This window comes from Sceloporus occidentalis, unplaced genomic scaffold (assembly GCF_023333645.1).
Source record: "Sceloporus occidentalis isolate IW3139 unplaced genomic scaffold, rSceOcc1.0.p SCAF_137, whole genome shotgun sequence".
Taxonomy (NCBI): Eukaryota; Metazoa; Chordata; class Lepidosauria; order Squamata; family Phrynosomatidae; genus Sceloporus; species Sceloporus occidentalis.
This window is the reverse complement of record NW_028317117.1, coordinates 2,484,030-2,608,285: the sequence shown is the minus strand read 5'-3', so window position 1 is coordinate 2,608,285 and position 124,256 is coordinate 2,484,030. Positions and strand designations below refer to the sequence as shown.

At 46.1% G+C, this 124,256-nt stretch overlaps 1 protein-coding gene and 1 pseudogene across 1 annotated transcript; both read left to right on the top strand.

The window, feature by feature from the left end:
* Positions 1–11,792: 11,792 nt before the first annotated feature.
* Positions 11,793–35,080, top strand: STARD10 (StAR related lipid transfer domain containing 10). Its single transcript, XM_089499583.1, has 6 exons — positions 11,793–11,951; positions 29,825–29,972; positions 30,416–30,519; positions 32,020–32,137; positions 32,736–32,788; positions 34,853–35,080. Exons 1-6 carry the CDS (start codon positions 11,793–11,795, stop codon positions 35,078–35,080), a joined length of 810 nt encoding a protein of 269 aa, XP_089355709.1.
* A 31,425-nt stretch (positions 35,081–66,505) lies between these two features.
* On the top strand, positions 66,506–121,443 carry LOC149281240 (arf-GAP with Rho-GAP domain, ANK repeat and PH domain-containing protein 1-like; annotated as a pseudogene).
* The last annotated feature ends 2,813 nt before the right edge of the window (positions 121,444–124,256 follow it).

The following is a 124,256-nucleotide window of genomic DNA, read 5'->3' as shown; positions in this document are numbered from 1 at the left end:
TTCTCGTATATGTCACTATCACAAAACACCCCAATATGTGTTCAGCAACATCTCCTGAGCGCAGTGATACCCCACATGAATGATTTTGCCTGGCTGTTCGGGGGCAAAAGGGCCACATTTGGGGATTGCACATTTTTCAATGTTGAACTTTGGCATTTGGGGATCCACTGCCCATGCCCTATTTGGTACATCTTTGAGCCGGGCCATTTCAGTGTGCCCAACAAAACCATATATTTTTGAAAACTAGACACCCCAGGGTATTTTTAATGCTGGTATTTTAACTCTTTGCATGCACACATTTTACCACCAGCATTTTTTCAAAGTTTGCAGTAGTATTTTTGTGTGTGTATTTTTCCCAGCTCCTGGTATATGCCGCTGTCACACGACACCCCAATATATGTTCAGCAACATCTCCTGAATACAGTGATACCCCACATGCATGGGTTTGTCATTTTTGGGGGGAACTAAAAGGCCACATTTGGTACGTGTTAATTGGGACCTTGTTGAACCCGGCCAATTCAATTTACCCCATCAAATCATACATTTTTTAAAAGTAGACACCCCATGGGCATTTAATATGCCAGTATTTTAACTCTTTCCATGCGAGAATTGTTTTAAGCTAATATGCTAATTTTAGGACTTGCTCACAAAAATATTTTTTATATATATATATAATTTTTTTTTGCCTTTTTTTTAAATTTTTTTAACATTTTTTTTCAACTTGAAGGTTCCCCTGATAGTGACATCAGTGGGAAATTATTTTTACATTTTACTGTTTTTTTACTATTTTTTTTCTAATTATTATTAATTTTATTTTATTTTTAATTTATTTTTTCTAATCACACTGTGATTAGAAAGCTGAGCTCCATTGACTTGCATGGTTGAATGCAGTACCTATATTCAACCTGCAAGTGGAGCCAGAGTTCTCTAGAGGGTCTGTAGACCGTCTAGCGAACTTTTTAGACTTTATTGTTTTTCTTTATTGAATTTTCCCGGACCGCCGCCATCTTGCTGATGGCGAAGGTCACCGGCAGCTGCGGCTGTGACCGCTCTCTGGAGCGGTCACAGTCCATCCCCAGGTAAGTGTTTGGTGTCGCTGGATGCCTCCTGATCGCCTCCTAAACGCTTTTAAAACGGGCGTCCGCCGCCATACAAAGTATGGCGGATGTTGACGCCCCGGGGAGGGGCCAGAGATGGCCCCTTTGTGCCGATAATGGCGTTGCTGAATGCCTCGAGGTCGAGGCATTACAGCAACGCCGTTTCGGTGCAGAAAGCGAAAATAGATCGCTTTCTGCACCCGTTTAATGACGTGCCGGTCCTGGCACGTCATTTGTCGTTATCGACTTGAATTTCCGTGACGTGCCCGGACCGGCAATTGTCATCAAGGGGTTAATAAAAACTATGATTGAGAAAAATGCATTTCTTGTTTTTATTTCCTTTTATTTGCCAACCTGCCCCCCCCAGTTATGCACACCTACCCCAGGCTTGCCATTATGCCCCCCAGATATGCCTTATTCCCCCCTATATGCCACCCCTCCCCCCAGATATGCCTTATACCCCCTTATATTTGCAAAACTAGTGAGAATAACGGATAAAGTCACATCTGCCAATTAAAACCGATGATCCCAGATAAAAGATAATGAATTAGGTTTTCAGCGACAATAAATCCTTCTATAAACTCATAAATAAATTGGAAATAAATGTAAAAATAGGATCGGGGGTAATCTGGGACATTTAAATATTCCATTCCGTTTTCACATAATAATAAAAATAAATACCGTATTGGCTCGGATATAGGCCGCACCCGAATATAGGCCGCACCCTAAAAGTTAGGTGCTTTTTTAAAGAAAAAAAATTCTTAGTAAAAAAAAAAACACTTACATATGCTGCCACTCTGCCCCCGCGAGATATGCTGCTACTCTGCCCTCCCCAGACATGCTGCCACTCTGCCCCCCCGAGATATGCACTCTGCCCCCGAGATGTGCCCCTCCCCGAGATATGCTGCCACTCTGCCCCCAAGAGGTCCCCTACCCCTAGACTTACCTGTGCAGACTCCCCAGGGTCTTGCAGGGCCGGCGGGGGACAGCTACGCAGTACGCGTACTCAACTTCCAGTGCTGGCACTTCTGCCGTGGGAAGTACCGGCAAGGAAGATTGTTCACACAGACGTTTACCGGCAGCGGCGATGCGAGCATAAACAACCTCCGCTGCCGGCACGTCTGCACGATGCGCTTAGACAATCTCCCGTGCCGGCACCCCCCCGTGGGAAGTGCTGGCAGGGGAGGCTGTCTGAGCGTATCGGAGAGTAGGATGCAGGTCCCCTGCACCGCTGTGGGGGATCTGTATCCTAACCCCGCTGCCGATTGCATGTCGGGCGCTAGACCCCGAATATAGGTCGCACCCCCACTTTAAAGACTTAAAGTGGGGGAAAAAAGTGCGGCCTATATTCGAGCCAATACGGTAATATTCTTAGTGATCCAAGAGAAGATGACGTATTTAATAAATGTTTATAGCTTGTATCGGCTTAGAAAAAGATGTAAAATTACATAAGCTTTTAGAACCTCAGAGGTCTCTCCTTTAGATGGAGCAAATTTTCCATCGGAGACCCTGCAGTGCTACGAAGCCGCTGTTTTTGGATACCCCATCTTCAGCATCTTAAACAACACGAATTCCGGGCCTATTTGCCGCCCTTCATCTTTTTTCTATGTTGGAGCAAAGAAGGCATCAACTTTGACTGTTATTCACACATCAGCCACTAGATGGAACACTAGCACCTCCGTTACCGGCCGATCGGCCCCATTCGGCCCATCTAGTCTGCCCATTAAAATAATCAGTGGTTGATCTCGTATTAGATGCAGGAGCCGCATGTCTATCCCATGCGTGTTCGCTGCTCACATGGATCTTTATAATCACAGCTGATTCCTCATCGAAACCTCTGCACATCTAATAAGACCAAAGGGCAACTTCCCTGGCGCGGGTCAGTGCCACCGCAGAAGCTCATTACAGCCAACGAGGCGCAGCTAGCTGTATCCAGCTATGCACAGAGTTCTAAACATATAAAAGGGGGACATCCATATGATGAGATTCTGCATGGAGGTACCGCGTCAATTTAAAGGGGCCACTCACCTATCTTATGCATTAAAGTGCATGTGATCGATGTAGTGCCCCTTTAAGCGTTACCACTTGGAGAGGGAGAAATAGTAATATTATTATTCATTTTATATAGCGCCTTCATATTCCGCGGCGCTGTACAATGGGTAGAATCAGATAGATGAGGATAGACAGGGACCTATCGTCATCGCACAGGGTGCGACCCGGCTAAAAATGATCTTTCATTTAAGATTTTAGCAACTTTAACTTTACTTTACGCATTCTTTTGGGTCCATGTTCGGTCGAGGCATTTGTCTCGCGATTGGGGAAACCAGCACCCAAAGGGTTAAATCCAAGCACGTCCCCTCCCAGCTGGAGACAAATGTCATGAGAGCTCCGTGCCGGGAAGCGTCATGCGGTTTGCGTGATGATCGGCCGGCGCGCAGGTATGAAATCTGCCGGGTGGGGTGGGGGGGCTTTGGTTCGTTTTGCCGGATTTTCTTTAAGCTTCGCCTCCGTGGCCGCTCTGCTCCGTGACTCCGTGAAGCCATCATTAATGTAATCTCCGTGTAATGTGAGGATCTCAGCAGATGTTCGCGGGGCAGGATGACCTAAAATATGTCAAACAGCCCCAAACGGGTTTAAGATATGCGAGATATTTATTCCTCCCCAAACACATGAAGGTGATCTTGTTTTAAAGGGCGATAAGTCGGAACTCGGGACCTTTTAAGATTCTATTATAGTCATGATGTATTTACCACGAATGCTGCCCCAGGCTGTGCCCCGAGCTACCCCCCCCCCCCTCCACGGCCGCCGTCCTCGCTTGCTGGGCTATGACATCATATGTGATCCTCATACCTGGGAACTCTCTGGCTCCGGCTACCTGGAGCCCCCCCGTGCGGGATGCGTATGGGGGGTTCCCTTTAAAGAGGACACTGCTGGAGCATCGCTCCATGATCACTCTGATCCTCCACGGAACGCGATGATCGTAACTGCATCTATTATTAGATCTATTATTAGATCACACAATGGGATCTGATCCTGCGCAGCTTACATCGCACTCTGATGGGCATTATTGCGCAATAATCCAACAGGTGACGTCCTAACCGTACCCGCTTCTAAATGAGAAGACCTTAGGAATCAATATTAATTAACCTTTTAATTGACTTCCTTAAGGTGGCAACCAAATGGTTCCAATAACAGTCCTTAGGGACGCCATGATTTAATAGGAGATAGACTTATTCTGAATGGAGTCACCTGTTTTCAAGCAGGGATTCCAGCTGTGATATAGCAGGGAGAAAAGCATTGGGGTGCTCGGATACTAAATCAGAATATAAAAGGCTCCAGACTGAGTGCTACATCCTTTTCTACGTGTCGCAGCAGCTAGCAATTTCTACTGAAGACTTCTACAGACATAAAGCAAGGCTCGAGAAAAAAGAAAAACCCCTTGGGCAGCATCCATCGCGAATACACCACTGCACCCCACTCACACTCACACAGGATTCTCAGACATGAAATACACACTCAAAATATACACATCGCGCATCTAAACACATGCAAACCACACACACAACACTCTCAGCCACACACACACCACTCTCAGCCACACACACTCAGCCACACATCCCCTTGATCAGAACTCGTCCCATTCAGTCTTTAGGCCGGTTGGCTCTTTTATGATGGAATCGGGACTGAATGTGTGAATCTCTGAGACAGGAAGGTACTATAAACGGGTTAATTCTAATAATCCCTGGGGTAATAAAATCATTTTCCGATATAAGTGGGTGTTTTGGGGGTGATTACCATCCTTGTGACCTCCGACGCTCTACTTCATACACATTGCATTAAATAGAGAGAGAGCCTGAAACTAGGGTTGGCCGCCATCCGCGCAGGTACCTGCCCCATGCGGGTGTACTGGGGGGGCGGGGGTCCCGGATACAGCAGGTGGCACTCAGGAGCTCCCTCCCTTAACAAACAAAACCCGGAGTAAAACGTTAGCCCAGGGCAGGTGCAGACAGCGCCTTCTTACCTCTTCCCGTGACTAATAAATACAACTAACGATAAACATGCGTAATAGTATATAATAGATAGTAGTGTATATATATATATATATAGTAATAGTATTTAATAGATAGTAGTGTGTATATATATATATATATATATAGTAATAGTATATAATAGATAGTAGTGTATATATATATAGTAATAGTATATAATAGATAGTAGTGTATATATATATATAGTAATAGTATATAATAGATAGTAGTGTATATATATATAGTAATAGTATATAATAGATAGTAGTGTATATATATATAGTAATAGTATATAATAGATAGTAGTGTATATATATATATAATAGTAATAGTATATAATAGATAGTAGTGTATATATATATATATATATAGTAATAGTATTTAATAGATAGTAGTGTATATATATATATATATAGTAATAGTATATAATAGATAGTAGTGTATATATATATAGTAATAGTATATAATAGATAGTAGTATATATATATATATATATAGTAATAGTATATAATAGATAGTAGTGTATATATATATATAGTAATAGTATATAATAGATAGTAGTGTATATATATATATATATATATATAGTAATAGTATATCATAGATAGTAGTGTATATATATATATATATAGTAATAGTATATAATAGATAGTAGTGTATATATATATATATATATATAGTAATAGTATATAATAGATAGTAGTGTATATATATATATATATATATATATATAGTAATAGTATATAATAGATAGTAGTGTGTATATATATATATAGTAATAGTATATAATAGATAGTAGTGTATATATATATATATATAGTAATAGTATATAATAGATAGTAGTATATATATATATATATATAGTAATAGTATATAATAGATAGTAGTGTATATATATATATATATATATAGGACTGCAACTAACGATTATTTTAATAATCGATTAGTTGGCCGATTATTTTTTCGATTAATCGGATAAAAAATGCAATTTTTTTTAATTTAAAATAATGTAATAAAAAACGTACAATTTACACTTTCATCTCTTTATTGCAATGGCCTCTCGCTATTCACCTTCTTATTTTATTGACATATGTTAACTATTTTTCATATTTAATAAAAACTGAGAAAAAAGCCTTCTTTATATTTTCTTTTATTTACCAAACTGCCCCCAGTTATGCACATCTGACACCCAGCTTGCCACTCTGCCCCATATATGCCTTATGCCTCCTATATGCCAGATTCCACTGTGCCCCCGATATGCCTTATACTCCTTATAGGCCAGTGATATCCAACTGAGCCCCCTGATATACCTTTTACCCCCAGATATGTCTTATGCCCCCCTGATATGCCTAATATCGATATGCCTTATACCCCTATATACCTTATAACTTCCAATATGCCACTCGCCCCCATTTATGCCTTATACCTCCCTATATGCCACTGTGCACCCTGATATGCCACTCCACTCCACATAAATGCCCTGCACCACCCTGAAATTCTCCCTGATTCACACTCTGCCTCCCCCAGATATGCTACTCTGAAATTCATTATACCTCCATACACCACTCTACCTCCCCTATACACCACTCTACCTCCCCTATACGCCACTCTAACTCCCCTATACACCACTCTAACTCCCCCAGATATGCCATTCTGCCTCCCTGAAATTCATTATACCCCCCATACACCCCTATAACTCACCCATACACCACTCTGCCTCCTCCCCCCTCCCATGCTCCACTCTGCCTCCTACCATACTCCACTCTGCCTCCTCCCCCCTCCCATACTCCACTTTGCCCCCCCCATACTCCACTTTGCCTCCTCCTCCCCTCGCATACACCACTTTGCCTCCTCCCCCTCCCATACACCACTCTGGCTCCTCCCCCCTCCCATACACCACTCTGCCTCCTCCCCCCTCCCATACTCCACTCTGCCTCCTACCATACTCCACTCTGCCTCCTCCCCCCCTCCCATACTCCACTTTGCCCCCCCCATACTCCACTTTGCCTCCTCCTCCCCTCGCATACACCACTTTGCCTCCTCCCCCTCCCATACACCACTCTGGCTCCTCCCCCCTCCCATACTCCACTCTGCCTCCTCCTCCCTCCCATACTCCACTCTGCCTCCTCCTCCCTCCCAAACTCCACTCTGCCTCCTCCCCCCCTCCCATACTCCACTCTGCCTCCTCCTCCCTCCCATACTCCACTCTGCCTCCTTCCCCTCCCATACTCCACTCTGCCTCCTTCCCCTCCCATACTCCACTCTGCCTCCTTCCCCTCCCATACTCCACTCTGCCTCCTCCCCCCCTCCCATACTCCACTCTGCCTCCTCCTCCCTCCCATACTCCACTCTGCCTCCTTCCCCTCCCATACTCCACTCTGCCTCCTTCCCCTCCCATACTCCACTCTGCCTCCTTCCCCTCCCATACTCCACTCTGCCTCCTCCCCCCCTCCCATACTCCACTCTGCCTCCTCCTCCCTCCCATACTCCACTCTGCCTCCTTCCCCTCCCATACTCCACTCTGCCTCCTTCCCCTCCCATACTCCACTCTGCCTCCTCCCCCCCTCCCATACTCCACTCTGCCTCCTTCCCCTCCCATACTCCACTCTGCCTCCTTCCCCTCCCATACTCCACTCTGCCTCCTTCCCCTCCCATACTCCACTCTGCCTCCTGTCAGCAACGGAGGTTCACAAGACACAAGGGAGCCGGGTAGAGAGGCAGAGTGGTGTATGGGAGGGGGAGGAGCCAGAGTGGTGTATGGGGAGGGTGGCTCCCATACACCCCTCTGACTCCTCCCCCCTCCCATACACCGCTCTGCCTCAGTGCCTCCCTCCCGACTCCCTGCTATTTTGTGAACCTCCGTTGCTGGCATGCACTTACGCTGAGGCTTCTATGAAGCTGCAGTGAAAGTGCCTGTCAGCAACGGAGGCTCACAAAATACCTGGGAGTCGGGAGAGAGGCAGAGCAGTGTATAGGAGGGGGGAGGAGTCAGAGGGGTGTATGGGAGGGGGAGAGAGACAGAAGTGAGGGACCGGTCGACAGTGAGGGGAATCCGGGTCCCCTGCAGCGTTGCGGGGGATCTGGATTCTAGTGTTATAATCCGATCTCTGTTTGAGGTCGGATTATATAAGGATAAAATCGATAAAAATCGATTCGACTAATCGATAATGAAAATCATTGACAACGATTTTCATTATCGATTTTATCGATTAGTTGTTTCAGCCCTAGTGTGTATATATATATATATATATATATACCGCTGATCCTCAAATAACATTGGGACTGTTTTGTGAAATCCAGGACACTTGGGAAGTATGTGTGTATACCCTTGGCCATAATGAAGTAGTGATCATTTAGCATGTGGTTTGAGTTCTGTTTCGGCTGTTCTGCGGAGCCTCGGTACAGGAAGTGTACACACGAATGCACTGCCTTCCAGCAGAGGCAGCTGGGGAGTCTCACTTTCTAACCCCGATAAATATACAGGTATATATAATTGCCATCCATGGGAACCCTCAGGGTTTTTGCTCCCAGTATGTTGTGGTTGATAGGCCCTGCTTGAATGCAGGTGACTCAATTAAGTGTAGGCCTAACTTCTACTGGAAAGCTGTTCCACGTATCTACCAAGCTGTCCGTAAGGTAAAACTTCCTTACATTCCATCTCTTGTCCTTTGATGACTGAAGCATTGTATGTACTGCCAGGTGCGCACCTTACCTGCGAGGCATGTATTCACTGAACAGATGCTGTAAGAATAAATCCGGGGCTAAACCTAATAAGCTGATTATCTGACGCCGGCAGCCGATCATCGCCAAAGCGGCAAACCGCGGCTATTACACGGCAGCACCGGGAACAGAGATTACCCGGAAACATATCCCCTGCGATGTAACATGATCTCTGGGGTCTCACTATAAATCAAGCAGGGGGTCTCAATATAAATCAAGTTTCATCTGAAGGAACCAGGAAAAAGTATCCAGCTTTTTTTGCGTTCAAGTCACACTAAAATGTCTGTACGTCCCAACTGCCCCTATTAGGTTTGACCAGTCCCGCTTCTCCCTAGGAATTATAGGCAATTTAGGCCGCAATGTCTTCTCATGAGAATAAACATTGATGCCCTTATATAGACATATATATCGAATCCTCTAAATCTATGATCTTATACATAGAATGTGGCGGCACATTGGACCCGTTCAGCCGAAGGTTTAAATTACCTTACTGTATTAAACTCTACCACATCTGCTGGGATGCTGTGCCACTTATCTGCCACCCCCTTCAAAACTTCCTTACAATGCATCTGAGCCCTTGACACCTCTAGTTTTAGTAAATGGGAGGGCAGGGCACATGTATACAGCGAGGAGCATTCAGAAGTCAGAATAATCGCGGTTAGGATCCGACTGCCGCGCAGGAAAAGACCGCAGAGCCACTAATATTGGGGCTGACAGCAAGCAAGATGAGGTCAAACACAGTGTGGATCAGGAGCACGGTAAGCGGGGCAACCCCAAACTGCAAAGAATCACGCTGGGGTAAACGTGGGGTTAAATAGCTCTGCTGAGATGTAATTCTGTCCCCGACAGGCTCGCTGTTTGTATTCTAGTCCTGAGGATTCTGTGTTTTATATGACCCTCCTCGCCGAGCAGATTCTGTCTCCTTGGGTCATCCCTTGTACAGGCCTAGACTGGCCAAAATGGGCAAACGCCCCCCCTGGGTGGGCCGCTGGCCATAGCGGGGAACGCTCCATGTTTACCGTGGAGTCTCCGGGTGCAGCACTGATTTCCCGGGTCTCCGGGTCATGTTCCTCATTCTCCAATAGGGGAGTGGTGTTTGACCACGCCCACTCCACCTCCCACTCCCCGCCCACTTATCCCCACCCCATGCATGAAGTTCCCGGGTATGCCAGTAGCCATGGGTTTAGCTTTACTGTCACTCGCGTGTCGAATCCGTGAGATCATAACACATCTGTAAACCCCTGCTGCCCCTACACCCAATACACGCGTCCCATGAAACACGCGTCACGGCCAGGTGCAATGTGCTGCAGAACTATGCCAGTGTATATGGACAGGTGAAAAATATTGCAGTTTTATATCGGCTAACATGGCTTGGGCAATGCGCTGCAGGGTTCAGTTGGGAAATATGAACAGGTGCAATATGCTGCAGTTTTAGGGCAGTAAATATAGACAGGTGCAATGAGCTGCAATATCTGGCAGGTAAATATGAACAGGTGCAATGTGCTGCAGGATTAGGGGAGTAAATATAGACAGGTGCAATGAGCTGCAATATCTGGCAGGTAAATATGAACAGGTGCAATGTGCTGCAGGATTAGGGGAGTAAATATAGACAGGTGTAATGTGTTGCAGGATCAGGGCTGTGAACATAGGACATCTATGGAGAACCTTCATGCAGGCTGGGCTTGATAGGAGTCTGAGCACACAGCAGCCTTCTGGATGCCCTTGGCAGTTCTATATACTAACAGTCTAATTAGATTGCTAGCTCTGCTGGCTCTTACTCATCTGTGCCTGGAGGGACCTTAATCATCACACAGCTGGCAGGGCATGGGTTAAACGTGAGTTTCTATTACCTCCCAGCTCAGAGCTGCCCCCAACAGAGGGCATCCTGCTGCAGCCATTGGCTAGCCCAACACGGAGGGTTACAGGACCCAGGGGCTGGCAGATGTTGCATAGGGGTGTGTGCTGCGCTTGCTGGGCAGGAGGTGGGAGGGTACAGCGCGGAGTACACCGTGTGTCACCCAGCGATCCGGCTGCGCACTGCGTTCACTGCCGTTTAAATACCCGCGCAGTGTGACTGCACCGCCGCATCTCCGGGCGTCCCAGCTGCCCTCGGGGGAATTGCCCCCTCCTGACTCACGCTGGTGGCAAGTGCTGATTCAGCAGCTTCGGGATTGGTCGGATAGTCCCGCTGCACCTGCCTGGCTGGTAGAACCGGATCAACTGGCCTGGGGCTGGGTTACATGGCAAAGAAGTCTCCGGCTGCCGGGGAGGCTGTGTCTGCGAGGTCCCGGTCCGTAGGAGGCTGTATCTGCGGGGTCCCGGTCCGTAGGAGGCTGTATCTGCGGGGTCCCGGTCCGTAGGAGGCTGTGTCTGCGGGGTCCCGGTCCGTAGGAGGCTGTGTCTGCGGGGTCCCGGTCCGTAGGAGGCTGTGTCTGCGGGGTCCCGGTCCGTAGGAGGCTGTGTCTGCGGGGTCCCGGTCCGTAGGAGGCTGTGTCTGCGGGGTCCCGGTCCGTAGGAGGCTGTATCTGTGTGGCTGCTCAGAGGCTGCAGTTGACATTTAATTATATCCAGCAGATCTCTCTTTCTAGTAAGTCCTCCCCACCTTCTTCCTCTCTCTACTTTTAGAACCAGAGCTCCCAGCATCAGCCTCCCCCTGCCCCGTGTGCCCCATATACCCCACCTGTCCCCCCCATATACCCCACCTGCTGCCCCATATACCCCACCTGCTGCCCCATATACCCCACCTGCTGCCCCATATACCCCACCTGCTGCCCCATATACCCCACCTGCTCTGAACAGTCTCATCCTCCAGCTCCACTCTTCAGCCTCTCCTCTGTGCCGCTTAGACTCCCAAACACTCCCCAACTCCTTGAGACCCCCGCTCTGACCCCCTTTTTCCCCTCCAGCAGAGCATCGAGCTGCAGACGTACCCCTGACAACCCTCAAGATGTCTAAGGAGACGGTCCAGATCCCCGATGACCGGGACTTTCAGAACTTCAGGACGGAGTGCTCGTCGGAGGCCGGCTGGACCCTGACGTATAATAAGTCGGGGGTCACGGTGTGGGTGCAGATCCTCGAGGAGGAGAGAGCCCTGCACAAGATCAAGGTGAGAACAAAGCTCTATTGTTCAATGCATACAATGAATCTGTGCCTAGAACTCTGCTCATCCCCTACGCGCCTAGAACTCTGCGCAGCCCCCCCCGTACCCAACGCGCCTAGAACTCTGCGCAGCCCCCCCCGTACCCAACGCACCTAGAACTCTGCGTAGCCCCCCATATCCAACGTGCATAGAACTCTGCGCAGCCCCCCCATACCCAACCCACCTAGAACTCTGCGCAGCCTCCCCGTACCCAACCCGCCTAGAACTCTGCGCAGCCCCCCCCCGTACCCAACGCACCTAGAACTCTGCGCAGGCCCCCCCGTACTCAGAACTCTGCGTAGCCCCCCATACCCAACACGCCTAGAACTCTGGGCAGCCCCCCCGTACCCAACGCGCCTAGAACTCTGGGCAGCCCCCCCGTACCCAACGCGCCTAGAACTCTGGGCAGCCCCCCGTACCCAACGCGCCTAGAACTCTGCGCAGCCCCCCATACCCAACGCGCCTAGAACTCTGCGCAGCCCCCCATACCCAACACGCCGTGGCTGGGATCAGCAGCACGTGGCCCATGCCAAGCCATACAAAACATACATACATACAGCATTCCTATTAACCCTTCATCACCCGGATAACATTGGCTCCATTATTATTGTACAGACGTTATTTATGCTTTTATAAAGGACCTCTCTATGGTGAATGGTTGTAAGAGACGGGTTTGTGTTCCAAGTTAACTTGTTGTGTGCCGGAGATTTATTCACTGGAGCTCTGACTGGGCTGCGTATTCCGTGCCGACGATGCATTAAGCGTCAGACCAGCAGGGGTGTATTGTATCCTCGCGTGTCCGTGATCCCCGACCCGTGTATAATTTATAGTATGATTGGCTGCAGTGTATTGTGTCCCGGTGACCCGGCTTCATTGTGTGCCAGGTTAATGATCTGCGTGTGACACGTGTATACATGTGGAACTATGTGTGGTTCGTGGGCTCGGTTTCAATGACATGTACACAGGATTCCGTGACACCCCACATCCCGTGAAGTTACTACATCACGTATGACTTCATGCAATGTTCTTTTCCAGCTAAATCTCCTCTGATACACGCTTCCCCTATCCTTTAGCCTTTTGTTTGCTGCAGGGGTTTGGCCATGTGCCTATCCCATGCATGTTTAAATCCCCTCGCTGTATTACCCTCTACCACTTCCACTGGGAGGCTGCTCCACTTATCTACTCTCCTTTTAGTTAAGCAACTTGCAGAGTCACTACTCAACATTTCTTTAAATATTTGAAGCAACATCTTCTTTGAGCATGAGATCAAAGGGTTGATACAAACGCAGTTAGTGAGACCCCTTTGTAATAATTAGGGGGTACACGTTATTTGGAGAGCATATGCAGTATATAGGAGCTGCTTTTTGTGTTTGATTACCTTTAATACTGCTGCATTGGCACTGAAAGGGTTATCATGGAGTCATGCGGCTCCTGGATCCGGATTAATGGCCCGTGGACTACCCCCCCTCCCGGTCATTTACCAGACCCAGGGGCGCTTCTGCTTTAATTAACCTTCATGTTCCTCGGAATGTTCCGTTCAATCCTTTGTAATAACTATTAAGGTACCTATAGCGGGGTAATTACGGTAGTTCTGCGCAGGCATAAACGTGTTACAGAGAAGGCAGTTTGCCCTTGGCACTTTACAAACCCCTGGTGGCAGAAACATGTCCCCCCCCATGTATAACAGAGCACCCATAATATCCCCATTTTACCAGCAGGAACGTTAGGGGTTAATAAAGCACCGGAATCTCATTGCCATACCTGACGACTCTCTGGGATTCGCCCGGAGACTCAGAGCGAAGCGTCGCTGCTCCGGGTCTCCGGGTTACCATGGAGAAACTTCCCACCTGTTTCCCCTCCAGGAACCGCCCGCCAGCGTCAGTGGGACCGCCCGCCGGCATCAGTGGGACCGCCTACCCGCCTTCAGAAAAGGAAGGGCTCTTGGGTGTTCCTGGGTATGTTAATCCCCCCCCCCCGCCCGGTTTGTGGACCCCCTTGGACCTGTGGGCCTAGACCTTGTTGTCCTGGGCGGAAATGCAGTAGCTGCAGAATTAACTTCATGAACTTTGTTGGCTGTCTTTGCGTGCATGCATTAAGGTGGTCCCAGAAAGTGGTACCAACACACTTATAGTATGTGTGGTTGACCTCCTGCTTCCTGATTGGCTGCTGATCTTTTTCAAATGGTGCAGGAGACGGACGGGGCTCAGATAGGTGCCCAGAGTGCCCAAAGCTTTGTACCAGGTGTGATGGTTAAACAGAACGTTTGGCGTGCTGTCGGGATGGTCCCAGCACATAAGTGGCATTCTGCTTCCATGTAAAGACTACTTAAGCTGAAATTCATTTCAAAAGCTGCCCCGAGACACCTGCCCTGTGGGGCAAAAAGCGTTCTGTAACTAGGAGTTAAAGCAGTGTTCGTGTGGTTTCATGCCTTTGCTCATCAAATCATCCTAAGAGAACAATCTAGCCATGAGTGCAGCACATGCCTGCCCGTGGGCTACGCGACGTGGAGCCTTCCGAGGCCTGCCCGCTGAGGAAGGCACAGGCTCGGCGCTCTCAGCACATCTGTGTCTGTTAATGCAGCGTTACACGCGGGTCGGCGGAAGGTCTCCCGTCAGCTGACGCTAAGTCGTGTTTGCTTTTCCCATGATGTTAAGATTTCCTGAGGCGAGAGGGGGCGTGTGGCACCGGGACGCGGGGGTATTGGGCAGACGGGGATGCAGGACGCGGGGGTATTGGGCAGACGGGGATGCGGGACGCGGGGGTATTGGGCAGACGGGGATGCGGGACGCGGGGGTATCGGGCAGACGGGGCCCCGGGACGCGGGGGTATTGGGCAGACGGGGATGCGGGGGTGTCCGGCAGATCTGCTCATTTTGACCAAACCCACACACTACCTGTCAGTCATCAGATCATGCTCCACCTACTTTATGCCCATACCATTACTACGAGTTTGTAGGGGGCCTTCGTGTCACAATGCAGAGAAATGGCTGCTGCTTGGCTCTTTCCATTAGTGATTCCAGAGAATTGAGTATTTCTGCATATTTTCTCATCTTAATCAGCTCTGAACAAATACCACAAATGGGTGTTTATGTAACAGGTTGGGGAAGGGTTAAGTACCTGGTTTCACCTGAAATGCTTCTTTTTGTGTATTTTTCTGATACGGCTTTGTCGCCGCTGGTGGAATTTGGAGAAAGTGCCGATCCCGTAACAAACTGGTTCTTCGGGTTAATAAAAGGACTTTGCGCTGGATCAAACAGGATTTGTAAGAATTACTCCGCACCTTTCCCTCTCACACGTTTCTGGTCAGATTGTGGACCTTCAGTCATTTGCGTAGAACCCTCATCACCCTCAGGCACCTAGACCCCTATAGTAGTTGGCTAGGTGCCTGCTGGTCACATACTCATCTCTCATCCATAGCGTTGTCATCGGAACCAGGGGCCAAAATTGCCCCTTGGCCCCTGACGTCACAAGAAACATGTCCCACAGTGCCACCTTGCCCCCAAACAGCTTATCAGTGCCACCTTGGCCCCAAACAGCTTGTAAGTGGGCCCCAAACAGCTTGTCCATCTTTGTGCCATCTGATTTATTCTCCCGTTCGTAGAGGGCTATTCCTATAACCAACCTTACAAGTGTCGTTATCCAGACACAGTCTCTGCCGAAGTTCAGTTAGACACAGAACACGGAACCCAGCCGTACATACACGGAACACGTCAGCTGGAAGGTGAAAAGAGGAAACGTGTGTGAAAGTAACACCGGTGACTGCTGTTTCCTTCTTCTAGACAGTTACTTAAAAGTGTTTTTAGCCGCTCCGGATTCTTTCTATGCTTTTGGTGACTTATGCTGGTGAACCACATGAAATGTAACTCCATACATGTATTTAATATGTTGCAGCTAAGTGATACATATTAGTTACATATTAGGCTGAAATATAACTCCATACAAGTGCGCAGTCCGTTCCTGCCCCTAAAGATCCGTTACGGACTACGTGTACATTCTTACCGTTGGTAAATACACCCCATTGTGTATGAATTGCCGTCACTGCGCTCACAAAAGATAAAATTATTTCCTTCTGCCGGCTGTTTAAATATCTCGCCTCTCCAGGAGACCGCTGTGATCTCCGGGCCCCCGGTCCTTCATTGTATGGTGCGGTTAGTCATAGCTTTTATCTGACGGATACAATCACCCTACTCAGAATATTAACCCTTAAAGTTGTGCTTCAAAGAGATTATACACCAGTCTTCTATTAATCATAGCAAATCACATCGGACACATACCGAACTAGCCATTAAATATGTATCTGAGTCACCTGTGCTCAAGCAGGGTTTTTTATTCTATATAGTTCTATTTATATAGACAGCACAGACCTCCATTGGTTCTATAGCTCTCTGGGTCAGTCGGTCGGGGGCTCAAAGGATTCTCCCCAACTGCCCCTTGGTCCCCCCTACCTACAAAAGCAGGACAGTGCGGCAGCTTCCCAGTGGGACTGTCTGCCGAAAACCTGGACACTTGGGACGTATTGACGAACTCAAGTCTGAAAAGTCATTTTCATATTATTTTCGGTCCATTCGGTCTTCCTTTTAACTCTATTTTAGCTTATTTCCCCAAGCTTTGATAAGTGCTTCTATTTGGAATATCCACTAGCGAGAAAGAAGGGCATCGGTGGCGCAAAAAGAAAATCGTGAGCTACTGGTCGGCCGCGGGGTTAATTTTTCTGTCTATGATGAATGGATAATAGGGGTGTCGGGAAGGACATGATTATCCGTTTCTATGGCTTTGTGGTTTGGGGGAGATAAGATACGGGTTGAAAGGCTTCTCTGTGTCTTTACGTCTCGGCACCGGCAGCACATTTGTAAGTTAACCCAGATTCGGAGCGTCGGAGGGGTATTTTTGGAACAGAGTGAACCCGCGTGGGCTGCTTCTTCTTCTTCTCCGACAATCTGCCTTTGTAAAAACGTGACGCGGTCGGCGAGGCGGCAAGCTCCGGAGGGAGAAACATTTCGGGAAAAGCGAGTTACACTCGACCGCCTGCTTTGAAGACCCGGATAGGTCGGATTCCTGAGGATAAAACGGTGATCTTCACGAGAAGGCTCCTCCTGATGACCGCCAGTGAGCAGGGTTACCCGAATCCTATAAAGTTCTGACATATTTAACAAAGAAGACCAGTTTTGGTTAGTTTCTTGAGACAAGACAAGAAACCGAGCCAGCTGACGGCATGGCGCCGGGATGAGTCAATCCCATTGGCTGGTTGGATGAGACCTACCGGACTTGTCCGTCATACTCGTTTCACAAAGCCAAGCCAGCTACCCATAGTGGTTAAAGTCATGGTGGTCCTCCAAAGTGTTCTAGTGAACTGTGTTGGATAGAACAGTGATGTGATCTTGGTTGCCATGGCGATGAGACCACTTGTTAAGCTTTGCACCAAAATCACTTTTTAAAAAAAAAAAAAAATTTATATAGAAGACCCACCAAACCACGTGAGACAGAAAGAGGAGGCCCAATGAAGTATCAGCAGAATTGTGATGTGTAAAGAATTTTTTTACCCCCCCAGGAACGATGTGAAGGTCTGTTCAGCTTGACGTATGGATAAAGTGGAGTGCAGGAAGCGTTGGGTAATAAGAAGTATCTTGGTCAGTAAATATTTTATAAGTGGATACAGAGGTCGTTCTGCCGGATGGTTCTGCCGGTTTTCACCAAAGCCTTATGTTGCAATCTCTGTCCGTCTAGAGAGAGAACACTTACTGATCTCAGCAGGCCGAAAGCAAACAGAGGAAAGTTTGAGTTTCTGTAGAAAGGAATTGACCCCCCCCCACACACCTCGGCCGCTGAATATAATGCCCGTCATTGTCTAAATAAAGGTTAGACCGCCCTTCTTGAAGTTCGACGCACCCTCTGATCTTAAGAGTAAAAAAACATACTTCTAAGAAATGGGCATTTCTCCGTGTTTCGCCCCGGCGACTCCAGCTGAGGAGCTGCTTCTCCGGGGTCTCTGGGTCGCTACCGGGAATCTCCGTGTTGTCCCACTCCCCTCCCACTTTCTCTCGACCAATTGCCTGTTCCCCGCGACACCAGCGGGGACCTCCTACCCGCATGGCTGGGCTCAGAGTAGCCGGGGCCAGAAAGTTCCTAGGTATGGGGTGTCCGACTCCAGTGCCTTAAAAGCTGGGGAGCCCTGGGATTTATGGATAAAAACTTTCTTCTCGATATTATTCGTACGATTACAAGAAAGGGAAGAGTTTATTTCTTTATCTTTCTTGTTACTTTAAACGGACTTGTTCCTTTCTGACGGACCACGGAGACGCTACAGAAGTATCATGTCTTCCTGTGAAGGACTGGCCCGGGCTGCCGGGGGTCTGTACAGGAAGCTCTCCATGATACAGGAAGTAGAAACACGGATGTGGGTTTTATCTGCTGCCGGTTAAAGGGACGCTTCGGCCATCATGTGCACTTTACCGTCCCTTTAAACTTTCACGCGATCCTCCATGCGAACGCCAGGCGGCTCCAGGGTCGGTTTAGGGGAAATGGCAGAAAATGCTCCTGTTGAGTTGAGTGGGCGCTCTATCCTGCCAATGTCGGCTGCCTTACGGCGGTGCAACATTGCAGCTACTCCTTTTTTTCCCTCCTAAAGTACTTAGATTCAGGAGCTATATGCTTTCTAAGACAAGAAGACCAACGACTGATGAAGGTTTGAGTCTTTACAGCAGGAAAAACAGGCGACTAGACGGGGGCCGAATGGGGCCGATCTGCCCGCAGCAGCTTCTATGTTTCTAATATTATTGTTCTCCCGCTTAAATTAATGACAATTATTCCTACTTTGATATTCCTGTTACAAAGAGAATCATTTATACTTTCCCAGTAGTTGAATAGGAGATATAAAACGATCGGCTTATCTGCACCTGTGCTGGAGACGGTCTTGGCGCTGAAAAGGTTAAGGATAACAGGGATCCTTTTTGTAATTTGAGATGAACCGGAGTAGAAAGCCTGGCTGGGAAGGAAAAAAAAAACCCCACTGTCCTTAATCTGACATGATGGGATTCAATTATCCTGTGGTTATAGAGCCGAGTGTATGGGGGGGGGCAGCCAATCACAGCGCACTCGGAGATGAGCCGTCTGCCTCACGGTGACTCACGCAGGGCAACAGACCTTAAAGGTGTCATTCGCTTTTGGCTGAACTGAAAACATCATCACGTTTTTATTATCCTTAATCTTTTTCCCCCCCAACATTCCTAGATCTTTAGAATATATTTATGGAATTCATCCTAAATAAGCGTATTCCTTTTTTATAATTTCATACAATTCCGCTGTCTTTTCTTGTTGAAGAAATTTCAGCCGGGCCTCTGACTCCTGTCTGTCTTCACGGTTCATACAAAAAAAATACTGTCTGCGCTTCTCACCCTAATAAAGTTGGCAACAAATATATAAACATAATATAAATGAGAGGTTTTGGTTATATGAATTGGCCAAAGCATAATTAAGCTCACCCGCCACGTCAAGGCACACTCTCAATAGGGTGAGAACCTACTCTCACCTCCTACATAGTGGGCACACAAAGCAGTGTATACTGCTACCAAAACCTTATTAATGTGTTGGGGGAGGTGCAATTAAACCTCCTCCCATTTAACCCCTGGACAGCAAGCTGCAACCAGACTAATGAGGAGCCAACAACCTCAAATATGTGCAAACAGGGAAAAGAAAAAATGTCGGTGCGCTAAGCTAGTCTCAGGCTCAAATAATACAAATGTATAATATGAGGCCTACCAAACAGTGTGAGCATGCTGCAAATACAGTGTGTTGGCTGTACAATGTATACGAAAAAAATACTGTCTGCGCTTCTCACCCTAATAAAGTTGGCAACAAATATATAAACATAATATAAATGAGAGGTTTTGGTTGGCTCCTCATTAGTCTGGTTGCAGCTTGCTGTCCAGGGGTTAAATGGGAGGAGGTTTAATTGCACCTCCCCCAACACATTAATTTGGTTTTGGTAGCAGTATAAACTGCTTTGTGTGCCCACTATGTAGGAGGTGAGAGTAGGTTCTCACCCTATTGAGAGTGTGCCTTGACGTGGCGGGTGAGCTTAATTATGCTTTGGCCAATTCATATAACCAAAACCTCTCATTTATATTATGTTTATATATTTGTTGCCAACTTTATTAGGGTGAGAAGCGCAGACAGTATTTTTTTTGTATACATTGTACAGCCAATACACTGTATTTGCAGCATGCTCACACTGTTTGGTAGGCCTCATATTATACATTTGTATTATTTGAGCCTGAGACTAGCTTAGCGCACCGACATTTTTTCTTTTCCCTGTCTTCACGGTTCAGCCTGCCCATCTCAGACCCCCCCCCCCCATCCGTGATCTCTATAAACGTTTCTAATCACTCTCATCACACCTATCACACGGAACCCCTCACTCACTCGCACTCGCTTGCCATCATTGTGTGAATGTGGACCTGTAAAGCTTCACACGCGTGAGCATACAATGGCGGGTAGGCGTGACTGTAGACAGACAGACTGCTGTGATGTAATACATAGGGGAGGGACTTACAGGACTCTATTGCTAGGCAACTGCAGTATTTCCATAAACTTTCTAAACGCGGTTTTTATAAAACAGGGAGCATTAAAGAAAAAAGTAAAATGACAGAGAACTTTCTTTTACTTCTCGCTACACGATGCCGAAGATATCTGGGGTTATTTCAAGAGCCCCCTAATCTGTACAGTATAACGCCCCCCGACGGCCTCCCCATAAAAGCATGAAGGGCTTTGCTAATATTTGAAAAATTGGGGAAAATAAGATATTTTACCCTTTGGCAGAAGCTACAAGACTGCAGCTTCCCTCCTCCTTCAGTGTCTAATAATTCTCGTCACTGATTGGATAGTAAATACGCCACTGCACATTATTGATACTTTCGGGGGGGGGGGGTAGGACGCTGGAAGAAAAGCCGGATGGAGGGACTCATGGCATGTACCGCATCGCGTCACCCACCCTGTAGTTAATAAAATTTCAGCGAGCGGCAGCCCCGACGTGTCACAGAAACCTCTAATCCCAGCTGACATTCCTCTCGGAAGGCAATTAGTGGCCCCTGGAGTCACAGGGCCGTTTCCAATTACACTCACGCCGTGTCCCGCTGACCATCTGTCCCCGTGTGACCTGCACACACTCACACTATCCCGCACACACACTCACACTATCCCTGACGGCATCATGTATTCCACACGTAGCTTCACTCCTGGACCAGAAACCGAGAAGGGAAACCAGCTTCTTTAATAATGGATGTGCACAGGGGGAGGAAAAACTGCGTACCTCCCAAGAGTCCCTGTTTAGGAGGGACAGTCCCTGTTTTGGTGTTTTTTACCCCAATCGTGCATTCTGGAGATGTCCTCTTCATACTCTAGCTCTGATTTACCAAATGCCTGAACATTACAGGTGAAAATCCCTGCTTTTAATACAGATGACCAGGACAGATATTACAACCATTTAATTGTTGCCATTAGTGGATAAAATACCATATAATGTATGGGCCGGGCAGTTAAAGGGTTAATGTATTTGCAACATCTCAGGGGCATCTCTTATTAAAAATATCCCAGGGATGCTCGTAATCTATGATAGGAAGGTACGTCCTCTTTCGCTGTCCCTCCAAGGTTTTTTTTTTTTCCTCCCCATTTGCCAAAATAACTAAGGGAACGTGCTAAATATAGACGCTTTGTGTTCTGACCTTGGAAAAGTACAGAATGTGTTGGCAGACGCTGAATGGGTTAACTGGCGCCTGCACCCGTCAGTGTTTGCTCAAGGTTGAGCGGGGCAGGAGGATGTCGGAATAGTGAATAACGTACACGCGCGTCACGCGGAGTCACGTGACAGATGGTGACATCAAGGACATCGATGGCTGCAGATGTGATGGAGAGTTTGGGCTCAGCACATAAATTATCTCCAGTCTCCTGTCTAACTCCCATCACACTGAGTCACCCTCTTTGTATAGGTAAGTGATCTGATCCAGGTGACACATCTCCAAGAGGGCCACGGTAACCCCTTGATTCTCCCTGCAATGCCCTCTCAGCCCAAACGGTGGCAGTAAAGAGGTCATTGTTATGAATTTTGATTGGACGTTATTCTGCCCTCTCTCTCACTCACTCTCTCTCCCCACTCTGAGTATCATTCAGCGTGTTTTTTTTTTTTTTGTTTTGTTTTTTAATGCTCCAGTCCTTTAGCAGGCAGCACAGCGAGAGTTAACCATGCGCAGGCAGGAGACTGTGCATGAGGATGCGGAGAGGAGCACTCAGCATTCCTGTTACCTAGCAACAGCAGCATCTTTCCTGCCTAGCAACCGGCGCATCTGCGATCTCTGGACACGTACACACGTCGTCGGTGTAAACGCTGGACACCACCGTATACATACGAGTACCGCCTGCAGATAAACTATAAATACATCATTAATAACATATAGATTGTTACAGAAACCTTATATTCAGTAAATAAGTAAAATCTATACAGTTAACGGGGCGCTCCAACCATCATACGCGTTTCATTCTCTCTCTGATGTTTTTCACGCATGTGCGTCGGCTCTGTGGCTTCTGAAAGTCTTTCGTTTGAGTTAATGTGTTTTATTACCCCTCCTTTGTACTTTAAAGGGGCATCTGGAACGAAAGAGAAAAAAAACCCCCAAAAGCCTTTTTAGGCTATTTAAGGGTTAAATGTTTACTTTCAGTAAGATGGAGCGTCAGGATAGGGAAGTTCCCCGCCCCCACCCTGCGTACAAATATACATTATACGTAAATAATAGATGATTTGGGAAGACAGAGCAGACGGAAGGCAGAGATAAGAGATTACGTTCTCAGGGCAGTTCGCTGCCGCCGGCAGAGCTTTTTTTGTTTTTTGTTTTTTTTCCTCCAATTTAATCCTCCGGCCAGCTTTAGTTCTAATGTCAGGATTGCAGCCAAGCTCAGGTAGATTTACACAGATACCGACAGACGGATAACTGAGTCGTACCGCCCAACAGTCCCGGATCTCGCGGGACACTCCCGATTTTTGGATACGGCCCTGGGAGCTTTAACCCCTTCAGGACCGGGATTTTGATACTAACGTGTCGCTAAAGGACCGGAGCCGTTTTTGTGTTTTTGCCATGTCTTTCTTCAACTGTAATTTCTCTCTTATCAATTGGTGCACCCACACAAATCATATATTGTTTTTTTCAGCACAAGTAGGGCTTTCATTTGAAACCATAGTAAGCTGGGTAGTACATTGTTTTGTTTGAAAAAAACTGGAAAAAGTGGGGGGAAAATGAAAAAAAACGCATTTTTTTACAGTTTTGTATACATACAAATTGTACACACATTAAACCAATGGGAAAAAATTATCCCAAATATATTCATTAACTTGTCCTGATTTGGAAACCACCCAACATGGCCAGGATTTTTATCTATTTTGACCAGTATAGGGCAAATATTGCAAGGCATGCATCACGTTTTTGAAATGTAATTTTTTTCAAATTTGGCATGGTAGTCTAATAACTGCAATAGTTGTCACAGATACTGATTACCCCCCCAAAATTATATGTTTATGAACAGTAGATAAGTCAAGGTGTACAACTAGGGTCATTTTGACACTTTTCAAACAGGGATTTTATCGCCAATTGCTGCCAAATTTTGAGGTATTTTTATATTTTTGGGGTTTTTTTTGCATATGTTGCAATGTTGCTTTAGATTTTATATTATATTTTGTATAGAATATGTGCAACTGCAGAAAAAAACACCAAATTGTGTTCACCAACATCCCCCGGTTCCAACAAGGCCTCACATGCATGGTTCATGCATTTTTTGAGGAAGCTATGAGGGCAAAACTGGAACATGCGCATTTTTGTTTTCACATTTGGAATTTTCAGAAATTGGTTTCCCGGGCCCATATCCCATTTGGGACATTTTGGAAGCCCCCCCACTGTAAATTACCCCATAAAAGTATATATTTATGAACAGTAGACGAGTCAAGGTGTTCAACTAGGGTAGTTTTGACAGTTTTCAGCCAGCCATTTCTTCACTGATGTCTGCCAAAATTCACAGGGAAATTATTTTATTGCGTTTTTAACGCATACATTTCAATGTTGCAATTTATTTCTTGCACAGCATATGTGTAACACTGGAAAAAAACCACCACATTTTGTTCACCAACACCCCCCGGTTCCAACACGGCCTCACATGCATGGTTCATGTATTTTTTGAGGAAGCTATGAGGGCAAAACTGGAACATGTGCATTTACATTTTTTTAAATATTTTTTTTCATCAGATTACTTGTAAGTGACAGGTTTAGGCCGCTGACATCAATCAGGGAGACCGATCAATAATCAGCGACTTAAAATGTCACCGACAAGTGATCAGGTAATAATTATGATTATTTCATTTATTAATAATTTGTGTTTTTTCATAATTACCCTAGATGACCCCTCTCTCTTTGTAGAGCAGGGTCATCCGTGGGCTGCCATAATGATCCGATCACTCCTATTGGCCAGGAGCGATCTGATCAGCCCAGCATTTGACCTGGAAGCACCCTGGACTTTCAGGTCAGTGCTGTTATTTTTTTTTTATTATTATTATTATTTTTTACATTATTTTTTTTAACTCTTTCAATGCTGATGCTCCATTGAAGCACAGCATTGATTGATATTTAGTCCCCACAAGCTTGTGGGGACTAATATTAACCCCTGCAATGCTGCGATGGGGGTCATACACAATCGCAGCATTGAAGGGGTTAATTGAGGAAGAGGGGGGTAGGGGTTAATTGAGGAAGGGTGGGGGTGGGGGGGGGTCTGGTCTCCACACTCATGCGGAGACCGAAGAACCCTGTCCCTGAAGCTGCCTCTGGCAGCTGGGACACAATCTCCAATAGACTGGAGATTGTAGGGGAGGAGTCTCTCTGATCAGTCCTACAGGACTGATCAGAGGACTTCTGGGGGCTCGTTTTTGCAGCAGCAGAACCCACAAAAAAAACGGGAATTAACCCCTTCAATGCCGCGATTGCGGCATTGAAGGGGTTAACGCTGCACTGACGCTCTCATGGAGCGATCAGGCAGCAGGGGGGTGTTGGATCAGATCCCCACACTTGTGTGGGGACCCATTCATTACCCCCCCCCCCTTCCCTGAAGCTGCCTGTGGCAGCTGAAACAGCGATTGCAGATTTTTCTGCAATCGCTGTTTCTGCCTACAAAATCACTCCGTGGGAGTGATCGTGGGCTTGGGGGCGGGCTTAGACAGGCTGTGCGATTGTGGTGATGTGGGGGCGTTTTTTGGAGGAGACTTACCTGGTACGTTCCGGTCTACCGGTGACTGTTAACCAGGAAGTACCAGGTACGTCCCGGTACTGAAGGGGTTAAATCCGACGGTGACGTAAAAACGGCCCCGGCCGTAATACACGTTAGAACATGAATAGGTTTACGTGAAAATCCCGAGGCTCCAGCAGATAACCGATCAATACATCCCTTTACTTCAATATTAATGCTTCCGTTTAACTCTTTAAGTGCTAAACACTCAACGTATCGTCAGAATCTTCTAGCTCTGAAAGATCTTCTATCCGTTCCCTAATAGCCCCTTATAGAGAAGGTTCCTGCAGATGGCGGACGCCCTGTACGGTGCCAGCCTGCCGTAAACATTCTGTCTCTCTAGTCTGAGTCACCCCGGCGCTGGCACAGCGGGGGGGGCACCGGCCGTCGACCGTTTCTCTTCTTCAGCTGGCAGGATAAAGGCGGGTGACTCCGGAATGGTGGGCGTCCTGTTTAATGTCACTGCCATCTGCTTCGCGTCATGCAAAATATCTATCTATAATTATATATATTTTATATATTATATATGTAATATTTTATATATTTAATATATATTTATATTATATTTTATATATTATATATTTTATATATAATATTTCATATATTTATATTTTTTATATATATATATATTTTATATATTATATATAGAGAGAGATGCTCTCGCATACTGTCTGGGTGCAGATGTGAAGCTAGTGTAATAGGGATGAAGTATTATTATTATCCTTTATTTATAGCGCCAACATTTTACGCAGCGCTTAATACAATACATAAATTCAAGGGATATGACAAGACAAGAATTGACAGACTAAGACAAACCGATACATTTGGTGGAGAGAGCCCGGCTCGCAAGCTTACAAAGTAAAGGAGTTACAGATGGCCGGCGTGTGGTCTTGGACCATGGACGCCCTGCGTACAGATATCTGTGTAGATCTGGGTTTTGTAGAGTTAATATGTTTTCCTCTCTCTATCTAGATATGGATGCCATGACTTGGCTTTCCCTGGATCTGCACTCATTTAATACGACTCCACGATGCAGCGTAATCCCGAGGCTATCACCGTGACGCTGCCGTAATAATCGCTTTATGTCGTGTAATCCTGGTTTTTAAACCGAATATAATCTTGCGCTGCGTTTACAAACGATGCATACAAGTGGATATAGCTGCCGGCCACAGCGACGCGTCAAGTGTGTAAATGCGAGCAACGCATATTCAATTCACATGGCATCGTTAGATTGTAAGCTTTGTGCACTAAGGGTAGATAAGTGGAACAGTCTTCCAGCAGAAGTGGTAGAGGCCGACAAAACAAATACGGCAGCGCTTTGAGGAGGCCACACATTGTGCGTGTTACAGAACATTCTGCCTCTATACCACCTCATTCATTGATAGTGTAATCTAAAGACACCCTCTGCTAAAAACAACATGTTTACTTCTAACCTGAAACGCGTTGGGAGTACATAATAAATAAAGCGCCTCGGCTGCGAACGTTCAGCGAGCTCGTTAGAGTAATTAGTCCTCCAGGTACGTCTGCGTCTTCTCTCTAATAAGTCTGCTATATTTAGCAGGTTTCCGACGGCCCGTGCGTAGATATTTTGGGGGCTTCGGTTGCCATCGGGTAATGACACTCTTGTGTCACATGACTATTAAGTGTTCCCGACAAATGTATAAATGTGGATGGTTATGGGTTTTTTTTTTTCCACAGCCTTAAAGACTCTGCCTTCCCAATACGGCCGTGTCCTTTTTGTACAAATGTACCAAGGAGTAAGGGTTAATCCTATAGATTCATTATCCTCTTCTGCTTCCACGGCCCATGGGGCCGATAATGGGCAAAAGGGGCAGCTACACTGAAACGGGACCCTTCCTCCGAATACATGGAAGATCATATTAGAGAATGGTGTTTATTTTGGAAGGGGGGTTTGTTGGTGGATCCTGGACTAGTGTTGATCACGCCTGTTGGACGTCTAGGAGGAGGCTATGTTCTGCCACGCACACGTATGATGTCCTCCGCGTGTTTCGTCAGCTTGGTGACGTGTCTGCAGACACAGCCGCTGGATGGCAAGCTTCCTCCGAGCTCCACAACATCAATAATATACAAGACAACCATCTTCTCTACTATGTCATGTTCCGCGCCGTCCAGCACCCGTTATTATGGATTTTAGGGCCGTAGAACCCTGCGATACCCTCATTCCGAGCTCCTAGAAAAGAGGGGCATCGGGGGAGGAATGAGGGACCTATTTAACTATTCACACGCAGTTAACCAAATGAAGAAATATAATAACTTGGTGACAGACATCTAGATATCTTTCTTACAGGAGGAAGCTGCAGGTGTCAGACTTGCAGGCTCGTAGTTCCCTGATTTTATTTAACACTTTAATTGACATAATTGTAAATAATAGCTTTGTGTCTATTAAAAGCATGCTTAGATCTAATCTATGTACTAACCTCTACCACCTCTTCTGGAAAGGCACTCCACTTCACCACCACCATCTCAATGAGCAGGCGCTTTCCAACATTGCATTTAACCCTTTAAACCTTCTAGTTTGGGACCTTTCCAGTGAACCACGTCGGCTTCCTTATTCCTTTCATATTTGTCAGCACGTCGTGATCCAGAGCTCTGTGACATTTGGAAGTGACATTTTAAGCTGCCCCGCTGCGACTGCCCTCCTCGCAGTAATCTGCACCCCGTCGAGAGGAGTCAGGATCGCGTCGGCACCTGCGAAAAGTCGGCCCTTTTGAATTTTTCCCATCATTCTTTATATGACACATTGAGGTCATCGGTGGACCCCGATCTCTCTTCCAGATCCGGCATCTTCATTTGGATTATTTCTGATAGTTCAGCGTTTTGAGCTTCGTTGCCTCTTGTTTTCATTCCTCGTCTGTATGATTAATTAGACAGAGCCGGTCTGGAGCCTCCATTCCATTCTACAGGAATTATAACGAGAAAAAAAAAATCTAAAGAAATCAATGTATACCCAACGTGCTACGTCATCAATATAAAGCAATATAAAATGTAGGTGGCCCCCTACTTATCATTTTGGGATCATTTGGCCCCTTTGGCAAAAAACATTGATGAATGAGCCCATTTTAGAAAGAATGCGTTCACTTTAATAACATCATTTACTGGTAGTTTGGTAGAAAATGTACTATTAACATTTTTTTTTATTTCTTTTAAAGTTAATGTGTTCTTCGCTTTTTATTCATATAGACGAGTCTCGGATATTCCATTTATAATGTGTTCTTCGCTTTTTATTCATATAGACGAGTCTCGGATATTCCATTTATAATGTGTTCTTCGCTTTTTATTCATATAGACGAGTCTCGGATATTCCATTTATAATGTGTTCTTCGCTTTTTATTCATATAGACGAGTCTCGGATATTCCATTTATAATGTGTATAATTGTAATGCTGATATTCAGGCCGAGGAAACACACAATGTTCAAATAACTGAGAAAAAAAAATGATATTGCGATATTTTGACTGCCGGATATTGGAATGATTGTAAGGTGGTATTGGAATGGACTAAACAAAAGAAATGATTCCGGTATCAACATTAAGTCATTTCAGGATCTGTGATCTGGTAGTGGAATCAATGTGCTGTGGTTCTAGAATCACGGTGATCTTATAGTGGAATCTCTGTGCTGTTATTTTAGAATCACGGTGATCTTATAGTGGAATCTCTGTGCTGTTATTTTAGAATCACGGTGATCTTATAGTGGAATCTCTGTGCTGTTATTTTAGAATCACGGTGATCTTATAGTGGAATCTCTGTGCTGTTATTTTAGAATCACGGTGATCTTATAGTGGAATCTCTGTGCTGTTATTTTAGAATCACGGTGATCTTATAGTGGAATCTCTGTGCTGTTATTTTAGAATCACAGTGAACTACTTGTATCAGCATGAATCAATTTTAGAATTGGTGATCTTATAGTGGAATCACTGTGCTGTAACTTTACAATCATGGTAATCTGATGGCAGAATCACTGTGTTGTGATTTTAAAATCATGGCGATCAGACCATGGAATCAACTGTGCTTTAACTTTAGAATCAGTGATCTGATACTGGGATCACTGTGCTGTGATTTTACAATCATGGTGATCTGATGGCGGAATCTCTGTGCTGTGATTTTAGAATCATGGTGATCTAATAGTGGAAGCACTGTGCTTTAATTTTAGAATCCGTGATCTGATTGTGGACGCACTGTGCTGTATTTTAGAATCAGTGATCTGATAGTGGAATCTCTGTGCTGTGATTTTAGAATCATGGTAACCTTATGGTGGAATCACTGTGCTATTATTTTAGAATCACAGTGATCTACTCGTATCAGCATGAAGCAATTTTAGAATCGGTTATCTAGTAGTGGAATCTCTGTGCTGTGGTTTTAGAATCATGACGATCTGATGGCGGAATCACTGTGCTGTGATTTTAGAATCAGTGATCTGATAGTGAAATCACTGTGCTTACCAGAATGATTGTGTTGAGCTGCTGGACCCAGGGTCTGCTGTCACTTACCATCTCTCCCTGTGCTGTCTCTGTAGTGCAGGATGGAGTGTAAGGATATACCGGCTGAAGTCCTTTATGACGTTCTCCATGATATAGAGTATCGCAAGAAGTGGGACAGTAATGTCATCGAGACCTTTGATATCGGGAAGCTGACGGTCAATGCGGATATCGGATACTATGCATGTAAGTGAAAACGAGAATACTATTGGATCATTAGAGTGCAAGCAAAAATAATAACTAATAATAATACTTAAATAACTTTGTAAATGTGAACAATTATAAACGGGTTACTTTTTAAGAATTCCTCTGACGCCATCGGTCCGATACTTGGTTGTATTAAAAAGTTCTCTAGAACATCCGACCCATTAAAAAGTTAACACAGCCCGTGGAGTGGATTTAGTAACGATTTACCAATTGATGGGCTAAATCCTGAAGACATTTTGAATAAAATCACATTTTTTCCCCCGGTTTTAACTCTCCAGTGGGGTCTGATGAGATCTGAAAAGGTCTTCAGGGTGTTTTAGAGAAGAGTGTCTCGCTTGTGACTGTCGGCCCAGGCAGTCTCTGAGTAGAGTGCTGGAACGAGATGCCCTTGATGACTTTCTACCGCTTTGTCTCTCCAACAGGGAAGTGCCCTAAGCCCTTGAAGAACCGCGACGTCATCACTCTACGCTCGTGGCTGCCAATGGGAAACGATTACATCATCATGAACTATTCTGTTAAACACGCGGTGAGTAAAGCATCATGGGAACAAAGGTCCCGGTGGTATCTGGGAATGTGCCGAACACAAGCTTTGAACATAAGTGGTCTTTAAGCCAAGCCGGTGGTGACTGGCTGTCCCAACACATACCAGTTTGGGTGTCCCAGTAGAGTTACTGTCTGGACAGTGAAGGTTCTTCTTTGAGAGAACTCAAGATTGGGGCATCTAGTGAGTGTATGGACCTCTAGGATATGTTGAGGTCAGGACTGGCGATCTGGGCCAAATTGTTGGCCGTAGCTTTTTTTTTTTTAACCCAGTCATGGAAAATGCGAGGAGTCAGAGGAGAGGAAGACTAAAGTCCCATCAAGAACTGTAGATACCTCAGCCCTGGATCGTAGTCGTCGTTAAGTGTCGGGAAGTTCCGATCTCGGATGGTTAGAGTTCTAAAGAGTTTCTTTCAAAGCGATCGCTCAAAGCTTGGCCTATTTACGCAGGATTTGGGTCTTCACTTTAGCTCACGGTGGTATTAATCACTTGGCTTCCGGTTGATATAATGGAATCATCTCGCTCGTGCTGGGGATGGGGTGGTTATCTCTCAGCCAGCAGATGACTCGCATGCCCTTTATTATTTATCTCTCGTCAGAGCGCAATCTGTCCCTTTAAATGCAAAGTAAATATAGAAATATATCACGCTGTCAGTCAACAGAGACAAGTCCAGGAGAGCGGCGCAGATGTACAAACCCCGCACTGAATGGCATGTTCCCTAACAAACACGTCTTATCTTATTTGCATGTACTGATATCGTACGCGCTCCGTCCGCCATTAAAACTACATCGCTTTCTCATTTCTCCGGCTCTTTTCTACCCCTTTTTATCCTTTAGTTTGCCGGCAGATAAGAACCATCTGGCCCATCCTAATGTGAAGAACCGTAATCAGTCGTTGGTCTCGTCTTAGATTAAGGAGGCGTATGCCGCTCCCATGCATGTTTACATTTCCCTTACTGCATTAGTCTCTACCACCTCTGCCAGGAGGCTGTTCCACGTATCTACCACCATCCCTGTGAAGCAAAATCCCCACCATCTCTGATGACACGCCTTTCCTTGTTTGTTATTTCACGTTTAGTCTGGCTTTGGAGACGTAACAGAGCTTGAATAGCAGATAAACGTATCGGTATCTTACTGCCAGCGTGGTATAAATGGTTTAGGTGATTTTAAGCCCCAATCATTTTGTGGAAATAAGAAATATGATGGAAAGTGAAAAGCGGGTGCGGTTACCATAGCAACGAACCAGTCTTCATCCTGTTGATTCTACTTTTACAGTTTGGCACAGTTTTACCCATCCCCATATCATCTTATAGGAACTGTAAAAAAAGGTTCATCGATGATGTCATAATTTGGTAATTTGATGTCACCCCTTTTTTTATTTTCCTGATTCTACGTGAGGCTTGTATCCTCTGCGGTGTCATCTCTGGATGGCTTGGATAACATTAAATGGGAGTGATTATTAACCCCTCTGTTCTCGCACTTCTAGAAATACCCCCCCAGGAAAGATCTGGTGAGAGCGGTCTCCATCCAAACGGGGTACCTCATCCAGAGTGAAGGGGCAAAATGCTGCAGCCTCATCTACCTGGCACAGGTGGACCCGAGAGGTGAGATATAAATGTTATTATACATGGATGGATACGGGGGGGCTTCTGGGTAACAATGAGCTATAGATCGGCTCTGTGGTGGGAATCATCTCAGAAGACATTTGATTTTACCTGCCGTGTCCTATTAAAGCAATAAATAAATGACAGGAATACAAGCGTTAAATCTATAATTTAACTGAGATATCGTAGGAATGCCTCAAGGAGTGGCCTACCACTTCTACTGGGAGGCTGTTCCACCTATCTACTGCTCCCTCCATTAAATAAAACGTTATAATTTAATTCTAGACTAATTACAGTTACTATAGCCACAAATCCACAGAAATCCACTCATGAATGAGGCCAAAATTGGGTTTCACTAACATGGCGGTTCATGAATTTTTCGCAGTTGATTATGGAACGGTCATTCATTTATAAAACCAAACCGCCACCGACTCAGCTTCATGTATTTTCACGGCGTATAATAAGACGTACATTTCTATCGGATGCCGTACGGTTATTCGTTATGTCCGGAATGTAGGCGGTGATGTCATAATGTCAGGATCCATATAAGGAAGGATGTCTATGATGTATTCAAACAGATCCTTCTTCTTGTTTTTAGGTTCTTTACCCAAATGGGTCGTGAACAAATCCTCGCAGTTTTTGGCCCCAAAAGTAAGTACAATAAAAATATGAGAATGTGGTCTGAATTCTAGAACGTGTAAGAAGAATGTTATATTTATATATTATATTATATATATTAAATATATATATACACACACACAACATTTTTGAGTAAATCAGACAAACCTCTATGACGTCAACCCAACTGTATAAGAAATAAATACTTTATATTTATATAGCGCCAGCAGATGCCATGGCGCTTTATGTTCTCGTCTCACCAGATTGCCAGCACGTTCTCTGTAAATAGCTTCACGGCATTGTGTCTCGGTACATTTTTTAACTAGTTACGCGCCAGAGGCTGAACCCGCGCACTATGTTGCATTCGGAGGCTGGCTTGTCTGGGCACCCGCGGGTTAAATCGTTATTCCAGAGACATGTGCGCTCCCGGCGGGTAAATAAACCGCGCATGTGTTTCTTTTTCTTTAATAGATCCATCAACAAACAGAAGCTGTTTTGTTCCTTCTTGAATATTCTAATTCAAGGCTGTTGCGACGATGGCTGCGATTGCCTGGAGAAGGCTGGCAAAGCTTTTCTCATCATTTAAAAACGCGCCTCGTTTATTTTTATAATGAAAACACGCAGAGACGGTTCCCTGACAGCGCCGCTAGAGAACAATGCTTATTAAAGTACTTTCTGAATACTTTAATATGCATTCTTTAAGTAGAAGCTGCAGCTGGCCTCCCCAGTGGCAGGAAAGTGGTCCCATTGAAAAGAATAGGAGCGCTTTCCATGCTTGCACATCGGGGGTCTTCGTTCACCCCCAATGTTCGCAGAACCTTCGGTGAAGCCGACTGGGGTAAGAATATCATGTGCAGAGAGATGTGTCCTGGCTGGGGAGGGAAAAGGGGCAAGTGCGTATGGGGGGGATTCTGTATTTGCAAGGAGGGACACCATGAAAATGTAAAATGACCTCTTAGCTGTCATATACATTAAAGTGCATTTTGCGGCTGGGGTGCCCCTTTAAGATGTTTGATATTGAAAGGTAAAACGCTAAGCACACGCATAGAGGAGTGTGAAAACACGTTAACACGGATGTTTATGTCTCCGTATGAAATGTAATATGTGCCAGCATTTCTATACAATTCAGAATAGTATAGTTATATAGTAAACGTGTGTATGCTTTCATTATTATTTAATAATTATTAATAATAACACATAACTAAAGGTGAGGGAATTTTAATAAGTAACTCAAAAGGGGGGCATTAACCCACAAAATATTAAATAGCTTAATTTAATATCATAATCCTCAAATTAAAAAGGTGCCAGCATTGCAAGGGTTATACATGTGTGTGTGTGTGTGTGTATGTATATATATATATGTGTGTATATGTATGTATGTATGTATGTATATATATATAACCAGCAACTTGCTAAAAATTTATCATGTGAAATAACCAAATCAAACCATTTTTATTGCACAACTTGCTACAATGTAACTTTGTTAGGTAGCAGACGGCTTCACCGATGGCGATTAATGGAATTCTAGTGGGACGCCTCGAGCTTCAGTCCTTTCTTGCAGTTAGAAATGTATTAATCATTATTGTTAGTATATATATATATATGTGTGTGTGTGTATGTGCATGTGTATATATATATATATATATATATATATATATATATATATAATATATATATATATACAGTATATTTGACACATATTTAATTACTGGTCGCATATGTATGCAAAGCTGTTGTAACATACACAGTATGATGATAATGCCTAGGGATTATATATATGTAATTTGTTGTTTCAGTTTGTATCAAGGTGATCTGGACACACATTTATGGCTCATTTAGCTTTAGTGGAACCTGTTTGCTTAATTGATTGCATTGAGCTCTGTGTGTACTTGGAACGATTAGCTCAGATTAGCTCACGTTACTTCTCTATGTGCCGTGGGAACTGAATCGCCAAATACCGTACTTTGTATCAGTTTAGCATTTGCTCTTTTTCTCTCTGCTATAACCTGGAAACGCGAGGGGGTCATTGGGTCGGCCCCATTTTATCTTCTACTTCCCTAAAAACCCGAATCCTTTTATCTCTCTACCGGTCTACAGGCCATGAAGAAGATGTATAAAGCTTGCGTGAAGTATCCCGAGTGGAAGAAGAAGCACAATCCCCAACACAAGCCGTGGCTGTTCCCCGAGCAGAGCACCCTCCCCACCATCAGCCTGTCGGAGGTGTCCGTCCAGCACGCCGACTCCCTGGAGAACATCGACGAGAGCTGCGTGACAGAAACCAAAGATGACCGGGGCGAGGGCAGCGACGAGGACAGCGTCAACTGAGACCCTCGCCGCTCCAGCCAACCCCCTTCATCGTGTTGGTGTCCACCATGGTCTTCAAAACAAGGACCTACGGAAGGGTCATTGAAGGAAGACTCCAGTAATAAGAGGGCAGGACGTTTTTAATACAGCCCCGCGGGGGTTGTTGGCCATTTTTATTTTGGGCTTGTGTCGGGAACTCATTCACCAGCAGGGCTGGCGTTCTCCCGTAGACTGGGGGTCCCCATAAATGAGCCATACATTTGACATACAAAAAAAAAAAAAAAAAGTCGGCAAGTCTGATGTCACGCTCACAAGCCCAAAATATGGAGAATGACGGGCATTGCCACTTAGGATAGTATCGGCCCCCATCGCCATTCATAATCCCTATTCCACTAGGGGGCATCTTCTCAATGTAGCCCATCCCCCCCATCAATCAGTTATTTTTAAGAGCCAATGTTAATGGATTCTTCCTTTTTAACCAGAATTCCTTCCGCTAGAATTCCTAAAATCACAGAATTTTAACAAAAAAGATGATATATAAATATATCTATATATATTAATCCATTATTTGTTTACAATACAAAAAAACACTTATTTTGGTTAGAATAGAATTAAAATCGTAAATATATTAGAGCCCACCGTTATAGAGTTAATTATCTGAATTTTTATGAAATGCAGTTTTTGAATGTAGACTGGAAATTTATATTTTGGGGGATATTTTGAACCACTCGGGCAATAAAATTCTAAGTATGTGTTTTGTTAGGGTAACCAATGTTGGTGGAAACATTTCTTTTTTTTTTTTTTTTTTAAATCTATTAAATTTAATGGTAGGAAATTTGGGGTTTTTAGGATTTTAGGCAGTGGATACTAATTCCGACAGCCATACATATTATCGGTCATGCTGTGGGTGGCATTTAGCCATCTGAATGGAGTAGTAGCCAACTGACCGGGGGGAGGGGGATTTGACCCTAAAAACATATCTTCTAAAATTTGTTTAGACCACACAGACCTCGACCATCCTCAGAACGCCCGGTACTAAGGCCTTTGACACCGTGAATGAAGATTATCGGGAGCTGGTTACCCCATCGTGCTTTGGCTCGTACTTCGTTGCTTGGCGATGGGCAGGATCTGTATGATAATCGTTACTTTTTGTAATATATCCTAATTAATCCCAGGGGCTTCTATATGTACCTAGAATCGCAGTATAGAATTATAGCATGGCGGTACCCGTAGGCTTAAATAATACATCTTTAAATATCGTTTAACTGGACTTTTATGCCGGATTGAAACTCGGCGGGACGCTTAGAAGCCGGCATGTGCGGGAATGGACTGCCTCATCGCCTGCCCTAGCAGACCAAAAACAGTGACTTGCTAAGCCCAGGGGCAGACCGGGGAGGACTAGGCACTTTCCTTTATCATATTCACGCAGCATGCGGCCACCCACTGCAGGACCCGATCCACCCCTTGTTCCGCAGTAAAGCGGCCCTACTGGCCCACCGGGCATCTGCCCCATTGCTAGTCTCGGCTGTGCTCACCCCATGGCTAGTCTGCCTTCCTGCGGATCCAGGCCTGAGCTGGACGAGCTCCCTGCTTCTAACCTCCCGCTCCCGCTTATACTCTAATGATGCAGAAATGTAGATGGAGTATCCCATATAGATCGCGCAGGCTGGCAACCGTATAGATCGCGCAGGCTGGCACCACACAAACGTCACGGCAGCACCGACGAGGGCAAAACGAGACTCCCCAGTCAGATTTTGCTAGGATACGACATTCAGGGCCTCCGTATTAACATGTTCCCCGTGTGCCGCGGGACATAATGTATCTCTATACTGTCCGAGACGCCCTGTAATGTATAGAAAACGATGCATTAGATCTCGGGGGCGACGATCGTTTGCCGATCCAGTGAATCGGGTGATGTCTTTCAATGTGGGTGATGTCATTTGCTTAAAAGATAAATCATAATTCACATCTTTTATATATATATATAAGTAATGTGTGTCAAATGTATCCATTGGTACTGACCTGTCAGTCACGGACTATAACTCTTATCATCCTCCTCATGTGTTAACCCTTTACTGAGTGTTTGCCGTCACTAACACTAACTTTTAAGCGGATCTGTCACTTTTTCTGTTTTTAGTTCGGTACACAAAATGCATATAATATATGTGTGTGTATATATATATATATATATATATATATATATATAATATATGTATATATAGAATATATATACAGGGTCTATATATATATATATATATATACATACATACATACCATGCAAGCTGTCGTGTTAATTCCCTGTCCTTTTATGAAATTACTGCCCCCTGTTTAGGTTCGGTAAGTGTGCAGACGGAGGAGATAAGGACAGTCGGTCGATATGCTAGTCCTGCCACGTTTTGCCACAAACCTCAGCTCCCATAACCTAAAATAGACATTTTTTACCACGTTTTTAACCAATATCTGAAAAAACAACCACACTAATTGGCAATGATGTAAAGCTGTGACGGAGGCAATGCCCCTCTGTACGGGGGGGGCTTTAGAAATGGGAATGTTATTGGGATAAATGTTAACAATAAAGACTTTAGAGGGAATTTAAATGTTGTGGCAGTTTTGACGTTCTTGTTATGGTTTGAATCCCCTCCCCCGATGCCGGAGGCTGATCTGTGTTTAGTAGATTTTTATATATGTGTATGTTGAGGATAACCCATATACAACGTGTTATACGAGGCGAGATCCTTCAGCCTCGGCGATGCCCGTGGGAGCCAGAGATCCTCTATAGCAGGGGTGTCCAACCTGCGGCCCTCCAGCTGCTGCAGGACTACATCTCCCATAATGCTCTTTCAGCTCAATGGCTGGTTGAGGAGGATGGGAGATGTAGTCCTGCAGCAATTGGGGGGCCACAGGTTGGACACCCTTGCTCTATAAAGTACTTTTAGCATGTAGCTGTGGGCCGGGAAGTGGCCCCCGAATACAAACACTGCCCGATATCCTGTCATTTACTTGAACCGTGTGTCGATTGTAACTTCAAGAAGCTCAAAGTAAATAAAAGACGTCGGTAGAGATGTGTCATTTTGTGGTTTTTTTCTCCCATAATATAAAAATATATAATATAATATATGAGCAGAGATGTGTTTAAAGGTGCTGTCCCCATGCTTCACTCAATTTAAAAGTTCAGGAAGATCGTTACCGATGGATTTCCCTGAAGGAAAAAATGATTTGATCCCCGGCTGATTTTTGCCCGCGATCAGTCTATCATTTTAATGGTAGGGAATAACAACAAAATAATCCAGAATAACACATTTCAACTAAATTATAAATTGATTTGCATTTTACTCAGTGAAATAAGTATTTGACCCCTTTGCAAAACATGACTTAGTACTAGCCATAAAGCGTCGGCAACGGCGGCCTCTAGGTCTGTAAATAAAGGGAGTTTATTGGGACAAAATGAGATAAAACCGGGTTTTTGTCACCAACCGACCCACATTACTGAATACAGCGCTGGGGGGGGTTTATTACTGAATACAGCGCTGGGGGGGTTATTACTGTATACAGCGCTGGGGGGTTATATTACTGTATACAGTGCTGGGGGGTTATATTACTGTATACAGCGCTGGGGGGTTATATTATTGTATACAGCGTTGGGGGTTATATTACTGTATACAGTGCCGGGGAGGGGGTTATATTACTGTATACAGCGCTGGGGGTTATATTATTGTATACAGCGTTGGGGGTTATATTACTGTATACAGTGCCGGGGGGGGGGGGTTGTATTATTGTATACAGCGCTGGGGGGGTTATATTACTGCATACAGCACTGGGGGGTTATATTACTGTATACAGCGCTGGGGGTTATATTACTGTATACAGCACTGGGGGTTATTACTGTATACAGCGCTGGGGGGTTATATTACTGTATACAGCACTGGTGGGTTATATTACTGTATACAGCATTGGTTATATTACTGTATACAGCACTGGGGGTTATATTACTGCATACAGCGCTGGGAGTTATATTACTGTATACAGCACTGGGGGTTATATTATTGTATACAGTGCTGGGGGGTTATTACTGTATACAGCACTAGGGGTTATATTACTGTATACAGTGCTGGGGGTTATATTACTGTATACAGCACTGTGGGGTTATATTACTGTATACAGCACTGGGGGTTATATTACTGTATACAGCGCTGGGGAGTTAAATTACTGTATACAGCACTACGGGTTATATTACTGTATACAGCGCTGGGTTTTATGCTCAGTTGTTTAAAATTCTCTATAGTAAGGTTTATTTCATACTCAGTGTCTGTTTTGTGGAGTAAAAACCCATTTATATAATTCCTGCAGAAAATGTATCTGGCTGCAGGTTCATTAGCTGAACGATCCTTGCTGTGAGGACAAACTGTTCGCTTTGTTGTTCACGAAGCTTCCATAAGGATGCCCAGGAGTCCGCTGGAAATGAGATCTCCAACAATCACGTCTTCATAACAGAAACGTGCAAAAAGATTTATGAAAATCTGCCCAAAACTGCACCCCGAGGCAAAGCGATTCTGAATCCGTCTTCAACACCAATTTCAGATATGATTTACAGGGCTGGAGGCAGAGGGATGAACCGGCAGAGTTCTAAGGCTGCAACCATTAGGAATTCAGATATTTGGGGTTGATTGCACTTTAGTGGATGTTCTGCAGCTTTAAAATATATAAGTAATGTTCTCTAATGCACATATATGCCAGTCTAGAAACTTAGAATTTGCCAGCAGATCGGCCCCATTCGGCCCCCGTTTAGTCTGCCCGTTTCTCCTGCTGTAAAGACTCAAACCTTGATCAGTCGTTGGTCTCGTCTTAGATTCAGGAGCCGTATGTCTATCCCACGCATGTTTAATACCCTCACTGTATTATCCTCTACCACTTCTGCTGGGAGACTTCCTTACATTACAAGCCTCTGATTCTCTAGTTATAGAACATGACCTCTGGACAAAGAGACAATGATGAGACTTGATTATGGATTATTTTTCCATACACCGGCTTGTTAAGAAGGAGTTAAAGAGATGTCTCTGGTTATGAAGGCGGTAAAGAGATTGTCTCTGGTCATGAAGGAGGTAAAAATATGTCTCTGGTTAAGAAGGAGTTAAAGAGATGTCTGGTCATGAAGGAGTTAAACAGATGTCTCTGGTCATGAAGAGTTAAAGAGATGTCTCTGGCTAGGAAGGAGTTAAAGAGATGTCTCTGGTTAAGAAGGAGTTAAAGAGATGTCTCTGGCTAAGAAGGCGTTAGAGATGTCTCTGGCTAGGAAGGAGTTAAAGAGATGTCTGGTTATGAAGGAGTTAAAGAGACGACTCTGGTTAAGAAGGAGTTAAAGATATGTATCCAGTCATGAAGGAGTTAAAGAGATGTCTGGTTAAGAAGGGGTTAAAGAGATGTCTCTGGTTATGAAGGAGTTAAAGAGATGTCTCTGGTTAAGAAGGAGTTAAAGAGATGTCTCTGGTTAAGAAGGAGTTAAAGATATGTCTGGTTAAGAAGGAGTTAAATATATGTCTGTTAAGAAGGAGTTAAAGAGATGTATCTGGCTAACAAGGAGTTAAAGAGATGTCTCTGGTTAAGAAGGAGTTAAAGAGATGTCTCTGGTTAAGAAGGAGTTAAAGATATGTCTCTAGTTAAGAAGGAGTTAAAGAGATGTCTCTGGCTAACAAGGAGTTAAAGAGGTGTCTCTGGTTAAGAAGGAGTTAAAGAGATGTCTCTGGTTAAGAAGGAGTTAAAGAGATGTCTCTGGTCATGAAGGAGTTAATGAGATGTCTCTGGTTAAGAAGGAGTTAAAGAGATGTCTCTGGTTATGAAGGAGTTAAAGAGATGTCTGGTTAAGAAGCAGTTAAAGAGATGTCTCTGGTTAAGAAGGAGTTAAAGAGATGTCTGGTTAAGAAGGAGTTAAATAGATGTCTGGTTAAGAAGGAGTTAAAGAGATGTCTCTGGTTAAGAATGAGTTAAAGAGATGTCTCTGGTTAAGAAGGAGTTAAAGAGATGTCTCTGGTTAAGAAGGAGTTAAAGAGATGTCTCTGGTTAAGAAGCAGTTAAAGAGATGTCTCTGGTTAAGAAGGAGTTAAAGAGATGTCTGGTTAAGAATGAGTTAAAGAGATGTCTCTGGTTAAGAAGGAGTTAAAGAGATGTCTCTGGTTAAGAAGGAGTTAAAGAGATGTCTGGTTAAGAAGGAGTTAAAGAGATGTATCTGGTTAAGAAGGAGTTAAAGAGATGTCTCTGGTTAAGAATGAGTTAAAGAGATGTCTCTGGTTAAGAATGAGTTAAAGAGATGTCTCTGGTTAAGAAGGAGTTAAAGAGATGTCTCTGGTTAAGAAGGAGTTAAAGAGATGTCTCTGGTTAAGAAGGAGTTAAAGAGATGTCTCTGGTTAAGAAGGAGTTAAAGAGATGTTAAACATCCTTAAAAAAAATGACCTTGACTAAAATGGAAGTTTGTGTTATTGGGACTGCGACAGTGAGCGTCGCCATGGCAACCCATTGAGTAGTCACCGGTGGCCGCTGGCGATGCGGGAACGGCCGTCTCTCTCTTCTCTCTGTATTCTCCGGTGCTGAGAGACGGGCCCGGGTGGGGGGCTCTGCCGGTCGCGCCCCTTGTGACGGATTTAATAAACTTATTCGAATCACTCGCGACGTGTGACGCTGTCAAGATTCAGACCAAACACGGCCAGGTTCACATCGATAAAATCGCCCAAAGTTTTCAATATTATTATTTCTCCCTGTATAATACTGAAGCCCCGAAGGGTCCCGGGGGCCACCTACGCATTCTGCCCGGGGTTACCTGGACAGTCTCAGATAGATCTATCCCCGGGTCTCGAAGGTCTTACTTCAGCAGGCTGTAAAAAGCTCAAGGATCCCCTCGGCCCGTGCTTCCCAACGGCATTTCATTCTTAAAGACAGGAGGGGGTTTTTTTACCCACCCAGACTTTAGGAGCCAATATTCCGGTGATCCCGAAGAAGGGAAAACATCTTATAAATGTTGACAAACTTGGACTTCAAAACTCTTTCCAAAAAATGTGGCTACCTATACGAGGAACGTATCCCCAGGTTGACTAACCCTGACCGGGTTGGATTTCTCCTGGGTCGTGAGGCACGGGACAGCACAGCACGGGTTCTTAACCTTATTCATTTTATAAAGAAGTCCAAAACGAGTGTCTTCTTCTGTCCACCAACCCAGAAAAGACCTTTTCTCCTCGGGGCGATTGTTGTGGCTTTGGTCCATGCAGGTGTTGGTGGATGGGGGCTCTAAACCTTTGGCCAGAATCAAAGTGAGTGGATCTTCTCTGTGTGATGTCCAATTCCCTTTAATGCCCTCCTCAGCATTTTGGGAATATGGCTCATCGACCAACTTGAAAAAAGTTACGATAACTCTTGAGATTTTTTCATGTTTTGGTCGCTTGGTCCTCACTTAAAAATATTAAATTTCCCTTTTAAATTGTGTGAATCAAATTTTAACCATTTGGGCACCGTTATCCATGCAGACCTAGACCAGTTGAGAGCTCCCTCTCTATGCATGGCCTTTTGTACTGCCTTCGTTGGCTTCCCGTTGAAACCCCGCTGTGTTCTATTCATGGCGGAATTCTCATTCATCAACATTTTGTAGGTACTGGAACAGAGAATTGGGAAGCCCTCTTTCAGCAGGTCGATGCCAAAGGCTTTTCCAGATGGCATCATATTGTATATATTCATTGGGAAGCTGTTCCACTTATCCACTACCCTCTAAGTAAAGTTATCACATTTAGAAGTTGGTTGTCTCACATTAATTCACTAGGTCCGGGACGCAGGCATTTTCCTGCAGAATTAGTTGACCGTGCATTGTGGTTTATGATTTCGAGTTTGCGGCTCACTTAAAGGTTGGATGGGAGTGCACCAGCGGGTCCCTCGGCGAATAAAAACATGAATTCGAATCGTATCCAGGAGCGAATCTGCTGGGATTATATATATATAACTCAGATGAAAATTGTTTAAAGAAAGAGAAATAATTGAAACAAGAAATCCTTATAATCCTAAATCCCTGCTACGACGAGGCGAGGGAATGAAGAATAACCTGAAGGAGAACACGCAAAGGGCAGATTGTCTCCTTGAAGCTTGGAAGAAATCTACAGCTGGGGGCATTAAAGGTCCTAATGGAATTATTCTTTGGAGATGCCCACCATTGGTGAGCTGCTGCTTCCATACCACCCAAGTGTCCCTGGACAGTCCTGATTTCATAATATAATCAATAACATGTTCCAAGACAGAGCCTTTTAGATGCCAGACAAGATACAGAGATGTGGTGGGGCCCCTCCACCCAGCTGGCAGGGACCCCCAGGATTTTGGTTTACGCCACCGCTACGGGCAATACAAATGAAAGCCGCTTTCTTTATTTAATAAAGACCGATCTGCTTTCCACAGACCCTTCCCCAGAACGGCAGACATAATAATAATAATAATAATAATAATAATAATAATTAAGGAAAATGCACATATTTTACTCTTCTCTCCAAACATGAATTAACCCCTTTCCCACCAGGCAAACCAGGCATATTCCTCGGAAGTAATGGAAGAGAAAGGTTTCATAGTAACACTACATGTAAATCTCAAGCTCCTCCCATTTTTAAACAAACTCCACCCCCATGAGATTCTGCCTGGTGGTCCGGAGACTCAGAGAAGTGGCGCTTCACCATCTAACACGCACCCCATCTAACACGCACCCCATCTAACACACAACCCCATCTAACACGCACCCCATCTAACACACAACCCCATCTAACACGCACCCCATCTAACACGCACCCCATCTAACACACAACCCCATCTAACACGCACCCCATCTAACACACAACCCCATCTAACACGCACCCCATCTAACACACAACCCCATCTAAAACGCACCCCATCTAACACACAACCCCATCTAACACGCACCCCATCTAACACACAACCCCATCTAACACGCACCCCATCTAACACACACCCCATCTAACACGCACCCCATCTAACACGTACCCCATCTAACACACAACCCCATCTAACACGCACCCCATCTAACACGCACCCCATCTAACACACAACCCCATCTAACACGCACCCCATCTAACACACAACCCCATCTAAAACGCACCCCATCTAACACACAACCCCATCTAACACGCACCCCATCTAACACACAACCCCATCTAACACGCACCCCATCTAACACACACCCCATCTAACACGCACCCCATCTAACACGTACCCCATCTAACACACAACCCCATCTAACACGCACCCCATCTAACACGCACCCCATCTAACACGCACCCCATCTAACAAACAACCCCATCTAACACGCACCCCATCTAACACACAACCCCATCTGACACGCACCCCATCTAACACACAACCCCATCTAACACGCACCCCATCTAACACGCACCCCATCTAACACGCACCCCATCTAACATGCACCCCATCTAACACACAACCCCATCTGACACGCACCCCATCTAACACACAACCCCATCTAACACGCACCCCATCTAACACGCACCCCATCTAACACGCACCCCATCTAACATGCACCCCATCTAACACACAACCCCATCTGACACGCACCCCATCTAACACGCACCCCATCTAACACACAACCCCATCTAACACGCACCCCATCTAACACGCACCCCATCTAACACGCACCCCATCTAACACACAACCCCATCTAACACGCACCCCATCTAACACACAACCCCATCTAACACGCACCCCATCTAACACGCACCCCATCTAACACACAACCCCATCTAACACGCACCCCATCTAACACACAACCCCATCTAACACGCACCCCATCTAACACGCACCCCATCTAACACACAACCCCATCTAACACACACCCCATCTAACACGCACCCCATCTAACACGCACCCCATCTAATACGCACCCCATCTAACACACAACCCCATCTAACACACACCCCATCTAACACGCACCCCATCTAACACACAACCCCATCTAACACGCACCCCATCTAACACGCACCCCATCTAACACGCACCCCATCTAACACACAACCCCATCTAACACGCACCCCATCTAACACACAACCCCATCTAACACGCACCCCATCTAACACGCACCCCATCTAACACGCACCCCATCTAACACACAACCCCATCTAACACGCACCCCATCTAACACGCACCCCATCTAACACACAACCCCATCTAACACGCACCCCATCTAACACACAACCCCATCTAACACGCACCCCATCTAACACGCACCCCATCTAACACACAACCCCATCTAACACGCACCCCATCTAACACACAACCCCATCTAACACGCACCCCATCTAACACGCACCCCATCTAACACACAACCCCATCTAACACACACCCCATCTAACACGCACCCCATCTAACACGCACCCCATCTAACACGCACCCCATCTAACACACAACCCCATCTAACACACACCCCATCTAACACGCACCCCATCTAACACACAACCCCATCTAACACGCACCCCATCTAACACGCACCCCATCTAACACGCACCCCATCTAACACACAACCCCATCTAACACGCACCCCATCTAACACACAACCCCATCTAACACGCACCCCATCTAACACGCACCCCATCTAACACGCACCCCATCTAATACGCACCCCATCTAACACACAACCCCATCTAACACGCACCCCATCTAACACGCACCCCATCTAACACACAACCCCATCTAACACGCACCCCATCTAACACACAACCCCATCTGACACGCACCCCATCTAACACACAACCCCATCTAACACGCACCCCATCTAACACGCACCCCATCTAACACGCACCCCATCTAACACGCCCAGACACCTCCCTGTCCCAGAGCCGGCTCCTCAGAGCTCTCCTTCTGGCGGAGCGACTTCATGTAAGGGCAGGGGTAGCACCAGACATTGCTTAGTAAGAGAGCGGAGCGGGGGAAAGCGGGCAGGGAGTAGGCACAGGGGGTAGAGACCGAGCACGGCCACACACTGCTCCATTACCCAGAGAAAGGAGAGCACCTGGGAAGCAGGAATTCCTCCCCGAGGGATCCCAGGTATGCCTGCAGGTCTCATAGAAACCCTACTGGGGTCTCTGAACGCCCCCACCACCCATCATTCACCTAAGGATGACAGATCGTATACAAACCGTACATATCTGGAGATTATGTAGGAATATTACCAACATTCCCTGACTTTAACCCCTAGTATGGCTTCTGTTTGCCTTCTTATCTCACAGAATTCCACCACGTTGCAAGATCGTAAAGGAGAAAAAGACCTGCTTAAAGGCTCAGCGAGGTCTAAGGAGATAAAACCATACTGATGTGCGTAGGGAGATCTCGCTCGAATCACCCGGGGTATAACTCTTTTATAAACAACAGTGTGAGGGAGACGTGGAGCTCGTACTTTCCCAGGGAATGTTTTATTTTCGGTTACAGTCATGAAACATAATGACAGGGCGCTGGTAGGCCAAAGTACTTTGTTGCCATATAAACAGAGAACAAGCTTCTATGTCTCGATGTTGACTTTATGTTTTAAACATAAACTCTGTTCTGGACTGAGATGACCTCAGATGATCACAAGTGGTTGTTTAACTTCAGCATCACTATGAACTCATCTCAGAAGATCCAAAAGAGACGACTTCTTTGGGACTGAGTTGATGTTCCATACAGGATATTAGAAGATCTTGGTAAAGTTCTAGGTGCAGACTGAAGAGATCTGGCTGATGCTAAGTGGGGTTACTTATCATCTGAACGATGATCATCTGAAGGTCGTATCTGGGATGAAAGCCTCAAAACCCAGAGAAAACCCAATTATAAAATGAATGGTGGTTCAATGTGGGGTCATTTTCTCCAATGTGGAACTTGACGTGACCTTCTCCCTCTTCTAGTGCTGTTGGTGTTATACCAAGGACCTTCTTGTAGACGCTAAGTGTCCGGGCTCATGTGTCTTTGGTCAGCGGGTCCTTTGTCCACGGTCTTCCTCATTGGTAACCAGGAGTTTGTTAGGGAGTTTGCTTACCCGCTTCTGAGCCCTCATCATCATTATATTATATAATATAATCCCTTAAATATTAGAAAATAAAGAGAATATGACAAAATTTAAGGTTTTCCCATTTTTTTTTATTTTTATTTAAAAACAATATAGCTCATCTAATGCCCTGGTCTTCAGAAGCCACATCAACACTCGAGAACAACACTAGAGAAAATTATTATTATTTTTTTAATAATCAGCCTGCTACAGAATAAAATAATTACAGAATAATAAAGGGTCCTCATCCAGTAATCACTTATATGTAGAGAAAAAAAGAAAAACCATTATCATGCTAATGATAAAAATAATTGGGTTATTGTAATCAATTAAAACAAGTAACAAACGAAATAAAACTGATACAAAATAACATACAATCAGAAAAAAGTATAAAATATATAACGCGATACAAGAAATATTTATTGAGAAAGGCAGGCAAACCGGGGCAAAAAGATAACCTAATAATTCTCAGTATAGATGAAAATCCTGGGGGGGCAACCGGGGTTAATGAACATATTTGGTAATTTCTCCCTGTTTTTTTTTGCCATTTTGTTTTTAAAACTGGCAAAAATAATGTTTATGAAAATGATATTTAAAAGAAAGTCCAACTTGTTTTGAGAGGTCCTGTAGTGTAGTGGCCCTTAAGGGGTTAAAGGGGCCCTCGAACCAGTAATGTACAGGAACCGTAACATATATGATAGCTGGTGTTCGTGCGTGTGGCTATTTTGCGTGTGTCAAGAATCTTCAGAGCAAGGAGGACGGTGGCAGCTGCAGCGCTGCAGCTTCCACCCCAAGTAAGTAATTAATTGTATTTACATTTTTTTAATTATTTTTGATGAATGCATAGTAAACAGAGGGTTATGGCCACTCATAGAGTACATTAATATGCCTTCTTCTACAGTAGGGATGTCAGGGACATTAAACTGTCCCTTTCAGACATATTGGTACAAAGGGTGGAGAAGACGATACATTGAACTGTCTAAAGCTGGTGGACAGAGGAGAAAAATGAGAAAACTAGAAAAATGCTGAAAAAAATGATTTAAAAAAATGACGCATAATCAGGCAACAGAAACGGGAATCAAGGCGTTGTTAGTGGACAGGACATCTGGTTCTGGTGGTGCATCACCCCATTTACTAGCCATTTACTAGCCATCTACAAGCGAATCTACCCGGTTTATAAAAGGGAGGCAGATTTATATTTCAGATGTGGTTGTGGAGCCTCAATAAAGTATCTTTGACACCTTGGAAGACGCAGGCAGACAGGGCAGATTGGAGATGTCTTGGCGCTTTAGACAGAGAGACACTCGGGTGGTATTGGGTACAAAGTTTAATAAGCGGGTTAGAGTGTTTAGTAGTCAGAGTGCGGTCTTGAGGTCTGTCCAGGTGTTGAAGTCACCCCCCCCTACACACACACAACAACCCCATCTCCATGCCTAACCTATAGAATGGGAAAGAAACTGTGTCAGAGGAGTTATTACCGGTATATTTGGCAGTGGCCAGCGGGGCAATGAATGAAAACCAGGACAGTTGGGAGGTATGCATAGTGGACCCCTATGGCTTCTTGGCGCTAAACTACTGTTGATCACATATGTATTATTTCATCACTGAGCGGACAAATGGTTTGTTAACATACAACTGTCTTATTTTGAGAATTCATTTATTTGCTCCAAAACGAGTGCGCCCAGAATCTCACTGTTAATAATCTGTGGTTTGTTATCCTCAGTTTAAAAGATTTGGCATTTAAAAGGTCAATATATACATATATAATTAACAGGGATATTTAAAAGAGGTTATCTGCAGGTCCCTATACTATAATGACCCAATGGCTCCCCCCAGTGGTAAACAGCGATATAACAAGCATAAAACACCCGCACTGCAAACTATCAGACACAGGAAAGACAATAGCCCCCTTTCAATAGCTCTGGGGTTCTCTCCTATACAGGGGGCACATCAGGCATCTATCCCATACCTACCCTTAATATGCCCCAGGGGTGGGCCGACGCCATGCAAAGTACATAGTGATTCACACTGAAGAAATACGCGGGCACGGACTGGCCACCTGGCAAACGCAGTGCAGGATACTCACCCCGGGAGGCAGACTGGGCCGGATTCACATTAGGATGGCAACCAAGTGCCTTTCAAGGGGCAACCTAGGGCTCTGTCTATGGACCACCGGCATCTTTTTCTTTGTAATAGATTGTAAGCCCCCAAGCCCGGGGTCCCCTTCGCTGTCTATACCGGTTATGTGTTAATCTTATTGTAAAGTTTGTTCATTTTAGCTGCCCCTCTGTTGTGACAGCGCTACGGAATGTAATAAAATATGATGTAATAACATTTCTTCAACCCAGCTACAGCTTCAGACTTCAGAGCAAGTGTCACAAGTGACAAGTGACACCCGCCTGCCTCGCCATCAGGTCACCAGCTTTAGGTGAACTGCTTAATCCTTTTGTATAGAATAGTGGGTGTGAGTGCTTTATGCTGACGTTGCCTATGGGCTCTCATTGACTTGGTTATCGCAGTCATGGCTAATAATCTGTCTGGATGTCCTTCTCTGGGCTGCGGAAAGATGTGATCGCTGCGGGGGCAGATCCGCTGACTGCAGATACACTGCCTGCGGAATTATCCCACCGACAGGCAGATCCTCCCCGCTGATGCCACAAGAAACAAAAAAATAAAATACGTCCTCCCCTGATGCCCCCTCTTTTCTAGGAGCTCGGAATGTTTGCTGGGTATGAGGGGTTTGCAGGGCTCTACTGCCCCTAAAAGCCCCGATAATGTGTATAGAAACAGCAGGGAATGGGTTAATAAATGAAACATTAAATGCAGTCTTCTGAATGCCCCACTCAGTTACACAAATATCCAGCATTAGGGCCCAAAATCCACATTAGGGACTGAAATGTGAGATGTATGATATGATATTATTATATATTATATTATTATATATATTATATGATATACCGGTAATATGTGATTCTTAACTACAGACTATTTGACCCCAGCTCCTTTATCTCTCCGGGGCCGCAAAACGGGGATAACAAGATACTAGGACAGGCAGCAGGTATAGTATGAGGTATGAGGTGCCGGTCATACCCCAGGTTGGTCCGAAATTCTTCAAAGAGTGGAGGGACAACGCGGTTGGTTCACTAGAGGTTGCTGGGCTATGACATCATACCTTGGCGCTCTGTATATGGAGGCCGTCTCATTGGTTCCCCTCTATGAGTCTATACGTCCCGTATACTGCAGGGCAGCACTTTATCTGGGCTGGTCAGCAATATGTAAAAATTATACGCGGCCCGGAAAGCATGGCCGCCGTGGTCACCCTCTGAAAAAACCCTCCGCTCCGTATCAGAAAGGAATGGTGTAACGGCCCCAATAATCTGATGATTGTACAGCCCAGACCTTCATGGCAAGGGTGGGAAAGCCTGGGGGCAGCGGGGCAATGAGAGGGTGATAGAGCGCGTTGGGGTGTTAGAGTGAGTGTGTGTGGGGTGTTGGAGTGAGGGTGTGGGGGGGTGTTAGAGTGAGTGTGTGTGGGGTGTTGGAGTGAGGGTGTGGGGGGTGTTAGAGTGAGAGTGTGGGGGTGTTAGAGTGAGTGTGTGGGGGTGTTAGAGTGAGTGTGTGTGGGGTGTTGGAGTGAGGGTGTTAGAGTGAGTGTGTGGGGGGTGTTAGAGTGAGAGGGTGTTGGAGTAAGGGTGTCCTCTAGTGAGTATGCTGATTACCGGGCAGGGGGCCTCAGCTTTAGCCACCCCCAGGCCATGGTGTGTAAAGCGCAGGGCTGGACCGGTTGCTGGCTGTGGTTCCCATAGCAACCAGTAGATGGCGCACGTCGCTGACAGATGAATAACCAAATTCCGGAAAATCATTTTTTTTCCTCCTCTTTATTCATTGAAAAGGTTAAATCGGCAGCCCAGGGGGAGGAGGCACTCAGAGGAACAACAACAAGAAGTCGCACAAGGGCAGCGGCAGGGGAGGACAGCACAGGGTACACCGGCGGTGGACAGGTCAGTACTGGCGACTTATCTACAGCAGAATAGAGTACTTGTACAGCGCCGAGCACCCCTTTCTGCGGTTTAATTAAAGTGTAAGCTCTGAAGGGCAGTGACTCCATGTGGTTTGATAAGAGTGTAAGCATAATGGGATAGTGATATTCTTGGAGTAGAGCACCGAGCACACCTTTAGCTTTGTGAGACGTCGATCTTCCTGGTGTATAGTGCCGAGCTATTAAAGTGTTAGCTCTGGGGGAGCAGCGACTGTTGTGTACTGGTGTACAGCACTGAGCACCCCTCTTGTTATGTCAGCTCTGTGAGACAGTGAGATTATCCTAGGTACAGAGCTGAGCACACCTTCTGGTTGTATGATAAGGTAAGCTGTCTGGGACAATTATTCTCCTGATGTACAGCACCAAGTACTCCTTTGGCCCATTGCTTTACCACGCTGAACTTGCGCTTCAACTATGTAGAGTGCAAACTCTGTGGGGCGGTCCCCCCCCACTAAGTGTAAAGTACCCCTGACACAGAGTGTAAGCTCTGTGGGGAAGGGATTCTATAATGTGATTGCTGTACAGCGCTGTGATTGTGCTGCGGGTCTGATTAGAGTGTAAGCTCTGTGGAGGAGCGATTCTATTATATGATTGCTGTACAGCGCTGTGATTGTCCTGCGGGTCTGATTAGAGTGTAAGCTCTTCAGGCTTACGCGCTGAGAACACACTTAATATAAACAAACAGCTCTTCTTATCGTTACAGAAGTTTTAGATTGTCAGCTCTCCGAGCCGGACCCCCCCCCCCACCTTTTCTTTCTATGCACATTGTTATGCGATGCACTACCTGGCATGTCCTGGTTATACGTTGTACATCGCTACGGAATATGACGGCGCTATATTAATCCAGGAGTATGGATTTAAGGTGTGTAACACAGTAAGCAGATCTGTGGGAGGCGTGCACAGTAACACGCGTGTGTCATACAATACCAAACGCACAGTGTGTTAATGTGCCTGATATCCGTAACATACGTGTTCATGGTGTGTTCAGTAACAGGTTAATAGGTTATGGGCCCTGACACCGGGGTCAGACGGGTCTCTGAGGGGGGGAGTGTCTGGGGGGGGGGTGTTACTAGAATGCCAGAATTGTAGGAATTCTGTAACTAGCGTGTAATTAGCCGTGTGGGTTAGTATGCTGCCTCTAGACATACGTGATTCTCCAGAGTATTCACAGGGCTGCCCCCGGGGGTTGTGGGACCCCGTTGCTCACTTTAGGGGCAATACGTGGTCCTACCCCCCCCCTATTGTGCTGGTGGACCGCGAGTGTGAGTGAGAGCGCGGGGCCCGGTGACCGAGCCTCACTTGCCCCGGCCCAAGACCAGCCCTAAATATTAATCTTTTAAACCCGCTCTTTGCAGAATTCACAAACATCACGATTACAAAGTTTTGTCTCATTCATTGCCGGGAACATTAAAATATCACGTGACACAAATGCAGCCGCTGATAGGTTGTTACTATAGAAACTGAAAAAGCTTATTCAAAGTCTGTTTGTATTGACCTATTTTGAATGAAGTCACCTTTATTCAAGCAGGAATTCCATCTGTGATACAGCAGGGAGTGGAGCACCAATCGGAATGCTCGGATATCATTAAATCAGAGTAGAATTTGAATCGGGCTCCGGTGACCCCGAGAATCTGCCCCTGCACCCAGAGACCCTAGGATCGGGGTAAAAACCCTGACAGTTCCTAGGCACCCGCCAAGCATTACCCAGAAGCCATAAACTTACCTGAACTTCTTGTGCGCATGTCCGGGGTTCTAGAAGGACTCTAGTGAGGAACCCGGCAGCAAACTCTGATTCTCCAGACTTAACGTACGGAGACCCAAGCTCCAGGCGGAACATTCTAGGCTCTGACCTAACCTGGACTCGGGCTAGGGGTCCAAATATTCCTCTCTTGGGTGATCAGGCCCCCAATGTGTTGCTCCTCAACTAGTTACAGAGTGGGATCTAATCTCCCCAACTGGGCCATTTGCACTATGGAGGCCGAGCCGAGTCAGAATTATGGATACCCCGGCTTGGGGCAAATGCCCATTTCTTTAATAGTCACAAAATAATATGGTTTAACCCACCTGGCCTTCTCCCCTGGGTCGTCTGTTAGGCCGTATCGCCGCTGGGGCCAATGCCGCGTCACGAATGATTGTGCATTGCTTCGGGAGCGGTGGGCTTAAGGTCAGGAAGCCACCTAACGCTTCTAGTCTCTTCCTGTCCTCTGAGTCATTTATTTCATAAAAACGAATATAAAAAAACTTTAAAGCACCTTTAAAATATTTGGGTGACTCAGTCGATGTGGTTTTCATGAGAAAAAAAAGTTGTGTAAAACCGCTCTTGTTTTGTGTGTTTGAAACGGGCCGGTGGAAATCCGGTACCCTGACACCTTTAGACAGGCTTAAAAAAAAAAAATACCGCAAAGTAAGAATACTTCTAAAAATATAGACGTTAATAGCTTGTTTTCATCACTTAAAAAAACGCAACGGGAGTGAACAGCTTTAATTCTTCTAGGTAGGGGATTTCGTAAGCATATAGTTAGGTGTACGATTAAACGATTACACTAATCAGGTCCTAACGATCATCGATGTCGTTTAAAGACAATCATTAACTGAACAGAAACAGCTGTGTAGGAGGAATAATACTTGGCGAGGAACAGACTCACTAACGAGGTGAGGGTGCTGAAGACAGTTTAATGTCATACACCAGAGCAGCACTCAGCACAGCAACAACCCACAAGGTAGCTATACCTCTTCGGCACCGCCTCTACCAGGCAAGGCCAAGCGACTGAACTATTCACGAAAACACAGGAACCGGATGCAGAAAAATGGCAGCGGGTGCTCCGGAACGATGAGTCAAAATGTGAAATATCTGGAAGGCGGCATTTTGTTCACTGGAGGGGCAAACAAAAGAGCGTTTGCAGGTAACATTGAAGCACGGCGGAGGGTTGGGCTGAATTTCTGCAAATGGAGTGGGGGATTTGTTTGGAATACAGACAGCGAGGCATCTGATTGGCCCCGCATTTATTCTGCATCCTGACAGCGACCCCAAACATACGGCCAAAGCTATTAAGAGCTATCCTCAGAAGAACAAGGAGCCCTGGAAGTCGCGGTACGAGCCCCACAGACCCCAACATCCTCGAATCCGTCTGGGATTACGTGTAGAGAGAGACGTGACCGGGGGGCCGAAACCCACTGAAGAACTGCGGTTAGTTCTCCAAAATATTTGGAACCAGGGGCGGGCCCGAAATCTAATCTAAACGGGTGCTGGGTGCTGATGCCGCCGGCCGGCGCTACTTTAATACTTTTTTTTTAAAATTTAATATGGCAAGCCGGATCGGCTATTAAATGAAAAAAAAATAGTATTAAAGCAGCGCCGGCCGGCGGCATCAGCACCCAGCGGCCGTATGCGATGGCCGCCAAGTGATGGGAGCAGCGTGAGGGGTGAAAGCTCCGCCCCCTCGCACTCACCTTTCACCCCTCACGCTGCTCCCATCAGATTGTTGGAAATCGAATCTAAACGGCCGCTGGGTGCTGATGCTGCCGGCCGGCGCTACTTTAATACTTTATTTATTTATTTTTAATATGGCAAGCCGATCCGGCATATTAAATAAATAAAAAAAGGATTAAAGTAGCTCCGGCCGGTGGCATCAGCACCCAGCGGCCGTTTAGATCAGTTTTCCAGCAGTCTGACGGCCGCATAGTGATGGGAGCAGCGTGAGGGGTGAAAGGTGAGTGCGAGGGGGCGGAGCCACTTCACCTGACTTGCCCCCCAGGCCTTAGGCTGCCAGCCCTCCCCTGTAATTGGAGCCACCTACCTGCCGAGTTTTGAAGGCAAAGGGCGGTCACACCGAGTATTGACCTGATTTACATTTTTCTTCTGTTCACTCGCTTTGCATTAATATGCCTATTTTTTAAAACATTCTTACTTTACAGCATTTTTCACACCTGCCTAAAACTTTTGCACAGTACTGTGTGTGTATATATATGTATGTATGTATGTATATATATATATATATATATATAATTATAATTTTGTGTGAGGGAGCGGCCCCCCTTTAAGCGCGGCACGGCACTGCGCAGAGCGCGTCGGGGGATTATGGGAATGGCTGAATTCCTTCTGTGCAGGAATTGTGTGAGGATTATTCAGAAGGGGGACGCTTTTGTTGTGAAGCGATCTGAATAATTTGTATGAATGCACAGCAGACCTGCCTGTAATACCGGTGCTCACGCATACAGAGCCCGGGGCTGCGGTACAGGTCCCCGGAGGGGCCAAAGAATCTGTTATAAACTTACTCCTTGTCCCCGGGGGGGGGGGATAAATAAAGTAACTGGAGGGCAAAATTATTTTATTTATTTAGTAGTACAGAAGTGGAATACGTTCCCAGCAGAAGTGGTAGAGGCTGATACAGTGATGGAATTTAAACATGCAAAGGGTAGGCATGTGGCTTTGTATCAACAACGAACAAAAGTATTTTTGTTGGCTGTGAGGTCACTATGATGTCACTTCACTAGAAAAAAGAAATATATATAATATATATATAATTATTTTTTTTAATCAAAAATAGAAAAAGTAACGAATTTTCTCAAACGGTCTTTGGTTGCCGCCGCGAGCTGTGTGATTCCCCAATTCTGTTGATCTGCTTTCTTTGTTTTTTGTTATTTTCAGTAAATATTTGTAGTTTTTTTGTGTTTTTTATTAGTCGCTTTAGTAAAACAATTCAGACTGCCAAGGAATCCCGGAGAAAGTCAGCAAGTCCTGGAAAGGTCTGGCAGCCGGTGGGATGAAATCTGGCTCGATAAAAGTGTTAGGGGCAGCCCTGGACCGGCCGTCTGGCACACCGGCAAGTTGGGCCACTGGCTGACAGAGTCACAAGACACAAAAACAAAAAAAGCACACAAACGTCCCGTTTCAAGCCGCGTCATCAGACGGCCCCGTCGCTGGTCCAGGCCAGGTCGCGGCTACCCATTGTACCCCCCATGGGGCATTTTAATCTGTGCCAGCGATGACATCGTATCCCTTCCCCTCAGTTTCTTTGCACGTTCCTTTGTTTCTCTGTGTTTGGGCCATGATGTCAAGGTCACTTTGTGGCCCTCTGGGAATAGATTGGGCTGATCAGCATAACTACCAGGTGTCCTGGTTTTGGTGGGACAGTCCTGATGTCCCAGAGATGTGTAAAGGGATTGGTGCTGTTATATGAATCTTAAACTCCTTATATTTACTAGCCGTGCTAAACGCAGATATGTGCCGCGGGTGCTCTAGAAGACGGCTTGTTCTCCACGGTGGTCTGTAGGGGACGGATATAAATTCTGTGTTGGCAGAGCTGTTCCAGAAGTGACCCCAGGAGGACAGTCCGTGCCGGCGCATACAGCTAGGACACAGAAGCCGTTAGTCATTTGTTCTGGGGCTCGTGCCAACTGTTTGACCCGAGCGTGGCTTTCACTGACTGCGCGAGGGGGGTCTATTAACATGGAAGCGTCGGATTAATCACGGATTACTCACCGCAGCCGATGCCCGGTTATCAGCCAAGAACCGAGACGAAGCGCTTCCTCTTACCCTTCCCGATGTAGCGAAGGAGCCGGCTTCAGCCCGCTGGGGTCAAACTCGGAGGTCTCTCTATTTTGGGGGTCTCTGTGCCAAACGTATAGAGAAACCCAAACTGTTTTTTTATGCTGCCACAACGTATAGATCAAGTTGTGTATAGATCAATGTCAGGTGGATAGGAATGTATGATTTGCAAAGAAAAGGTTGTTTTGGTTTTTTTTTTCGGGTTGCATTTCTATTTTGGGTAATTCTTATTCAAAAACAACTAGGTGTCCACCAAACCAGACCCCATGTATCTCGATGAAGTCTGCAGCCGGTCAGAAGACGAGTCCCGGTGGCGGGAAAGCCGGGTCTCCTGCGATTGACCCTTATGTCTGAACCTTTGCCAAAGTCCTAAGAAGATGGGCACGTAGTCTGAGGTCTTTGTCTTGTTTCGTCGTCCTGGAGAAGTGATCACTGGGGGGTCCCGTCTGATGCAGTCCCCTTAGAACTCGAGAAGAGGTGAAGTTGGCAGCCTTGTGTGACCCCAAAATAAAGTCGTGCAGTCATTTACCGACACCAGGTTGCAAACGTCTCTACGTTGGTCAACCTAAGAGCAGAACGTCTCTCCGAAGCCAAACCCACGCGAGGCTCTAACCATTAACTTGTGGGTCAAACCATCAAAGGCTTTCTCCTGGGCCAAGCCTGACCAGAACAGACCTTGTGGTCCATGATGTAATGGATCATGCCCTTGGCATGCTATTATGTGTCCCAGGGGTGCAGAGGGTCAAGGAGCACAAACCTGGAAGCCAATATCATAGCTTGGTGTAAGGCTTAGAGGCACGATGGCTATTTATATAATTGAGGATTTTAAAGAGAAAATTCTGCTTATGAACCCATTCCCTGCTGTTTCTATACACATTATCGGGGCTTTTAGGGCTGTAGAACCCTGCGATCCCCTCATACCCAGCAAACATTCCGGCCTGCTAGAAGAAAAGGGGCATCAGGGGAAGAAAGAGGGACAGATGGGTTTGGGGACCAAAGAGGGACTATCCTTCTTGAACAGGGACACTTGGAAGGAGTGGTGCGATAAACATCCGTGTTAATGGAACCGTAGTCGGCATTAAGGATGGGTAACTATGATACGGGAGGCCGGCAGAGCACGTCACGTGAGTTGTAATTCACAGCAGAGCGTAGGAGGCAGCGGATCCCTGCATAGAGCCGGCAGGAGCCCCTGACTGTATCAAGCCTGCGTCTGGTCGGCAGGGTAGGTAAGTACTACCCTGCAAAACACAGGAATATCAGAAATACTCCGTTTCCTCTTCCGCCTTTAAAACGGATGCTTACGTAGAGCGTGTGCTGATCGCAGAATGCAGAACAGGAAGATGGCTGTAATTATTGGGAAATGCCCGGTACGCTTAACGGCGCGATGTAAAACCAGCCGAACGGACCAGTAAAGGGCCGCGGGAGTGCCACGTTTTTGTAAAAGGGGGAATTTTCTTCGCTCGTCGTGTGCAGCATGAAGCATCAGGTGCCGCTAACAGGATCGATACCTACGGCTGCCGCGTCGACAGATTACACAAAATTTGAAGGTGTGTTTAGAACTTTTAATTACAATCATATTCTTATAGTCTGAACGCTTACCCGGGTCCAGGATCCATGATTTTAGCTCACCCAGAATATAGAATATCTGTAGGACCTATAAAAAGAATTTACCAAACCAGCCCGCTGGGCCGAGCGCATTCTGTACCCATGAAAGGTTGTTATGTTTGGGGGAATTTTGGTGGACCGCTTCTCCAGCACAGTCCGTGTAGCCCCCACTGTCTTTCTTTCATATGTCTGCCTATGTCCTGTCGATCAGGAGCGGGGTAGTTGTGCGGGGTAGTTGTGCGGCTTCATGGTGGGTCTGTACACTTGACACATAACTAGTTTTTGCCGGATCCGCAGGTAGACCTTGTAAATGCTCCGCTGTTTCTAAGGTGCAAGAGGGGCAGTTGTGTCCGGGCATTGCATGGCAAGGGGGGCACTTCCGCCACCCAGCAGCAATACCCCTGAACCATCTTCTGCCTCCAGGGTGTTGGTGCGGGGTAGGTTACGGCTCTGCTGGTAACTTACTGGTGGCTTGAAGTAGAGCCCTGCGCGGGACTGCTTTTTTAATCCCGCTCCCGCAATGTGGGTGTTCCGCTGCCGCCACATTTGTGGCCAATCCCGCCCGCTCCCGCCACATTTGTGGCCAATCAAGCCCACCTCCTCCCGCAAGGCTGCCCTCGAGTTGCTCCCTCACGGCGCCTCTTCTCTGGCTCCGCCCAGGAACAAGGCGGAGTCACTGTTCTACAACTCATGGAAGGTCAGCCTGGGGCTTATGTTGAGAGACCCCTTGGACTGTACTGAACGTGACCTCCCAGCGCGGGACCTGCTGTCCGGTTAGGGTTGGTTTTAGAATCGTTGAGCCTTGGTCTTGCCTGGGAGTGACCTTCGTGGTGTACCCTGGGTCTTGTTGCTGTGCTCAGTCTGGTAAGTTGGAGGTTTTTTCTTTGAGTTGCGCTCCTGACTTGGGTTCCAAAGTGGGACGTTTGGAGATACTTGGTGAACGATAAACTCCGCAGTGGGTCGCCCCTGGATTTCCGATAATCATAAGAAATAATTTAATACATTTAAGGAATTGAGTTGGTTTAATAAAAAAATGGCAGAATTCAAGCTCATTCATTCTTATTCTTCTCCCTGAAACGTTTAAAATAATGAAAAAAATGTTGAATGGTTTTGTAACTTTTTGGAATAAATGCAAAAATCAGAGCAACCAAGTTAATCGGGAATTATACGCAAGGAATCGATGACGTCATAGACACGGAAACCTCACAGAACGTCTTCATTGGGTGTAAGCAGGCGATTGCTTTCCTGGGAATTGGTTTTGCTTGTAAATGTCACTTTACCCGTCTCTGCTTGGCTTGTAAAGTTTATGACATGATCAGCCTGTCTGCTGCCGGCTCTTTAACCCTTCGAAGATGCCGGATGGAATAGGATGTCGTGAGGAACCCGGCGGTTGAGGCGCTGGCACGGTCCGGTCTGCTGTCGTAGGAGCAAAAATTTAAAATTAATTTTAAATAAAATAAAAGAAATATTAATTAAAAAAATAAAATAATGACTTGAATTGCATCCCAGAACACCTTGCGCTTCTTCTCTGCTGCTTCAGCAATGAGGAAGTTACTGGGGAAAGGCCAGGTGGGGCGTGTGGATATCAGGGAGAGAGCCGCGCAGGGGAGGCGGCTGGAGGGCCACGGCTTCGTGATCTTGCTGCTGTGGAAAGCTGAAGCAGATAAAGCTGCTTCCTAACGTGTGAGTCCTGCCTGCCTGTCTGTCTGTCTGTCTGTCTGTCTGTCTGCCTGCCTGTCTGTCTGCCATGAAGTCTGCCAGTGTAAGCGTGCTGCGTTGGTCTGTAGGGGGTACAGGTGGCAAACCAAACCAGCCGAGGGCGCGTTGTGTCTGCGAACAGGGCTGGCTGACAGTGTTGTGAGTTGTACAGAGGCAGAGCCTAAAGGACCGCTTAGAGTTGGCTGTTTGAGGCTTGTGGGAGTTGTAGTTAATGTAAAGAAATGACCGCTATGAGAGGGACGTCGGTTGGATTATTGATTCTTCCTGAGCGATTTGTACGCAGACGACCATCAGAAGAGTGTTTGGCTGTTTGCTCTGTGCTGTACCCACTGGATGATGGGGGTTGTAGTCCTGCCACACAGTTACTTACCGAATTCCAGCGTGACCAGGATAAACCCCAAAGCGGCTAGAGTGTTCTCCAAACCATCGCGATGCCCCCGGCGTCCCCTTATTCTTTATTCTAACGGTGCAGTTACCCCAAAAGTTAACCCTTTCCCTGCATTAGAGAGCCTGTAAAGGATGGCGTGTCCCTTTAAGTCAGTAGCGCTGTGAAAGTGACGCTTCCCCTCTAAATGCGGGGAACGCATCCTGTATTCCAATCGCTCTTTGTGGTCTGGCTAAATTGGAAGCCATAGCTGACAGTGTTCTTCTGCACAGCTCGGGGTTATCTGGTCAGACCTGTTTAGACAAAGAATTCCTTTTCCTCCACAATCTCCTTCCTTCCCAGGCAGTGCAGTAACAGGATCTAATGGGTTAAAAAATGAAGTTGTGTTGTTTTTTTTCCTTCTACTTCGTTGTTAACCATTTGAGAGCCGGAGTTCCAGTCAGTGCTTTGACCCCCCCCCCCCCCGGTACCCCCTGAGGGTTAATCCTGCTATAACTATTTGGGATGAGGAGGACAGGTTAACCCTTGAGCGGCCGCAGGTCACGCACGCAGAAACAGAAGCACCACACCATGTACGTCTACATTGCAAGCTCTTCGAGACGGCCCTTGTCACCTTTTATTTCTGTAAATCCATATTGTTACGTGATGCCCATTGTACAGCGCTGCAGCCTGTGATGGCGCCATATCAATCAGTAGACAAGTTGTCCGCATTGCACTGGGCTCTTAGAGATTACCCCCCGGGTCCCTACAGTTGGCTCTGAATTTGGGTTCGTATATTACGCAACACTTTGTGTTTATTCAAAGGGTGAAGCGTAGAGACCTGTGTGCATGCCTGCGAGCCGTCTGCCTGCGCTGACCTTACAAACATTAACCCCTCGATAGGCCATTGTGAAGATGTAGCCAAATGTGTTAAATGACCCAAATATTGCCCCACATCCAAACCTTGACCTGTCATTATTTAACGGTGCACTTAATTGAGTCACCTGCACTCAAGCAGGGATATCAACCACAACATATTGGGAGCAAAAGCACCCAATCTGGAGTCTTATATATGATCACATGGCGGCAGATCGGCCCCATTGGCCCGTTCCTCCTGCTGTAAAGACTCAAACCTTGGATTCAGGCGTCATACGCCTATCCCATGCATGTTTAAATCCCATCGCTGTATTACCCTCTACCACCTCCGCTGAGAAGCTGTTTATCATATCATATAAACGTGTACACCTGTTGCACTGTACGTTGCATGTATCTGTAATGTAGCAGCCGTTGGACATTGAACTAGATTGTAAGCTCTCCGGAGCAGAGCCCTCTTCTCCTTTTGTACCAGTCTGTTATCGCGTGCGATTTCAAATTATTCCACTGATTGTAACAGCACTACGGCCTCTGCTGGCGCTATATAAATAAATGTAATGGAGCTTCGTAACGCGCGTAAATGGACCGTTTAATCTCTGGGCATACCTTATTATTATTAATTGTTTTATATAGCACCATCATATTCCGTAGCGCTGTACAACGGGTAAGCGGGACATAACAAGTAGTCTTGCTGGGTGTCCGCGGATGGCATGCTGGTTGCGCATGCAGAGCGGAATCTCGAGTTCCTGTGGAGGAAACGTGATAAAAAAAACAACAAACAAAAAAAAAAAAAAACAGAAGTTGTCCCTGAATAAAATAAACATCCGCACAGGATCGCCTCGCTCAGCCGGATCGCGGGGTAATAATAATAATAATAAATAATATAATAAATAAATATTATTACTAATAAGCGGCAGCTGTCATTCCATATCACCTTCATAGCTGCCAACAGTTCTGGACAGTCCCTTCCAGCTCTCTGCTCTTGTTGCCAGGTGATCGTATGCATGTAGGGAAAGGGGAGAGGTTGGAGATGCGCGGGTAGAAGTACCCCTGTGATGTCACACCCCCCCCCACTGTCTTGTGTATCCTATTGTATGATGGCGCTATATAAATCGCGGCCAAAGCCCTGTGTGATGCGCACCTGCTTCTGGGTTTTAAAACCTTTGAGGGCCACAGAGATCCAGAGTTCTTACAAGGAGAGTGGTAAGTAAATGGAACAGCCTCCCAGCAGAGGTGGCAGAGGGTAATACAGTGAGAGGATGTAAACATGCATGGGATAGGTATACGGCTCCCGAGTCTTTGTGTCAGGAGTTGGATGGCTCTGGATTATAAGTCTGTAGGAAATGATTATTTAGCACTAAACACCAGAGCTCAGAATATTGGTAAAAAGTAGGACTTTCCACCACGTTTTGCAGTAGTTGTGACATCGGCATCGTGTGACCGCTTGCGACATGATGAGGAAGCGTTGTATGCGTCGTGGTGACTTCTGCCCCACATCTGGTGAAACCGCCACAGTCTCTGTTACCCCCATATATACTGTGTCGGGCGGGGGAGGGGTGTATGCAGATTCTCCCCCCCCCCATGGCCCTATCTGCAAGGGGAGGGAGACCCCACAAACACTTAAAGTGACCGCACGGCTATCATAAGCGTGAATAAAGAGACGGTGGCCGGAGTGTCCCTTTAAATGATTCTTTTATCCATTGGTGGGGCTGCGTGGGACACGGGACTTCTGCCTGGCTTCGTGACACTTGGAACTACTGATCTTGAAGGAACTGGTGGCTGGGAGTTTTCTAGGGATGTAATAAAGAGAAGGAATGACTTGGGATCAGGACGCCGGGGTGCGGGGTGCCTTATCACATCGGGCTGTCACTCAACACTCAGGCTCCGCCCTCTAAACGGAGACCCGCTTTTAGGGTGGTGAAAATGCAACATCGTGGGAAATAATAACCCCTAGACTCGGACCTTAGATTCAGGAGCCGTATGTCTGTCCCATGCATGTTTAATACCCTCGCTGTATTACCCTCTACCCCTTCTGCTGGGAGGCTGTTCCACTTATCTACCAACTTCCTTAAAGAAGCAGGTGATCAGGTTTATGTCCTGTGCTGGGTGGAGGTATTAAGTCAGAGATGCCCCCATGGATCCTGTTATCCTATAATTTCCCCCCCCCCCCCAGTTCATTGATTTTCTGAGACTCCTTTGTTGTTCAGAGGAGCTCAAAGTTCGTTCAGAATCACAAGACGCCGGGCTACAGCAACAAGGAAGAGAAAGCGGGGCGACGTCTCTGAACGCCCTGCGCCTGGCCAAGTGGCCCGGGGATTTAACGGGCGTTTAAAGGGACGCAGCTGCCCGGAAAGAGATCTCGCGTAGCATTTGCTTTGTAAGTCCCTTTATACACATTAGTTAAACGAGCCTTGCCTAAAGGAGAAGTTGCAGTTCCAGGGCTGCAGCAGAATGTGTGTGGGGGGGTTGTTTGGCTGGACAAATCTCCTGACCGTAAAACATCTGGGGGAGCGGGGGAAGGGGGGGCAAACGCATTTAGGGGGGGAATGCCATGAGAATGTAAAGGGGCCGCCGCAGGAGTCATCGCGGAGTCTCACCACGTTTATTCTCCCCGAAGTACATAGAGGTGCACCCCCGTATGTTAAGGGTTAATAATAGATTGTAAGAGCAGGGTCCTCTCCCCGTTCTGGGTTCATTTTAAATTGTGTTTGTCAAATATTTCCCTCGCCACCTGCAGTGACTGCGCTACGGCACCTGCTGGCGCTATATAATATAACGGATAGTGATGGGTATCGTATCACGCGGTCGCCCTTCTCCTCCTGCTCCGTTATGTCGTAACGTCCGTTATGCCGCGTTTTCTCCGCTTTTACGCCATTTTGTATGTTGTAACATCGCTACAGACTCTGCCGGCGCTCTCATGATACGGCGGGGGTTAACGAGATTCTGCTTCCCACGTGCAGTAACGGCCTAAGCTTTTCTAAATTAAACGGACATGTCATAATGCCTTATTGCTTTATATAGCGTCAGCATATTCCGCAGCGCTGTACAATAAGTAAAGGGTAAGCAGAAGAGTTTGAGTGTCCTGAGGGGTCGGCTGGCCCACTCGGGAGAGATCAGAGGACCCCCTCCAACCACCCCCTGGTCGGGAAAAATGTGATAGTGGGGTAGCTATGCAGGTCAGTGTCGGGACTGTCCAGCAGGGCAGACTAGACGGGGCCGACGGGGGCCGATCGGTCGTGTCATTGAGGAAACGCTAGTGATATCAAGCGGTCCGGGTTCTAAGAGTTTGTGTCGCGTTATAAAGATTTGTCTCGGCAGAGAAAGCCGGGAACATCGACTCGAGCTCTAACCCCAAGAGCTTTCAATTCAACTAGCCTAATAAATTACCGGCCCTACAAATGAAAATAATCCACTCGCCCATTAAAGAGGGAAGTATTTTCCGGGGGATGAGAAGTAACTAGGGTCACTGAGAGGGCGTAGAATAGGTGGAACAACCTCCCAGCAGAAGTGGTAAGGGAATTTAAGATGAGATCCATCCGGCCCCCGTCTAGTCGCCCGTTTCTCCGGCTGTAAAGACTCAAACCTTAATCAGTCGCTGGTCTCGCCTTAGACTCAGGAGCCGTATGTCTATCCCGTGTTCTTGTGATCATTCTAGGTGAGCACCACTGCCGAGCTCCCCGCAGAACAGTCCTGATATCCGTTATTCTAGAGCCGCAGCCGGCATCATATATCATGATCTCAATTTTCAGCAATTTATCCTTCATCCTGGGACCGCGGTGCGACTCCAAGAACTGACAGTGTTTGGAGACGTAAAGTTACCCAACCTTTCGGGGCCTCAGAGGTCTTGTCTTCAGATGGACGCAGGGCTGAGGTTTAGATAGAGGAATGTATTGTACAATCAGGTTCCTGTAAAGATGTTTCCAAACCAGCCACCAGGTGGCGCTATAACAACTCGCCACTAACGAATTTCTGAAATACTCCTTTTAATGGTCTTTACTTATAGAGGGTGGTAGGTAAGCGGAACAGCCTCCCAGGAGAAGTGGCAGAGGTTAACACAGTAAATTTAAACGTGTGGGATAGGCGTACGGCTCCTGAATCAAAGACAGGACCGAGGGTTAGAGGGTAAAGTCTTTACAGCAGAAAAAACCCACGAACGCTGATGTGCCTTCCCCATTCTATATCCCAAACTCTGAGCTGTGCCATCGGATAAATGCCCAACTGCCCTATGGAGACAATTGGTTTCTGTAGGCTCTGTGCAGGCAAAACTGCCAACTGTCCTGATTAACTGCCTAAAGCTTGGTTCTCAGGACTGGCCAGGTAAACGTGGGGCTGTTGGTTGCTATATGCCAGTATGTTAGGTGACTAGATGGCATGTTACAGGGCAGACGGCATCTTATACCATCCCTATAAAGGGTTAAGCCTGCCCTGTGGGCCACACTATGCACTATTTCGGGTTTCCCCTTAAATCTTCGCAGTTCAAGTCACTGAGTAAAAAGTAAAAATTCAACAGAAGACGTTAGAAGGTCAAAGGTCACGCCGGGGCAGGTAAGCGGAGTCCTGCGCGCCGTCGAGCGGTTCCCCTTTTCCGTGTAAGGGGTTATTTGCATACAGTTCTGCTTTGGTCTTCTTGGAATCAGAATCTATGCCAGGGGTGTCCAACCTGCGGCCCTCCAGCTGCTGCAGGACTACATCTCCCATCCTCCTCAGCCAGCCCCTTAGGTGAAAGAGCATTATGGGAGATGTTGTTCTGCAGCAGCTGGAGGGCCGCAGGTTGGACACCCCTGATCTATACTGAGACGGAGCCTATATATCCCCAGTGTGCCACCGAGTCATCTGCATTGGTCTTACCTTATAGACTCTAAATACTTATCAATCAATGGCTGCAAATAACCAAGGCCTGAATATAAGATGAAACTCCTCAACAAAGATGGCGTCCAGTGGGCGGTGGTTGCAGGATTGGTAAATGATGATAAATGGGTCACGTTTCATGACACCTCGCCTCTTCCTCTGTTTTTAGTGTACGTCATTTGTTAAATGTGCATTCTAAGGCAAAAAGTCCATCAGCTGCCTCCATAGAGGAACAAAGGGGAGAAATAACTGTAATGGGGAGGAATAATCATAAATATCCGAAGAAGGGGTTTTAAGATGACTTATATGCTCCTCAGCGGTTCCAATAATTCTGTTTTATCCTGTTATTACAGATGCAGAGATGAAGTGAAGAGTCGGGACTGTCCAATATGGCTGAGGACCTCTCTCTTCCCATCTCTGAGTGTCTCCAGTCCCTTAAGCTAGACCAGTACGCCGACCTCTTCGAGAAGAACGAATTCCATACGGTGTCTGACTTAAGGGCACTTAGTGATGAAGGACTGACCCAGCTCGGGGTGCATCTTCCCGGACATCGCAAACGCATCATGGCTTTTCTCCAGAAGTCTATTTCCCAGGACAGCTCCTGGGAGAGCTCTTTGGAAAGACCCGTGGCCATGAAACGCAGTGTCTTTCGGGAAACTGTCTCGAGTGACCAGGAGATGCCTCCACATGGCCAGTACCCCCCTGATCCCTCCTAGACCTAGCGTGCAAGCTAGACCCGTCTGTGCCCCACCACCCATTCCTCCACGAAAGGGCAGCGCACCACCGGTGAAGTTTTACGTGAATGCGCCGTTAAGCGCGCCCGAGTCTTGGCCTGAACCCTCCAGTCCTGCCCCCGCTGACCCCATTGTTTGCCCGGTTCAGGCTCCTTCACCAACAGAAGGCCTTCTGGAGAACGAGGAGACCTGTGGTGGGGCTCCACAGTTGGTTGTCCCACCTTTGCCGGCGAAACGTCATAAGATCGAGAACAAAAGATCCAGCAAAGCTCAACCGCCGTTACCTGTACGACCTCCGGTGTTACCCCCGAGGATCTTCCACCACCCCGAGCCGAAAGAGTAAGTGCAATGCTTTGTAATAGTAAAGAACCTGTTTGGAAATAATTTAGGAGGGCCAGTCCCTCTTTACTTCTCTGATGGTCCCTCTTGTCTAGGAGCTTAGAATACGGGTATGAGGGCATTACAGGGCTCTACAGCCCTCTGTAGGTGGACACTTGGAAGACAATTGCCCCTGTGGTGGATCCATCACTAAATAAAAGTATTATCAACAATCCAACCTGGATTATTCTATTTAAGTACTTCCCTTTTGGACTCCATGGATGTAGGCAGCCATTTTGAACGTCTAAGACCCCCCCCCCGTCCTTTTTACTAATAGAAACACCATGTGGGCAATGGAGTGTTTGGACAGTCATTTTCCTCGACGCCGCAGCCTAACGTTACTGGGTGGAATTGAGTGTGTGCTATGGGGAAGAATACCAATATGTGGTGGCACTCGAAATAACGAGATTCTTCTTATCTTTACCGCTTCGTTAAGCTAATTACGATCTCATTGTCTTAGTTGGCGCCAGGTTTGTGATAGGGAAACTTGTGATCATCCTGACCTCTGCTAGATCTCCTCCGTTATGTCTTTCTTTCTATATATTGACTTAAAGAAGTCATTTTCAGAGCTCCCAGATCATAACTTGCTTCCAAAAACATGTTGAGATTTTTTTTAATTTGTTGGGGGGGAAGACATTTGGCGTTGCTCAGAGCTCATACGAGCGCTTCCTGTGGAACAAACAAAATATAAGAGAAGAAATGTGGCCCAACATACTCTTTTTACCGTTTGGACCATACCATGTTTCATTCACTTGAGTCTGTGGGTGTTTTTCAGACTCTTTTAACTGTACGCATTCATACAGAATTACAAATATTAATTAAAATACAAAAAAACACAAACTTCCACTCTGCAGTCTATTCTTGCTGGGTACAATTTACTGTGTAGAATGGAGAACGACAACGATATGGAGTGGGATTAGGAATAAGTACTTTAAGGCTTTAACACCCCTTGGCACTGAAGCGGTTAAATATATATATTTGACATTTTTGGCCGGTTTCGTCATGTCAGGTGACATTATAATAGCAGGAAGTAAACTCGGATGCTTGTTTGTCTTGGCTGTATTCGGGGAACCCGCTTTCCGACGGTGGATTTGCCTGTCGTTGGGGGTAGAAGCTTGATTGTGGTTGAAGCTGCCTCCAAGAGGAAGCCGTCGTGGAAGGGGCATCAATCATTCAAACGGGGAAACTTGGCAATGTAGAGGGCTTCAATACACAATGAAGACAATGAGAGGTCCATCTTTTCGAGGAGCTCGGAATGTTTGCTGGGTATGAGGGTATCGCAGCGTTCTACAGGTACGGGGTGCTGTATGAGACAATGAAAACACCACATTTCCTATAAGTCACGCTATAGAACCTAGAGCAACGTAGGTGGGCTGCACCCCCATTACAGTTGTATGATGGTTGCCTTTGGGGCTGTGTATAAAAGATCTCTACGTTGTAGACCACAATCCCATTCTGAAGAGAGGGTCAGGTCTTTCTGAGAATGGGGCCATGGATGAGATTTCGGGCTGGGGTTTGATCATCCTTTATCTGAGCCAAAAGTCTGGGCTTAACGTGTGGTAGATGAGTAAATACTTTACCGAGTTTGAGTCCCCAGTGGTTTCAACGCGGTCTGATATGTGGAGATCGAACCAAAGGAGCTTCTAATGCCCGAGATGCCTTGAAGTGGGCAACTCCTAGAGAAGTGGGATGCTTCTGGGGGGATGGGGAGCTTTCACCAAAAGAAGGGCCAGGTTGGTTCTTCTTACCCTTAGTGAATAATCTTTGGGCTTCTCTAGTTCTGGATGAGCGCAGCTCAGTTCTCGGTGAGAGTAAGTTGTCTCCTACCAGCTCAGCACCCCGGACAGCTGCTTGTGTTGTGTTAATGGTGGGACGCCTCCGTCCTGCCAGCGGGAAGACAATGCGGTCCATGACCATGTACGCTGTGTATCCGCCTTTTAAGGGTTTGATAAGAGGAACGGGCATCACATACTCAACGCTTTACATCTAGAACATGTGGGGTTAGTGGTTTGCCTTCAGATCTCCACTCCTGAGCCCATCACACGTGGGTTGGTCCGGTTAAAGCTCTTGGTGTTTAGAACTTTAGACTTGGGTTAAATCTGAACCGTATCTATATATACGTCTACCCAGACGGTGCTCATGTAATACATCCTGACCCCATCCCAGAAGGTGAGGTCCAGTAACACCGAGCGATCAGCCGCCAGATTCGATAATCTGTATCCACGGAAATCTCTCAATCTTATTATTGCATTTAGTAATTCAGCAATTCCAATCCTGACTAAGAGCCACACCACAAAAACCTTCTTCCCCCATCCCAGCGATTATGTAACAATGGCATTTCTATAAATGACGTAGATCACATATATTAACTTAATGCAGATCTGTTCTGATATAATTAATTTTGCAATTATGTACATTAAATACATACATTGGTGTCTATGGTTTAATATAAATATTTATATACTCGGGCAGCAGCCAACTAAGCTTTTGGGTTTTCAGGATCTACAGGATTATTCCTCCCCTATTATTAAATTGAGAAGAGATGGGCCTTTTAGGACAGGAAATTGAAGCCCTTCATCTGTAACCGAAGCACTTCTCACGTCTTTGTGGTTTTGCAAATTGTAATCTTATTGTTTTAGCTGGCCGTAGGTTGCGATAAGGAAACTTATGATCATTCTGACCCCTGCAAGAACAGCCCCATTATGTCTTTCTCTGTATATATTGACTTAAAGAAGTCATTTTCATATTTCCAGATCTTAATTTACTTCAAAAACATGTTGAGACTTTTGGTTCACTGAGGGGGAAGGCAGTTGGTGTTGCTCAGAGCTCATACGAGCACTTCCTGTGGAATCTCTGAGCACAAACAACGTATAAGAAATAAATGACAATTGCTTTCCATTCTGAGCTGAAAGTCACTGTTTCGCTTTCCCAAGTAATAGAAACTTGTTATCTTGGCTTCAGTTTCTGTCCACAGATGACTCGTAGCAGAGTACCGTTTGGAGTCTCTTAGAAATATCCTTGTTTTTTAAAGAAAAGCACATTTTGTCCTTTAAAATCAGAAATCCAGCACAGACGGGGTTAATGTTGTAAATGACTATTGTAGCTGGGAACGGCTGATTTTCAATTGAATCTCTTCATCAATCCTGTTTTCCAATGACCCTTTATCACTCCCATCACTCCTGTGTTCCAATGACCCTTTATCACTCCCATCACTCCTGTGTTTCAATGACCCTTTATCACTCCCATCACTCCTGTGTTCCAATGACCCTTTATCACTCCTGTGTTCCAATGACCCTTTATCACTCCCATCACTCCTGTGTTCCAATGGCCATTTATCACTCCCATCACTCCTGTGTTCCAATGACCCTTTATCACTCCCATCACACCTGTGTTCCAATGGCCCTTTATAACTCCCATCACGCCTGTGTTCCAATGGCCCTTTATCACTCCCATCACTCCTGTGTTCCAATGGCCCTTTATCACTCCCATCACTCCTGTGTTCCAATGGCCCTTTATCACTCCCATCACTCCTGTGTTCCAATGGCACGTTGTGTTCGCTGATCCAATTTTAGATTTAAAAGGATAATTGATGGTTAGAAACCCTTTTTGTAATTATGTTACAGCCAGAAATTCCTTATTTTCCATGAAAACAGCTGAGTGACCCCAAACGCTTATCTAGAGGATACTAACGTTGTATGACTTTTAATCATGTCCCCGTCGAGGAGTGGTATCCTCTGGAGGAAAGGGTTAATTGTCCGATACCCTGTGGTTATGCATTCGTCTTCCTGCGTATCCGGAAGTTGTAAGCAGAAGCTTGTTTAGACGTTTCACGCGTAGCGGCTGGGTGTCCGGAGAGAAGCGACGAGCGGCAGCGGATGGGGTTAAATCGTTGGATAAGCCGTGGATTCCGCGCCGGGTGGACCGGGGGGCTGTCCGGACCCTGCTACCCGCGGGTCGTTCTGACACTCACCGGCTCTGGACACGCACCCTTTAGTAGAGTGTAAACCGGTAAGAGACCTCGCACCCCCGTTGCTCTCAGGTTTTACTGGTCGGTAGAGTCGAGGAAATTCTGCGGTGAGACGTCGGTCAGAGAATATGACTGTAGTGCCGCGTACGTGGGAAATGGAAGCTGCTGGCGGGTCCCGGAACACCGCGGTTCATAGACCTGTATATTTCCAGTCAGAGGGCAGACCGCGACCATATTAACACTTTTATGTCACTATTATTATTATTTTATTTATATACTCATAATTATTATTTTCTTATTTATATACTTATATATTTATAAATATATATATTTATATAGTTATTACTATTTTTTATATATATATTATTACTATTTTATATACACATAATTCTTCGTATTATCTATATACACATTATTATTTATTATTACTACTACTATTTTCTTGTATCTATATACACATTATTATTATTACTATTTTATTTATATACACATTATTATTATTACTATTATTTATATACACTTATTATTATTAATATTTTATTTATATACTCATAATTATTTTCCTTATTTATATACTTATATTTATATAATTATTACTATTATCTTTTATATATATATGCATTCCTATTTTTTTTATATACACAATTCGTATTATTATCTATATACACATTATTATTACTACTACTATTTTCTTGTATCTATATACACATTATTATTATTATTATTACTATTTTATTTATATACACATTATTATTATTATTACTATTTTATTTATATACACATTATTATTATTACCATTACAGTTATTATTTATATTTTATTTCCTTAGCGCTTCTTACAGTCCATGCATTCAGAGAAAATGACGGGTATTTGTCTATAGGTCCCGGGATAATGTCCCGTGGACTTTGACTTCCATGGTGGTTTTAGTCCGACAGCAGCTTTGGGGGGGGGGAAATCAAGGCTTCTTCCTCTCCTGAGGATTGTATGTTTGATTACGTTACAGAAATAACAGAAGCACCGGGCTCCTCCTCCGTACTACTCCCACCGAGAAAAATACCTATAGGGGCAAATACCTTTTAACGTAATATTGTATATGGCGCCAACATATTCTGCAGCACCCTACAGTGAGAGGACGCATACAACTAACATATTAAAAGTAAGATGGAATGATGAGCCCTTCTCTCTGGCCCTTCCCAACTAAAACATAGATCTGAAACGGAGATCTGAAATCTTTGTCAGAGACAGAGATAAAATAAGTAAAGGCTGAGAGCTCAGTATGTCCGGCTTGGAGGAGAGAAGAGAGAGAGGCGATGGGAGAGAGACATTTACATTACGTTTATTCATATAGCGCCAACAGATTCCGTAGCGCTTTACAATCAGAGTCAGTAGGAGACATTTAAATTCACAACCCATATAACAAGCTGGTGCTTAAAGGGATTTAAGTACAGGAGGGACGAGTAGATCAAAAGAGGAGATCTAATGTATGGAAGCATTACTTTACTGAGGGTGGTGGGTAAGTGAAACAGCTTCCCAGCAGAAGTGGTAGAGGGTAATACAGTGAGGGTATTAAACATGCATGGGATAGATGTATGGCTCCTGAAGGACTAGCTGGGGCTGAATGGGTCTGATCTAGATTGTAAGATCATCTGAGCAGGGCCCTCCTCGCCTGTTGTTTCTGTTATGCAATATCCTACTTTTGTCCTGTCTACCCTTTGTACAGCGCCACAGAATATGATGGCGCTATATAAAACAATGGTAATAATCTGCCATCAGATTCTATGCTTCTGTCTCCCCGAGTTACCCGTCCCCCAGGGTAATGACCATCCCTTTTTACGAACGTTAACCCCGGGGGCTCATTCATCCGCCCGGCTTCATGCGAGTACTGAATGATGAATAACAGGCGCTGATATATATTTATTTGTGTTCCGTTTAAGACGCGATGGTGCCTCTTCACCTTCCCTGAATGTTGCCGATCTGTTACGCAACAAGTTCCTTCCTCTTCCAGCAGATCTTCTGTTTTCATCTTAAAAACGGAAAGTCGAGATATCTCTCTCTCTCTCTTTCCCCTTTCCTCTCTCTCACTCTTTTCTTGCTCTCATCTCTCGCTCTCTCTTTTGCCAGGAACCCTTAATTGCCGTGTGACACCAATGCAGGGACAGGTTGTTGCCATATAAGCTAAAAAAAAGTTTGTGTTTATATGTGATTAACCCTCCGAGGGAAACAAATAGAACGACAGTGACGCTTTATTAGCGTGGCTTTCTAGAGAGCAATGTTTTGTCTCAGTGGGACAGCACCTTTAGTTAATATAAAAATAGCTTCTCGTTCAGGTTTTTCCGTCCCTTAAAACGGAGCGCAGTTTATTGCTGTTCCCGAAATTCCCGTCAGCACCCAGATGGATTAATTATTAACCCTTAGTAAACATCATATTGTGCCTTCTGTTTCCTGTGTAGATCTCCTCCGACTTTAGAGGAACCAAAAGCGCCCGAAGATCACCAGAACGTATTCCTTTCAGCTGCGATTGTCCCCAAACCCCTGCCACGGCTGCCTCCACGAGACCTATCTACTAAACAGAGCGCCTCGACGCCCAGAGAAGGTGAGTACTGCCCATCGAAGAGGCTTTATATCGGTATCCGAGGTGGGGATTATTGTTTCTGGGCCGTGTTTGGCACCCGTGACTAGTTTGGCCAGGGTTTCCTCGCGAGTGTGCTTGAAGAACTCTTACTTTCCTTGGGCCAGCATTCTTTAAGCAGGCGCCCTTTAATACAGGGCCGGTCTGCGTGGGGCGGGGTAAAGTTTCACAATAGTAGCTTATATAGAATGTGGGGTTGGCACAGGGCAACTTGGCTGTACTTGCTCCCCGGCTGAAAAGATGTCAGCCCTTCCCTTCTCTCTAATCCCTGCGGATACATAAAGCTCTTTAGATCCGCTGGGGAGTGCCGGTGGCCCTTTTAAAAGATAATGGGGTCCCCGCACACCCGCAGCAGATGTTCCGATCCAGAAAGACCATGTTCCAAGTAACCATAGCTCCGCGCTGAATGTGTGCTGAATACTCGCATCATGAGTGGGTAGGCTGCAGAGAATATGGTCCCACAGTTCATCTTGCAGTGTCCATTCACCCCACACTGTGAGTAAAACGCACCGGGATCACAGGGAGTCCAATGCAAGCTGCTTTCAAAACCTCCTTAATTTTGGGGAGCGTTCAGCGAAGGGGCTGAAGTAGGAAGTACTTGAGCCCCTTTGGTCGATTTCCCCCCCCCCCCCCCCGCAATATCAATTGGGACTCGACCTGGAGAAGCTCACCGATGAGCCGGGATTCACGGATGCTTTCTCCCCTCCTCTGATCCCTCGCCGCCGGAAACCATAACAACTTTTTTCTACTTTGTCTCCTAGCGCCTCCGGGTCTTCAGACAGCAGAAGTCATGGAGCCCAACTTAGGGATCATCTACGAACAGACTGGAGAGGTTAGTTCAGAAGAGGATTCTGGGTAGATGAATGCACAATATGGCTTTATGCAGCTATATAAAGATACAAATATAGGGGAGCGCACAACCTAAAAAGCATATAAAATTCACATTCCCAGGTTGCTGCTAGAACAATAATGACTGTATAGTGTGACGTAATCCCCAATATTTAGGTATTTTATGAACAGTATTCACTGGGCATGCGCTGAATTCTCACTTTGTTTCATAGATCTATGTAGCTTAACTACAGGGGTTTTAATTCCTGCCCCCAAAGGGCAGAAATGTTTATGGTCCGGCTACAGTTTGTGCATTTAAAAAAAAAAAAAATTGGACATTTTTCAACATTAAACTCAACGTCCTCCTTGCAGATTGATGGGGTTATCCTCACCGGTTTCCGGAAAACCAAACTTAACAGCTTGATGAGCTATGACGATATGATAGAGAACGGGTCGGATGAATATGAAGACGTCGGCCATGTGTAAGTCATCTCCTTAAGGGGGAACGTCCACTCATTTTTATTCCTGCATCATACATACTGCTTTGTTTTCTGTTTTAAAACAATCATGGTGTTCACATAATGTTTATCTCAACCTCGGCTGCAAGCGCCCAGAAAAACCATCTGACTAATGAAAGTATGGAGGAACGGACTTCATTAGCATTGCCATAAAGCGTCAGCTTAGTGTGGTGATTAAGCCGGGAAATATCACATGACTGACAACAACGGCAAAACAAGAGAAAACCAGATTTTTGTCAATGCTGATCGACATATATACAGATCTGGGGAGTAATTAATATATATAGATCTGGGGAGTAATTAATATATACATTGCCGGGGGGGTTGTTGCTGTCTACAGCGCTGCAGATAAAGAGAGTTTATTGGAACTTTTCCCCCCTCTAGTTTCTGACAAAGTAAAACATTAGTCAAGACAACCTTTCAGGACCTCAGAGGTCTCCCGTTCAGAGTGCAAAATAAAAGGCATCTGCTTTAAAAAGCATTCCATATGGATAAAGGAGGCGTCTAACGAGAATTACCAGGATCTTGTTTGTTGGTAATTATTAATATATTCGTTATGTGACGAAAGCGGTTTGTGAAATGTTCCAAAACAAACTGTCCACTAGAGGGCAGCAAAGAAATAGAAACAGTAGTTAGTAGTAGTAAAAGTAGTAGTTACTAGTAATAGTAGTAGTTAGTAGTGGTAGTTAGTAGTTAAGTAGTAGTTCCTACAAGGTCGAGAGAGGGGAGAATGATAAAAGGAACACACCAGGCATCATTTAAACTTTCATGTTGTCCATTTTGGGAATGCATGAAAGCGTTCTGCTGAATCCCCCCCATCACATGCGTGTGCATTCACAAGGAGGGCATCACAAAAAGGGGCTGCGCAGCTATTGTATGCATTAAAGCTCATGGAATGGCTGGGCTGGGGGTCATTCTGGTTATTGGTGTGGGAGAGACGCGCCGTTTGGTAGATCGCTGCCCCCTCCGTCACCCTGGGAAGGCTTTGTCTGCAGACATTCCTCAGGGACACAAAGGAGGGACTTCTTTAACCGGCTCCCTCCGTGCAAACCTCACGAGAGCCACCGTCCTGCCGGATTCACGAGACGCGCAGACCGTGAGAGAGCGGGGAGAGGCTGTGTCTGCGGGTTACACGGAGTCTGACAATGTATACTATTCGCAAGTATTAAGATTTTTAGTATAAAAGTGATGTTAGGGGAAAAAATGCAGCTCCTTGTTCCTGTGTACCGAGACGGTGGCAGATAAGTGGAACTGGCTCCCGGCAGAAGTGGTAGAGGGTAATACAGTGAGGGTATTAAACACGCATGGGATAGGCATACGGCTCCTGAATCTAAGACGAGACCGACGACTGATTAAGGTTTGAGTCTTTACAGCGGGAGAAACGGCGACTACACGGGGGGGGGGGGGCATGAGACGCTACCCCCTCCCAAACTATGCCTAAACCCACACACACACACACACACACACACACACGCATGTAGACACACACACACGCATGTAGACACACACACAGGCATGTAGACACACACACAGGCATGTAGACACACACACAGGCATGTAGACACACACACAGGCATGTAGACACACACAGGCATGTAGACACACACAGGCATGTAGACACACATGCTAACATACCCAGACTCTGGACTTAACTCTTTATCGTTACTTGTGAAGCATACTGTCAGCTTTCTCGTTGCCCCCCCCCATACTTGCCTCCCCTGTCAAAATGGGTCCCACCGTGGCCCGTGTAACGCCCGGCTCTGTGCCCACGGGCAGACCTGGAATATGTGTAATGTAATGCTTTGGGGGGGGGGTTGTAGTCCACAGCTGTTAAACTGTGAAAAGCAATTCGGACAAGACTGTTAGACAAATGCCAGGACACTCCGTATCTGTGGTGAATCCCAGGGTATCTGCAGAACGGGAACCTGAAACATTAACCCCTTACAGCCCTACCGCGTCAGTGTTACATTCCCGCGCGGCATGCAAAGGGTTAATATCTCCACAGTACAGTTAGCGCGGAAGCTGCCGGTGGAACTGGCCGGACTGGTTTCCAGTTAGCGTTGTCTGGGGAGGACGTACCGGGCGAGAGTCTGAGTGCTGCGCGTTTACTGGGCCCGAGCTGACGTTCTATTTCATTTGAGGCTCTTGCGGGTTCTTTGACGGCGAGGATGATGGGAGTTGCGTTCCAGTCAGGCGTTTGCTGGCTCTGGGAGATCCTCTGAATTCTGTCAATGTTGCTTTGGCCGGGAATGCGCGGATACAGAGGGTGGAAGACAAAAAGCAGATCTTCTCTACAGAAAGAGTAGTAGGTATATGGAATAGATTTCCAGCGGAGGTAGTACAGGACGGTAAAGGGAGTTAAGCTTGGGATGTGCATAAACGTTCGCAACCAGCTAATATGTAGAAGTTGATGAGATCGAAGGCTTCAAGCAAAGGTTTTTATGCGGCCTAATCTCAGCAGGTAATCCCTCCGTGTGTCCCGGCCGGGATATCTTTAACCCTTTGAGGCCCAGAGGGGAGGGCATCGTGTTCATCGTAAACATTAGACCAGCAGTGTTGTTCCTCTGTCGGCTCACAGCTGGTTGACGGCGTAATTATCAGGTGATGGCAGAAATAACCCTGCGATTCTTTCCCCCCCCCCCCTCCTAAGGGATCCGGTTACATGGAAGAGACTCTTAAAGGAAAGTAACCCCTTCATGGCCAGAAGACTCTCTTACTTAATTTACTTTATTTTGCACCACATTTCATTATACCCCCGCCAGAAAACATAATAACTAATATTACATACTGCAGGGCTATTACTGTATACAGAGCTGGGGGGGGTTATATTACTGTATACAGCGCTGGGGGGTTATATTACTGTATACAGCGCTGGGGGGTTATATTACTGTATACAGCGCTGGGGGGTTATATTACTGTATACAGCGCTGGGGGGTTATATTACTGTATACAGCGCTGGGGGGTTATATTACTGCATACAGCGCTGGGGGTTATATTACTGCGTACAGCGCTGGGGGGTTATATTACTGTGTACGGCGCTGGGGGGTTATATTACTGTGTACGGCGCTGGGGGGTTATATTACTGTATACGGCGCTGGGGGGTTATATTACTGTATACGGCGCTGGGGGGGTTATATTACTGTATACGGCGCTGGGGGGTTATATTACTGTATACAGCGCTGGGGGGTTATATTACTGTATACAGCGCTGGGGGGTTATATTACTGTATACAGCACTGGGGGGTTATATTACTGTATACAGCGCTGGGGGGTTATATTACTGTATACAGAGCTGGGGGTTATATTACTGTATACAGCGCTGGGGGGGGGCTATATAACCTTCATGGCACTTGGTAATACTAGGAATAATGTTTCGGATGCTGTGTTTAGTTAAATTCAGCAGAGCGGGTGGAACAGCATCTTTAACCTCCATGCTAAGAAGGCCTCAGATCCTCTGTCCGTATGCTGGGCCGGTCGGTTACCCCGCTGTCACGCGCCGTTATGTATCACGCTTCTCACGCTCTTCCTCTCCTCTGTTCTTTAGCAGGATGCAGAGTGATGGCGATCTCAGCACCTGGAGATCCAGCAGCTCTCTCTCCTCGGGGATCTCCAGCTCTCACAGCGGGAACATGGATGACACGGAGTTTTCTTCTAACACGCCGGTCGTCAAAGCTGGGTGGCTGGACAAGAACCCCCCGCAAGGGTGAGTGCGTCTGTCAGAAGCCCTCAAGTAAGCTTCAGGGATGGCTGCATGTCGGCCGGTCCTATGAGTGTCAAGCCAGTTGCCGGTTGGATACTCTGACCGGCTACACGGGGAGCAGAACTGTGCCTGGAGAAGTCTGCTCTCCCCTCTCACAGTGGAAGCCGGCATAGCTGGCTCCACGCCGACAAACACAATGTAACGCCGGCAGCCTCCCCTCTCCGGCGGGTGAGATATAATGTAGCGGATACATTGTAACTGAGCGCCGACCTCTGCCTTCCCAACCTGTGTGCATGCACGCTATGCACTGTATGTTAACCTCTGATGCCAAGGTGCCGATGTGCGGTTAACCCCTTCTGTGCTAGTGTGCAAAACTTTCATGTGTTCGTCATTAACTTTTTCAATGCCGTAAAGAATTATTTCTGGGAAAGAAGTGAAGTGTTCAGCAGTATTTAGAAAGAGACCCTTCCGTTTCAACAAGAGACCTCTGAGGCCTGAAAGCTTATATGTCGGCCCAATAAAAAGTATAAACTTCCACTAAAGGCTCCGTCCTTCCCTCTGAATTATAGATAAATACATTTCAACATTTCCTGTAAAACTTTATGAAATCCCTTCTTCCTTTTCTCATATTGTAGTTTGAATTAAAAAACCCAAAAATCTGAAACTTTTACTTTTTTTTTTTTTTTTTTACAGTTCTGCTAAGTTCAATAAATCAATATCACAAAATTCAGGTATATTTATTGGTGACAGATTTTAACATTCTGTGGCCGTTACGTTTCGTTTCTTTTATTTTTTACATCGATTTTGCAGTAAAACTTGAAGCGTGGTCTCATCACCATAGCAACCAATCAGCGTGATCTCCCCGTTGTTTGCGCTCTCTCCCCGCTCCGGCGCTCTTTGTTTCTCTTTAGGTCCAGCCTGTCTCCCCCGCTGACTTTACGCTCTCTCCGGCGCTTCCGGCGTCCATCTGCTTCTCGTCTAGCGCCGTACCTCCCTTTTTTTTTGGTTTGGATATGAGATTCCTCATTACATTTGGGGATTTCTGCATAAAAATACCACACCCAGCATCCTCAACCGAGTGTGGGACGGAGCAGCTGACTTTCCACTGACGCCGTCCAAAAAGCAGGTTTGTTTTCTAGTGTCGGGTACATACCTTCTTTCCGCGCAGAACGCCTGAACGGGACTTGACGTTCACCTTCTTCATCGGGGTTGGTGTAGCTAGTGGGGTTTTAAGGTTGGCGTAATGGGCGTCTCCCGAGGCTGGCGTACGCGTTCTATACTGTCTACATACTTGGTAACCCTTGGTGGTTGGCGTGCGGAACGTTCTCGGGTTGACTTTTATGCCAGACCAGAGACCTTTGAAAGTAGACGTGTTAGATTTGCGAGGTTTGGCACAGTTAGTCACTGTCGGGGTTGACATGGCGGGTGCCCGCTCATGCCGGGTATACATGCTCTCTCTCGGGGGTGGCTCCTGTCTGGCTTGGATCATGGTCACCGTTCCTGATATATCTTGGGTTGGCTTCTCGCAGCGGTGGAACTCCTGGAAACCCTTTGGGTTCCACCTCCATTCTTGTTTTTACCCAAATGTGACGAGCTCTAAAGAATGACCGCGTTATCACCATGCCAAGTACCGGGTGCAGCCCGCTTGTGCCCGTCTCGCCAAGGGCGAATGAGCAAGCCCACAAGCTACGTCCGCCATGAGGATCTAATACTGAGTCGCAGGGAGCTGGAGCTGGCTGACCCACCCTGCTGTATCCGAGGCACCTGTACTGGAACGTGGCCACCGATGGGTTAATTACAAGCTTTAGAGAACCGCGTTAATATTTCACACCAACAGTGGCTTCCTTTTACAGAGAGTGGAACTTGGCAGCCCGATCCCTTTCTATCGGTCACCTCCTGCTGCGAAAAAACCCAAACATATTTTTTGGAAGATAAGGTGGTTTTTGCAGATTTTATATTTGAAACAGAAGATGGGGGGGCTGTTTTCCTTCTCCCGGAGCGCTGGCCGAGTGTCAGCTCCTGCAGCTGCTGTACGGTGAGGTAGACGTTGAGTCCAGGTTCCTGCGGGAGCGTCACGGAGGGTTCTCTGCGTTCCGTGGCCGACATTCCAGCGGAGAACCCTTCCGATCCGCCTTCTGCTTGTCTAACGGGGATATGTGTGTCGAGTAGGAAGCATAATATGCTCCATATGTCTTGCCTGGATCCATCCTGTGTTCCATCAATTAGATTTGTATCCATACAGCTCTAGCCTGTGGGCCTTGATTTCCAGCTGGCCACCAGCTCTCTCTCTCACAGCTTCGGTGGGAACATGTACGAGAACGAGGTTTCTCCTAACAGCTGGACCAGAACCCCCCCCCAACAGCGAGAACATCATACCAAGGCCCTCCTAGTAAGGTTCAGGTACATATTTGTACAGGCGACAACTATCGAGGTTGATTTTTTTACACCTCCGGATGTCTCAACCCATATAAATTTAAACGGCATCCTTATAGAATGTTCCAGGTTCTCTGCAAAGGGCTCTCCGTAGGTCACCCTCCAGATGCCAACCACTTGACCGCGTTTTTCACCGTGTAAGAGGAGCCATCGTTGACAATTTAATTGGCGTGGCCATTGGCGTGAGATTTCCACATCTACATCTCTGGAGGTATCTCATACTCTGCGCTCGGCACGTCCCCAGTCCATTGTTGGTTCCTGAGTGACCAGCCTTGGAGGTATTACAGAATACATCCCTGCCCTGGATGTTACCCTCGGCTGCTCGGTCTTCCCGGACGTCTCGTCTGTTCACCCATCTTTGGATGTTCCTTCCCACCGATAAAATATCATGTTCTATTACATCTACTAACACTACGATACCGATGTGCTCCGGAACACTCGCATTTGTTGCGTTACTTTGTATCGTGGAATATCGGCATTATTTATTGGAACGCGATAGTTGTTGCGGAAGAAGACGATCTGGAAATTATGTTTCTGGAGAGAACACGGGGAATGATATTTAAGTTAAAGGACGTTATGAGGTTCTAACGTTAGATGTTCCGTCCGTAGCGTATGAGCTCCAGATACGTGGATGTTTGGTGTAACGGCTGTGCGGATGGCGCTGGGTCTCCCCGGAGATCGGAATAAAGCAGCGGAAGCCTCAGACGAGTTACAGATGTAATTCAATACCTTCCTTTTCAGTTTTGTTAACAATGTTTCTGCTGTACATACAAGTTCTGGGTGTTGGCGGCAAAGACTCCTGTGAGCTGCGTTGAGATAATTTGCCCCCCTTTGATATCTTCCGTAACGTTTTGTGCATTTCCGGAATGATTGTCATGTGTTTGTAATTTGACTTAATACGTTTCTGTCTTACGCGGATCATTATATCGGCCTGAAACAATTTACAATCGCGAAGTGTTATCAGTAGCACAGAATCTTGTCACCGATTGGCTGTGCGGTTCAGCTCTGAATACTGATTGGTCCCAGAAACTAAACTGACGATTAATGAGGTTCCATCGCTAAATCAGGAGATGAATTGAATTACTTATGGAGGAGCTATGGAGTAGATTCACGATGGTGTAACTTAATGGTTAATGTGCCACAAGGGGATAGGCCTCTCCACTATCCAATCAGGGCCCCCAAATGACGCGGCTTAACCCTAGGTACTTGAATAATCTGCGGATATGGCAAAGCCAATGAGGATCCCTTTGGTTGTATAACTTCTGTATGTGATAATAAATGGACAGCGATGAGGTCAGAGTTACTCTGTAGTAAGCGCTCCTTCGTCTTGTACCGCGCTCCCCTATAGGAGGCTTTTCTGTGCTTCTCTCGTATCGTTCAGAGTTTTCATCGGAATCTTTCTCATGCTTCTGTCTTCTCTCCTGAAGGTCGTACATTTTCCAGAAGCGATGGGTGAAGCTGGATGTGGACTACCTGCGGTATTATGACACCGACAAGGTATTTCTTGTCTCTCCCGTTTACGTTTTTGTTCAGTTTGGTGGAAAATTGCTAAGGGGGCGAATCTACTTAACTAAGGTTAGCAGGGACTCCGTAATCCTGGGCTGCAATCAAATAGAATAGTCCGCCTGTGAAGACTCGGACGTTAATCAGTGCTTGGTCTTGTCTTAGAATCAGGATTGCGTTATGCCTATCCCAGTCCCACGCATGTTTAAATTCACTTACTGTATTATCCTCTGCCACTTCTGATGGGAGGCTGTTCCACTTATCTACCTTTCCACCTGTAAAAAAGTGGCCTTTAGGGGGATCTAATGCGTGACCGTGGGGTTATTGGCACCGTTTGTTTTTTTTTGTCTCATATTTGGAACGATTAATATAATTGTAAAGTTGAGCCGAACGCCCGCATTGCCGTGATTCCAAGCCATCTAAACGCCTTGGCATCTCGACTTTCCGTAATATTTTTAGGCCGTCTCTTCTCTTCCCAGGACATGTATTCGAAAAGGTTCATCAAGACCAGCTCCATATCCCAAGTCACATCTGGGAAAGATCAGAAGTTTGAGGTCTCGACGTCCAACCGGAACTTTGTCTTCCGGGCAGAGAGTGACGGTAAATTTCTGATCTCTTCTGTAATGAAACGCTGCGGGGCTGATGTGGTTTCTGTGCGTACTTTATATGCTCTTTCATCTGTCTACCCTATTCATTCTTATCGATAGCACCTCGAGCCGCCTTTCTTCCCTTCTCATCAGCATTCCCAAGCCTGTACGGTTTGATATATTCCCATGTTCTATCTCCTCCGCCTTCTGCCTCTCTGCTCATCCCTCTCACCACCATCTAGAACCTCTGTCCTTCTTTCTGCCCTCTGCCGTGATCTATCTTCTTTCTGCCCTCTGCCGTGATCTATCTTCTTTCTGCCCTCTGCCGTGATCTATCTTCTTTCTGCCCTCTGCCGTGATCTTTCTTCTTTCTGCCCTCTGCCGTGATCTTCTTTCTGCCCTCTGCCGTGATCTATCTTCTTTCTGCCCTCTGCCGTGATCTATCTTCTTTCTGCCCTCTGCCGTGATCTTCTTTCTGCCCTCTGCCGTGATCTATCTTCTTTCTGCCCTCTGCCGTGATCTTCTTTCTGCCCTCTGCCGTGATCTATCTTCTTTCTGCCCTCTGCCGTGATCTTCTTTCTGCCCTCTGCCGTGATCTATCTTCTTTCTGCCCTCTGCCGTGATCGATCTTCTTTCTGCCCTCTGCCGTGATCTATCTTCTTTCTGCCCTCTGCCGTGATCTATCTTCTTTCTGCCCTCTGCCGTGATCTATCTTCTTTCTGCCCTCTGCCGTGATCTATCTTCTTTCTGCCCTCTGCCGTGATCTTTCTTCTTTCTGCCCTCTGCCGTGATCTTTCTTCTTTCTGCCCTCTGCCGTGATCTTCTTTCTGCCCTCTGCCGTGATCTTCTTTCTGCCCTCTGCCGTGATCTATCTTCTTTCTGCCCTCTGCCGTGATCTTCTTTCTGCCCTCTGCCGTGATCTATCTTCTTTCTGCCCTCTGCCGTGATCTATCTTCTTTCTGCCCTCTGCCGTGATCTATCTTCTTTCTGCCCTCTGTCGTGATCTTCTTTCTGCCCTCTGCCGTGATCTATCTTCTTTCTGCCCTCTGCCGTGATCTTCTTTCTGCCCTCTGCCGTGATCTATCTTCTTTCTGCCCTCTGCCGTGATCTTCTTTCTGCCCTCTGCCGTGATCGATCTTCTTTCTGCCCTCTGCCGTGATCGATCTTCTTTCTGCCCTCTGCCGTGATCTTTCTTCTTTCTGCCCTCTGCCGTGATCTTCTTTCTGCCCTCTGCCATGATCTATCTTCTTTCTGCCCTCTGCCGTGATCTTCTTTCTGCCCTCTGCCGTGATCTATCTTCTTTCTCTGCCATGAAGGAGTCTTGTTCGCCATCTTGGTGTCGACATGGAGTTGAAGTAGGCAGATTGTCCATCCAACGAGCCCAGTTTTTAGCGACATGGGTCAGATGCTTCAACTTTAATAACATGTTAGCCATGTTCCCTGTTTGCCCCATAAGTATGTTTACCGGCCATAGATAGGAGACTTCAGGAGGAGTCACAACAGGTGTTGGGAGACCTTTATTTTTAACCTGGGATTAGTAGACACTTTTATTAGGTTATGGGCTGAGTCCGGCTCCTGTTACTGTTGGGTTTTGTGCTGAGGACTTCATTCCAGGAATAATGACTCAACGTGCTACAGTTCTGGATAACTGAGAGGTTCCTTGGCCCCTGGTGTAAAATGTACATGTACCACTCTCATTACTCTCAGCTAAAGGACCAGGTCTAGCTAAAGGTCTGTCTAACTGGGGCTTAGTACTTGGTAACGTTGGTGAGAAGGTTCAGGAGCTGCTCTGGAGAGGTATAAATAAAAGTGCCACACAATGTCTATGTATCCATTTCTTGATACTTTTGCATATATTTACAATAAATTTGAGTCCGTTATAAATGTAAATAAACGCCGGTGTCTGCCGTAAAGGAACATTTTTTATACAGTGCTAGGGGTCGGTCTGGTTACATGATGCCTTTGACGATGTCTCTTGACCTGCAGCCGATCGGAACGACTGGGTGAAAGCTTTCGAGCAGGTCCTCGGTGAAAGGAGGAAGCGCTTCTCAACCATCAATCAGATGTCCGGAGGGCCGGAGAACGTGGACAAGATTGGCTTCCTGGAAATGAGAGGCTGTAAACCCAAGCTGTTTGTTGTGGTGGCTTCGGATAAGGTTTACCTGTATAAGAATTATGAGGTACGTGGGCCACTGCGGGCTCGGTCCGTTGGCCCGGTTGGCCGAAGCCGAGCTAGAACCGACAATAAGAGAACCCAACTTCTTACCAGACTGTGCTCACATTGTGTCTACTCCGGACCTGACACCACTTCTCCCTGCTTTACCAGCTCTGTACGACTCTTACGATTGAACATAGACTTTGACAGCAGATCGGCCCCATTCGGCCCCTGTCCAGTCGCCCGTTTCTCCTGCTGTAAAGACTCAAACCTTAATCAGTCGTTGGTCTCGTCTTAGATTCATGAGCCATGTGTCTATCCCATGCATGTTTACATCCCCTTGCTGTATTACCCTCTACCACCTCTGCTGGGAGGCTGCTCCACTTATCTACCACCCACTCAGTAAAGTAAAGCATTTACATTCCTTTTAAGCCTCTGACCCTTCTGGGTACCTTAGATATTAAATAGCCGTATGGGCTCATTACTGTGATATATATATAGTGAATATGATGGCGCTATATAAATGATTCTGTGTTTCTGCATGTAAGGCCTCATGTTTTGTGCCTTTAATTGGATTAAAAGTAAGGAGAGAGATCGCAGGGCTGTTAGAAACTTGTCTCTGTGCGTAACAGGACTACATGTCTGGAGTCGGGGTAACGTCCATCGATATGAACCTCGGGAACGTGAAGGACTGTGACAAGAAAAGCTTCGACCTCACAACGCCCTACAGGACCTTCAGGTGAGGTCTTTCAGCCAACATTGCAGGTGATTTCAGCTTCTTCTTACGGCTCTGAAATAACCTCGTGTACATTGCTTTCTGGCAACGTAAAGTGAGTCCAAGATAAGTCCTTTCATCATCGATTAACCCTTCGCCCCGCTGCGGAAAGATAACGACCCTTAAGTATAACGGACAAGAAAGAGATTATTATACATGGAGTTCCAAATAATATTTTACTCTTAAAAAGTTTAATTGCGCAAAAGCAACATTTCCATGGAAACAACCTATTATTGCCTGCTTTTGTGTCACATGACCATTAAGCGTTTCCATCCAAAAACCGATGAGAGGCGACATTTTACGTGATTAGAGAATTAGTTGTGAGCAGGGTTTGGGAATGAGACGGTACTCGGAGTGATGACGCTAGCTCTGCATTTTGTTACGTTCGGCAGAGTAAGTGGAACAGCAGCTTAAAGTTTATAGAAGTTAAAGACAGCCAAGTGCATTTGTTGTATTTTGGGGTGACGTGGATCTGAATTCCCTCGCGGCAGCTTCTCGGCGGAGTCGGAGGCAGAGAAGAGCGACTGGGTGGAGGCGATGCTGCAGTCGGTGGCCGAAGCGCTGTCCAACCTGGAAGTGGCCAAGAAAATCTGGTCGGTGGAAGCGAATCAGAGATGTGCCGACTGCAACGCGCCAAATCCAGACTGGGCGTCCATAAACCTCTGCGTGGTGATCTGCAAAAAGTGTGCAGGTAAAGAATGTATACAGCTATATACAGTAATATAACCCCCCCCCCGGCGCTGTATACTGTAATATAACACCCCCCCCCCGGCGCTGTATACTGTAATATAACACACCCCCCCCCGGCGCTGTATACTGTAATATAACACCCCCCCGGCGCTGTATACAGTAATATAACACCCCCCCGGCGCTGTATACAGTAATATAACCCCCCGCGCTGTATACAGTAATATAACCCCCCGCGCTGTATACAGTAATATAACCCCCCCTGCGCTGTATACAGTAATATAACACCCCCCGGCGCTGTATACAGTAATATAACCCCCCGCGCTGTATACAGTAATATAACCCCCCGCGCTGTATACAGTAATATAACCCCCCGCGCTGTATACAGTAATATAACCCCCCCGCGCTGTATACAGTAATATAATCCCCCCGGCGCTGTATACAGTAATATAACACCCCCCGGCGCTGTATACAGTAATATAACACCCCCTGCGCTGTATACAGTAATATAACACCCCCTGCGCTGTATACAGTAATATAACACCCCCCGGCGCTGTATACAGTAATATAACACCCCCCGGCGCTGTATACAGTAATATAACATCCCCCGGCGCTGTATACAGTAATATAACATCCCCCGGCGCTGTATACAGTAATATAACATCCCCCGGCGCTGTATACAGTAATATAACACCCCCTGCGCTGTATACAGTAATATAACACCCCCCGGCGCTGTATACAGTAATATAACATCCCCCGGCGCTGTATACAGTAATATAACATCCCCCGGCGCTGTATACAGTAATATAACATCCCCCGGCGCTGTATACAGTAATATAATACCCCCCCGGCGCTGTATACAGTAATATAACACCCCCCCGGCGCTGTATACAGTAATATAACACCCCCCGGCGCTGTATACAGTAATATAACACCCCCCGGCGCTGTATACAGTAATATAACCCCCCCTCAGCATTGGCAAAAGCCTGGATTTATTTTGTTCCAATAACTAATAATACAGTAAAACTCCCTTTATCTGCAGGGCTGGAGGCTGCATACTTTAAATTAATATTGTACTTGTAGTTTATATGATATTATATAGCATTTGGATGTAATGGATATACACGCTGCGTCTCCTTTCTTCCTGCACCAGTAGCGTTGGGTACACTAAATAATCATTAATATTCTGCTTTTTTCCATGCGCAGGGGAGCACCGGGGTCTCGGCCCCAGCATTAGCAAAGTACGGAGTCTGAAGATGGACAATAAGGTCTGGACGGACGAACTGATCGAGGTAATGCTCTGCCTGACCCGTTCTTGGACCCGGATCCTGGGTCTGGTGGATTTTATTTTGTCTTCTATCGGCATAATCCTGGCTTTGTCTGTAATCTCGGTTTGTCGTCTCTATTTATTGTTTCTATACACATTATCGGGGGGTTTGGGGCCGTAGAACCCTGCGGTCCCCTCATACCCAGCAAACACTCTGACCTCCTAGAAAAGAGGGGCATCGGGGGAGGGAAGAGGGACTATCTCTCCTACAGGGAGACCCTTGGCAGCTATGGGTTTGTTAGATAGGATGGAGGAACGGGGATTATGAAGCACATCTGGAATGGTTTAGCCAGTTAAAGGATCGCACTTTGTTACTCAGACTGGATTTACTTTGTTTGAATAAGAGCACGAAGCGTGAATACACTGCAGGGGCAGGTCGACTAAACGCCTCTCCCGGTCTCCGCTGACTGCTATTAAACCTATACACACGCACATATATGTCTCTCTGATCGCACCGTTATCAGGCAGTTTACAGGACATGTGACCGGGTATTATTCTAACACCGCACTGGATATTGTACAGCGCTGCGGTATATGATGGCGCTATATAAAACAATGAATAATCATAATATTGCTGCACTGGTCACGGAATAAGTCTTACGGTGTGCAGAAGATTTCAAGATGCGTGTTTTTTATCTGAGGAAGGGGGCTCTGAGGTTTTGAAAGCCTGTGAGTGTGAGTGTGAGTGTTTGTCTGCCAAAAGTATCACCAAATACTCAAGACAAGCAGTATTTCCCTGTAAATTCCTTAAAGGGCGGAATTCCCCCCCCACACCCCTGAAACAAACTGGATACAAAAAAGGGAAATTTTTTTTGTAAGTGTTTCTGTAACTGGCGCAGGACTCCATGCACTCTCCTTTATTGTATTAGTACTACAGAATCTGTCAAATTATTTTTTTCCGCCCCGTTCAATATGCGTTTCATTTTCTTTCTCCTGTGCTCCCGGCTAGCTGTTCCGAAAAATTGGCAACGGCGTCAGCAACCAGTTCTGGGCAGCGAACGTTCCCCCGAGCGAAGCCATCGACTCCCTGAGCGGCACGCAGGACCGGAAGACGTTCATCGTGGCCAAGTACAGGGAAGGCAAATACCGCCGCTATCACCAGCTCTTCGGCAACCAAGCCGAGCTCAACAAGGTAAGGATTTCCCAGCCGGCGCGCCATTAAGCAGATAAGTAAACGTGTGTCCACTCGCACCAAGCGATGAGTATACGGCCGACGTGATCGCACCGCAGACGATCGCACGCACGATGACATCATTAACCCATATCGGTGATGTCACCATGACATCAGGAGGGGTCCTCTCACTACAAGAGGGATCACTGGCTTCTAAAAAGACCCCGACGATGGCGCGCTGTGTTTTTTTTCCTTTTTGTGTTTTTGGTTATTACGGATGGAATGCTGCCTGAGCCCGCTGGGAGTTTCAGTCCACAGCCAGGGGGCTAAAAAGATCGCTGCTGCGGGCACGTGCCGCGGCCGTCGGGAACTGCTGACGGGGCAGGCTCTTTCAGGGTACGTTCAGCAGACTCAGCAGGTTAGACAATGCACTGGGTATTGCGATAGATTGTAAGCTTGCGGGCCGAGCCCTCGTTACCCGATGTATTGGGTCCTCTACGCCGATCAGTCCTGGTTCTGCCAGACCCTTTGAATGTACGGACTGTAATTAGCGCTTCGGACACTGTTGGCGCCATATAAATAAGTGTGTTAAGTGGTTTTATCACCGTAGCAACCAAGTGGAATGTTGCTGCTGATTGAACGATTTTGGCCGTTGCTATAGTGATTAGACCAGTTTTCACACTTTTTTTTTTATTGTGTGAAACCAATGCTTTGGACGCCCAGTTTCCATGAATGTGTAGATTTAATGAATCCAAAATAAAATGTACGCAAAAAAAACTACCCGCTTGAAGCTGGGGTATTAGGCTCATTGTGTGTAATTGTATTTAACCCCTTCCTGGTTGTCCATCAGGGCTCCAACTGAAAGTACCATGCAGGAGGTCACAAGAGGTACAAGCAGGGCCGGCCCGACAATGGAGCCGAGTGGGGCAACCGCTTTTTTTTAAAGCGGAGAAAGGGGCGCCGAGAGTTTTTCGTTTACCAAGCTGTCAGTACCCGCTCGGCGCCCCTCTCTCTATCCTCTGCGGCGAGAGACCGAACAAGGAGACTCGCCGCAGGACTGCTGAAAGGTAAGTACAAGGGGGGGGGGTGTAAGGGTAGATAATGGGGGGGGGGAGAGAAAGGGTAGATAAGGGGGGGGCGGCATTTTTAAATTGCCTTGGGCCCGCCCTGGGTACAAGAACCATTTCATTGAGAATAAAAAGATAGTTATGAAAAAAGGAGACAAAATGAGTGTGTCCGTGCGATAGCGAGAACGATGGAGTCTGAAATCCATAAAGGGTGATGAGGAGGACGACAGTCTAGATATGACATCATACAGCGTTTTACATCAAAGCTCCAGGTGCGTGTTCACGGCGGGGGAAAAAGAAGTTAAAAAAAAAAAAAAAAAAGAGATGGAGAAAATTGGAGGGCCGGGGTGTGGGGGGTCACAATGGGGTATGGAGCGGAAAAATCGCTGACGATTGAGAGAAAGTATAAGGAAAACGAAAATAATCAAAGGACTGGAGGAAAAAGACTGGCTAGTCGGTGGGAATTTGCCTGCCTTGGGTCCCGCTGTCTGCCCCCTTTTGCCTCCGCAGTAATAGAAGCCCCCGCGACAGATACTAGAATCTGAATGCAGACAGAACATCCCTACCGCCCATCACTGCCAGCCACAGTCCATTTACAAATGGGGGGGTGAAGTCCAGCCTTATTTATAGAGGGGCTTCTACCTCCCCCCCGGGGCCAGCCGTGTTTTCGGCATGGAGCGCACAGTCAGCTTTCTCCTTTGTACGGGGGGCTTAAGCTGAAAACAAAAAAGCCACATTTTTATTTCGCCGTTTCCATGGAGAGTCAGCGCTCCGTACGTTCCACAGACAAAAAACACAACGCTGGGGGCTTGCCCGGGGTAATTATCCCTGGGGGGGGATCACAATGCGGCACCCATCCGTCACAAGCAGTTACCCCCAGTATTTCTGGAGTCTCCTCTGTAAATGTTGCCGTGGCGTTGAAGGGGTTAAGTCCGCCGTGCAGTAGGCGGTCGGCTCTCGGTATGACGTTTCCACCTACAGATCTGCTACAGAAGAATACATGTTTTGTTCCATGCGCGGCCTCAGATCTCACTCCAGATATAACTGGAGAACCTGCTGGGGGACATCCGGGCACACGGCGAATAAAGAGTTAATACTGCACGTTTATCATCAAATGTATTCCGTCCACTGACTTCTGCTGGGAGGCTGATCCACTTATTTACCACCTTCTCAGTAAAGTAAAACTTTGTTCCATTCCATCTGAGCCTCTGGCGTTAGATTCCGGTCTCTTGTTGTAACTTTTCTCCTCCTCTGAAATAAATTCCCTCCTGTACTTTATTAAATCCCTTTATGCATTTAAATACCTCTAACCCCCCCACCTCTCTTACCTCCCCCCACCTCGATCTCTCTCTCTTCCTCTCCCTCTCTCTCTCTCTTCCTCTCCCCGTCTGTGTCTCTCTCTCTCTCTCTCCTCGTCTCTCTCTTCCTCCCCCCGTCTGTCTCTCTCTCTCTTCCTCTCCCTGTCTCTCTCTCTTCCTCTCCCCGTCTCTCTCTCTCTTCCTCTCCCCGTCTCTCTCTCTCTTCCTCTCCCCGTCTCTCTCTCTCTTCCTCTCTCTCTCTCTCTCTCTCTCTTCCTCTCCCCGTCTCTCTCTCTCTTCCTCTCCCCGTCTCTCTCTCTCTTCCTCTCCCCGTCTCTCTCTCTCTTCCTCTCCCCGTCTCTCTCTCTCTCTTCCTCTCCCCGTCTCTCTCTCTCTCTTCTCTCTCTCTCTCTCTCTCTCTCTCTCTCTCTCTCTCTTCCTCTCCCCGTCTCTCTCTCTCTTCCTCTCTCTCTCTCTCTCTCTCTCTTCCTCTCCCCGTCTCTCTCTCTCTTCCTCTCCCCGTCTCTCTCTCTCTTCCTCTCCCCGTCTCTCTCTCTCTTCCTCTCCCCGTCTCTCTCTCTCTCTTCCTCTCCCCGTCTCTCTCTCTCTCTTCCTCTCTCTCTCTCTCTCTCTCTCTCTCTCTCTCTCTTCCTCTCCCCGTCTCTCTCTCTCTTCCTCTCTCTCTCTCTCTTTGTTCTCACTCTCGCCTATTGTAAAGCGTTATGGAGTCTGCTCTCTCTGTAATGTAAACGTAATGAAGTGCGGTTGTTTAGAAGATGCCATCGGTTGCTATGGTGATAAGACAGTTATTTCAAAGTTTGCACCAGAATCACGTTTAGCTAACGCCCCCCCCCCGTCACACACAATGAATATTTAAAGGGACAGATGGGGGTAAGCCGCCCCCCCCCCCTCAGACCCTGCCATGCTGGGGTTGTTGTGCTGGAGCCTGTGATCTGCCTCTGGGCGAGGCCGGCTCTGGGAATCCAGATGTGAGCCTCCCTCTGACATCACTCGGGATCCGCTGCAGAGCTCACTCTCCGGCAGACCGGAGCAGCAGCAGCGAGTGTGAGCTCTGCGGGTTCAGGGTCCGCACAACCCGGCGAATTCCCGTAATTAGAGGACATGACCTGAGAGACCCCACAGAGCTGCCCACAGGTACAGTCACACCTTTATACACATAGTGGGTAGTGGATACGTGGGCAGCCCCACGGGGGGGGTTTAGTATGAGCTGCATGTTTCGGGGCAGTTTGTTACGTTGGATTTATTAAGATGTGAAAGGAGTGCATCGCATCGCCGGTAATCTCATAAATCCGCAGGGTCGGAGGCTTAGATGAGATGTAAGGAAGGTTTACTTTACTGAGAAGGTAGTAGATAAGTGGAACAGCCTCCCAGCAGAAGTGGTAGAGGATAATACAGTGAGGGTATTAAACATGCATGGGATAGACATACGGCTCCTGAATCTAAGACGAGACCAACGACTGATTAAGGTCGGAGTCGTTACAGCAGGAAGAACGGGCGACTCGCATCCTCCCACCGGTTGCTGACTCGGGGTGTTTGACGCCAGCGACGTCTCTGGTGGTCGAGGTCGGGATTAGTGTTAGACTTAGGGTTAGTTTGGGTCAGTGTGGGTTGGTTAGGGGCAGTGTGGGTTGGTTAGGGTCAGAGTGGGTTGGTTAGGGGCAGTGTGGGTTGGTTGGGGGCAGCGTGGGTTGGTTGGGGGCAGCGTGGGTTGGTTGGGGCAGCGTGGGTTGGTTGGGGGCAGCGTGGGTTGGTTGGGGGCAGCGTGGGTTGGTTGGGGGCAGCGTGGGTTGGTTGGGGGCAGCGTGGGTTGGTTGGGGTCAGCGAGTTGTAGTCCGCAGCAGCTGCTGAGCCGGTGATTACTGTGGCTTTTACAGGATTCTGTTACTTTATTCTGTAGAAGGTGCAACAACTTTCACTTACATAGAAACATAGAACGTGAGGGCAGATCGGGCCCCCGGCGGCCCCCGTCGGCCCCCGTCTAGTCGCCCGTTTCTCCTGCTGTAAAGACTCGGACCTTAATCAGTCGTTGGTCTCGCCTTAGATTCAGGAGCCGTATGTCTGTCCCACGCATGTTTAAATCCTCCCCCACTATATTGGCCTCTACCACCTCTGCTGGGAGGCTGTTCCACTTATCTACCACCCACTCAGTAAAGTAAAACTTCCTTCCATCCCTTCTAAGCCTCCGACCCCTCTAGTTTTATGAGATTACCGGCGACGCGATGCACTCCTTTCACGCGCTTATAACATCGTAATAAATCCGCCGTAACAAACCCCCCCTAAACATGCAGCTCATACGGAACTTATGTTTTTAAGATTTTTTACATTTTTTAAGCCGTTTTTGTTACTCCCGGGTGACGAGGATATATGTACGGAGGAGCCGGTAACCCCAGATGTACGTTTCATCTCATTGCCTGAGGTTACAGCGTGTTATTAACGTGTTATTAACGTGTAAGTCTTTGCGTGACGTGGAGTGACTGTTTCCCATGGCTTTCCTCCAGGCTCTCTGCGCTGCGGTCACCACCAGTGATTTAACGGAAACGCAGGCGCTGATTTTCTGCGGGGCGGATGTAAGCTGCTCGTCCGAGGACCTCCTCTACCCGCACCCCATCCATCTGGCTGAGCAGGCCGGGCAGAGGCTGCAGGTGGAATTTCTTCAGCAGAACAAGACCTCAGGTAAATGCCCAGCGTCCGAGAGTCGGGGGGGGGCGGTCCGAGAGTCGGGGGGGCGGTCCGAGAGTCGGGGGGGGCGGTCCGAGAGTCGGGGGGGGCGGTCCGAGAGTCGGGGGGGCGGTCCGAGAGTCGGGGGGGGCGGTCCGAGAGTCGGGGGCGGTCCGAGACTCAGGGGGTGTTATCACCCTTATGCCCGTAGTAAACATACCTTGTGTGTTAAGGGTTAACCTAAAAACTTGATGGGGGGGGACTGCCCAACAGACGCCAGTCGCTTCACCGACGCATCTGCCGCTTAAGATAAAAGTGCAGAAAAGGAAAAGCTGTGTTATCGCCATAGCAGCCAACGGAATGTTCCGGATGACGGGACAGTTGGGCACTATGGCGATTACTTATAAAATGCTGCCAATTAAAATAACCTGCTGGGTATAAATAGAGCTGGATGTACAGAAATTCATTATAATATAAATTCATTCGACAATTTTGTAGCTCCCACCCTAGCTAGTACATCGGCTGAGGATCATGGGAGTTGGTGCATCTGCCACCTTTTCAGTGGTCAGGAAGCAGCATGAGTTCTTTGGTTGCTATGGGGATAAAGCCACTTTTTCAGACTTTACACCAGAATCCGATGTGTTCTGTAACTCCCATAACGATCAGCAAATGAACAGCCGGGGAGCGGTAACTAAACAGCATGCTGGGAGCAGGACGTTCCCCTTCGACTAAAGAACCCCCTCTTTTCTTAGATATATAGGACTGTTTTCATTTATTTATTACACTTTTTACAACTAAAGGCCGCGTTTGGAACCACATTTATAATACTTATACTAATTTAATGCCCAAGCCCTTCCTACAAAGAGTTATTTCATCGCATCAAGTTCATGTTTTATTTAGGGAGCGCTCAACCGTCATGTGACATGAAACAAGGCACTGATAGGTTGGCATAGAAATAGAAAAGGCATATTAAAGGTCACAACTATCAGAAAAAAAGAATAACAAAACCAAGCAAATAAACCTTTAGCAGATCGACTCTACATTAAGGCTTAACCCCCAGCGCTGTATACTCTAATACCAACCAGTGCTGTATACACTAATACCAACCAGCGCTGTATACACTAATACCAACCGGCGCTGTATACCCTAATACCAACCGGCGCTGTATACCCTAATACCAACCGGCGCTGTATACCCTAATACCAACCGGCGCTGTATACCCTAATACCAACCGGCGCTGTATACCCTAATAGCAACCGGCGCTGTATACCCTAATAGCAACCGGCGCTGTATACCCCAATAGCAACCGGCGCTGTATACCCCAATAGCAACCGGCGCTGTATACCCCAATAGCAACCGGCGCTGTATACCCCAATAGCAACCGGCGCTGTATACCCCAATAGCAACCGGCGCTGTATACCCCAATAGCAACCGGCGCTGTATACCCCAATAGCAACCGGCGCTGTATACCCCAATAGCAACCGGCGCTGTATACCCCAATAGCAACCGGCGCTGTATACCCCAATAGCAACCGGCGCTGTATACCCCAATAGCAACCGGCGCTGTATACCCCAATAGCAACCGGCGCTGTATACCCCAATAGCAACCGGCGCTGTATACCCCAATAGCAACCGGCGCTGTATACCCCAATAGCAACCGGCGCTGTATACCCCAATAGCAACCGGCGCTGTATACCCCAATACCAACCGGCGCTGTATACCCCAATACCAACCGGCGCTGTATACGTGATGTAATATCACCCCACCCAGCGATGTATATGGTAATATACCCCCAGTGGTAATATGTATTACATGTGCCGGGCAGCTAGTGTGGGTAGAAGGGCAAAAGAATATGGGGGATTCTGCATTTGCAAGGGGGGGGGGCACAACATTTGTTTAAAGGGACCTCACGGCTGTCGTATGCATTAAATTCCATGTGATGGCTGCGGTGCCTTTTAAGCTTACAATTAGAACATTTGGATGCAGACTGGGAGTGCCTGCTGGGGATTTGGGAATTGTAGTCGGATTACTAAGGGGAAGTGAGGTTCCGAGCGCTTGGCCTTTGTGCTGCGCGAGAACGATGATTCACTCCGGGAGAAGAGGGAAGCTGAGTGGATCGGTGAATGACTCATTCTCAATAAACACAAAGTCCAGATCCGCGTTAACTGTCTGGGGGCCGAGGAGACATACTGTGTGTAAGGAGTGCACAGCGTGGCACACGGGGTTAAACCGCTGGCCAAAATCCTAAGAGCAACTTCCTGGAAAAAAAAAACATACAAGAAAAAATAGCTGGTTTCTGGTAAATGCAGTAACTTGGACGATTTCAGCCGTCATTCAGCTGAAAAGATCTTTCCCAGATTTTGGTGAGAGAAATCACAATTGTTTGATTTCATAAAGCTGTTAAATCATAGAATCCACGTAGTTTATCTGCTATTAGCTTCTTTGTATTAGAGAACTGTCTGTTTTCGATCGTTTCAATAATGTGTTGTTAGAATTTTATCTCTACTACAGTTACATTTATTTACCGAACGGCGAGATCACGAACTGAGCAGATACATCGTTCTGTGTCCTTGAAAGCTCCTCTTGAAATAGGAATTCCAGATGTTTTGTTTTTGAATGAAAAGCACATTTTGTCCATTAAAATATGAAATGGATCAGAAACCCAGCGCAGACGGGGTTAATGTTGGAAATTATTTTTAATGGAATCTCTTTCTAGGCGTAAAGAGGCCTTTATCACTCCCATCACTCCTGTGTTCCAGTGGCCCTTTATCACTCCCATCACTCCTGGGTTCCAATGGCCCTTTATCACTCCCATCAATCCTGTGTTCCAATGGCCCTTTATCACTCCCATCAATCCTGTGTTCCAATGGCCCTTTATCACTCCCATCACTCCTGTGTTCCAATGGCACGTTGTATTCGCTGATCCAAGTTTAAGGTTAAAAGGATAATTGATGGTTAGAAAACCCTTTTGTAATTATGTTACAGCCAGAAATCTCCTTGTTTTCCATGAAAACAGGGAAGTGACCCCAAACTTTTGAAAGATAGTGTGTGTGTGTGTGTGTGTGTGTGTGTGTGTATTATATATATATATACACGGTAACCCCCCCCCCCCCAAAAAGCTTCTTACAGACACAAATTTAAAATGGATTTAATGACGCGATTCTACTGAATTATTATATATATTATTATTATTATTATATTATAATCCGGCTTTAGAAACCCTTCCCGGAAGTAATTCTTTAATAATGTAACACTTTGGGAGGTTGTTGCCCGGTAGAGCAGCCGCTGTCCTCGGGAGAGCAGAAGGGAGCCGAGATCCTTCCCCAGCAAACAAACCAAAAAGATGGAGTCCCAGCGATCCCTCGAGAGGAAAGAAAACACACGATTTCAGGACAAAAAGGTCCAGAGACACTAATTAAAAGTTTCTGTGTTGTGTTAATGGGATCAAACACAGAACTTGCTGGCAGATCGGCCCCATTTGGCCCCCCGTCAAATCCGCCTTTTTTTGCCATCAGAATCTGGTCTCGCCTTGGATTCTACCGCAGAGATCAAAATTCCATGGTTCTAAGGTTTATTTGCTCAATGCTTCCAAGTGGAACAGCAGCGGCAGTAGCAGGACCTGCCATGAAATTACTTTTTTAACCCTTCCATGCAAATTTATAAGATATATCCCGTAGCGATCTATTTACTCTATAACAGCCGCAGCATAAAACCAATCGTCTCTGGCCGTTACACTGACTATATTTACATAGCGGCAGCAGATTCCGTAGCGCTGTTACTGTAGACAATTTAAAAAGGCAAAAACGTTAACACACGTTAAGGCGGTACTGGACCAGAAGAAGGAGAGGACCCTGATCTAGTGAGCTTACAATCTATTGATTTGTCTCAGGTAGACGTCTTTGGGGAGATAGGCCCCAATTATGTCAGAAATGATGTCGCTGGCTTATTATTTTGAGTAAAACTGATTATTTTCTCTGTATTACGAATTCACTGATTTCACTCGTTCCATCTTGGAGCTTTTTAGATCCAAGACGTTATAAGTGCGTATGACGGGGTTCCTCGACACAGTAGGATTTTGTACCGCGCTACTGATTGTGCTGTGGATTTTAGGCCAGTAATGTAGCTTTCCATAGGCCGCCCCCCAAACACACAGAGAGGAGGGTCTTTGATCAGGTCTTGTGACTGCAGCTACAATGTAATCATTGTCCAGCCTGGGACAAGTGCGATGCGCGCAGGGCACCACCTCGTGGTAGGTTTAGGTACTGCAGCTTTGGCACTTTTTTTGTTCCCATGTAAAGAAAATAGGGTTTTTTTAATAAATAATAAAAAAAAAAAAAAAGATAGGGGATTTAAAAACAATAAATAAATAAAAATTCCCTTTACTAGGGAAGTAAATTACAAACATTTTTCCATCTACATACTTTTGTCAACCTACTAAATAAGGTTATCCAGCAGGCCACCTTTATAAATCTTTTCAAAAATTGCATTAGATTTTTTTAATGCTGTTTTTTAAATTATATAATAGAAACCTTATAGAGGTGAGAATAATCCTGCTTAGAACGTCACGTGGAGGCATTGCCAGCGTGGAATTTGTTAGGCAGGTATCTAGACTGTTATAACTATAGGAATAATTTATCATGTGATTGAAATTTATTAGGTTTTTAGCCCTGTGAATCACAAATAATAATAGTGTTGTTTTTTATATTGCTGAAGTTATTGTCTGAATATTATTTACATTACAGAAATTCCCCGTTTGGATCTGGGGGGTAACATGGAGAAGAATTATTACGTGACGCATCAATCGATAACTCATAATGGCTACCTTTACAAGACCTCGTCCATGACCAAGCTCGTAACCGAGAGGAAAGCCAAGGAGGGTAAGGAAAATATCTTTAAAAACCCCAAAATACTGTTTCTTATATCCCGTAATGGCAGTAGTTCATTTTCTTATTTTGAGCCCCGTGTCTGCATCAAAACGTGGTACAGGATGGCTTCTGTTTAGGGTCCCTAATTCTGGCAGGACAAGTTCCATAATTATTTAGATGCGCACGTTTTTTCCTGATTACCTGATGGACAGCCATATATTTCAGGGAGTGTATGCCTTACGTATGCGTATAGCAGAGCCCATGTGTTTGTTAATGAAAACGGGAAGCATTGAATGTTCAGGGGATTCAAAGACATGATATGTAACACTATACAGCTATACAGACAAACGGGTACCAAGCTGGTGAAACACTCAACGGAATGCGGGCAAACACAATACATGGAATATTTTATATGTATGTATGTATGTGTATATATGTGTATACGGTATATACACATGTATTTAGACCGCATTGATGGGCACTTGGTAAATTCACTTTTTACTCATCCCAGGTGAGTTTATATTGGCGGCTGCTCTGAGAAGAGACAGCAGCCTCTGCGGCCGGGGTCTTTGGCATCCCCCTGTGTATTAACTGGATGTTTGGGGAGAGGAAAGTTCTCCCTTGGAACCGGCCGTATTGCGAAGCTCAATACAAACCTATTAATTATTATTATTATTATCTTTTATTTATATACAAGACAGACTACAATTTTTTTAAGACAAACCGATACATTAGGTGGAGAGGCTCGGCTCGCAAGCTTACAATCTTACATAGTAACTTCTGTGCAGCCGGACGTGGGAAAATGGCATTGACCCCCATAAATATTGAATGCCTTGTATGATGTGTCTTAGTGACATAATTATTACATGTGTGTTCGCAGAGTTCAGCCGCCGCTGGTGTGTTCTGAATGACAATATCCTCAGTTACTACGAGAACAACCACAGCTCGACCCCGAACGGCGAGATCAAAACGGAGGAGATCGTATGTGTGGCTGCCGTCCCGCCGGACACCCACGGGTGAGAACCGCGTTTTATTTCTAGTCTCGCCGGTCCGGGGAGCGTTATTCTTCCCCTGGGACTGCCGGTTCCAGACCTAGCTACCCCCTGCCCATCTCTTGCTAGCCCTCGTTGGCTGTTGCCCCCTTCCCATTGAGTATGAAGCTGGTGGTGGGGCAGGCCTTGGGGTTTCTCGCTCCTCTCGTCCTGCATGTACTTGGTAACGTGAGAGCGGGCGGCCCCCTTACCGGCCCGGGCAGGTAGTTTGCCCATGTGGCAAGCGGTTTGACTGTGTTCCTGGGTGTCTGCTTCACGTCGGTTTCTTCCCGCCGGCAGGTATGAGAGCACGTTCGAGATTTACACCAAAGCGGAGCGGCTGTACCTGTTCGCGGCAGATACCCCCGAGGAGTGCAGAGAATGGGTGAAATCCATAACCAAGGTAAAGGTCTCGGCCACTCCGTGACCCCGGTTGCCCCCTGACCCCAGCACTACAGCCTCATCATATACCCCCCTATAGGAACCTTTAATTTGTTCATGAAAAGTGTTAATATGTGGAGACTACAGAGAGGTTTGGGATCATCTGTACCGGGCCAGATCTGTACATTTTACATACTTTTTCCCCCCCAGTGTTTCCTTCCACTGAAGGCTGAGGAGCTCCTGAGTTACGACTTTGACCGCATTGGGAAGCTGCAGTATAAGGGGGGACGCAGTCTGGAGAGGGCCCGGCCCGGATGGTTCTCTCTCTGTAAGACGAATCTCTACACTTACCTAGAAGACGACGCCGTGGAAGTGATCAACCTGAAGAAACTGTCTGAGCTCTGTACGTCCCGGTAACGATAACTCAATGTCCTGCGCGGGGGGCGCCCTGACGGACGTCCCGGACCCCTGACTTAACGGCTCCTCTCGTCTCCTATCCTTGGCCCTCGTCCTTTAGGATATATAAGACGTCATCCATTGTGTTCCCTCCAACTCGCTTACCAGAAATACGAAAAGTCTTTGAAAGTTCGTTGGGTAGCATGGATGATTTTCCTAAATCTGGATTTAAGGGCATTTCCCCCCAAAAAAAAGTTAAACAAAAAGATCACATGTAAGAATCTCATCTCGATTATTAGCGATCCGTTGTTAAAACCACAAATAATGGCTAAAAGTAAAAAAAAATAAAAATGGGCATTTTGGGGTAAAATTTAACGCAATCGCCAGAAAAATCCCATATTCGTTTCTATGGCGTTTGCCCCAAAAGTATCCCTTTTCTCCTGACTGATTATGGTCGGCGCCATTAGCGGTTAATTCGATTTGGATGAATATTTTTTCTAGAAAACCAGCAGGTTTTGGTTTGTTTAGTTTGTAAAATAACGTTTGTTTTATCCGCAGCCAATAAAGATAAAGAGATCCTCGTCCTGGTGCAGAAAGGGAGGTAAGAAGACGCCGCTCTCCCCGATTGGGATTAAACGCAGTGTTCGTTCCTCACCTGTTACCCCGGGAGCGGCGAGTGACTCGGAGCCGACACGTTTCAGCTCCCGGTTTAGTTAATAAGCTCCTAGGGAGCGGATTCGGGGGGAACCTGGGCTCCTTCGGTCGAGTTATCGCGGTAGATAAATTGGGGGCCGAGGGCGGCAGGAGATGTATGGTTTCTGCGCAGGCTTTGTAAGCTCTTCCTCTGATTTCTCAGAATAACGTACATCTTGGGGGAGAGGAAGCTGGATTTTTCGGCTTGGGTGAATGCCATTCAGACGGCCAGCAGCACCTCCGGAGATACGTTATCAGAGCAGCAGCTGACGGATTCCGACGTCCCTTTCATCGTACAAAAATGCATCCGCCACATTTCACAATTCGGTAGGAAATCCTGCGCGGTTCGAAGGGACGGCTCATCTTCACATCTTCGCATATTACATCGTTTAGAAGTTATGGGCCACATGCAAAGGTTTAAATATGGCGGTTTCATGGCGAGGCTTCACCACCACACGCCAGGGAGTGATGGAGAAGTTGGCGGGCTCCTTTACCGTACCTTGGGGTCCTTAAGGACCGATACCCGAGGATGTGGTAGGAAGAGACTGCTTAGAGCGGCTTTTTTTTTTTAAAGGGGCACCCATTCTTACCGTGCCATGTCTACTTAATGCCTCCGCCTTGCACACACTGGAACATGTTTATGGCTTTCTTTGCAGGGGTTGGTTCGGAAGGAATCTACCGGAAGAGCGGCCAGAACTCTAAGACCACGTCCCTGCTGGAAGCGTTGAAGAAAGACGCTCGCAGCGTGGTCCTCAAAGAAGACGAGCACCCCGTGGACAACGTTTCCGACACTCTTAAGAGGTTCTTTAGGGACATCGGCGAGGGGATATTTGCTGAACATTGCATCGAATGGCTGAACGTGACAGGTGGGTGAGCAGAGCCTCGCGCTAGGCCTGGAAAGTAAGAGTTAACGTCGTAACCGAGTAAAATTAGATGGGGGAAAAAGCACTAGTTTTTCAAGTTTTTTTGAGTGAGGGTCTTTGAAGTTGTATGGATGTGTTAGTTTCATATATAACGTAGTCATCACTGGCCGTGATATAGTACAATGTGCAAAATAATATGATTATATCGAGTGCTTATAGAGCAGATTGATAATAAGGGAAAATGTGGATATTTGGTGATTGTATTGATTTTCTGCAGGCATTGAGGACGCGTCGATGAGAATCAGCCAGTACCAGAAGCTTCTGGAGAACCTTCCGCCTGTTAATAGAGTCACGTTAAAAGCGCTAATTGATCACTTACACTGGTAAGAAATGGCTGCGGATCCCCCCTAATCCTACATCCTAGAGAGCCGGAAACTCCCACCAGAACAGAACGAGACCGCTGCATATCAGCCATTTGTATGAGTTCTCGCTCAGTTATCTGATCCCCGATCTACTATCTTACTGCCTGTGAGGAGCTATAGAATGTCTCAGTCTTAATCACACTGCCAGACTCTCTGACTAATGAAAGTCTATGGAGGAATAGACTTCATTAGCATAGCCATAAAGCATCAGCTCAGCGTGGTGATTGAGCCGGGGAAGTTAAAATGCCGTCCATCATCTTCTTTTAAATAAACTCTCTTCCTTTACCTTGTTGATTCCCTTTAAGTATTTAAATGTTTCTATCATATCCCCCCTGTCACGTCTTTCTTCCAGACTATATATGTTAAGATCCTTTAACCTGTCCTGGTAAGGTTTATCCTGTAATCCATGAAGCATTTAGTAGCCCTTCTCTGAACTCCAACATTTCTATATCCTTCTGGAGATACGGTCTCCAGTACTGCACACAATACTCCAAGTGAGGTCACAGCGGTCCTCTGTACAACGGCATGAGCACTTCCCTCTCTCTACTGCTTTATACCTCTCCCTATACAACCAAGCATTCTGCTCGCTTTACCTGCTGCTCTACTGCATTGTCTGCATTTACTTCCCATCTGTATTTACTATCGATCTGTTTTTACGGCTGGGTTTGAAGCTCCATTAGATCCCCTTTCTAACAGCGCAATGTCCCCGATTACTGTATCCGCTCAGCATCCAGCACTTCTCAGACATCAACCAGATGAACGTTCACAATCTGGCAATCGTGTTCGGCCCCACGCTATTCCAGACCGTCGGACAGAATTACAAGCCGGGTCGGGTGGTGGAGGACCTCATCACTTTCTATTTGCCGATATTTAATGTAAGTGACCAGGAGCTACGCCGCCGCGCCGACGGGGTTAATGTTGTAAATGACTATTGTAGCTGAAAACGGCTGATTTTTAATGGAATCTCTTCATAGGTGTACAGAGGCCCTTTATCACTCCCATCACTCCTTTATCACTCCCATCACTCCTTTATCACTCCCATCACTCCTTTATCACTCCCATCACTCATGTGTTCTAATGGCCCTTTATCACTCCTGTGTTCCAGTGGCCCTTTATCACTCCCGTCACTCCTGTGTTCTAATGGCCCTTTATCACTCCCATCACTCCTGTGTTACAATGGCCCTTTATCACTCCTGTGTTACAATGGCCCTTTATCACTCCCATCACTCCTGTGTTCCAATGGCCCTTTATCACTCCCATCACTCCTGTGTTCCAATGGCTCTTTATCACTCCCATCACTCCTGTGTTCCAATGGCCCTTTATCACTCCCATCACTCTTGTGCTCCAATGGCCCTTTATCACTCCCATCACTCCTGTGTTCCAATGGCCCTTTATCACTCCCATCACTCCTGTGTTCCAATGGCCCTTTATCACTCCCATCACTCCTGTGTTCCAATGGCCCTTCATCACTGCAGAGCAGAATGTTTGCGTGTAATTGTATTTATCTCCATGGCGAGCGCTGAGTCTTTAATGCGTCTTCCCCGTCTGTAGGTGGATAAACAGGAGCTGGAGAAGGAGCTGGACATAATTTCAACCATAATGAGATTACGCAACGAGAACCCGAACCAGAAGCGCAGGGTAAGACGGGAGCCGGGCCGTGGCTGTCCAGCTCGCGCGTCCGAGAGCCGATAATCATTTTAACCCCTTGACTGCTAACGACGGCATGGTGCCGTCGCTAGCAGTCCCAGTCAGGTGCTAACGACGGCACCATGCCGTCACTAGCACTCTCCTACCTTTATGGAGGTCTGTGGACCCCATCACCCCCTACCCCGGCGATCTGCCCCTCACACTGAAGGGCATCACCGGGGCCACCCGATCCGGCCGGTGACGGCACGCGCAATGACGCGATGACGTCACCGCGCAACTTTATTAACAACTGACAATTGTCAGTTAAAGCGGTATGGGGGCATGCTGCTTAGATGCCTGTATCTCAGCAGCTACAGACCCCCAACATATACCGTTGGAAAGGTAATCATATAATGCTTGTGAAAAAAGAATATTAAGTAAAAAAAATAAAAATGTACAAAAAAAGTAAAAAAAATGATTTGGGGGTCTCTAAAGGCAGATAAATAAAGATCAAAATTGCCTAGAGACCCCCAAATAAAATTATCTAAACATAAAGTAGTTTAACTTAAAAAAAAGTATTCTAGCTAAATGATCACTGTGGTAGCCAATGTTACCACAGCGATCATATAGCTATGAAAAGTCACATTCCCTTTTTAAAAATGGCCGATACTAAATTTTAACCCCATGATCCCTTTGATCATGGGGTTAAATTTAGCCAATGGTAGAGGGAGACAATTTTTGAAATCCTGATGAACCGCAAATATTAAAGTCAGCCATTTAGCCCGTGCGGTACGTGAGTAACCATCTCATCGCTGGAGCGCCTTGCATTTTTACTACAAAAACTTATTTTTGCTGTAAAAGTGACTTTTTTTTTTCTCCCTTTACCATCATTTCTTTGGGATTGTAAGGGGAAAGTATGGTGTGTGTGCTTCTGTGAGTGAATGTATGGAAAGTATGGTGTGTGTGCGTCTGTGAGTGAATGGAGATATGAAAGGCGTGTGAATGAAGATATGAAAGGCGTGTGAATGATCAGTAATTAGGGTTGAAACCCTGACGTGGCATTACTGCTCATGTAGGAAGTTAAATTATGGCACAAAAAGTATACATTTGCAAAAACTACACCCCTTGGCGCATCAAATGAGGGGCTGCATGCATTCGTAGCACAAGACTGGAGTGCGCAAGACATAAATGAACTTGGCGCTTTTAATTTTTTATTTTTTTTATTTTTAGAAGTGTGATAGTCACTTATTTGTTGTGGACGTCAGATTTGTGATACAAATATAAATAAGACCTCATTTGCTGCGGCTGGGGGTGTAGTTTCTAAAAATATATAGTTTTGTTGGCATATTTTAACATCCCGGGCAGCTAGAGCTGTTTAGTTGACGGCAGCCATGCATTAAATTTAAAGATGTCTTTTGTGATAGTCTAATAAATTGAATTTTTAGCAATAAAATATTAGAAAAACCACAATCTACTGTTCTCAATTTCTGTTTATTTTAGACCGGCTACCTACTACAAATATTTAGCAGCACAGCTTTTGATATTAGAGTTTAGAAAAATAACATTACGAACTAGTTTTTATTGAGACGGAAGTGAAAAATTACACTTTTTTTCCCATTTTTGGCTATATTTTGCAAACCTAATGAGACATACACATACAAAAATGGTATATTTGGAATCTGCTGGGTGTGCTGAAAAAAACAATATATGGTTTGTATAATTTATTCCCAAGAAATGTGCTTCTAAACGAGAGATGCACCAAAATGCCGAAAACCAGCTTAGCACCAGGGTGGGAAATGGCTTAGCAGCCAAGGGGTTAATCGATTACTGAACTTAATTAATCAATTAATGCTGGAAGCAAAGCTGAGACATCCAAGAGCTGTCGCCTGTTTGCACACACATTAATTGCGCTCTCCGGCCTGTTAACCCAATGATCCTGAGCCGCTCCGTCATTATATTCTTTCCTCGGATGGTTTAATTGCGTGAAAACAACCCAGAATTTAGAAGAAGCCCTGTCTGTGGCAAATTTTTTTTTTTTATTTATTTTTTTTATACGGATTCCATGAAAATGTGTTTAACGTTAATCGCTTTTTTTGCAAATTCCATATTTTCCCCAGCAGGGATGCGATTTCATCTGCACGGTGTATCTGGGAGAGAAGAAGCCGGAGACGGAACAGATCGTACATGTAAGGGGGATCCATAGTCGTGTCCTGACGTAACACACTGGTTTTACGTAGAAAGTTTTAGATAATATAAAGGGACGCTCCAGCTATCTAATGCCGTGTAATGCATGTAATGGCTGAGGGGTCCCTTTAAATGTTTGTGATGCCCCCCTTGCACGGAGGGATTCTGCGAATCAGTGAAGCGAACACAGCTTAGCGACAGTGCCCTCCGCTCCAAGGGTCAGACCTTGCGCTAGAGAAGACCGTAATGTCTGCCGGATTTGACAAAAATCAGGTTTTATCTCATTTTGTTCCAATAAACTCACTTTATCTGCAGACCTGGAGGCCGCCGTTGCTGTCAGTCATGTGATATTTTGGGTGACTTTCCCGCCCCAAAGACCACACTGAGCTGATGCTTTATGGCGATGCTAATGAAGTCCATTCCTCCATAGACTTTCATTACTCAGATGGTCCTGCTGTGTGATTGAGACTGAGCCATTCTATTGTTCCCCACAGGCAGTATGATAAGGAGTCGGGGGGGTTTAGTAGTTTGGAGTTCAGATAACAGAGCGAGAACTCCTACAAATGGCTGATATGAAGCTGTCCGAAAACATTATATTACGAGGCAATAACTAGAAGAGGAGAATATTTGTGAAACGTGTTTATAATCTGTTAGTAGTAAAGGAGTTCTCTTTGCAGCGAAGGCGCGTGAGACGGTCGGCTCCTGAGGGTGACCGGGGGCCGAATTCTCGAGTAATATTTATTTGTATTTTTGGCGCTCAGATTCCGGTCACTATGACCGCGCAGGAGCTGACCGAGACGCTGCTGGAGAGACGCAACATCCGCTCGAAGGACAACGAGTACTGGAGCTGCTTCGAGGTGGATGAAAGTGAGGAGCTCGGTAAGCGTCGGGGTAACGTAGGAGTCGATAGCGGGGAGCGCGGACACGGGAATCTCAGATAACATACGTCCGTGATATAAAGCGATGTGCGTTATTCTTCACAAAAATCACCCTGATTAACCCCTTGATGACAATTGCCGGTCCGGGCACGTCACGGAAATTCAAGTCGATAACGACAAATGACGTGCCAGGACCGGCACGTCATTAAACGGGTGCAGAAAGCGATCTATTTTCACTTTCTGCACCTCGACCTCGAGGCATTCAGCAACGCCATTATCGGCACAAAGGGGCCATCTCTGGCCCCTCCCCGGGGTGTCAACATCCGCCATACTTGGTATGGCGGCGGACGCCCGTTTTAAAAGCGTTTAGGAGGCGATCAACGATCGCCTCCTAAACTTAAATGGTGTCGCTGGAATGCCTCGATCAAAATTTTAAAAAAAGGCAAAAAAAAATATATATATATAAAAAATATATTTTTGTGAGCAAGTCCTAAAATTAGCATATTAGCTTAAAACAATTCTTGCATGGAAAGAGTTAAAATACTGGCATATTAAATGCCCATGGGGTGTCTACTTTTAAAAAATGTATGATTTGATGGGGTAAATTGAATTGGCCGGGTTCAACAATGTCCCAAATAACACGGGGGAAGGATGGCCACACATCTAATTTCCAATTAGAAAAATGCACACGTACCAAATGTGGCCTTTTAGTTCCCCCCAAAAATGACAAACCCATGCATGTGGGGTATCACTGTACTCAGGAGATGTTGCTGAACACATATTGGGGTGTCGTGTGACAGCGGCATATACCAGGAGCTGTAAATTCATACATAAAGTAGGTGTGTGTGGGAAAAATACACACAAAAAAATACTACTGCAAACGTTGAAAAAATGCTGGTGGTAAAATGTGTGCATGCAAAGAGTTAAAATACCAGCATTTAAAATACCCTGGGGTGTCTAGTTTTCAAAAATATATGGCTTTATTGGGCACACTGAAATGGCCCGGCTCAAAGATGTACCAAATAGGACATGGGCAGTGGATCCCCAAATGCCAAAGTTCAACATTGAAAATGCGCATGCCCCAAATGTGGCCCTTTTGCCCCCAAACAGCCAGGCAAAATCATTCATGTGAGGTATCGCTGTACTCAGGAGATGTTGCTAAACACATATTGGGGTGTTTTATGATAGTGACATATACCAGAACCTGTTTATTCATGCCTAAAGTAAAATGTGTCTGAAAAAACAAATGCAAAAAAAATGACTACCATAAAGTTTGACAAAGGCTGATGGTAGAATTAGTGCTTGGAAAGGGTTAAAATACTAGCACTTGGAATACCCTGGGCTGTCTAGTTTTCAAAAATATATGATTTGATGGGGTAAATTGCATTGGCCGGCTTCAAAGATACCCGAAATGGCACATGGAGGGAAGAATTACCAGATTTGGAAAAAATGGCTTTGAAATAGCAAAACGCTACCTGTACTTATTGCTCCATAACGTGCAGAAAAAAGCAAAAAAACATAAAAACAATGGGTATTTCTAAACTCAGGACAAATAGTAGAATCTATTTAGATTTTTTCATTACCTTTTATAGATGAGTAAAAGATTTTTCAACTAAAAGTTAGAAACAGTCATTTTTTTCTAAATTTTTCACCATATTTTATACTTTTTTTAATAGTAAATAATATGATACAATCAAAACAATGTCATCTAAAGAAAGCCCTTCTTGTCCTGAAAAAAACAATATCTAATGTGTGTGGGTTCAGTAAACGGGAAAGAAGAAAATTACAACTAAACACGAGCAGCGCAGAAATGTTAAAACGGCCATTGTCTTTAAGGGTACAAAAAGTAAAATCAGCCTTTGTCACGAAGGGGTTAAATATTTGCGATTGTCCATGAACCGAATATTGATCGCGTTATGTGGTGGGGAAGAAGCCATTGTTGTAGATGAAGTGGGCAGGGAGTCGCGGAACCCGGAGTTTCCCCCGGCGGCGACCCGGAGTTTCCCCCGGCCAAAAACCGGAGAGTTCCCAGCTATTGTCCAGGCGCATTAGAGGAGCTGCGTCTAAAAGGCCTCATATTTGATCCATACATGACATGTTCTGTACAATGTGTAGATCAAACTATATCTGAAACCTCTATCGCAACCTATGGTTGAAGCCTTTTCCCTTTTTTCCTCCCCGCAGAGCGGCCGCTGCATTTCTCCGAGAACGTCCTGCACATCTTTCATTCGCAGACGACCAGCAGAAGTCATATGGTGGTGAAGAAGAATTTGCACATGGAAGCCATGCTACACTACATCAGTGAGTAGGGGGTTAATAACGCCCACCGGGCTGCGTGCTGCCGCTGGTGTCCTGGGAAAGGCCAACTCACAGTATTAATGCCACAGCGGTGTCATCCATACCACGGGACTGTCCCCCGAATATGGGGTAGCTATAGGGCTTGGGAAGGTCAGTCCTGAATTCCATAATGCTGTCATCCTGCGCGTGGTGATTATGTGGCGAACCCCCGCTTCGTTTGCCCCATGATCTCTCTTCCCCTTCATCTGTACTATGATGTCATCACCCGCCGCATGCGCAGCCCCGTCATGAGCATGAGAAGAGAGAACTTTGCGTTGCCCCCCCCAGACTAGATCCTTATGGATTGAGCTGACCTTCCCAGTGTACCCCATCACCCAAATCAGACCGAAATCAGGGGATGAATACAGAGATTAACCCTTGGTCTGCCGTTCTCTACATGTCAAATAGGAGAGTGACCCTGAAAGCTGAATTAGTTGTACGGTGTGATTGGCAGCCCGTTGCACCGACGCGTTTAGCTTTAATGACATCATCACGGAGCAGGCACGTTCTCCGTAGAAAGGTATTGCGAGGTGCGGGGCGCGATAAACATCGTGGAGAAGCTGGGTCTGGGTTTGTCGCCTTTAGCTGCTGTTGGATAACAAATGGCAACTAAGAAACTGGCCAAGCGTTATAGGAGTTGTATTCTAACAAGCACAGCAAGTCCTGGTTCTTTTACCTTAACCTTACGTTCTGGGCCAAATTCACTGAAATGCATCATTTTAGCCCAGAGTTGCTGTGTTGGGAGATTTGGGGTCTAACAGCTCCTTTTCATGTTTTGTTTTTTGCAGAGAGCCGGGTGGGGGACTCCAAACACGGCACCATGAAGTTCCGGGAGGACAAAAGCTACCTGGGATTCGGGACGACGTTTCACGAGCGCTACTTCATGCTCAACAACACCACCTTGCGCATGTACAAAGACGTCAGGGTACGTCCAGAGGTGACAAGCAGCACATCTATTAACTTTATGATAACCCCCCCCCCCCAAAGGAGCCTGAACCAATCCATAGCATTCAGCATCTTAGCAATAGCTGGGAGATAACTTACTGGGGTGAAATAATGCTGCAGATATACGTTGTATACAGATAGAAACAGGAATATATGCATTAGAGACCCGCATTAGCGTATTGGAGTGTAGAATGCAGGGTTTGGCAGGGCCCCTCCAAATAAATTGATTAAGGTGTCATTTTAAGCGGCAGACCCCCGTATGTGCCCCCCGCAGCAGGTTAGGTGTCCGTGCTGGCCTTTTCTTGTCTTCTTGTAACCGTTAACCTTTATTAAGCAGAGTCCGAAGCTGCAGAACGTGTCCTCGGACAGTGCGAGTGAGGTGAGAGGCTTGGAGGGGGCACTCTTCGTTCTCGCTGGGTGCTGGTGGCGGACTCCCCTCTCACTCTTTTCACCTATTGAAGTGATTCTGCACTTATCTGGGGGTTTATTCACTAAATGGAGAGTCCCTCACTTTGTAATTCGTTATGAAGATCCTACGTGTTCAGGTTTCTTCAGCAAAGATGGGCGATCCGGCCCTGTATAATGTATACTTAAGAGGAAACTATGGAGTAACCTTGCTGATCTAACTATACATTATCCAGGGCCAGCCAAGCTCTTCCTGGAGCAGAAGCTCACTTGGGTTGGCCCTTCATAACGTATAGTGAAGCCACAGAGCTGAAACTACAACTCTCCTGTCGTCTCTCCCTTTTAGTGAATAGACTCCGGCTGATAACATGACCGTGTGATGGGAACCATCAGGTCCTCTAACCCACTGGAAACAATCTCTGCTCCCTTTGGATCTGCCTCTTATTTGACCCATGTCCCTTACACAGCCTCCAAAGTTTGGGGTCACTGAGCGGTTTTCATGGAAAACAAAGACATTTCTGTGATGGGAGTGATAAAGGGCCATCGGGACCGGCCCAAGGCAAAATGCCCCCCCCTTATCTACCCTTCCTCTCCCTCCGTCCCTCCCTATTATCTACCCTTAAACCCCCCCCCGCCCTTGTACTTGCCTTTCAGCAGTCCTGCGGCGAGTCTCCCTGTTGGGTCTCAGTGCCGGCTTCAGGGGCATGAATCTGTCTCTCCGTGACTCCATCCCTCCGTCTCTCACCTCAATTTTTTTTTTTTTTTTTTTTAAATACTTACTTTTTCTTCTTCCACCGACGTGCTCTTCTCCCTCGAGATCTTCTCCTTGTCACGCGGTGACGGGCAACTGCTCAGCGTGAGCCGCCCCCTTGAGCGTCACGGCGCATCTTCAAGGGGGTGGAATGAAGAGCCGAACCGATCGGCACGCAGGCAAGCTTTTCAATAGCCACATCGGATGACAAAAAAGCGGCACATGGGGCAATTGCCCCAGTCTGCTCCATTATAGGGCCGGCCCTGAGGGCCATTGGAACACAGGAGTGATGGGAGTGATAAAGGGCCATTGGAACACAGGAATGATGGGAGTGATAAAGGGCCACGGGAACACAGGAGTGATGGGAGTGATAAAGGGCCATTGGAACACAGGAATGATGGGAGTGATAAAGGGCCATTGGAACACAGGAATGATGGGAGTGATAAAGGGCCATTGGAACACAGGAGTGATGGGAGTGATAAAGGGCCATTGGAACACAGGAGTGATAAAGGGCCATTGGAACACAGGAGTGATGGGAGTGATAAAGGGCCACTAGAACACAGGAGTGATGGGAGTGATAAAGGGCCATTGGAACACAGGAGTGATGAGAGTGATAAAGGGCCATTGGAACATAGGAGTGATGGGAGTGATAAAGGGCCATTGGAGCACAGGAGTGATGGGAGTGATAAAGGGCCATTGGAACACAGGAGTGATGGGAGTGATAAAGGGCCACGGGAACACAGGAGTGATGGGAGTGATAAAGGGCCACGGGAACACAGGAGTGATGGGAGTGACAAAGGGCCATTGGAACATAGGAGTGATGGGAGTGACAAAGGGCCATTGGAACATAGGAGTGATGGGAGTGATAAAGGGCCATTGGAGCACAGGAGTGATGGGAGTGATAAAGGGCCATTGGAACACAGGAATGATGGGAGTGATAAAGGGCCACGGGAACACAGGAGTGATGGGAGTGATAAAGGGCCACGGGAACACAGGAGTGATGGGAGTGATAAAGGGCCACTGGAACACAGGAGTGATGGGAGTGATAAAGGGCCACTAGAACACAGGAGTGATGGGAGTGATGGGAGTGATGAAGGGCCATTGGAACACAGGAGTGATGGGAGTGATAAAGGGCCATTGGAGCACAGGAGTGATGGGAGTGATAAAGGGCCATTGGAGCACAGGAGTGGGTTTTTTTCTGATTGCATTAATAGATTTTCCCAATGATGCTTTTCTCATCTTCTAATGGGGTTAGATGCCCAAATCGCAGCAAAGTTTTATGTTTCTAAGTTTTCAGAAATATTGGAATAAGGCATAAAAAAAGTGCATTTCTAAGTTACTTAATGACTGTTTTTGTTGAGGACTGTGGCTGATTAGTATTCTGAAGAAAAATAATATGGATTAAACACTAAAATAAGCCTTTCCATTAGAAAAAAAAAATGTTTTTTAAAATGGTCGGCCAGTTTTGGAGATTTTTGGATAATACATTTATACTTGCATTTCTCATTCCTTGCAGGTTTATTTATTCTAAATACCCTCCCAAAAAAATAAAAAAATTAAATGTATCTAAAATTTTTAAACATTCAAAAATTTGTTGAACCATTCTAGAAAAAAATCTAGACAATTTTCCATGCCCTTTAGAGACGATACGGTCCCTTTTTCAGCACAGGTCGTCTGTAATTGTCGCAGAGCGTTTCCGTGCCTGGTGTGCGGGTTGATACATGCGCGACAGATAGGATTTTAGCGCGTGGAATTAAACCGGAACCAAAAGAACTCAACGGGATTTCTCTCGAAATACAGGAATGATTCTAAAAGAAAAATAATAATAAAAATAGTGAAATGTAACCACCTCTCCTTATCGCAGAGCCACAAGGCGGAGAAGGAATGGGAAGTGAAAAACCTAACCATTTACCTGGGGGTGAAAAAGAAGATCCGTACCCAAAATGAAAGGTAAGAACTGCCGGGTACTGCGTTTAAGTTGAATGTTTAGGGGATAAGAGACAAAGGGCCAATGGCGTTTAGAACGAGTCATATATCCCCCCCCCCCCCCCCCCATATACTTAAGACCAGCCTAGGGGGCTGGTATGGAAACCCACCCTTACCGGTGTCTGCGTTCTATGTTTGGGAGCAGATAATGGAAATGTAACCCAATCCCCAGTAGGGGGCAGTATAGATCTTTCAGAACTCTTTCCTCTTTGTTTCTGATATATTGTGGATTATTTTGTGTCGACAGCCCCGCACCTTCTAGATTAACCCCGAATAAAGCGTGCGAAACAATACGCTTTTGGAGCCAGTAGCTCATAGGAATGTCCGTATTAACCCCCGGCAGCTCGGGGCGAATCACCGCCAAAAACCCAGCCAATTTACAGAATTGTGTTTAAGGGGTTAAAGCACAGGATGAAGAAATTGCCCGAGGACCTGCAGTCCTTAAAAGAAACCCGAGAGGCGCCCTATAATGTCGCTATCATACTCGCCCAAAATGTCGCTATCATACGCGCCCTATAATGTCGTTATCATACGTGCCAACTCTCTGGGTTCTGCCCGGAGTCTCCAGGTGAAGCACTGCTTCCCCGGGTCTCTGGGTCGCTTTCTGGCCTCTCCGTATGTTTGTGCCCCCCGGTAAAGTTTTGAATGTTTCTGGGATGCGATGGGTTAATGGGGGTCTGTGTAAGAATGGTGTTTATTCCCCGCTGTCGTATCGGTGTGCGGTGCCAGCTGGGGTGGGCACGCGGGGGAGGAGTCATGGCAGATCTCAGCACTTTGTCATGGAAACACTTGCCTGCTCCTCGTTGCTAAGACAACATCCCAAAGGGCAGAAGCATGTTAGCTGGGTGTCCGGGCATTGGCGGGTTAACCCTTTCACTTCTGACAAGTGCATTGGTCCCCCCCCCCCCCCGGGGAGTAAATTACACAAATAATTGTATTTAATGGACCGGAACATTTTATTATAACAAAAAAAAAAGAGAGAAAAGTTGGTTCGTTCCTTTTGTTCTCTGCTTCCATGGTAACCAAGTGCTTCACAGATCTTTCTAATCTTTACCTAATCTCTAAAAATACATATATATATATTTTTATTTATAGTGAAACCGAATAATTGACTAAATATTGAGTGTATACGTTTGTGTATCGTTTAACCCTTCGAGCGACTATGAGAATGTACCTCTAGGTGAATTTTACATTCATTCAAACGGTGTAAAAAAAAAAACCAAAAAACAATTTTAAAATGGCTTAATACAGACAAATGCAAACCCTGAGTCCTGCACCAGTCGCTGATCCCGCTCCACGTGCTCTCCGCCTGATTCCTCTCATTCTATTCCCCCCCCCCCTTCCCCTGACTCGGTGCCGGCCAAGCCCCTTCCCTATCTCGACGTCGGGACGCCCGCCTTCGCCCCTCTTAGCTTCGGTAGGAGTCATGGAGGGGGGGTTACAGCTACAGAGATCAGATGGCAGAAAATGTCGTGGAACATAAAACCTGTTTTATAAAAGACAGGAAGTCCCCGTGTAAGCGGAATTCGCTCTTCCTCCAGACAAAGTAAATGTTATTTGGAACCGGCAGACGCAGCAATGGTCCCTGAGCGCGCCCTAAAGAAAGGACGGAGCGCATGAGTGGCGTGTCCCCGTGTGAAGGGGCCGGAGTCATCTGTATCGCCGGCTGAATTCTGATCTTAGAACGCGGAATGGAGATATTGTAGCCCAAATATGTGTTAGGGTTTCTCCTTCTATTCTTCTGTTTACTGAAAGGGTGGTAGATAAGTGGAACAGTCTCCCAGCAGAGGTGGTAGAGGGTAATGCAGCAAGGGGGATTTAAACATACATGGGATAGGAATACGGCTCCTGAATCTAAGACGAGACCAACGACTGATTAAGGAGAAACGGGCAGCTAGATGGGGCCAAATGGGGCAAATTCTATGTTTTTACTCCATTGCACGCGGGGGCCGGTACTAAGATTTCTCCTGTCCGCTATTAAGCTGTGTGTATTGGCCGTCTTACAAGCTTGTCCGTGTTATTGTTGTTTATATAGCACCCTCATATTCCACAGCGCAGTACAATGGGGTTGATACTTTTTCCACTGGATTTGTTTTTTTTTTACTATGTGAATTTAAATATTTGGTGCGTTCTTGGAAATGTATAATTCTGAGCGCAATCAGATATGTAATGAAAGGGCTAATTTATCACCTAATTGCCTAAAAGATGGCATTTTTGTAGCGTTCCTTGATGCAGAATTCTTTTTAGATGACCCATGTCAATAGTTCCGTGAGTTCCATGTCCGCTTTCAACGTACTGAAAATAATCTGCTCTGTTTTATGAAAATGCTGCAAGAAATATGTTGCAGGTTAAAAAAAGGGTAATTTGAATAACTCCCAATAAAGAACAATCTTTTTACAAAATTACATTAGTTTTGGAGTCAAAATACCATTTCTTTTCCGTTTCAGCTTGGGATTTACGGTAATTTACAAGAATGAAAAACAAGAGAGGTCACAGTGGTAAGAAAACCTTGCTTTTGACCTTTTGAAAAGCAATTAAAAGTTTTTTGCTCAATTTCATATTTTATGCTTTATTGTAAATACATTTTTGTTTTTAGATAGTTGGCTGTATTAATATCAAGTATTTATTTAAATTGCAGTGATTTGTACATCAATAATACAATAAAATTTTACTTCTTGTCAGTAGATAATTGATCTTTAATGGCTGCACGCAGGCAGCCATCTTGCCTTAGTATGCCCCGCCCCCCTACTCTCGAGACACACTGGAGCTGTTTAGTGATATAAGTTGAGTCTGGAGGCTTCATGGCTTTCTTATTCTTTCATACGGTCAGTGTTAGAGTCAGGGCAAGTGGGGTTCCATTCCTGGGCCCCGCAGGGCCGTTGGCTGCTGCTTTTCCTCACCCTCATGGTCTCTGCTGGACCCGCAGGGATCACAGGCGTGAGGGAGAGCTGGAACCCTGTTTGCCCCTTCCTAAAGGCGAAAGGGGCCTTGCTGATTGTTCTTGCCCCAGGGAATGGTGAGGACAGCTCGTCATTCTGTTTCAGCGAGTAAGCCTTCAGCTTTCGAGATATGGCTTCTCCTTTTTAATAAAGGTCTTGGAGCTTTATTGATGCTTTATTACTTATATATCACGTATGACTTTTTAACCCCACCGTGATGTCCTGCCTGGAGGTCCTTAGACCTTCTGATGCATCTGGTGTTTGTAAACCTGGAGTTCCTCTTACAAATGACCTCTGGAAAGCCAAACCAGGTTACCTTGGGGAATCAACACTAGGGGGGGGGGTTCTCAAACTCTGCGGGGCGCCTGGATTACAAAAAAAAAAATGTCTTAAAGAAAAATACAGAATGGAGACTTTGTAACCTCAATCGGCGGCTGTCAGCAGGCAAAGAAAGAGGTTCTTGGCATGTAATATTTCGAAGGATCGAGGATATGTTCTGTAAAGATAAAAATGATGTTCTGCACCGGACAGTCCTGTGTCTGCCGGTAATACCGTTGCTGGGGCTATTACTATATAGTGCTTCTTTAGATAGGTATGCAGGCTACCCAAAGCATTGATAAACAAGCTCGTTCTCAGAGGGTTAAAAACAAATGACCTGTGGGGGGAAAAAGCTAAGTGGCTTTCGGTAAAAGCGCTTGCAGCGTTGGCCGTTAGTCTTTGAGTCTAGATGGATCTCGATGCTTGGTGGCTTAATGGGGATCCCAAGGGGCCAAGGAAAGGATTGTTCAGAACAGATACGGCCCCGCTAGAGATACTTGTGTTACGTAGCTTTATTTTTAGTGTTCTGTTTAACCCATCAGCTGCCAATTAGTTTTTCATATTTTTATTGCTGAAGCTGAGGCTCGTTGCCCAAGGTCTGACCCAGGACGGCACCTTCGGTAGCCTTCTGTAACAAATCTTTGCCGCTTCCGTCCATAACCCGCCCTAAGAGAGACCCGGGAACCTTCTACATAATCATAGGGTCTCTCTTTTTTCTGTCTGTATGATGCGGATCAATACGCTGCGATTGGGATAATGTACGTTAATTATCCCGATGTTTCCCGGGTAAACACAGCTTCGGCAGCCACATGGCTCTTCCCTCCTGTCTGACGCCGGTCTGGTTACTTTCTCCTCCGTTGCCCCCACGAGATGAGGCCTCAGCGGTCTAGCGGCTTCGATATCTTCCATACGTGTCCAGGAATACCTTGCAGCTCCGTAGAGCCTGACGGCAGACTGCTCGGCCCTCGGAGGGATTCGCTTTCATTTCTTTTCTTCCGTTTGTTGTTTCAGGTACGCATGCTGCAAGTCGGGGGTGGAGCTGAGAGAGTGGTTTGCAGCATTAACCTTTGTACAGGTATATAAAAAAAATTATATAATTTTTGGACCAATTTCCATTTTCAAAATATCATTTCCACCAGTGATATCATACAAAATGTCTAAAACTGTGACGTACGTTCTCTGACATCACAGCTACATAAAACATAGCTTTGCCCGGAATAAACTGCATCATAGATCCTCCCCAAAGCACCAAAGTGCGGGTCTAAATATTCTTAATCACTAATACTCTGTTCCCAGATATTCTGACCCAGCCCCCAATGTGTTCCCCGTTCCTGTATGTCCTCACTTATTATATGTTCCTTGGTATGCTCACTAATATTTCCATCTCATGCGTTGTCACCAAAGCCCCCATCACAGTTCTGATTACCAATGCTATTGTCTCTAAAGATCCGCTCCAGCCCCAGTTTCATGCAAAATGCACCCAACGCGTTTTACTGCGTGTAAATCCGTGCATGTATTTCCCAGATATTGGCATTTCTCCTCTCCCTGGTTCCTGTCAGCGTCAGGAAGTGTACTTTAGTACACTTCCTGCTTTAAGTAAAGGCAGCCAGTGGGAGGAGCTCCGGACCATTTTTGGGACTAGACTCTTCCCACCTGTCCTCTCGACCTCGATGCCCCCAGGGGTACATCGATGTTACAGTAAGCACTTCCATCCTAAATATCCGATACTAACAGACTCCTCTCCTTTCTCCTTGATCTTAATCAGTACGGCAGTCTGTGGCCTGAGCAGACCTCAAGAATAAGGAAACGGCAGTCGCAGCTGGACAACACGTTTGGGAATCTGTCCCTCATCCCCATACGAGGAAGCGAGAACGACATACGGAAAAGCGTAGCAGCCTTTAACAAAGACCCCCTCGCGGTAAGTAACGGGCGGCCGGTATAAACGAGCTATGGCCAAATACTCACGGATCGTTTTTCGCTAGAAATTGTTATACCTTAGTTAAATTGTATGGGTGAAAGATATTCATGGTATATATATTCAAACATATATGTACATTACATGAGGATATTTTCAGGGCTGTTGCTTTTATAGCCCATTTCTCCTGCTGTAAAAACTCAAACCTTAATCAGTCTTTGGTCTCATCTTAGATTCAGGAGCCGTATCCCTATCCCATGCATGTTTAATACCCTCACTGTATTACCCTCTACCACTTCTACTGGGAGGATGCTCCACTTAAAGGAACATGTGTATGGTCGGGTCTAATATCATTATATTAGGGAAAGAGGTTAATGCATGGGGGGGTTCATCTCGGGGAAAGAGGTTAATGCATGGGGGGGTTCATCTCGGGGAAAGAGGTTAATGCATGGAGGGTCCATGTCGGGGAAAGAGGTCAATGCTTGGGGGGGGGGGGTTCTGCAGAATTTGCAAGGTAGAGAAAAAGTTAATGTAAAGGTGGCAGCTATCATATACATTAAAAGTACATATGATGATGAGCAGTCAAAATAGACATGAGATTGTAAGCTCCTTTGAGCCGGGCTCTCCTTACCTATAAGTCAAATTATGTTACATACTACGTGTGTACAGGGCTACGGAATATGATGGCGCTATATAAAACGGTAAATAATAATGAGGTGCTCCTTCCAATTCTGTACCAGGGTGCCATGAATTCTCTCAGCGGGGGTTTTATTATCCCAAGCGCTCCAAATAGATTCCCTTGGGGTCCGGTGGATCGTCAGAAGGGGGGGCTCTTTAACGGACACAGATTATTCTCCTCCGATGGTATTTTTATCGCCTTGATTGGCGGTCTCTTTTGACCGCCCGATACGTTTAACCCGAAGCTTTCTTTTGCTCGTTGAAAGCGCTGTCATCCGACTGATCAGAAGAACGATGTATCTCACAAAACTCAATCAAAAATTCGCCTCCAGCTACCGTATCCCGCTGGGACTGAAGTTCGTTAATGCGAAGCGTTTAACGAGTTCAGTCCGCAGATTAATACTTCCAAGCAGCCGCATCTCTGCACGCTGCACGGCGTCATTAGAAGAGAGAACAGATTTAAAGGTCCCGTTCCACCTGCTATTATTTTTTTTTGTAACTAAATGCGACGTTACAGAAATGATTCTTTAATTATGGAAGGTTATTTGCTGGGAACACTTCATTGTCATGTGATATAAAAGCAGGCACTGATCATTTTTTTTGTGATTCAACCTACGGTGAAAAGCATTAAATTAAATGTATTTTCTTGATATACTACAGAGGGCAAATTATATTTTGTGATGTCCTACCAGCGTAAGCTTTGCTAATTTGTTTTATGAAGCGGCTATTTCTTAATTATTTCGTAATCTGATACAGATTTATTAAGAAAAATATATATATATATTATCTAAAAACATTTTGATTCTGCACTTGAGCCCGTGTGAGCTTGTGGTGTAAGCGTGTCACCGGAACAGGAATGGGGCAGAACCGGGGGCTGCAACAGCGATGGAAAATAAAAAACAAAAATGTATATTTGATTTATATTTTTCCTGTTAAAAATCAAGCGTACGTTACATGTAATATCTTTTATTATTATATTTCTTTTACAGCTTCTAGGAAATGTATGAAACTCGTGGAAACAAAGTCAAGGTAAATCAAGTCAAATTTCAGGAGCCATATGCCTATCCCATGCATCTTTAAATTCCCTCACTGTATTAGCCTCTACCACCTTTGCTGGGAGGCTACTCCATTCATCTACCACCTTCTCGGTAAAGTGCATCTTCTTTAACGTTATGCCAAAGTCTCTGACCCTCTACTTTTACTCTTGTTCTGGAGCGGCTTATCGCCCCATACCGTACCCAGAAAAAGCTCAAACATAAACCCCCTCGGACGTGGCAGTGTTTGTGGAAACCTGTGATGGATATGCGGCAGGTAGTCCTGTCCGTCACAAACCATCTCTAATGCTCTCCCCTAAATGTATCCAAGACATTATATATTACTATGTATTTTATATTGTTTTTAATGGATTTTACTGAGGTTATACACGATCGCTCAAAAGTTTGGGGTCAATTCGCTGTTTTGATGGAAAATAAGGACATTTCTGGCTGTAACATAATTACAAAAGGGTTTTCTGACCATCAATTATCCTTTTAAACTTAATCTCGGATCAGCAAACACAACGTGCCATTGGAACACAGGAGTGATGGGAGTGATAAAGGGCCATTGGAACACAGGAGTGATGGCAGTGATAAAGGGCCATTGGGACACAGGAGTGATGGGAGTGATAAAGGGCCTCTGTACGTCTATGAAGAGATTCCAGCTACAATAGTCATTTACAACATTAACCCCGTCTGCGCTGGATTTCTGATCCATTTCATGTTATTTTAATGGACAAAAGTTGTCTAAGAGATTTCTAAGTGACCCCAAACTTTTGAATGGTTGTGTACATGCCACCCAAAAGCTGTTTGATTATAATCTTGCGAGTCTTTGTTACAGGGCTAGCCTTGCACAGTCGGACAGGTCCCCGTAGAGATTTATACCCAGGCGGACACTATTGGACTCTGTATTACGGGTGACTCCGAGATCCGCGGACCTGTCTAATATCGGCGGAGCTGACCGCGCGGATGAGATGCCGGCCGAGCCTCCATGTGAATAATACGGTTTCTGCGCTGTAGACGCTTTTTGTAAATAGCTGGACTGTAAAACGTGGACCCTTGGTGGTCCTAGAACCTTGACGAGGTCTTTGCGATTGTTTGACGACGTTGGAGGATGAGACGTGTAACGTTTTCTGCCGGACGATGAGCTCCTTCCGGCTGTGAACTTGGTTTTCTTCGTTTCAGTTGCAGATTTTCTTTTGATTTTATCCACTAACCAAAAAAATTAGAAGAGTCGCGTCTGGATGATGATCGAGAACCGTCAGCCCCCCCATCCTTGTGAACGTGGGTGATCATTTAATAATTTCAGAGATCCCCGGCACTCTTGTTAATCCATTTCTCGTGCATCGGATGCATTTCTATAATCGCGGATACTTTTCTTTCTTGAAGCCTGGCGTAACCCTTTCCACCGCCCGATGTGAAGAAAGGTGACAGCGCTCCAGGTGCTGGGGCCACAGTAGAAAGCAGGTGCCCAATCTTCTACTAGGACTGCAGCCTCTTCCTTACCTCCAAGACTGAAGTCAAGTGAGGGTCAGATCTTCTAGAACCCACCCTGTAGAGGGAACCCCCTGAAATCTTCTTGGCGGGATGGCAGCCAAAAGAAAAACTTGCCCCCTCCCCCAACCCCCAACCAAAAAGTTCCACTTGGTTGTTTTCAGTCCATAAACCATGTCAAATCAACCCATATAAGAAAAATATGTCATCTGACCCCCCCAGCCCATGGCCGGTATTATGAGAACAGATCCCTCCACCATCAGCCATAGGCTCGGGTATATTTAAGTGAGGGAAGAAAATAAAAGGTGCAAAGTTTCAAGGGTCCAAGTTCATTTTTGCTGTTCTTATAAACGTCATGTGCGGTGAAAGTGGCCCCCGCACAACCATAAAAACGTGAGTGCCCTGGCTGAACTTACGAGGGGGCTTCACGATGCCCCCCCAGGCTTCATAAACCAGGCTCAGAGGATCAGTCTCACAGGTACCCACGCGATCCGATGATGAGCCCAGATTCCACCAGTCCTGGTTTTCGGGAACCAGGTCATACAAACGGACGTTTTTATCTTTATCCTGCCGAGTCCACGGGGGGCAGTCGTTTGGGGTGTTATCTGGTGGAGACTCCGCAGCGGATCATGTCCCATGAAGAAAAAGAACAATTAAAAACGCAATGAGGCGGCGCTCGCATTCAACAGAAAAGCAGAATTTTAACATTTCCTTTTTTATGACCGCGATCAATATGTATTTGTAAATATGTATCAATAGCTGTAAGAATTAGAATTTGGAATGTGGAATTAGAATGACATTTTTCTCCCGTTTATATTATTTAAATCACGCCCCCCTTAGTGTAGGAGAGTTACTTTTGTGATCATTGCTTCGTCTGCTTTCTATAGATTCTCTACATCATAGAGGGATACGACTCCGGAGCGACAGAGAAAAAGAGACGTAAACTTGTAATAAGAAAACTTTTCAGAATTATATTTGTATAATTGTATAAAAAGTCTGTCTGTGTTGAGCCCAAATTATTTAGATTAAAAATGAAACCCGAGTTGATTTTAATTATAACATTTCTGGTGATTACGTCCTTTTTTTGGTCTTTTTCTTCTTCTATTAAAGGAATTACTTGTATTGCGTAAAAAAAAAAAGGTGGCTTCTAAGATCTGGTCGCTGAGGTCTAATTTGTCATTCGAGTTACAGACTAACATAACTGACCTAACATAGCGGCAACGAAAGAACGGGAACAGCAACTTGTTTATCTCCGTGAAGCTGGGATGGTTTTCATGTACGGCTGGCACTTCAGTCTCCTGCTCCCTCCACCACCAGATCTCCGTTGCTTGTAAATGTGTCTCCCTGCGATCACGGTCACTGCTTTCGCCTCCGTACCATGCGATCATGCCCCAGGAGTCCAGACTGCTAACAGAGTCCAATTAGCTACATAGGGCGTTGCACAGGGGAAAATATACAACATAAAAGGCATACACATTCAGATTCCTGGGTGGGGGTACTTTGAAGTAGTGGGAAGATAAGCCTGAGAGTCTGGGTTAAAATGCGTTGCAGTCCTACTGATTCAGCTCCTCGGTAAGCAATATAGCCATTAAAAATTAGGACTCGCCAAACTTTGGGGTACTGTGA

Coding starts and splice junctions, on each gene's coding strand:
- STARD10 (XM_089499583.1), top strand. CDS start 11,793: ATGTCTAAGGAGACGGTCCAGATCCCCGATGACCGGGACTTTCAGAAC. Junction 29,973..30,415: donor GGATATCGGATACTATGCAT/GTAAGTGAAAAC, acceptor TCTCTCCAACAG/GGAAGTGCCCTAAGCCCTTG. Junction 32,138..32,735: donor GGCACAGGTGGACCCGAGAG/GTGAGATATAAA, acceptor TCTTGTTTTTAG/GTTCTTTACCCAAATGGGTC.